This window comes from Cavia porcellus, unplaced genomic scaffold (genome assembly GCF_034190915.1).
Source record: "Cavia porcellus strain 051 isolate PalLab524CR breed Dunkin Hartley unplaced genomic scaffold, mCavPor4.1 scaffold_22, whole genome shotgun sequence".
Classification (NCBI taxonomy): Eukaryota; Metazoa; Chordata; class Mammalia; order Rodentia; family Caviidae; genus Cavia; species Cavia porcellus.
In genome coordinates, this window is record NW_026947505.1 from 24376704 (window position 1) to 24520882 (window position 144179).

The window sequence follows — 144179 nt, forward strand, 5'->3', positions numbered from 1 at the left end:
TGTTTTCTAAAGGAGACTTCAAGCCAAGCAGCAGTACGCATCTCCATGCTGGAAGTAATGTTAAGCATGAAAATAAGTTTGGGGAAGGTGTCCTATGTCAGAAGCCAGCCAGCTATGTCTTGCAAGCCAAATGTCATCAAATCCTTTGGACAGTGCATCAGAAAGCTGTGATTCTTACATTTGAAATCGTGAAAATAAAAATTTAATGATATAAACGTATGAAATTCATATTCAGTGTCTACAAATAAAGTTTCATTGAAACGCAGCCAAGCCTGTTCACTCATGTTCTTGTTTGTGTGGCTGCTTGGGCGCTTTACATTAGCAGAGTTGAGAAATTGAGACTGAGACCATGCAATCCATAAGACCTTAAATGATTACAATTTGGGGGAAATTCTTCTGATCCTTAACCTATATGACTGCATCCACCTATATAATGTATGCATTTACCTCCAACATCTAGAAGCTTTCATTGTTGTAATAAAAATGAACACCCTGGGGATCAGCTGATGAATATAAATGGCACATCTTTCGAAGTGTCTTTGACAGGGCTTTGGGTCCACAGAAGAACACACCAATGCTGCTGCTGAACGGGTCAGAAAAGAAAGAAACGTTATTGAGCAAAGCCAGTGAGAGGCCAAGACAGAATTACAACATGAGGGAAGTGGTATGATCGTACTGTTTTCTGAGAATCCCTTTGCTATTTTCTGCAACATGCATATTCCCAGGTTCCAGGAGCCCTGTCATAGAATCACACAGATCTGGCAAGCCAAGAAGACTGGAGCTGGAAGGCGCTCTGATGACCATGCAGGGAGATATGAGGAAGAGGTTACATCATCTGGCATTTTGGTGAGGTGACTTTGACGAGCATCATCTTGGATCTTTGAGGAGACCTAAGCTCTCAGAGCAGGAATCTGGTCTATTTTACTCATCACTGCAATCCTACTACTGGTACAGTGCCTGGCATTAGGCAGACAATTATGACACCTTTGTTGAAGTAATGAATACATGTCTGGGTTGATTCTCATCTATGTGGTCTTGGGCAAGGCATAAGATCATAGTTTTCACATATATAAAATAAATTGTATGTTTTATTGAAGAGAAAATGAGCTAATGTACTCAAAAAGGTTTTAAAAGGATTAGTTATTATATCCTGTTCAACCTTGGCTTTTTAAAAATAGATAATAAAATTTATACTAAAGTAATAGCAACTTGATTTATTTCTCCTATTAGAATTACTTTAATTTTCAAAGAAGGCCAAGAAGAAGGGATGAAAAGACAGTGCTGAAAATGTAGTCACCCAAATGCTATCGTCTCTAGTCACAACAATCCAGAAAAGAGTGTTGAAGAGCTATTTTTGCACAGAGTGACTCTCAATGCTGCTCAAATCCCTCATGGCTCTGCTTATATGCAAATCTCACAGTAGGCAGTGTTCAGGTAGTCCCTTGAGGTTGGGATGTGTCGGTCCCTATTGGGACTGGCAAAGAACATATCTTTTTTCCCTTGTCTGAATATTATTATTTGTAGCCCTTTTCCAATACCTAGGATAAGCTGATTTGGATACCCTTGATGAAAAGTTTCCAAACTTTTCTGTGTATAAAATCATCCAGCCACAATATTAAAACGTAGCTTCCTTGGATGAAATTCAAAAAATTCATGTTTATCAAGAACATGTAACATGTGAAGCAAATGATCCTGTGAACCATACTTTAAGAAACACTGCCTTGGAGAAATTTTTCAGATTCAGGACTGGAACATTGTAACACTCAATGTAGTCACACCTGTTTTTTTTTTATTGGGAAATCCATACATTGTCTAGTTCATCTTAGCTTATATTGCTTATATAGTTCTCCTAGCTTATATAACAATATAGTCACATTTTAAGTATGCATTTCAAAATTATAATAGCCCTGGTAGAAACTGATGGTCTAATCACATTCAAAAGAATTTATTAAAAAGTGGAACCAGCAACACTGTTACAGTTTATAGCTAGATATTCCCCAAGAGCCTCATGTGCTCATAGGTGGAGTTTTTGGAAGGTGATTGGAAAAATGAGGGTTTATAGCTGACTTGCTTTTAGGAGGTAGAGTCTGTATGGAAGAGGTGTGTCACCAGAAGCGTGACCTGGAAGGGTTCATCTTCCTTTCCATGTCCTTCTTTCTCTCTGTTTCACAGCCCTGCAATGAGCAGTTCTCTTCTTCCATGCCCCTGGGTCATGTTGTCCTGCCTTGGGGTGAGAGCCAACTATGGACTGAAACCTCTACAGACTGTGAGTCAAAATGAACTCTTCCTTCTTTAAATTTCAGATACCTGGTATTTTGTTCCAGTGACAAGGAGAGTGACTAAGATAAACACCTTTAACAATATGCTGATGATATATAAATACTACTTTTGAAGATATTATTTCCTTGGCTAAATTCAAGAAAGAACTTTTTTTAATTTAAAGATATTTGTAGGAATAAAAGGCATGGTTAAACTTAGGGTGTTGCTGTTTCTATCACTTGGTGGCTGGGTAACTTTAGGCACATTTATTATCTTCTTAAAGCCCACAGAGACTTACGGTATAAGGGGGCAGTGTAGTTCCTAGCTCCTAGAAGCTCTTTTGCTTTCTTAGAATCTCTGTGGAGATTGCACAAGACAATGTAGATCCTGCCTTGGTGTTGTGCTTGGCACTTAATGAGTTCTTGATATTTATTAGTTATATATATTCTTATCCTATTTGCAGTTGGCTGGTCTCTTCCTTTTCCACAAAGCTGAATGGAAGATGAGCCATTAACTCACAGACTTATTTGGATCAGCAAAATGAAACATTTTGAGTGGTATGGGTCAAGTAAGACTCTTCCTAATAAGAAGTCAAAGCTTTGCTTAGTGCCTGGCTCCCAGTGCTATCCTCGCATCCATTTCAAAGATGCTGGGATATTTTTCTGTTAGAATAGATGTCACCAAAGAGAATGCCCACTGGCTTCTTTCCAACTTGCTAAGATAGCCCTTTTCTTTACCGCCACAGTCACTGTTTGCAGCAGCTGATGGCAGTCTTTGATGGTCTGCCTATAAGACTTCATTTCAAAGGATTGTTCTGATTGCTGGATGCCAGCTGTACCACTGGTATCACCAGTGGTTCACAGCTCCTCTGCCTTTTTGAAGTGTGGCTATCACATTGTACAGCTAAGTACATACTTTTTTTAATATTCAGGGTCCATAGCTGTCATGATTATGCAGTCACCAAAAAATCTCACAAAGGCCATTTATTGTCTGCTTTCAGCTGCAGATGAAAGGTTTGCCCTTTCCTGGCTTTCTACACATCTCAGTCCCACAGAAGGCATTCTGTTGCTTGCCTTGTTTATCCTCCTTGGCATTTATCACTCCAGCTATCGAGATTTTTGATCATGGATGCATCTTGTGAACAACAAAGCAGAAAATCATACAAAGCGGTAAAGACACGGATGTGGCAGCTTTTTTTTTGTTTGTTTGTTTTATGAGGCAGTGGACAGGTGCAATAGAACCCTAATGGGGTCAATGAAGAAAACGCTTCTTCTATGAAATCTAATTGCCCTCCATTGTTTAGAATTAAAAACAAAATTCTCTGCAAAAAAGTATAAAACCAGGAGACGGTTTTTTCTGCAGTTTACAGCTTGCAAACCACAAAGTTTGCACATGTGTGAGGAGCTGGATCAGGGCCAATATTAATGGCATCAATCAGTCTGGGTTGCTGACTTTGATGAGCAAAGGACAAATTTCACACGAATTGCAAAGATGGTTAACATTCACAGTATTATTTTTAGCTCTGATAAACAATAAAGAAAATCCTCTACCCCTCCTCTATATTTGCTAAATAACTACTGTGTTCTTCTCTGTGGGATTAGTGCATTTTTCAAAACAGTTCAACTATGCCATGCATGAAAAGCATCCAAAATATCACCCACCAGGAGATTTCAGCCTTGCAGATATATGGGAGTGTGGGTGTGCCCAGGAGTAATCCTATCACCTCTCTGGATTCCCAGGTTCTGCTGCTGTGAGCGCTTCTCTCTTTAAATTGTATGTTTGTTTTTATGTGTTGGCTTTTATGCTTGGTAAGTTATAACTCTGTAGGGGCAGACCCTAAACCCCATTTTTTAAAAAAAATCAAATTACTTTATACCCTGAGTGCATTCTGCAGATAAAATCGATAAACAGAAGCTTCCCATGGATTTATGGATGCTTAGAAAGAAGGCACCAAGAGCTACAAACTCTGTTTCAGACAATGGACACAACTTCTGCTTAATCTTTCCTACTGAACGTTTTTCATTAAAAGGCCTCCAAATGATTTATCACATAATTACATTTTATACAACACCTTCTTTTTCATAACTGCGGATGATAATTGTGTTGGCCAGCCTTTTTTAAGAAACCTACGTCCCAGTTCATTTTATAGCAGCCTGCTGCATTACTTTCTGTGTCCTAATTTCTCAGCTGTCCTTTAGGAACTGCAGATGTCTCTAACAATGCTCACTATGTGACTCCTCTGACCGTTTCCCACCAATCCCATCTTCTTTGGCAGACAGGGTGGTATTGTTAGGACTCCTGTCACAGCTTCCTTTTCCATCTCATCATGTTTCTACTTGCTCGTGGTGGTCTCTATGCCAGCTTCTGGGGTGCAGAGATAAAGGTGATACCCCTCATTTCAGGAGATTATAGTCACGCAGGGGAGAAAGATAAAGCAGGTGACTTTTAGCAGTGGCCCCCAGGAAATGTTAAGTCATGTTTCCCCCAACCCTGACTTGTTTTACTTCAGTAAAACACTAAAATATATACATCCACGAATACCTCAGTATTTTGCCTTTGCTAATAATTTGATGGATAATATCATCAAAGAAACTTCGCAGGGTAATGAAAATCCTACCTTGACTTACCTCGTTTATCCCTCCTACCTCAAATGAAGTCATTTCAGTAATTTTTTCGTCTTTACTTTGTTGTAACCAGAGAGTTGGATGCCCCCTAGTGGAAAGGTACTATTTAAATATGCTTACAGCATCCCTATCATCAGTTTATGGTGACTTTACTTTTCTCAAAAGCTATAACTTATCATCTGTTGGATTTCCATCAGATGAATTAAGTCTGAGATATCTGAACATTTTAGTCATATAATGGATGTTTAGTATATCCTGTTAGATAAGGGACCCTGTGCGCTATAATCAGAATGCTAATTTCTTAAAAATATCATTTAAAAACATTTTGCACATATGCATGTAGAAATGAGAATTGAAGGGTGTGCACATAAGCAAATGTGGTTCCAGATGGACACATTTACTCATTTTAGTATAAAGGTATTTTTACATTTCTGAAAACAATGGGTGGTCTAAAATATATTGTACAATATGGATTAGAAGCCCCTGATTGTGGGTAAGATGACACTTTTCTTCATCACAGGGTTGGGTTGAGTTATTCCACAACACAGGGAAGTGCTCTTCTATTCTTTATTTTTTTCTTTCTAGATAAAAGAAACATTTCTATTGAAGTTACAAAAATGGCCACATCTTTAAAGTTTTTATGTTAATTACATAAAGTTTACACCTACAAGGCATAATGAAATTATTAGCAGATAAGTCAAGGGTAGCAAACTATAAATATTATCTGAAGTGTAAGATCAAAGACTAAAGCCCTATGGAAAAACCTCTTAGTCAATTAATTAACAACAGCTGATCCACGAATTCAGAAGGTTGAGTACATGTACAATGTGTGTTTGTCAAAAAAAAAAAATAGCTAGATGTGAAAAGCTATATTTATTTTCATTCTGTCTACCTTCTTGGAAATGATACTCTGATTTCTGAACACTTGTCTAAAGCTTTGGAACATATTGAGAATATTTGCAAAAACTTGAAATGTAGTTTCCAGTTCTGTAAAGGACACATTTCTATAGATCAGTAAGACAGAGATGTCAATGCATGCTTTTAATTAGGCTACCACATTTTAATTGGGAGAATTATTTTAATTGTTTTTGTGTTTAGAGTATTTTTTTATACTGCTAACTGAAGTAACATGCAATAATTGTCACATGCATGTGAATTTGAGCATAACAATAACACTTATTTTTTTATACATCCACTTAGTATTTGTTGGCTGTCTTTTAAAACTATACTCATATTTTGATAAGTGCAGCTGATATAATTACCAAGATTAATTACAAAAACAATAGAATGAACTTTTCCTATTTTATGCTTCCAGTCTTTGATCTATTTTTAATTTTTCTTTCCTCTTCCTTATTTGTATTCATTTTGATGCCATCAATTTGTTTCTCTATTACTGTTATTTTTGCAATTTTCTGGTTCCTTTAGAGCTTGCCCAACTCCCTTTGATCTGCTTCCCTTCAAGCTTTATTTTTGGTGCTGTTTTTCATGTTCTATAAAAAATATTTTTGCCTCTCTTCCCCTTATTCTTTTGATTTAACTCCTTCTTCTTAGGATGAGAACAAACTCTAGCTTTGAGCGAACAGGTAAATGTTTTTATGAGTAAGTCCTAAGAATCCTTGGCTTTGCACTGATGAATAGAAATGGTTGAGAGCCTACTTCAAAGGGCCTCAAGAACAAAGAACCTTTTCTGACAAACCCCCCAATTCCTTCTGACCCATCTTTGCCAAAAGATACGAGCTAATGGCAGGATAAGTCTGTCTTGTAAGAATAACCAAGTAAGCTTGGGAACAAACATCCTTGACATAGTAGGGGGAAAACATACTGTTTATCTCTTTAATAACCATCTTGAAGAAAATTAATGTTACTTTGTCCTTTGTGCAGAACACTAATTGAATTGTGTGTTTCATTTCTATCTGGACAAAGGCCAGGATATTGAAATACTTTTCCATATTAGATTTTCTTGTTTAAAAATTAGATTTTATTGGCATTCTCTTTCCGAGATTTCTTCATTAAAAGCTTCATTAAACATAAATCTTCTTTTACACAGCAGAAAACAAAAATTATTTTAAGAAGGTCATTTTAAAAGTCTTCTGAAGGAGTGGTGCTGAACTTTTTCTGGTGACTTGCCTTTTCGCAGACATCTGGCATCCCAGGGATGAAACAACAATTGACTGCCTGTAGTGTCTCACAGTCATTACATTGAGACTTGAAACTATATAACAAGTTGCTGTGTTTTAGAGACTAAGTATATTACAAGTATGATATTTAAAATATTTTGGGCTAGGGAGTAAGCCACAGTGGCTTGATGCAGTGACATCCAGTCCTTTGAAGCCTCATCTTCCCTGTAAGACATGAAGTCATCCATCACAGAGAGTTTACAGAGCCACTGTGCAGAAAAATGCAACTGGGCCTTAAGTGCATTTGTGTACATTGATTATGGCTTCTGAAAAGGAACAAACACACTCCTGACAACGGCAACAGTGAATTGACAGCGATATTATTTTCCCAGCTTAAAACTGTTTTCTACTCCTCACTCCCTGCAAAAATTGGACAGGCTCACTTCTCAGCACCGCAGAGCATAATTTTCTAGGTCAAGTTTGTGCAAGCCCAGTTTTATCAGCAGTCTCTTGACGCTCTGTGTTTCTGGCTCACACTTTGGGAGAGAAGAGAGATAATTAAGTGGTTTGGCTTGAAAAGCTTTCCCCACTGGGCTGCAAACTTCAGGTGTAACAAAAATAAACAAACAGTGTGAGATGTCAGTGAGGGACAGTCATAACAAAAAATGGGACTATCTGAAAGCATTTAAAACAAATATATATATATATATATATATATATATATATATATCTTTTACAGCCAGAAAAGTGAGAAATTTCATTTTGTGATAATTAAAATTCGAGTGTAAAACATTTATCCAAAAATGTATTTTCCCCAAAGAGACAAAAATAGGAACAAAAAAATTCTAGCGGTCACATAAGAGCTTCTAACATGTTAACTTCTACCAAGAAGCTTTTTAAGGGAACTGCAGATGAAATTATTTCACGTTGGCTCCACACAAGACTGGGATAGGAATTAGTTAAGGAAGGGTGACTGTCAGGAGCAGAGGAGCTGGAAATTCAGGATTCGGGACTGGGTACCTTGTAGGAGCCCAGAGGAACTGAATTCTAAGGCTTCAGGACAGGATGCATTGGAAGACCCAAGCTAAGAATGAAGGTAGAGCTCCAGGGCTGGATCTCAGTCTACTGTCTGCAAGAGTCAAGGTGAGAGGCACCATAGAGTCTCAAGGCCTCTTCCCCTGGGGTGACAGCTCTCACAGACCATCTGAGGCTCAGCTCATAAGGCAGATAAGAGATTGAAAGATTCTGTCATTTGTCCAGCTTTCTTTCGTCTAATCTTGCAATTATAAGTTAAATTTCAATTTTGGACTTTCTTATTGGGGATTTGTTTCTCTCAGGCTAATTCAAGGTCAAGAAGAAGTTTCCACAAGCATTCCTTCATCTGTTTGTCTCCAAGCTGTATGCTCTTGGGTTCAGAGTTCAGACAAGATGCCAGGGGACAGGGTACATAGAGAATTGGCAGGGATCTCACAGGACGTGGGACAGTTGAAGTTAGAGTAACTTCACATGGAAGGAGGAAACTGAAATTAGATGTTTATGAACACTGGGTGGTTACCAGGTTACTCTCCTAACTTCCTTCAGGCAACTGTTCAAAAAGTCTTTCAAATGCATTAGCAATAAAAAAGGAATACAATGGTATTGTCCTGGAACAAGGATAATAGAAAAAATATAAAAATGAACTGCGCTGACCAAAAGATGGATAATACTCATCAGAAAAGTATTTTTATGGAGCAGAAAAAATACTAGGGAAATACACAAAATCTAACGAAGTATAATTCCTATGAAGAAAGACCTCAGAAGACAAATGCAAAGAAAATGCGAAGGGAAATTATGGAGAATAGAGATGTGCCCAGAAATACTCTAGGAGATTTTAATTTACTCTTGCTTTTTCAGTAATCACAAAAGAGACAGAAAAACTCAGGGCGTAGAAGATCAATGTGGCATGATTATAAAGGTGTATATGAATAAAACTTTACTTTGTGACCTAGCATGCAGAGCACGTCCCCCTACTCTTCAAATATTGCAGTTCTTAGAACCCTTGTCAGTCTCTCATCTGTTCCGTTGGTCCTGATGTCATAGCTTCAAAAGCAGTTTACGTCTGGCTGAGCTTCTCCCCAAAAGCTTAACTCATTCATTGCCTACTGGATATCAGAAGATGTAATAGGAATCTTAAAGATGTCAAAAATGGAGCTCCTGGTATCCCATGTCTGTCAACCAGCAATTCTTACTTTGATCTGCTTCCTTTCATTGTCACGCTAGTAAGTGGCAACTCCATTCAAGCATGGGTCGTGCCTCCTGTGTGGTCCATCAGTAAGTCATAATTTGCTTAATGTAAAAAAGTGCTTAATCAGCTGTTTCTTGCCACTTCTACTATGGAACCTTTTTTACTACAAAGATACCACCAATGCCTATTCCTTTCGGTGCTCTCCACTTCTGTCATTGGTTTCTTATAATCTATTCTGTTACAGTAGCCACAGTGATCCATGGTACTCTTGGGAACAAATCTCTAAGTGACTTGCACTATGAGAATAAAAATCAAAGTCTTTCAATAACCAGCAACTGTCTCCATTACCTCTTTTAAATGCCACATCCTGATAGTATCCCTCTCATCTCCTGGTTCACGCTAGCAGTGGAGGAATGTGCTTTTTTCCAATTTTATACATGACACAGTCCCTTACTTCCTTCAATATCTTTCTTCTCAGATATAAAAACTGTTCTTTAATGGAGACAATAGTAGCTGGCTTTCAGGAGTTGTTGATAACAAGCGTTCAGGGCAAAGACTGGCTTGGAAGACTGATAATAACAACAATAACTTTGTATTAGTACTTTATATTTTACTAAGCTTTTCAATATACTACGTGTTTAAATTAGGGAAACAACACTGTTAGTGGATATTATCAACCATATTCTACAATGGAATACAAAAGCTCAAATCAGCTATCTTGTTCACTGCCACATAGCTAAAAACTTCCAGAATCAGAATATACAGGGTTTACTCAAGTTTTGAGGTCCCAGAGCAAATGTTTTTTTCCTTCACTATACTGAATTATATAAAGAAAATTAGTAGTACTTGAAGTAACAATAAATACTAACAGCAGCTAGTGTTTATTAAGAATCATGTAGAAAGCACTCTTTTATGAACTTGACTGGCATTTATGCATTTATTCTTGTCACAATCCTAGGGCAAGCATGGCTATTTGCAGTTTTCAGAGGAGGAGACTGAGTCAGAACCAGGATAGTGTACCAGTAGGAGTAGCAGAGCTAGAAACTACACCTGGATGCTTGGGCTCCAGATCCCAAGTCCTGGACCACCACCCTAAATCCCAGGTGGTCTTAACAACATTTTCTCTCTGTTTTTGCTAGACAAGTTACATACTCTATATAGTTGGACATAGTGAATTCTCCAGTTGGGTAATTAGAGATAACTGTACTCACCAAAGATTTCTTGAAGGCATATGTTGTTTAAGAAATACCATCTTTAAATTAAGGTTAAGTGTGAAAAATCTCAACATGATCGATAATTTTAAGAGGCTGACAGCCAGTTACAGCAGGTTTGCTGTTCCTGAAATAGGCACTGACCATCTTTTCTAAGGTAGACATTTTATCTCAAAATCAGATGCACAGCACTGACTGCAGAATAGCTTCTCTGGGAGTTTCCCAGCAGGCAGTGGTAGGGGAGCTGGCCTTCTTACCTCGGGTGGCTGTAGGCTATCTCCTTGAACTCGTTGTTCCAGTTGGGTCGCCCATAGAAGGTTTTCTGCTTTAAGCCAGTAACCACATCTGTGTTCTCATCCCAATGTAAAGCTATGTGAATAGCCTAAAATAACAATTGAGGTATTAGATTATATTTAGAAAACAAAACAGGAGCCTTCTATAACTAAAGCATGAAGTCATTGCACTCATTTGGAGATTTAATATAAAATTTTTTATAGGGCTGGAAATGCTTATCACTGGTACAGTTTTGGACAATTATCATGCATCATTTCTGTTTGTACTGGTCCTTATTGCAGAAAACCTCTTTTTCTGTATAGTAGGTGTGCAATAGCATTGATCTAGAAAGAATGTTTTCTTTGAAAGGATGAGAGTAATACAGTAAATGTGGTTAAGGAAAAGCAACATTAAATGTATTCTTTTTTTCTGCCAAACTTCTAAAAAATTAATTCTCCACCTGCTGTTCACATTCACTTGATATTAAATCCTGGGGATCTGAGAAAGAAATTGCCAAATTAAAGTCCTATGAACTATCTAGGAAGAAGCTGGGTTTTATATTTGCCTGCCTACTGGGTTGAAACAATTTGATGGAGAGTCATTCCTTTGTTTCCCAGGAAAAGTGGTTCAAGAACCACCTTCTTTTCCTGCAGGTACCAAACTCTGTGGATCCCCAAGTCTTTTAGACAAGACTGGACCACTATTTGCATATAACCTATGTGTATTCTTCTATATACTTTAAATCATACCTAAATGACTTATACTTAATATAATGGAAATAGCTGCTACATTCTATTGCTTAGGGAATAATGGCAAGAAAAAAAAGCTTGCACGTTTAGTACACCCAACTCATGCCTCAGGTTCCTACTGTGAGCCTTTTTCCAAGTCTGAGGAAATAGCCATTGAAGGGGAGGTTCAGCTGAAAAATAAGTTGTTTTAGGAGGTCAGTAGACAGTAGAGAACAAGAACCTACAAAATCTAGGCTGCAAGAAGGCATCAGGCAAGTCTGACCCCAGGTAACAGCACTACTACCGGGAAAGAATTTGGAAATTAGATTCCAGGCAGAGGGATGGTAGGAATGGCAGATGGCCTTGAATGACATGTCTGGGATGGAGAGGGACGCACGTGAGCAGAGATGTGCAGATGCAAAGGTGCAGGGTGGGAGATTCAAGCACACATCTCACATCCTTTGGCAGCTCTGGGAAAGAGGAAAATGATGGAGTTTATTAAGGTTGGAAAGGGCCTTCAAGTACTTTCTGAAAAGTGTGGTTATTATTTGATGAGAAAGGGTCTTCTTTACTTATGTTGTGGTATTGCCAACTATGGATGCTCAAACATTTGGAATTATATTTATTCCATATTTCTCAGCCCAATGTTCAATTAATCTCCAAACTCTTTTGATTTGCCCTTCATAGTACCTCTTCCATCTGTTCCTTCTGTTCTTGTCATTTTGCCATTTTGAGATTGTTGAATTCAGTTTAACAATTGGCTATTTCTAAAACAGCCTCTTGATGCTTGATTTACTGACTGAATGCACCAAATATTTTTTTTTCTTAACTGTTAAAATTAGTGATTTCCTTCCTGAAACTTGGGTGTCTAAAGAATTTCTACTTTAAGAAGATATCTGTTTTAATTTATTTTTATTTATAAAAAATATGTTTTATTCCCTATCTTGGAAGTGGAAAGATAGGAGAAGGTAGAGTTGTCACAAAATTGACTTTAGTTCTCAGAAGAACTCAAGTCTCGTAGCTCCCAAATGACAGAGGATGCCTAAGTTATAGAAGTTATTGTTTTAACTTAAACAGTTTTTTTCTAATCTGGTTTTATTTCATTTTCCTTTCCTTTTTAAGAACATAAAAATAATTCTACAGCACTAAATAACTGCGCAGCTCATTACTGAAATCACTCCTCTTCTCTTTGCTCCATACTAAGCAAATCAGGTAATAGTGATCATTCTCGAGTCTTATCAATACCTGATTTTCATCCCAACCGGTAAGAAATATATGATAACTCAGAAAGTGAGCGTTCCCTTGCTCACTCATCCGTGTTTCCAGTGAGAGTAAGAGACTGGCAAACCACTCAAATGCCTGTGCATCCCGGCAAATCCAGTAGAAATACACCTGTCAAGAGAGAAGGCAGGAGAACTGATCTGTCTGTCTTTCCATCATGTGCTGATAATCGCAGACTATTTCGTCTCTATTAAATTATTTAAGCCCGAGTGGGCACTTCTGAAAAAATAACATGCTTTTCTCTCCAAGTGAACAAACCACCACATCTTGATTTCTTATGAAAAAAAAAAAAAGCACTCTGTTTGAAAAAGCCCAGAGTGAATTCAGAGTCAGGAGCCTGTGGGCTGTGCCAGTTCCCTGGATGAGGATCAACTCACCGCACTTCTAGCTGGGCTTCTTCTGAACAAGATTAATAATCATTGTGCCTTTCACTGCTCCCCAAAGAGGATAAGCTGCTAGACCAACCCCCTTCATCTTTACTTATGACCTAAGCTCGGGATTTCAACTCCCTTCTCTAGAGACCTCAAAGGCTTGGGCTCTAATCCACTTCACCAGCCATAGCCCCTGGAGAATGGAGATTATGGTAATTGCAGAATGCAGCCACAAAGGCCAGAAATTTTCTCTCGGGGAGACATATCAGTGTCCAAGAAAGCTGGTAGGCAGGAGCTGTGCCTGTGTGTCAACTGCTATAGTGAAATTATGTCTAGGAAGTTTCTTTCTTTGTTTTAAAAAATCTCTCAGTGTTGAGTGAAAATAGCAGGTGACAAGATGTAGTTTGGGTTTGTGATAGAAAGGCTTAGTTTTGTGCTTGGAGTTTCAGATAATTGCATCTAGAAGAAACCACAGGAGAGAAATCTGTTTATTCTTTGGATTATTTTTCTCACACTCCTACCCCCTGCTGCTCACCCCCCTCCCCCGCCACGTACCCCACACCTGCTCCCCAGAGACAACTCTGGGGCTTACCAACATCTAATGGGCGCTGCCTGCTATGGCCCCACCTAGAAGCATCTCCCTCAGTAGTCAGGGTACTGTTCCCTCCATCTCCATCAGCCAGCTTGCAAGCTCACAATCATATAATCAGATTTATGGAGGAGATTTAATTAATAGATCAAATTCATAAGGAAAAGAAAATCACACAATGTATTTCAAGGATCAACAACATGCTTAGTCCCTTTAGGTTTATGTAGGAAGTTATAATATCGATAGTCAAGAAGATGAAAAGCTCGTGAGGATGAGACCTTGTCTCTCAAGAATTTGAAGGTATTATTTGCTGAGCAGCTTCTGTTCCAAAGGGCACTTAAAATATTAACTGCAGGACAAATAATCTCTCAGTCCCTAAGCACAATGGCATCCCACAAGAACTGCCTCTCTTCTCTTGACTCTCACCTCTTTCTAGAGATCCAGGTATGTAACCTCTTCTGGCAGCAGACTTTCTTTCTTTCTTTTTTTAATCTTACTTTAAATTGTATTAATTTTATCAACAGAAGCTGAGCAAAGACTACAGTATTATAATGTGTAAGAAGAATATTCACTGAACCATTGTTAAAAAATGAGTGTAATATTGAGTAGTGATGTTTGTTTCGGAGAATTAGTACAAACATAAAACGGTTTTAATCATTTTTGATTCCTTTCTGCCCTCTCTGTTTCCTTCTCCCTTTTACCTGAGCACTTTTCCCATCTTTGAGAGTGTACCTTTTAGTTTCCTATTTATTGCCTTTCCTTTAATCAATGAATATTTTAGATTTCTCATAGAGGAGAAAACATGAGATATTTAGCTTTTTGAGTCTAGCTTGTTTTACTTAGGATGATGGTCTCAAGTTCTGTCCATTTTCTTGTAAATGACACAATTTTATTCTTCATCATGGATAAATGATATTGCATTGTGTGCATATATATCACATTTTATTTATCCATTCATCTGTTGATGGGCTTGTAGGCTGCTTATAAAGCTCAACTTGTGAATTGCACTGCTGTAAACTTGGCTATTCAGATATCACTATAGTACGTTTTTAATTCTTTTGAGAATATACAGTAAGATACAGCTGGATCAAATGGTCAGATCGTAGTGGGCTTTCAATACAGAATTGAGTCAATGGTTCCCTGTGGGGAACTCCAGAGAGTCCTACTTGGACAGTGGGGTTCTGTCATCTACTCATTCACAGGATCAACAAAAAATTTATTGAATACTTTTGTCAGATTATTATACCATTGTATATTCTTGAGCAATAAAGTGGACAAGAGTTGCTCCTCCATCCCTATCCCTGCACTTTTTATTTTGGAGAAAGAAGAAAAATTACAAATACTGAATTGTAGACTATGTCCAATGATGATAAGCATCGAATATCAGGCAAACTGGGATCACAGTAGTAAGCAGAATGATCATGGAGGCCTCACTGAGGGAAGAGTATGCAAGCAAAGTCCAAAAGTGATGAGAGAGCCACGCGGCTAGGGAGGAGCTCTGCAGTGGTAGGAAGGAGGAGTGGGAGGACTTCACAGAGCCTCTCCAGCAAGAGTCAGGAGATGGGTGTGGCTGGAGTCCCATGCTGGAGGTGGGACAGCAGAGGGGACACAGGAGAGGGAAGGGGAGGCCGGGGGAAGCCCTGATACTGTAGAACTGTGAGAGACAGGAGGCGCCACTGGGAGACTAGAGAGGCTGCCGGCCATGGTCACCGGCCAGTGCCCGGTCCATTGCCTCTGGCTGCTGTGTTAAGGGCAGACAAAGGAGTGTGGGGGGCTAGAGAGGAAGGATGATGGAAGCTCAGGAGCAGTCGATTGGATGTCCATCTGGGCAGTGAATACCACTGCCTTTCTTCTTTTCACTCTGTGAGGCACTTAATCTAAATAACTCTCTGGGTACCTCAGCAGCCCCTGCCCTACCTCGCTTGGATCCCCAGGAGGTAAAAAAACCTGTTGACTAAATTCTATTGACTGAATTTACTGCCCTGCTCACCTCGCATCTGTCCCCTTCTTATCTCCTGTAAGCCATCTTATTTCACAACATGAAAGCTGGCATTTCATGCAGAACAAAAACACTGGTTTACTTTTTATTACTTCCCACCCTTCAAGAAATACACCTCATAGGGGCTGGGGATTTAGCTCAGCGGCATAAGCGCCTGCCTTGCAAGCAGGCAGTCGTGAGTTCGATCCCCGGAACCGATTAAAAAAAAGAAAGAAAAAAAGAAATACACCTCAAATACAGTCATATATGAATAACAAACCAAAACATTTGCTTTAAAATAAAACCTTTCCCAACCTTCCTTACTTGAAAAGTACCCGCATCTTAGCTTCCTCCACGCTCATTCTCTTTCAAACAGAAATTATTCCTGTCCTTCCTTTCTTTGGCATATATGTGTGTCATTGTTCTAAGGGTTTTCCAAGCTTTTACATCTTTTGCTTCCTAGTAATAGCTTTATGTGTTTTTCCCTTCATAACTTAATTCTAGGTGACACTGGTGCCTTGGGTACCAGAGACTATGGAGACAAAATGCATAGGCCTAGTAGACATGCTTCAGGCAGAAAAGAAAATTAAAAAAAAATACTTTGAACATAAAAAAAGAATATTTACTTTGACTTTCGTCTTTCTGATGGTAGAGGTCACTCACTGTGAAGTGATATAAGAGTTCCACCTCTGCATTTCTCACTATAGAAAGGACCTGGTCGATGGCAAACAAAGTGTCTCAAACAATAGGCTACTACTCTTTGATCTTTGCTTTCTAGCCTTATCCCCACCTGAATCTCCAAATATAAAAAAACTTTAAAACCAGTTCCCAGTGCAAAGCATAACTTTCAGAATTCTGCAGCTAATATTAGAGGCTCAATATACCTAAGGTTACTTTAAAAGATTTCACTGAGAAGTCATGTGCAGTAAAATAATGGATGTTCTGAACTTGCATGCTAACAAAGTAACCCCACACTCCTATAGAGAATGCTTAGGTAATTTAGAAAGCCACTCTAGGACTCTGCAATGAGGTTCTGTAGGCCGTTGACCTGGCACAGACCTTTACTGTTGCATCAGTCCCAAGCACTAACCACTGGACCCAATTCATCCACGGCCATCACAGAGCACCTAGTTTTCAGTGACACGTGCTGTGCTGTCTCTTGAGTGTCTAATTTTCATGGTCCCCAACTCTGGGCTTCTCTGTAAGAATTTTTCAGTAGATCAGGGAGGATAGGTTAAAACAGACAGTCTCTTTCTTTCCACCACGCAAATGTGTACACACCTTTATATAAACATAACATCCTCTGTGGACTGATTAGCTTTCCTGTTACTGAGACACAATACCCAATCCCCAGTCTAAAAGAAGAAGAGGTTTAATTTGGCTGATGGTTTCAGGGAATTTAATGCATAGCAGGCTCACTCCACACAGAAACATCATGGTAGAAAAGTGTGCTGAAGTAAAGCTGCTTAGTTTATGATGGCTGGGAAGCAGAGCAGAAAAATAGCATCAGAAAGAAGGGGAAAAGGACCAGTTAGCATTAGAGTCGTAGGACATGTCTGTATGACCTATCCAGATATATTCAAAAGTACGCTCAGCCAATCCGCTGGGCAGCTTTAAAATCAAGCTGTCATACCTTGCATGTACTACATAGGTCTGTAACTGTGAGCACACTGAACGTGAATTGAATAGGACCTGCTGACCTTTTTCATGGGGAGACTTTTGGGGCAGTGGTTAGTGTGGAGAGGAAGTGAATGAAAGGGGATTTTTGACTATTATGCTTCATTTGGAGCTTTTGGAAGGAGGATGTAGTCATATACGGCTTGTGTGGTTAATAAGACAAGATATTAAGAATATTAACCTTGATACTTCCCCACACCACCCTGGTGAATCTTAGTGGGGTGCTAAGGTCTTTTGACATATCTAATGGAAGAAGGGAGCCCATGTGTCTTCAGGAAATGTGGGCATGGCCTCCTGCCACCCGGTTCAATTGATTATAGCTCCAGGTGGTTCGGAAAGATGATCAACTGCAGGGGTGGCCAGAGCTCCAGTGTGAGGGAAAGTGGAAGTAAATAATTTCTGAAACTAAACAGATTAAATTAAATGCATTTTTCATTCATTAGAAGAGAGAACAGGCTTTTCTTCATTTTATTAATATCTTTAAGTAGAGTATGGATTTTTGTCTTTCTTGGCCTCTTTCCCTTGTTCCCTACTGGCCTGTGCTGTCTTTTTATTTGAATTATCTGTTTATTATATTAGGTTAAGAACCCAAAGGCCATTTTGCATGGGACACACTATAAATACCCATTATCACCATTATCTATTATTGAGTTGATGAAGAGAGACAATTTATGGAGAAATTAGATTATCTCAGTTTTTCTATAATCTATTTTATTGTAGTCTGAAGATTACATATGCATTAAGAAAATGAACTGAATCCTCCGGTTGCCCATTCTCTCAGCTCTGTCTACACGGCTGTGATATTAGGAAGAGCTAAAATGTGTAAGCCAATATATTTATGTCAGCAGTCTTCCTCCTCCCGCCCCATTCATACACACCTATTTCATTCATCATTTTGACAGTTTTCACAAGCAAACTGTCCTAATTTTTTTCAAGAGCTCTTTTTTCAAATTGAGTATGATGTAGAATTAATCATACCCGTTAGGTAGGAGTTGGAGGACTTTGATTGCTATAGGGCATTTATACCCCTCAGCACTTGACTTCTTCCAAGCTGCATCAGAGACTTCCCCCCACCTGCACCCCTCCCTCCCCACAGGGGTGAGTATTCTTGTCTGCCTCTTACTTCTGTGGTGAAAATATCCCTTTAATGTGTTACAACTTTTTTCCACTTTGTTCCCAGCAAGCCATCATTATACTTACTGTTATTTGCCTTCTCAGGGGTCTCTCCCTGACCTCTTTTCTCCATTTCTCTCCCCACCCCCTCTTTTATCTTAAAAAAGATAGAAACAAAGAACTTTTGAAACATCGGGCTCACACTCTTAAGTGAAATAAATTGGACACACATGTTTAAATACTGAACTGTTTCTCTGGTATGAGAAACCAAAAGTGCAAATGAGGACCTAAGTGTACAATAGATTTTAGAAAATGGGAAGAAAATGGCCAAATGAGAAGGAAAACAAGGAGGAGGAGGAAAAGGAAAAAGACAAGAAAAAATTAGGAATAAATGGAAACAAAGGTTTTGTAAATAAGGAAGGGAAGAGGGGTTGAAGGGAGGGGAGGAGAATAGGACAAAAAGAAGAATCAAAATACATCATGTACAGGCTCACATTTCATATGATAAATGTTATTGTGTACCTAAAATATACCAATAACCTCACTAGAAACCAAGAAAATGAAACAAAAACGCATTAATTAGGTTCAAATAGAAAGTGCTGCTTATTGACTGCAAAAGAAACAGCTGGTATCTCATTGTTTATGTTCCCACATTTTACTTAAAGTTACATGCAGAGGAAAAGGCTAAAGACCATACTGTTTGCAAAGGTAAAAATGGAGAGAAGTTTGGGGCATTTGTGTGTGTGTGTGTGGGGGGGGTAGACTTGCAGCTGGAGGCTGGTATGTAAAAGGTACATCTTTATGCCAATTGCACCTCATACATGGAGGAAAAGATCCTACTGAATTATAGTTAACCATCTACACTTAAAATTCCAGCTTTAGACGTCCGTGTTTTTCTCTTTCTTATCACAAAAGACAATCTGAAAACTGTAGCCCAGACTTGAAATTGTGAAGAAGCTGCTCGATAAATATGTCCTTCTTTGTTCTGCTGCGTTTTTGAAATACGTAGATGCTGACAGTTTAGTGGAAGGGATAGTATGTATATTTCAAAAGCATGTGTGGCCCCAACAAATATTAGCTACATAAACTTAATGATAGCGGTACAATTGCACACATGCACACACATGCATACACACATGTATGCACAAATGCATGCACACATGCATGCACACATACACCTCAAACAAAGTTGATTCAAAAAAGAAAAACTTCTTAAACTTGTTCTCCTGCATGTGGACTCTCAGGAATTGGATCTTAAGTATAATTCTCAGCCTAAAATTTCAATAGCATGAAAACCTCTCCTTTCATGAAGCAGCTTTGAAGTGGAAATCAGGAACATGCTTGCTGACCTGACGCAGTGGCCCCACAGCTCTTATATAGCCACTAATGAAGATGTCCAGAGAAACTTCTTCCAGAGACCTCACAATCTGCTAGGGGAAACAAGAGACTTTGTGAATCCGAATACCAGAAATAAGATAAATGGGGTAACACGAAAAATGTAAAGAGGCAGTGGAGATAGAGATAAAAGAAGGGGCCGTTGTGAGGAGCAGCTCCACTTGTTGTAAATTGGGTGTGATACATTTTTCATGTCAGAACATGAGAGCCTGACACACAGTAGGTGCTGAAAAAATGTTGCTAAGTAGGTGAAAGTGAGACACACTACTTCATCTTTGTTTGGAACATGGCATGACTCTGAGTATAATGGAAACTGTGACGCAATGAGCTGCTTCTGTAAATGAGTTTTCCTGGGTAGACAGCAAGAGGAAAGAAAGTGTTTGAGTTGTCTGAGAAGCCATCATAAACCATAACAATACTTTGTACTGAGGTTCAGAAATACAAAACAGTAACCATTCTGCTTGCTTTGTTATATTTGCTATGATATAGAGGAAAGGCGATGGGCTTTGAAACCAGAAGGATTAGACTCAAATTCCAGTTGCAGTATTCATTAGCTCTCTGTGTTTCAGGTTCTCCATTGTAAAATAGGGATGGGGAGCTGGATGAATTATTATATTAATTTAATAAGATGGTCCTATCATTCCTATTTGTTTTTTGATCCGTTTTGGTTTTTCTCATCTGTAAAATGGGAATAAAAATGGCAAGTATCTTATAAAGATGGTGTGAGATGCAGTATGTAAACTGTCCAGTTCACCACCTGGTAGGTAATAAACACTTGATAAATTTAAGGTGGTATTAGTGTTAGTACTAGTAATCTGATAATCTATTTATATCTTTGGCAGATATAGTTAATAGTTAAAGAATTTTAAATAGTTAAATAGTTAAAGAATCCACATTTGAACAGTACAAATCTAATCTCACGCTGTTTGTGTTTGTTGTTAAATCTCCCTTTTGGCGATGCACTGTCAAGAGTAAACTGATGCACTGAAGGCAATTTTTCAGTGAGGGTAGACTCAGGCAGATTCTTTGTGGAGAGTAGAAGTCAAGTGCAGAGTCTGTGACCACGGACACCACAGTGTTCTACGCTACCACAGATCACAGGAGGGCTCTGCGAGGTTGGAGCTCCCATGTCCATATGCGTCAGTCATGTTATGGAAAGAACCAGATGGACCTGGGTCCACTCACTTTCCCTAGAGAGTTATTGAATCTTCTCTAAAATTGCCTGCAGCCTCCACTGCATTCTTCCCTATGAAAAGAGAATTTCAGTTTCATTCATCTTGCTTTTCTTTGAGTTTCATACTTGGTGTAGCTCTCATGTGCGTCCACATTAATAAATACGTATGCCTCTTCTCTGCTGATCTGTCCACTGTCTGCTTTACAGACTCAAATTATCAAACCTTCAAGGGGTGGAAAGAAAGTTTCTTTCACCCCTACAGGGTCAAGGCATGGGGTACAGATTCTGGATAGGACAAAAGAAGGAAGAAACCTAGTTAAAACGCATGCAAGAAATGACAAAATAGAGCTTTAGAGTTGGAAGGCAACACCAATGTAAGTGGGCCAATGTGTCCTAATAGTGGCTATGAAAGAAAGCGGTAGAGTTGAATATTTGTAACCATGGTATTTATTAAAAGAGACTAAGAGGAAGGCTTCCTGTTAATGTCTCCAACTCTAGCCCAGTCACATCACCATTTGCAGCCTGTCCATATTTTATTGAGATGAGCAATTACATGTCCTGTAATGGCAATGAAGCAATAAAATTTATGTCTTGTCGTCTTTAACAAGATTAGACATAACCCTTCTCATAAATGTGATACAGAATGGAGATTTTTAAGAACATAAGTATAGTTAAGGATCCTTGAGTTTATTCCTCATAGTTAATTAAAATCCTCCCCAAGAATTGGCAGATGATAGATATATAGACATTGAACATTTTACTCCATGGAAGGATGAACTAATGATTTTTCCATACCTTGCTCAGTTCCAGCTGACTTGGTGACTCACAGCATTTGTACCATATAGATTTCAGAAGTGAGGCAAAGGGAGTGACTCCAATCCCTGCCGCAATGCACACACTCACAGGATAGTCGAACACGTCTGTCAGAGTGGCCCCGAATGGCCCGTCCACTGCCACCCTGGAATCACAGAGAGCAGCCTGTTTGACTTTCTGAATGCTTTGCTCTAGAATACAACCGTCTTGTGCCAGCACCTTTTGAAGGCTGTGCCTGCAGATGTGTGCAGAGACCTGTGTGCTCAAAATGCCCTATTCTGTGGACCTTGCGTTAAGCATGAGGATTTGGGATCTGGTTCATGGCCAGAAGACCAGGTCATCCTGGCCTGACGCCAGCACAGAAGTACAGAGCCTGACCTCTCCTAAGATAGCTCATGCCTTTTCCACACGAAATGCTTTTCCTATGGTTCTGTGGACATGCTTTTGCTCCCAGCATCACATAGCCCAGAAGAAAGGGAAATGGAGAAGAAACCTGATGGTTTAGGGGGCCTGTCTTTCCTAATGTAATTCTCCATGTTTTCATTTGTTTGATCACGTATCTTAGTATGTTTATGTAATTTTGATCTAATATAAGTTATTAGTTTGGAATAAATGTTATTTTGAAACACTTTTTAGTTATATCTAACTTTTAAAACTCACAAATCCAGATTATGCTCATTCAAAATCTGAGATAGTTAAGCCAGAGAACACCAAGAGGTTTTTGTTTAACAAATTTTTCTTTGTAAGGATGAAGCATATTCCCTGACTAAATCAGATGGCCTTTCATAGACTGGTCCCTGGATGCTTCCTGCCTTATTAGCAGCTCCCCATCTTGGCTTCTCTCCTGTTCCCTAAGTGCACAGTGTACCTTCTGCCACAGCATCTTTGCATGTGATAATCTTTTCACTTGGAATACTCCTTTCCATTAAATTCCATTCAATCATTATTTCCCAGGGAAGTCTCCCTGGACTCCTGAGATTAGATTAAATCCCTCATATAACTGAGAACACCACGTGCTCTACAATCCTCATTGTAGTTGTAGTTTTGCAGCATGTGTGTGTGTAGGGATGTGTACATGATCCAATTGATGTCTATCGTGGTTACCAGACTCTCAGGTCTATGACAGCAGGAGCCAGGCCTGTTGTTGATCACCTCTCAGCACCTCCCACACCACCCACCATGGAGCTGCTCAATAACAATTTGTTGAATCAATTGTAAAAGGAATGTTTAAAATATTTCAGTCAGCAGACTGTATTAAATAACCCCAACTATTCTAAAAGTACACATTTACATATGAACAAAGATATGCTAATTAAAGGTTTCTAAGTTATTCATAATCATTCCCTAAGGAACATCTGTAGAAGACACCAGAGGTGGCCTGTTTGGGCTTTACTATGTGCTCCTGAAAGTTCAATTGGATTTATTTTAAAATATTCTGTATTCGAGACTTGCTAATAATTCAAATTAACTCTCCTCCTGTTAATCTTAATTAATAATGCTTTATTACATATTGATATATGGAAATGGAAGAATAAAAATAAAAGGTCATTAACTAGAAAAGGTTAGAATCTTAGCCCAATGCAGATTATTTTATAAATAATTAGATAAAGAAAATCCAGAGAAAGAGGGAGGAAAAAACTATGCTTACAGATTAAAAAGTCTTATTGTTGATTATTTTTATATTAGTGATATTTGGGATTTATTTGACACCAATTTAAAAATCCTATTAATTAAATCCAAAGGAAAATTGAATCCTAAAACCCAGCAAAATATATAATAGATCTGACATATTTGAGATTGAGTATCCTTCCTTCTGATAATAGATCATAAATGCTAAGCAATAGAGCACCTCGATCTGTTTCTGCAGTTGTGAACTCAAGACTTTTTATCATGTCTGACTGAAGTCTGCCTCCTGACAGCTCTTACTTTTTGCTTCCCGAGTACATATTCTGGGCCTTTCTCCTTTCCTGTTATCTCAGGCCTGTAGATGATCCCAGCTGTCAAAACACCCCATTACTCTTTTGGGTGCCAGATTTCCCCATTTCTTAAGACCTCTCACAGTCTGAAATGGTTTCTTTCACACATATTTGTTTTCTCAGTGTTTATCTTTTACCTTAGTACCTGTTTGCATTACATAATGACTACACTCCTTGTGGAGAGTTGGTGTATGTACCTAACACATCTCAATTCTTTACCCCTTTTCCGTCCTTTCGTTTCTATTTCCCCTCCCTCGAGTTTTGATCCCCTTCCCATTCGAAGGGGATCGATCTCCCTACTTCCCATTACCTCTGTTTTATTTTGCTCTTTATTTCTATTTTGAGTTTCTCATATAAGACAAACCATGTGATATTTAAGCTCGTGTGTCTGATTTATTTCATTTAACATGGTGGAATCAAGGAAGATCCACATGTTCTTGTTTTCAGGTATTTGCAGCTGTAGCCCCTTGATTCCCATCCTATTTGTATTTTTTCCAGCATCACAAATTGAACCCAAGTTCTCACTGATGCCAGGGAAGTGCCCTACCGCTGAGCTACATCCCTTGATAATGCAGGTTAGATTCATCTCTCTCCAGTTCTATGTGTCCTGCTGGCTCCTTGTGTATGCGTAACACACCCTTCCCACTGCATTATCCTTGCAATCTCCTGTCTTTGAACTGAAAACCACTGGCTCATCTGACCATCCCTTCCAATGTCATTTCTGTGGGCCATGTGAACTTTCTTACTTTATAAGTAATATTTGTAGTTTAAGTGTGTGTGTGTGTGTGTGTGTGTGTGTGTGTGTGTGTGTACTACTGGATACCAAAGCCAGGGTGTTCACACTGAGCTACATCCCTAGCTCTTTTAAAAAATTTCCATTTTGAGATGAGATCATGTTAAGGTTGAACTCCAACTTATGAACCACTTGCCTCGCTTCCCAGTGTTGGGACTGAAGGTATGGACCACCTTTTACAGATGTAGCTAACTTTTTTTTTTGACACTAAGCTTGTACTCTGTATGTACTCTGCTAGGCTTTTTATATGAAATGTTATGGTTGATCCTAAACATAGTCTTAAGTACAGTTACTATCATCTTCATCGTGCAGAGGGGGAAACTAAGTCAAGGCATTCCATCCATACATTTTCCAGTGTCAGACACAATGTTCAATTTGAATCCAGGCCATCCTGGCTCTGGCTAGCAGGCTGAATTGCTGGATACCTGAGTGACAGTGCTGAGAACTTCCTTCCGTTCACTTGAGAAGGTATAGTCTTTTAAAAGGTCCTTCTTCGTGGCTAACCAGAAGATGCCCCCAACTGTTTGCCTGGGCTTTCTTCTTTTGGCTTCTTACTCACTACTTTCCTCTTGGATTCCAGAATGGGATTAATCCTTTCTAGGTTCAGAGTAGTGAAAATATACAGCACTCTCTCCAATATGGCTAATTTAGTGCCAAATTAAAATAATGCTAAACTGTAAAATCATCCAAGCTAGTCCAATAAAATTCTGATTTTCAAAATACTCTAGTTTTTCCTTTGAGACTTTTCTGCTAAATACATATGCCTACACATATGTAGAGATGGAAGGCAGATTAATTTAACAAAATAGGGAAAGCTGCATTTTCCCAGCAGCTCTTTTTTTTTAGTTGTTCCCTGAGAATATGCTGTGTGCTGTGTGCTGTGGCCTGTGTGAGGCACAAGGAAATGTGCCCACTGAGCAATGGTTAGTGATCATTTCATGTTGGGAAGGAAAAGAAAACCTCACTAGAAGGAAACTTGATTGGGAAGTTGGGGACAGCATTATGGGTAGAAGAACAGCAACTGCAAAAGCACTGAGGTCAGCAGGCTCAAAGATTATGAAACGTAAGTTGCCTGATTACCAGTGAGCAAGCTGATGTAGAAAGTGTAGTATATACATACTATGGGATGTTATTCAGCCTGAATAAGAAAAAAGAAGGAAATTATCTTTTATGCTTTGTGAGTAAGCTTGGAGGACATTATGAGGTTGAGATGGCCATAAGAAAAGTGAGGAGATGCTTTCCAAAGGATGCATAATTACAGTTAGATGGGAAGAAGAAGTTCAGGAGATATATATGTACAGTAAGGTAACTGTGGTTAATGATGACATATTACAGTCTTCAAAAGTGCAGAGACTAGCTCTCAAGTGCTCTCATCACAAAAATGTTAGCTATTTGAGGCAATGTAATTGCTTACTAGCTAGACTTAACATAATATACACATACATGTAAAATGTGATAAATACATATACATACAATTTTATCACATGCCATACAGAAATGACAATGGAAGCGATGATCAGATGAGTCAGTAGGTTTCAGTTTAAAGAGAAGAGCCTGCACTGTTGATGGTGGGAGGAGGTGCTGTTAAGCATACACAAGGAGCCAGCAGGACACATGGATACAGCAGAGAGATGAATCTAATCTGTATTATTAGAGGACAGCTCAGTGGTAGAGCACTTGCCTAACGTTAGTGCAGTTGGGTTCAATTTTTGGTACTGAAAAAGAAAAAGTAGAAACTTGGGATGGGAATCAAGGGGTGATAGCTGTGAATACCTGAAAACAAGTATGTGGGTATTCCTTGAGATCATAATGTTAAATAAAATAAACCAGACACATGAGTTTAAGTATCACATGGTTTCTCTTATATGAAAAACTCAAAATAGAAATAAACAGCAAAGCTGGGGATTTAGCTCAGCGGCATCAGTACCTGCCTTGCAAGCAGGCGGTCATGAGTTCGATCCCCAGTACTGATAAAAAGATAAAAAAATTAAAATTAGAAATACAGAACAAAATAAAAGAGAGGTAATAGGAAGTAGGGAGATAGATCCTTTCAAAGGAGAAGGGGATGGAAAGACGGAGGCAGGGGAGAGGGAAGGAAAAGGCATAAATACATGTGACTGTGTGCAAGGACTGAATCACTGAAGGAACCGGATGTGAGGCAGATACGCCCATGGAGATCTTGGGGAGCAGATACCGTTTGCTTCACGCTGGATAACACACTCCACAGCCAGAAAGCAAACACTGCTGAGAAGCACCCCCAAGTCCCTGTGGGCAGCCTGAAGCATTAGCTGTTTTGTGACGGGAAGGGGCTGACACACTGCATACACACGAAGAAGAAGCCAGGTTAACAGACAGATGGAGGGTGTGGACCTTGACAATGCCAAGGAGAGGGCAGAGACCAGGGAAGCAGTGAGACAGTGTGTGAGCATGTGCACATGTGTGTGTACAACTACTTTATTCCTAATTTGATACATTTGCACATCATGTTGAACATTGGACTTCTGTTACATTCCTTACTATCCATCATAAATAAGAATTTTTTTTTTTTTGAGTAGTCGGATGTTGTCAATTTGGGGTCCTTGTCTGCACAGAGGATGCTTATGCCTGGCTTGAAACCATACCCTACGCTGGGCTAGAACTTGCAGTGTCCTTGCATTAGTCTCCCAGAGTGCTGAATTATAGGCATGTGTCACCATGCCCAGTTTATCATGCCAGTCTTTGGTGTCAACATTTGAAATGGAGGCCTATGACTAGACGTACTCAAGTCCAGTTTGACATACTTACAGTCCTGTATCCAGTGGGACAGGGAAAGGGACAACAAGCTGATTAGGTTCTTCCTGTTTGATTTTTGTTTTTTGAGGCAGGGTCTTGATATGTAGTTCAGGCTGGCTTTGAACTCATTATGTAGCCCAGACTGACCTCGAATTTGTGGCAATCCTTCAGCCTTAGTCTCCTGAGTGCTGGGATTATAGGCATGTTCCATCACACTCATTCTTGATTAGATTCTGTGCCTTAAACTTATAAAGGTATTTGTTACTAATAAACATTTTCCAAATTAAATGAGCTAAAGAAACCCTACTGCATCTAGAATTTATTTTTTTCTATTTTTACTCTGTACCTACCATGCGTCAGACACTGTACTAGTCCCTGGAGATGCACAAGAGGAAGGACGGTGGCCACCCTCAGGAACTTCCATTTTCAAGGTGCTGATACTGTGTTTACCCCAAGAAATAGATACTGTCCTCCAAGGATGACAGGACAAGGAATCTCTTGATGTTTCTTTTGAAACACCAGATTCTTTGAAAATTAGAAGTAATTTTGAATAGTAATAGGAATTGACCCTCTGCTATGATTTATTAAAAAGAGCCAGCAGCCATAATTTCTCCTGGGACTTCTGTCTTGTGCTCAGGCTGTTGTGAGTACAATGGGGCTGTCATTTGAATTGTGTCTCCCAGGTGAAGTGTTGGAGTCTTAACCCTAGTACCTTAGACTGTGTCTTTACTTGGAAGTAGCATTGTGGAGGTAAAGAATCCTTTAAGATAAAGTCTAACAGGAGCAGAGTAGGCCTTGGAATTGGAAATGACTGAAACATAAAATTCTTTGTCCAGAGACAAACTGTAACAAACATCTTCTAAGAACCTCAGGCTGTGACAGAAAAAGTTTGCAGAGTTGCCTGACTCATGGCAGGCAGTGTATAATTAGACAAGAGATGCTTTTGGAAGTTGGGAAAGCAAAATGTTCCTTCTTCCTGGATCATTGCCTATTTGTGTTGAACATTTGTGGGTTTTTTTCTGAAATATACTTGCTTCTCCTGGAAGTTTCCTAAATTATACTTTTCATGCAGATTTTCAGATTTTAAAAAATGGACTCAAACTTATATCCTAACATAAAGATATTGCCAAATGTGGTAGCATGTTGATACATTAACATATTGTACTGTTTGTAGTCTTGTGATTGAGACATAAAAAAACATAGACTCTAACCTTGGCAGACTGCGGGGCACCTGGAAGACATGTCCCTCTGCTCCAAAGGCTTTAAACAATGCTTCTGTCCAGTCTCCTGCTGCCCGGATGTGCACACTGAAGAAGTCCTCCTGGGGTGCAGAAGTGAGGGTGAATGGGTGCCATTCCAATGGTGAGATGGCTGGACACTGGAGGAAGAGGTACTGTCCTGGTGCCATCTTAAAGTCACGCTTTTTCATCTGAAGTTCTAGGACTGCAGACGGGTGACTTACCACCTAAATTAGAGCAAAGCAATCACTCGTCTTTTTACACAAGTGAAGAAGTAAGAAATGAAGATTGGTTTCATTCCATCTAAGATTTTTAAAATTAGCTTCTTTGATAGTATGATTTGCTTAGACCACTAGCTATTAGTTTGCCTTTGATATTTCTCACCAATTTTAGGTCTGAATTTGCAATTAAGCAAGAATGAAGTTTATCCTTCTGAGTGCTATAGATGACATTTGGGCAGGTGCAGTGCGGTGCCCGGCATGTGACTGTATCTCAAAATGCCAGGCTTCCCACGGCACAGTTAAGCAGTTCCAAGAGAATACAAGTTGGTGTGTTATGCATATCACATATCGTGCTTATGGTTTAAAATGGCTCACCATGCTTACAGTTTAAAATGGCTCACCACATTATCTCCCCATTTAAAAATTCTAGGAAGAATCTGCCTCATTTGTCAATTATTTTTTCCTCAATCCTTTGTGAATTAACATAGAAATTTATTTATTCATGTTGAGTGAAAAAAAATCTAACTCACTCTGAAATATTTTGTGTATTTGTTTGTTTTTCTTTTGTTTTAGTTAAGCGAGTCTTGTGTCCTATCTAGTGTTTAGTTTTAGATGTAAGGAAACATCCTACCAGAATTCCAGACCTTTTATTAGAGTTTATAGCTTGCTCCTTATGCCAAAAAAGAACTCTAATTTTCTTGCTGGAAGATTTTTATCTTGTTTTCTGAAAAATCTTTTCAGGTCCTTTGTGTCTTCTTTTGGGGCAAGAAGCAGGAGAACAAAATCTAGCATAGATAATCAAGGCAGTACTCTTCCATTCAGAAGAGCATTTCACAGCCTTTCATCATTAGTTTCCTTCTCTCCTCTGTTATTTGTTCTGATATTCTAAATCGTCTCCTTAGTAACAACCTTAGAAGGTTTGCTTGAGTTTCACTGTCTGAGTTTTGATACAACTTGACATCCTTTGGTGCTTAACTTAAAACACAAGAATGTGAAAACCATTTAAAGCAGAAATATGAATTTCTATAAATCTCCTTTCCTGAAGACAGCAAAGGGGATGGAGTATTCTGTTAAAATTGTACTAGCAAAACAGTATAGTTTTGGTTAGCAGAGAATTATTTCTGAGAAATTTAAAAAACTAGCAGGGATGAAGTATTTGGTAATTTTTCAGTCTTCTGGATAATTTTTCTTGGTCTGTTTTTTCCTATTTTCTTTCAGCACAAGGTTAGAAAATTTAAGAGCTGTGAGAATGGGTATCAAGACTGGGAAATACTATCACCATGCCTCCACTTACTTGTGTAGAGTGTTATATATGCTTTTTCTTTCTGTCTTTAAACTCCTTGAACCCTCCTTGTTCTGAATCTTGTGACTGATTTCTTGACCTCTGCTCAATAATCCCAGGTGAAAGTGTGCATACTTGAAAATGTTTATGTACAATTTGTATGTTTGCAAAATCTGTGTCTTTGTTTGGTGAAAGAAGGTAATGTGACCAGTGTAAAGCATTCTGACTTTTTCTGCTTTTTCCTCTAGTGCAAAACCAGAATAAAGAGAAATACAGATAATTCTAGTGCTGTACTGTAAACCTTTATCAGAATTCCGTGTACCAGTCTGGAGCTCTGAATCCCTGTCTTCAGTAAAATTAGTCACACTAAAAGATGCTCAGGATACAAGCAATTATTAGAACAGAAGATGAACCTCTAAATTACAGACAGTTCTGCAATAAAAATGGCAAATTAAAAACTTGGGCTAATAAAAAATTTTCATCTACACTCAGGCTTTTATTCAGACATAAAGCCACACGCATACCTTGGTAATGACAACTTCTTGTTGAAATCGCCAGAACCTAATTATTCTTTCACATGCATACATGAACACAGGGCCCAAAAGCCATTTCCAAGTCTGCAAAGAGCAGCAGAAAAAGAGACAGAAAAAAAGAAATTAAAATAGAATCCAAATATTTTCAATTTGAACCAAATCAATATATAACATGATGGGGTTTAACCATTTTTCTTTAACTTGGGCCCAGTTATCAACAACAAAGATGTCTCCTTCTATTAAATACTATAACACTCAATTATTCCTTGAAGTCTACAAGCTTATTTAAGAGATTAAACTCTCCTATATTGGTTTTTATGTTTACTTGATCGATGATGCCTTTATGTAATTAGAAATAATTGAATTTGCAAAGAAATAAGAAAGCAGATTGATGTTTATGTTACATATGATAGGGTCATAAACGGTCCCAAACTCTGCCAAAGTCAGAAGCTTACAAAGCAGCACTACTCAGCTGATGTGGAAGATAAAAATTAAATTTAAAAATTTAAGTAGTAATATTTTTGGCTAACAACAGATTACAGCTAGGGGTTGTTTAAATGAACACACATACATGTACACACAAAACCAATATTATTTGGAATAAAATATAAAGCTAATTCTTTAGTACCTTAAATCATAGTTACAGAATCAGAACAAAAGCATCAGCATTTGTCTGCAGAAGTAGGACACTAAAAATTTTTTTCTCAGTAAATCGGATACAACACTAACCTTTCATGAGTATAATCTGCATTACAGACTATCAGTTTACGAACAGGCCATTCTCGTACCAAGTATTGTGTACAACACAAAGTATCTTATTCCAGTAAAGGAGAAGGAATGGGTGCCTAAAATTTTTGAAGACTGATACTAGGTCTGATACTAAACAATCTTAAGAAACATTTGGTATACTCTTTGTTCCACAGGGAGGAAACTCAAGCTCAATAGTTCAAATAGCTCATTCAGGGTCATCAAGGTAACAAAGGGTTCAACCAAAATGTGACTCAGCTGTGTCTGACTCCCAGCTTTTTTCTGTTTAGGACCCTGGGCTGCCTCCTCCAAACATTTACCAAATAATGAAAATGGAAACATATTTCTTTGAGGTCAGCATTAAAATTGGTCCAAAAGCTGTTTTACAGTACACTAGGAACTCATGAACTAACTCACTGTATTTTAGGATGTTAAAGGTTCTTGGAAATCTAGTCTAATCTTTCAAGAAGAAAAAAACCTGACCATCTGGGAAGAGTTCAGGTTACCTGGAGAGACAAAACTAGATCGCAGAGAGCCAGAGTTGGACCTCAAACCTTTGAAAATGTCCCTAAATTCCCTTCTTGTATTCTAAATCCTCACTCCTCCAATAGGATCTTGGGAGCAGGAATGGCATCTCAGTCCTTTGAACTCAGCCTTTTTTGCTAAATGTTCACCACTGGACTTAGCACTCAAGATTTCCTTACTGGTTAACCTGTACCATCTCTTAGGCTGGCAGATAATATGTCCTTTGGTATTATTTTTATTTCTTTTAAGCTTTCTTTCTTGATTGCTTTCTGTTTATTTCTGGCTCTGTTTGCCATCTTCTCAACTGCATTAACCCCTTCTGCTTTTTATTCCTGGGAGTCTGCTGTTTGCCTGATAAGGCTAGATTAATGCAGACAATACAAAACAGTCTGACCCACTTATTCTTTTTTTGCCTCAATGGAGTTCAGTGATGTGTTCAAAATGGCAGAAAGAATAAAACCTTTTGTGCACCTAAGCTAGGGCAAGGCAGTGAAGACGAGCAGAGCAAGGTGAAAGCAGGCAGCCCCAGCAGGATGGGTTGGACCAGGGAATTGAACCTTAGCTCACATATGCGTGAGTGAACCAGACTGTAAGAACTGGTTTGGATATTTACAGAAATAATATGAAGAATGCAGTTCCGTTTATATGGGCAGATGGGGGAGGGGGAGAGAAAGAGAGAGAGAAGTTTACAAAAATACACAGTCTGTGTATTTTTACAAATAATAGTTCACATCCCCTTTAGAGCATTTTGAATATCACAAACTTCATTTTGGTGGTGTCAAATCATTCATAGTCTTTGATTTTTCCATGCTGATAAAATAGAATGGATTATTTTTCTTTCTATGGTTAGTCAAGGAGGAGAATGTAAGCTATTATCCCTTAGTGCTATCTTTATTCTGGTATATAAATTGCTCCAGGAGGAAATAGCCCAATTTACTTGCACTGTAATAGACCTGGAAGTTGAGGGATGAGGGATATATTTTACAAGGAATGATTATTAAAACTGTCCTAGACATGATGACCAGGATAGACAAATGCTACTGAAATGGGGAGCCCTCACTGCCCGCCCCGCCCAGCGGGAGGGTCATGAATCTAGGGTAGACTCTGGGACACTGAATCTGGGCTTACCAACTCCTAATCTGCATGGTAAGGCACATCTTGGGTCTTATTATTTTCAAGTTTTCTGTCTTGTAAAATGAGAAGTGACTGGAGAAAATTATTAAGCTACCTCAAACCCTCAAATGCTTTGGCTTTACTCACAGCAATAAATACAGTTTGTTGGGGATATGTACTTATAGACAGCAGTGGAGAGCTTACAAAATACATGTCTTATGGGAAGCTCAGAGATTCAGAGCAAAGGCTATAGGGTGTGGAGAGGGAAGTCCATGGCCACACAGCCAGGATCTTTGGTCCTCGATGTGGCTTTGCTGAGAATCCCCTTTCTTATCACAAGTAAGAAATTGAAATTCCTTGAACCTTAATTTTCCCATTTATTAAAAAAGTGACAGAATTATTTAGAGTAACTTTCTTTAATGCAAAAATACTGTGTATATTCTTGGCTTTATTTTTTCTGCTTCAGAAATACTGAGCCAGTCACGGTACAGTGAGTATTTTATGATAGAAATAAAACTATGTTGATTTAAAAGCAACAGTAATGAAACTTGTTTCCTCCACTTTCACTCTTGGTTTTTCATTCCTACCAGAAAATAAGAACATGCTGCTCTGATTTTATTTTATGTGTGTGTTTATGAATAGCCTCTTTTTTTTTCTAGTCAATAAGATCTCCTGGGGCAGGACCCATGTTTCTGAATTCTGTTTAGTTAAATGCAAGCATTTAACAGCTGCTTGGGGAAGTTCACTGAATTGATTCTACCTGTTAAAGCTTCATCGCTGACCATAACATCACTTGCTAATATTTAAAAAAAAATCAACCTCATCACTATTATTTGTTGATACTACAGTTAAATGAAATATGGTACATCCTTGGCTAAGGAGGACTGGGCAGCTTTTGAGAAAGGGTTACACAAGTTACCCTGGTATCTGGAGTCTTGTGTGTGCTAGAGAGTTTAGAGGGAAAAGGAGAAATTAGATCTATGGGGGAGGAGAAAGTCTTTGATCAGTTAAGATTATACCAGGAATGTACAAAACATTCTCTACCTCAACACTGGAAGTAGTGTGCCCCTGAAAGCAAACTGTTAAACATTTTCTCAGTAAACACATCCAGAAAATGTATTGAGTAACAAGAGGCAAAGAGGAAACAATGGATTCTTGCAAAGACGACCACGTAGATGTGGTGCAGTGAAGCACAGGAACACTTCCTTGTCCTTGGGATGTCTTTTGAATTCAGTGTCTATAAGGCATCAGAGAGAATATTGTACAGTTCAGCCAAGCGATAATTGCACAGCCCACACACGCTCTGAATCAGGATCCATTAAAAATAATGGGAAAGAGTGACACTCCGAGTTTGGGTGTGCAAGGAGGTGTAGCAGAGGCGAGTTAACAGAGAGATGGGTAAGTTCCCCCCTCTTAATGATAATTAATGTCTGCGTGTGCTGCTGGGAGCCGGTCCTGGTCTGTATTCATGAAGTGTGGGAGAGTATTGATTTTTTTATGGAGAAGCTGTAGCTGAAAATTTTAGAGAGGCATTCATGTTCTTCATTAATATGCAGGCTGGATAGTGGCTACTGAGAGTTGAGTTTAAGACAGAGACAATCTATACTGGCCTTTAAAAGAACCACAGTCTAATGGGCACATTTATTTTGGTTCTCTCAGTTTTAAGCATTCCTTCCAGTCATTTCATCCTTAAAATCTGGTGCTTAAATTAATATATGTGAGTTTTTTTCAAAAACGATTATTTATATTCTTCCTATATTGATGATTTAATTTCCGAAATTCCCACCTTTTATGGGCTATTATATTCTGTTACCCCATTTTCTTTATCATACATACTTTAGGCACTTGCTTTCTCCTATTTTTAATCTGCTAGCTTCATTTATTTTCTTTCCTTCATCACCCAGCTGTCCCAAAGGCTTACATTATCCTACGGATACTAGAGGAGGCTTAATAAGATTATTATTCTATTTACTCATACTACCAAGTTTAATGACTGTAACATACTCAGGGAATCTTACATTTGTGATCTGTGGACACCATCATCTACTCCAATTAATTAAGTCTATTTTTGGTTCACATTATCATCATTTTAGTTATAACAGCTTAATTAGTACAAGAAATAAATTCAATGTTTTTTATCTTAAAGTTGTAAAAAGGAAGGAGGTAAGCTTATAAGGAGGGCATGATTCTCATTTGGTGGAAATTAATCTGAATTTTGAGAATTAATGCTGTTAATCCACAGAGTGGGGAAGGCATTTTTCAGTGGTGCAGGCAGCTGAAGATGTCTGAAGAGCAGAGCCATTTCTGTGCTGGTATGAATCCCCACAACATCAGACATCCACATTTAAATGTAAGTGAGGAATGCATTTCAAAGCTAAGCAGAGTGCTTTTGGCAGTAAACCTCTTTTAAAATTATCCATAACTTGATTTGTGCATTAGCACACTTAATAAAGAGTTGGCTTTGTATAGTGGTGAAACGGTGTGTTCTTTTTTTCAAGCATATAAAAGCTGTAGCTGTTTTAACTGTGAGGACAGTTATTTTTAAAAGCTCTTGGTTTCATTCTTACCGAAGGTTCCTTGCCAGAAAATTGAGGCACAGGGCATGGGCCAGCTGCCTGCCATTCAGCATAGTGGTCTCTGCAGAAGGTGACATTGTGTAGCAGGAGACTCTCTGGAGTTTGGCCTCGAATAATCTGACTTATGGAAAAAACACACACAGTATCAAACTGATTCTGTGTAGTCTTATTATACCACAGTTATGCATTCTACAGTGGGCTCTGGAACAGCACTTCCATTTCTTGAAATTTAAGCTGTCACTCATTTCTTCTAGCATCTTTAAAAATAGGCATTTAAAAAACTTGGGATAACTTTGAAGATCCCAGAAAAGAAGTGGGCCTCTGCGGCACCCTGTGTTAAATTGAAAGTGTCTATATTAGAGAATTCATAATGAAGGAAATTGTTTGAACACATGCTTTTGTAGACCGTTGAATTTAATTAGGTTTCATCTCATCCTGATTGCTGATTTGGGCTAATTGGCTAACTTTGTACTATTTGGTTCTTTTGAAAATTGATTTAACTTCTACCCTTCTTAGTTTGTTTCTGATAACTTAGAAGTTTTCAAGTGAAGAAGTCAAAAGAAGTGCCCCGAGTAATGGTATTTTCTTCTCCCACTGACCACTAGCAGGCTTAATGTTTGACAGGGTCAAAATAGGTCAGTATGAAATATTTCTCTGAGATCGTGTAGATAAATTTAAAAGCAAAGAGAAACCAGGCATTATGAATGGAGCACTGCATGAAGAGTCCTGTAATCCCGTTATATTTGTCACAAATGTATCTTTGGCTGACCTTTGACAAATCACTTTGGCATGAACTTCCAACATTACCTACTAGTGCTCTGGCTGTAAAGCACCAGATGTGGAGGTCATGTGACTGGGAGTTACTCAATTCCTAAGTATTTATGAATAAGGTACATTGATTTATTTTGAGAAACAAGTGGTTCATAGACTAAGAACTTTACAGCCTATGTCCTGGGTAGTCTGCAGGGAAGCAGGCCCCTTTTGTATCAAAGGACATGGGAAGAGAAGCAATAATGCTCTTGGACACAGCCTTGTGTCATTTAGAATTGACATGGTGGTCTTTGTTCTGGGCGTTTCACAGAAGACTTCTAAACTTGATGGTGCCCCTTTAAGTTCAGTGAGCAAAAATTCCCTAATACACAAATGATGCCTAGGGATAAAAGGGTGACTAATGAATGGAACCAGAGGAAAGACTCTGCAAATTTCAATGCCTTCCTTCTCAGGCATTAGGCAACATTTCTCATATCATCTAAAATAGGCTCCAGATCATTCAATCCATGCATCCGTTATCTTTCACATTTTTAGAACATTTTTTAATGCTTTTATCTACACTATCCTATAATAGGTAGATTAGTAGGCTTTAACACATTCTAATAATCCTGCTTTTACTTGGCATTTTGTATCGAATTTGCAAATTACTTTTGCTGTAAACAGTAGCTGTAGAATACTTCAAGCTGGGAAGATTAAATGAGACCCTTATCCCAAAATAAGCCTTTCAAGTAAGTTAAATAACTAAAAAGTTTCATCTCATAAAATGTTATTTGGATATGTGAAAATATCTCCAGTGAAACACAGTCCACTAAAACTCTCTTATTCTTCTGCAATGAATGCACCAGGGTGCAAATGGAGGGTACATGCATTTAGGGGATGCAGATATAATTTCTGGGGACTCCTAGACACTGTAGACTATCAAGAGTCACAGAAATGTGGTATCAGGGATAACAGTCCCAGTTGTACTGCAAGAAAAATCAGTGGCAGAAGACAAGATGGCTGATCTCTGGGTGGAAGGTTGGAATACACCTTTTTCCTTGCCCCAAACTAAAAAGAAATGTGAGATTTCTACATTCTGAAGAGTCAATTGCAGAATACTTTTAAGTGGAAAGAATACAAAAAAGGCCTTTAACCATATAACAACATACAGGTGGAGTCTGGCAGAGTGTATTATAAGGATCAGCAGGAGGAATGGCAGCCTTTTAGGGTAAAGTATGCCCCTTCAGGTAACTCTTCGACAATGTGTGTATATTAAATAAGCTGAGGGATGGTGGGGGAGCTATTAGTGAGGCACAGGCAGTGAGTGGCAGCAAAAGATATGACTCCTTCTAGAAATGGGAGGCTGAGGAAGAGAGCAAGTTTGGAGCAGGTAATTGACTTGTAGAAATGGAAATCCCATCAGGGTTCCTTGTAGAACTTCCATTCATTAAGGCATGTGTCTCTTCTTGGGCCAGGTCATCTTTATGTTTGTGTACCTGCTCTTCTGGGTCTGCAGAGAAATGGAGTCCACCTCCAGTCCATGGCCTCCACCCTCAGCATGGGGGGCAGAAAAAACATTCTACTGGAATAAGAAACAGAGTAAGGGCTGTTTGCAAGCCATACAAGTGTTTGAATGTCGCTGGGAACATTCTCGCAGGGGACAGACAAAGGTTTAACTTAGAACTAATGAGGTCTCGCTTCTTTCTGTAAAGTTTTGTTAAGAATGGAGATTTACTTATCTAAAGGTTGGTGGTGTCCTAGGTCTACTGCCATTCATTTATCTGGAATTTAAGTGTCCTGTTTACTTCTGAGCATCCATTTAGGTCCTCTTTATGAATTGAGATAACTATACCTTCTAAATTGATCATGCCTATGAAAGTGCTTTGAAAGTTGTGACACAGACAAGAAAAAGTGTCAATTTATTAAATGATTAGAAGAGACAAGGTCATTTCTAAGTAGCAACTGACTAATTAATTCAGGGCTGCTAATTAATATTTAAAGAATTTGGAAACAATTTAGTTGAGGGCAAGCACACTCAAATACTTTAGATGTTAGTGTAGCTTCAAAATGAGTGGATTCAGTTATCAGGTAGGTGTTGAATGATAGAACAGCCTTTTTTGAGTATATTGTCCTGAAAAGGGTCCAAGTATAACATCTTATGAGATGTTTGAATAAAGAAGAATCCCAGTGATTGATGGGGAAATTGAAACCGAGAGAACTCAAAGGGATTTTTTTCCACTCCAGTGAGTGGATCAGGTTGGAATGGCCATCTCACACATGGTCCCTACATTGTACCCTCCTACATGCCAGGCTGCCAAATTGATGGTTTTGGTTAAGTAGAAGTGAAACATTCGTGTCAAAATTATATCTCCTGACTGATCCCACATAAATTGGATTGAAGAAACAGGTACTGAATCAAACTTAGATATACTGTCATCTAGCATTCATTAAAATTCCTGAATCTGATAAACATGTCAGGAGTCACTAACAGAGTCAGCTAGGAAAAATAAGTATATTACCCACCCCATATAGCTTATTTTCTGTGGTACAAAAAGTAGTTTGTCACAGTGAATGTGTGTTTTCATATATGTGTCCTTTAGTCACTGCATGCCATATTCCTACATCAAAAGGACTTTCCTAGATTGTTTTGAAGTTCATAGAGATAAAAATCTTAACATACTGAGCATAGTATGGACTTACCCTAACCCATGGATAGCCAGGCTGATAAAGAAGATGATGAAAATATGGTGTGTATACCAGAACAACTCATAGGAGGACTGTCTGATGAACTCTGTCGAGGAAGTGATGATCAGGATCAAAGCCAGAGAGATCACCAAGCCAGTGCTGCCTGCTATTGTTGTCAGCAATCCAGTGATTGTGTCCTGAGAGAAACGAATGTCATAGCATTTCTATCTTAGTACAGTTTTGCATTTTTTAGTGTCAATGCTTAGAAGGTGAAAGATAAGAGCTGTATTCCGAAGCTGTATTCAAAAGGGTCCATGTATAACTCAAGAAACGACTTTCCCTACTCTTCTTTTTCCCCTGTTTTATGATAGACATTTGCTTTGCTCAAATTTTATAAAATACCATGACAATAATTATATTTTCTACTTGTATAAATTAATTTTCATGTCAAAGTTACTATGCTGAATTGAAATTAGCACAAAATAGAAAGAGAACATTTTAAGATAAAGTGCTGCAAAGTGAATCTGTTTTTAAGTTTTTAATTTTAAAAATGAAAATATAGACTACTATGATTAATTGCATTTTAACATTAATAAACACATTTTTGAGAGGTCCTTTAGGGGCATTCTTAACAAAGCAGCTACGTACTCTGTTCCTCTGGTAGTTATTCCTTGTTCTTGCTTTTTAATTGGAAGGACCATGACTTGCATTTCTTTCATACTACTCAGGGGGCCTGAAATATGGCTTGGTAAATCCTGGTGATCAATAAAGGTACAGCTATTCTTGCCTTGTGAATAGTTCCAAAAGGCCAGAATTCTGATCCCTGCATGCAAAGGTCACTTAAATAGCCTTTTCAAATATGAATCATAAAAAATTTTGTTTTTATGGTGAATTTCCCATATTCATGCCTAGTCATTAGCATCCACACTTTGTGCTACTATCAATGAGCTGACCATGAGCTCAATCAACGTGCACTATATCTTTTGTCAGTAAAACTTCATTAATTTGGGCTGCTTTGAAATCTGGAGGTAATTTGGACAAGGACTTCTCCACTGTTTATTTTTCTTTGTAGAGAAAAAAATGGAAATAAAATTGAAAGGAGTATGTCTCAAACCATTTAAAAGATTTTTTGCAAGTACACTCAGGCATTTTAGAGATCCATTTACAACATATGATGTGCTAATTTCAAAACATTCTTCTTTGACTGTTAAAGCAAATCTTCACTTTTTTCCCAAGCAAAGCATTTATAGACTAGTTTGAGTTGCAATGAATCCTCTCTGAAGCAATCCCAATGCATCTCTTTTGAAATGCTCTGTAATGTACACTTCGTTATTGATACTCATCTCTCTCCAAATACCCCAAATTAGATGGTTTTCTGAACTTAATTAGTACTTACATAGTATACTGCTTCTAAAATTTTGAAATAATTCTGCTGGGAGTAGCTTAATTATATTGTTCAATTGCTTTAAAAGTTATTTATGATAAATACTGCTTATTATATAGTCTCTTCATAATGTTGAAATTGATTCTTGGGCCTGTGTATCTATGAATTTCCAATGCGTTCACAGGGAACAGCATTAACTCCAATAGGTGCCCAGAAAAACGCTTTGACTCAAGTAAGTGACAACAGGGCATTCCCACATGCTTGGGGCATTTGTAGCTTTGATTTATAACTGTGAAAATTGCCCTTCTAATTGCTGTCAGTTAAGAAAAGGTAGCTCTACTTGATCAATGGCCTCATATTGAAAATCATCCTGGGATAATTAGGAATTTGACAGGGATGAATCTCCCCCAAAAGACTTTGGATTTTCTTCTATCAAGGAAAGCTCTTTGAGAAACTGACCCTTTTACAATGATAGCCCAGATAATAATGGACAGATGTCTGTTGTTGAAGCATATTGTCTTAAGGCTTTATTTGGGCACTATAGGTTTTTATTTTATTTTTTTTTTTTTTTTTTTTTATTTAAGAGGAAAAAGAGAAAAACACAAAACAAGACAAAGCAGTGTAAGGTTACACATAATACAGAACTACAAAAAATAAAAAAAATAAAAAAAAATAAAAAAATAAAAAATAAAAAAAAATAAAAAAAAAATAAAAAAAAAATAAAAAAAAAATAAACATAACAGTAAGAAATCACCTGTTAATAGATTACATAATATCATCTTGGAAATAGTTGCTCAAATCACAGTATCAAAGAATACAAAGTAGACATTCAAACGGAGAGACTGCAAACAGCTGTGTTCAATGATCCAAAAACATTAATATAGTCAGCTATTTAACATCCCTAAACACACTTGTTGTTATATCCGTTAGAGCTCTTTTTTTTTTCCCTCCCTCTCTTTTTTATAACAAAATTTACACATTTTGGATTTTATTACTCCTCAGTTCTCATTACTCTCTTGGGGGGGAGATAATAAAGTCAAATATGGCAAAACAAAGCTGTAAGTCCAAACCAAGGATAGACATAGCACATGATGTAGAACAGAGTACAAGGTCATCAACAATGGTTATCAACATTGTCTCTTGTTTCCTTAAAAGGAATTGTCTATCTCATTAGATATTATAAAGTTGGACAAAACAGTGGAGAACAAGACCAATAAAACTTAGGCATTGTGAACATTGCAGGACTTCCAAAGGAGACAATAGTCAAACCAGAATGGGCATCTTTGTGAATCTTATTGCCTTCAAATTAGTTGCCTATACCTTCAAACTTGCTACTGTCGCACAGAATGGAACAGAGTCTAATCAGTCAAAACAAGATCTTGGGAGTATTACAGGACTTCAAAACAAGTTAATAGGAGATCAAAAAGAGTTACTACTATATATCCTAATTTTTTAAGTTTTTCCCTTAATTAAAATAAACATAAGAAATAGCTAAATAATTTTTTTTAAAGAATAGTAGTTACCATAGTGTCTGTCTTTTTCCTTAAAATATTTGGATAAAACTTCATATACTATAGCTTCAAATATTTCCATATCAAAAAGCCCAGAGTAAAGCCTTTCTAATTAATAAGTGAAAATTTTATAAGGCTTCAAGGCCACATAATGGGGAATCATGATTATCACATATTTTTATATATTTGAATCATTACTTACATTAGGGAAACTATTCGGTATTCATACATGCGAGATTGATTTATTTCACTTATGAGTATGGTCTCAAGCTGCGCCCATTTATTGATAAATATCTCAATGCAATCCTTCTTTATAGCTGAATAATACTCCATTGTATAGAAATACCACAACTTTTTTATCCATTCCTCAGTTGATGGACACTTGGGTTGTTTCCAAGATCTGGCGATTACAAATTGTGCTGCTATAAACATAGGTGCACATATATCCCTGTGGTATGATGCTTTCAGTTCTTCTGGGAATATGCCTAGAAGTGGAATAGCTGGAATAAATGGGATTTCCAATCCCAACTTTTTGAGAAACCTCCAGACAGATCTCCACAAAGGCTGTACCAGTCTACACTCCCACCAACAGTGCAGGAGAGTTCCTTTTTCCCCACAGCCTCTCCAGCATTTGTTGTTGTTGGTTTTCTTGATCCTGGCCATTCTTTCAGGAGTGAGATGGTATCTCAGTGTGGTTTTAATTTGCATTTCTCTAATGGCCAATGATGATGAGCATTTTTTCATGTATTTATTTGCCATTTGCATTTCTTCATCTGAGAATTGCGTATTCATCTCAGATGCCCATTTTTGGATTGGATCTTTGAATTTTGAAGGTCTGAGTTTTTTTAATTCTTTATATGTTTTAGACAAGAGGCCCTTGTCTGAGAGAGAGTTCACTAAAATCTTTTCCCAGTTTGTGGGTTTTCTTTTCACTATGCTGGAGATTTCTTTTGACATGCAAAAACTTTTTAATAAGAAGAGGTCCCAGTTATTGATTCTGGGAAGTATTTCCCGTGCAGTTTGAGTCCTATTCATGAATTCTCTACCTACTCCTATGCCTCCAAGGTTTCTACCCAATTTGTCTTCCAATAGATTTAGCGTTTCTGTTTTAATATTCAGATCTTTGACCCATTTAGATTTTAATTTAGTACATGGTGATAGACATGGGTCTAGCTTTAGTTTTCGGCAAATGGAGAGCCAGTTTTTCCAGCACCATTTATTAAAGAGACTGTCGTTCTTCCAGTGAACCTGCTTGGCTCCTTTATCGAAGATAAGGTGGTTGAGTGTGTTTGTAGTTGTGGTTGTATCTTCTAATCTATTCCATTGATCTTCAGCTCTGTTTTGATTCCAATACCATGTTGATTTTACTACTGTTGCTTTGTAGTATAATTTCAAGTCAGGGATTGTGATGCCTCCTGCTTTGTCTTTGCTGCTTAGAATTGCTTTTGCGATTCTAGGTCTCTTCTGGTTCCAGATGAAATTTAGGAGTGATTTCTCTAGATCTATAAGGTATGTTGATGGTATTTCTATTGGGATTGCATTGAATCTGTATAAGAGTTTTGGGAGAATGGCCATCTTCACAATGTTTGTTCTTCCTATCCATGAGCAAGGGATGTCTTTCCATTTTCTGAGATCATCTTCAATTTCCTTTTTCAGTGTAATATAGTTTTCACTGTATAAGTCTTTCACTTCTTTTGTAAGAGTAATTCCTAAATATTTCATTTTTTTGCTTGCTAATGTGAATAGACCAGTTTCCCTTATTTCCCTCTCTGTGGTTTTGTTGTTTGTGTATAGGAATGCTATTGATTTCTGAGTATTGATTTTGTATCCAGCCACATTACTGAATTTATTTATTGTATCTAAGAGTCTTTCAATGGAGCTTAGGGGGTCTTCTATGTAGAGTATCATGTCATCTGCAAACAATGACAACTTAACTTCTTCTTTTCCTATCTTTACCCCTTTTATTTCTCTTTCTTGCCTAATTGCTCTGGCTAGTACTTCCAGTACTATATTAAATAGGAGTGGTGATAAAGGACATCCTTGTCTTGTGCCTGATTTTAAAGTAAAGGCTTTCAATTTTTGGCCATTTAGTATGATGCTGGCTGTTGGTTTGTCATAAATGGCCTTTATTATATTGAGGTAAAGACCATCTATTCCAATTTTCTGTAGAGTTTTTATCATGAATAAATGTTGGACCTTATCGAAGGCTTTTTCTGCATCTATAGAAATGATCATGTGATTCTTATTTTTGGCTTTATTGATATGGTGAATTACATTTATTGATTTGCGTATGTTGAACCATCCTTGCATTCCTGGGATGAATCCCACTTGGTCATGGTGTATAATCTTCTTGATGATTTGCTGGATCCTATTTGCCAATATTTTATTGAGGATTTTTGCATCTGTGTTCATTAGGGAGATCGGTCTATAGTTCTCTTTTTTAGTTGGGTCTTTCTCAGGTTTTGGTACTAGAGTGATATTTGCTTCCAGGAATGACTTAGGCAGGATTGCTTCCCTTTCAATTTCATTGAATAGTTTGAGGAGTGTCGGCATTAGGTCTTCTTTGTATTTCTTGTAGAATTCTGCAGTGAATCCATCTGGGCCTGGGCTCTTCTTGGTGGGTAAGGACTTAATTACATTTTCAATTTCAGTAACCGAGATTGGGTTATTCAACAGTTTTACATCCTCTTGATCTAGCTTTGGCACTTCATATGCTTCTAAGAAACTGTCTATTTCTTCTGTGTTATCAAACTTTTGAGAGTAGAGGTTTTCAAAATAGGTGTTGATGATCTTCTGTATTTCTATTGGGTCTGTAGTGACTTCTCCTTTTTCATTTCTTATTGCATGAATTTGAGCTTTTTCTTCCCTTTTTTTAATAAGGTTGGCTAGGGGCTTATCGATTTTATTTATTCTTTCAAAGAACCAACTCTTTGATTTGTTGATCCTTTGGATTGTTTTCTTAGTCTCTATTGCATTGATTTCTGCTCTGATTTTTATAATTTCCTCTCTTCTTTTGGCTTTGGGCTTGACTTGCTCTTCCTTTTCTAGCTGTTTGAGGTGTAGCATCAAGTTATTTATTTGTATTCGTTCTGTTTTCCTGATGTGGGAACTCAGTGCAATAAATTTTCCTCTCAGAACGGCTTTCATTGTATCCCACAGATTCCGGTAAGTTGTATCTGCATTTTCATTTTCTTTTAGGTATTGTTTGATTTCTTCTTTAATTTCTTCTGTGACCCACTGATTACTCAAGAGTGTGTTATTCAGTTTCCATGTGTTTGTGGGATTTTTGCGGTATCTTTTATCATTAATTTCTAATTTCAGAGCGCTGTGATCCGATAACATGCAAGGGATGATTTCAGCTCTTTTGCACTTGTTTAAATATGTTTTATGAGCTAATATATGGTCTATTTTAGAAAATGATCCATGTACTGCTGAGAAGAATGTGTATTCTGATGTTGTTGGGTGGAACATTCTGTATATGTCTATCAAACCCATTTGTTCACAGGTATGATTCAGTTCTGTTATTTCTTTACTCATTTTCTGTCTGGTCGATCTGTCCCTTGGTGTCAATGGCGTATTAAGGTCTCCCGTTACAATTGTGTTACTGATAATTTGAGTTTTCATTTCTGTTAATAATTGTTTTATATAACTGGGCGCTCTGGAGTTTGGTGCGTATATATTTAAGATAGTTATCTCTTCCTCTTGGAGTTTTCCCCTTACGAGTATGTAGTGACCTTCTTTGTCCTTTATGGTCATTGTTGGTTTAAAGTTCACGTTGTCTGCAAACAGAATGGCTACTCCTGCCTTTTTTTGGATTCCTGCTGCATGAAGAATTGTTTTCCATCCTTTGACTTTCAGTCTGTGAGTATCCTTCTGGGTTAGATGGGTTTCCTGTAAACAGCATATGGTTGGATTTTGTTTCTTGATCCATTCTGCTAGTCTGTTTCTTTTGATTGGTGCATTGAGACCATTTACATTAATGGTTATTACTGTTAAATGTTGTTTAATTGTAGGATTCTTATCTCTCTGCTGTTGCATCTTTATCTTTCTGTTCTGTTTAATTATTTGCTTTGCTTAGTGGTTTTTTCCTTTGTGTATCTAAACTGTCTTTCAATATTTTTTGCAGGGTTGGTTTGGTGTTCATGAAGTTCTTCAGCTGTTCTTTGTCATGGAAGTTTCGTATTTCACCATCTATTTTAAATGATAGTGTTGCAGGATATATCAGTCTAGGTTGGAAATCATTTTGCTTTAGGATCTGGAATACTTCACTCCATGCTCTTCTTGACTTTATTGTTTGTGCTGAGAAGTCTGCTGTGATTCTGATAGGTTTTCCTTTATAAGTGATCTGTCTTTTCTCTCTGACAGCTTTTAATAATCTATTCTTGTGTTGGATTTCTGGGATGGTGATTATTATATGTCTGGGTGTAGTTTTATTTTGGTTATGACTATTTGGAGTTCTATATGCTTCACTGATCCTGATGTCAGTTTCTGATCTCATGCTTGGGAAGTTTTCAGCTATTGCTTCTCTAAATATCCTCTTGATATCCTTTATGTTGTCTCCTTCTTTTTCATTAATCCCTATCATTCTTATGTTATTCTTCTTTGCATCATCTTGCAGTTGTTGAATTGTTATTTCCTGATTCCTTGTTATTTTTAAAAGATCTTTCCTTTCCTGTTCACTTGCTGCAATCCTGTCTTCAAGGTCTGAAATTCTGTCTTCACTTTCATTAAGGCGGTTTTTACAACTTTCAGTGGAGTTTTTTATTTCCTGTATATCTCTGTGCATCTGCATTATGTATTCTGTTTGTTTCTTATATTGCTCGTCTAGGGATTCTATCTTTTTGTTTAATTCCTCCAATTTTTTATCTGTGTTTTCTTTAGATATATTTAGAATCTCTTTCATTTCTTTTATCATTTCTTCTTTTATCTGAGAAATTATTTCGAGTTTGAATTTCTTTAAAGCTTCCTGGAGTTGCTTGTCAACTTCAGTAGCTATTGTGTCTAATATATGAGGAGGATGGGATATATTTTCTTCTAAATACACTTCTCCTAGGGTTTCCTGAGTTGGGCTGGAGGTTTGAGGTTGTAATTTGGTCTTTCGTTTTGTCATTTTCCTATATTTCTGTGTTTCAAGTGTTATTTGAAAGCCTCCTCAGGATCTGTTGAAAATCCCCTTCTATGTTTGCAGCTACTGAGACTCTGGCACCCCTCTACCCCAGGCCATTGGGCCTGCAGAACCAATGGCCCTTCTCTGCTTGATCAGAACTCCGCGGTTCCAGACAAGCTGGGCCTCAGGGACACTGTGCACCCACCTGCCCCTTGGTAGATCCACAGCTCTTGGATCGCAGCCGGGTTAGGGTACTCACCACAGACCGCAGTGCCTCAGGAGCCTGTGATCCCTCCCTGCTGGCAGAGATATCCACAAACCTCCAGACAAAGGAAGGGCCTCCTGCGGGCACTCCGGATCTACCCCGCTCCTCCTCTGCACGCAGATGGCTATGCGCGGCTGGGCTCAGGCCGAGGTGCCTCAGGAACCCGGGACCCCTCCTCCTCCAGACAAAGGAAGGGGCCTCTGCAGGCGGCTCCGGGTCCGCGCAGCTCCTCCTCCGCACACCGACGGCCAGGCGCGGCTGGGTAGGGGCCGAGGTGCCCCAGGAACCCGGGACCCCTCCTCCTCCAGACAAAGGACGGGGCCTCTGCAGGCTCTCCGGATCCGCACAGCTCCTCCTCCGCACACCGACGGCCAGGCGCGGCTGGGCACGGGCCGAGGTGCCCCAGGAACCCGGGACCCCTCCTCCTCCAGACAAAGGACGGGGCCTCTGCAGGCGGCTCCGGGTCCGCGCAGCTCCTCCTCCACTACTATAGGTTTTTAAAAACTTGGTCGGTATGCTGTACACATACTCCAAAACAATAGTACAAGCAAAAAAAAAAAAAAAAGACTTAGATCAACTACAAAAAGAAAGCTGTGAATTGACAGAGAGGAATATTCTCATCTCTGAAGAGGGATTTCTGGGGATATATCTTCCTTGCAAGGTCTGTTGCTCTGCGTATATAGAAAATTAGCATTAATGGCGTCACTAGCCATGTAGGTCTTCTCCTGAAATTAGCTTTTTGTCCATTATGAGATTTGGCAAATCCATTATTCACTTGTGCCAAAAAAAAGTAAGGCATAGAAGAAGAGATCCAGAAAACAATTTGCAAATTGAAAATGAGGACATCCATTTTATAAACTCTGGATTTAGATGGCACCTTAGTATTTATGAGTCTAACATCAGTAAAAAAAAAACCTGATCATAAGCTGCTCTTAAAATTTAAAAATATTAGGGCTTTCACAGGTTATTGCATTTCTTAAGTAACACAGATACATTTTCTTAATTAAGTGGCACATATTTTTCTCCTTGTTCATAACCTCTCAGTACAAGGGTTAAAAAAACGGCTTTTAAGGTGAAATTGCTGTTAACATTTGAAAAAAAACTCTCCAGCTTGTTGTTGAAAGTTTTTGCAGTCTATTGTTTGTGATGAAAGAATGGGAAGAGGAAAGAGTTTTCAGAAGGGTAACTAGTTAACATGCAGGAGCTCACCATGTGGAGGGTTCGGACAGGATTGAGGTAACTCTCATTTGGAGTGCTGCCCAGTTTGGACAGTGCAGCCACAAGTCCCGGGGCGTCCTCTGACTGGCTCCAGTGGAAGCGTTCCAGGTTGAACAAATGTGCCACAGTGTGGATGGCTAAGGATGAGGAGACAACATGAGACAGGGACCATATGGATTTTGTTCTTTGTAGTTACTCAAAAATACTGTGTCATTGTGTTAATGTTTCTCTGTTCTGCTTTTTGTAATCTCCAAGGAAAAGTGATTTATTTGTGCCTCTATTCCAGTGTCTTGGTTGAAGTGGATCAAGTACTTCTGAACATCGTGTATGACTCAATACATTCATTTTAATTATATTAAGAACTGTAACTTACAATTCATCATAATTTAATTCTAAGCATATAATCATTCTGGAAGTCAAATAAGTCTTATGATATGACAATGCAGTAATCTATGAGATATAATTCTTAGGTAAAGAAAATATATAGATATAGCTGTAAATACAGAATTTCTTTAAGGCCGAAAGCATTATGCGAGTACACTGCACATCATATACATTGATATACACACATAAATATGATATATCATTGACACTAAGAAAATACTGTTTTGTTCTTTTTCAGATCTTGTATTTTCTGTTCTTTGCTGTACACATTGTTAGTATATATGTATATATATGGCTACACATCAATGTATACACATATTTGCACATGCTATTCCTTTTGTACTGAAATAAGCAAGTATTTGTGGCACTAAAAACCTTTTCTATATTCTTTTGAAATAAAATGCTTTTTAGTTCTGAGAATTGGTGCCATTTGAACTCTGGATGGAGAGAAAAGGCTCACAAAGCATCACCTACCCTGAGGACTCTGTGTCTGATGTCAGGACTTTCCTGACTTGTGAAATCTGTTGGGAAGATTGTGGTCACAACAGCTAGACCATCATTGCTATTGCTTTGGCGTTCCTGCTGGGTGCCCAGGTGATGGCGGCCACTGGGATCAGACTAAACAGTGAACTGAAGTGTGAACTCTATTACCCAGGGTACAGATTATTTCACAGCTGATTTCCTCTCCTCTTCCTCCTTCGTTCTTTCTTTCTCTCCTCTTCCTCCCTCTTTCTCTTCATCACTTTCTACTTCTTGTTCCTCTTCATGTCTTTCTAATTTGCTTTTCCTTTTCCTCTTCTTTCTCTGCTCCTTTTCTTTCTCCTTTTTCTTCTTCTACCTCCCCTTCCTTCTGATTTTTCCTCCCCTCCCCTCCTTCATTCTTCTCTCCCTCTTTCCCCTCTACTTCCTCTTCCTTCTTTTACTCCTACAGTTCTTATTACGTTTTTTTTTTATTTTGAAGAGAATAAAACCAAATGTGACAAAACAAAATAGTCAGTCAAAACAAAAGGATGGACATAGTACATGATGTAGAAACAAAATACAAGGTGATCAACAATGGTTACCATAATGCCTCTTGTTATCTTCAAAAGAATTAGCCATATCATCAGGTATAATAAAATTGAACAAAACAGTACAAAACAAAACCAATACAAATGAAACATTGGAGACATTACAGGACCTTCAAAAGAAGGTCATAGTCACAGCAGAATGGGTATCACAGTGAATCTTATTGTCTTCAAAGTAGTTGCACATACTCTCAGACTTAATACTATCAAACAAAACAGAATAGAATAAAATCAGTCAAAACAAGACAGTGAAAGCAACACAGGACTTCAAATCAAGTTAATAGGAAATTAAAAATGGGTACCATAATATATCCTGCTATCTTTGGAATTGCTGTCCATGCCATCAAATCCAATACAAGAAGACAAACGAACAGGTAAAACCGAACTAAACAGAATGATGAAAACAATATGGGTTTCAAATCATGATAATAGACTAACAATGTCCACTGCCTTTCCTTTTTAGACAATTCCACCCCTTTCACTTTCACAGGGTGCATTGCACATTTTGCATACCATTAACTCCTTTAGTTTTTATATTAGGGAGGCAGCCTGCTACCCATCTAAGTGATTCTGGACCTTTTTACCCCTGAGCATGATCTCAAGTTGTATCCATTTACCTCAAGAGGAGCCTCAAGAAGAGCTTCAAGGTTTTCTTTGTTTATAGTTGAGTGGTTTTCCATTGTATAAAAGTGTTATGGATTTCTAGCCAATCTGCAGCTGATGGGCAAGCTACCCCCACTTTTATCTAGTTCCCTGTCACACAGGGCATTGTTTTCTCATCTTTGACTTTCAGTCTATAAACCCTCTTTTGGGTTAATTGTATTTCTTATAAACAGCATATTGATGGACCCTATCTTCTGATCCACTCTGTGTTTCTTTTCATTAGTGTATTGAGGTTATCCATGTTAGCGATTATGGCCAACCTTCTCTTCCTCATCTCTGCCATGTTATTTTTCTACCATTGGTTGTTTACTTTTCCCCTCCATTCCACTGTCTTCCCTGTTCAGTGAGCCTCCTCTGCCTCTGGCCCTGAACCCATGGTCTTTTCTCTCTCTCTCTAGAATGTCTTTCAGTATTTTTTGTAGGCTTGGTGTGGTGGTCATGAACGCCTCCAGTTCCTCTTTGTCCTGGAAGTATCTTGTTTCTCCATTAATTTTGAGAGATAGTTTTGCAGGATACAGCAACCTCGGTTGGAGGTTATTTTATTTCAGGACTTGGAATACTTCATTCCAAGCTCTTCTTGATGAGATGGTTTGTGTTGAGAGGTCTGCTGTGATTCTGATGGGTTTTCTTTTATAGGTGATTTCTTTCTTTTCTCTGACAGCTTTTAATATTCTGTTCTTTTGTTGAATTTCTGGGATCTTGATTATTGTATGTCTGGGTGTAGACTCCTTTTGGTTATAGCTGGCTGGAGTTCTGTATGCCTCATATTCTTGAATATCATTTCCTTTTCGTATACTTGGAAAGTTCTCTTTAATTATTTCTGTAAATAGCCTTTGTATTTCATTTGTGTTTACCTCTGCTTCTTCACTCATGTTTTTATTCTTAAGTTATAGATCCTCTGTCATCTTCTAGCTTTTGGATTGTCACTTCCTGGTTCCTTGTTATTTTTAAGAGATCTCTTTTCACAATCACAAACTGCAAAACTGTCTTCAAGGTTTGATAGTCTATCTTTAGTTTCTTTCAAGCAGTTTTGCCAGCTTTCAATGGAGTTTTTAATTTCCTGATAGTCTCTTTGTTTTTGTTTCATGTGTTCTAAATTTTTGTTTTGTTTCATGTGTTCTAAATTTTTAAAATATTCTTCATTAAAGGTTTCCCTCCATTTTCTATGCTCCTCTATTCTTTCATCTGTGTCTTCTTTAGAGGTGGTTAGCAATTCTTTTATTATGTTTCTCATATCTTCTTTTACCTGTAATAGTATTTCTGTTCTAAGTTCTTTTATAGCTTCATGGAGTTGTTTCTTTATTTCAGTTGCTGTTGCTTCAAAAACTGTAGATGTGCAACTCCCAATCTCTTCTGTGTTTACATCTCCTGGACTAGTACTGCTTGGATTGGAGACCAGAGACTGCCTTTTGCTTCTTCCTCTTGTTATGTTCCTGGTTTTCTTCTGGACAAGTGGATAGCAGCGTCCCTGGCACTTCCTGTATTGGTTATAATTACTCTGAAGTGTGTTGGGTAGGTATTTCTGCTGTTTGCTGCTTTCCCCAGTGTGCTGGTGGCTACTGCAGTGTAAGCAGGGGCAGGGCAGGCTGGTCCCTCCCTTCTGAGCTGGTTAACCACAAGAAGTCTTCACCACATTAGTGTGCATCAGGCAGGTGGGGTTGGTTAGGGATAGCTTTAGGGAAACCTCAGCAGTGGCTATTGGACTGTGCAGAGGGGTGGGACTCAGTCTAAGCAATTTCCACCAGTCTGCTCTGAGCTAGGAGTGCTGAACAAAGCTGTCTGCAGTTCTGTCTTCAGGCTTATCCTAACCAACTCCAAAATGGCACCCAGTCTATCTCCCACTCCCACATGAGTCTATCTCCCAGTCTGTCTCCTGCTCCCAAATGAGTTCCACACATTCACCTCCAGCCAGTGCAGTTCTCTGGTTTGCTGCTCCCTTCCACCACTGGGTCTCCCTGCCAAGGCCTTTGGGCTTGCTAACCGCCAGCTTCACTGTGCCCATGCATCTCCGGGCTCCAACAGTGCTTTTGGCATGGAGGTTCTGGCTCTGGTGAAAGTGCTGCCAGCCACTCCCTTCTTCTGTTTAAGTTTTTCTTTTTGTTTTCTTTTTTTTTTATTCTCTCAGTGCATTTCAGTTCTCACTTTAGTTTCTTCCTGGGTTGAGGGAGCCTACTACTTTTCTTCTGGTCTTCTCCAGAATGCTATATTCCAGCATCTGGTCTGTTTCTCTTAAAAAGAGAACTCTTTGAGAGAACTCTGCTGCTTATTGTTCCTCCATCTTTCCAGACCTTCCTCCTTCTTTTTCTCCTTTTTATTCTTCTTTCTGTACCCACATTGAGAAGTAGCAGGGCCAACTATTATTATTATCTACACATGTTATGGGTGGGTTATAGAATTTTCCATGACTGTTCACTTTGGGGGTAAAATATGGAGTAAGGAAAGAAAAATAGGACCACCAGAAACTTATAATAATATTTGTGTTATTTTGGTCCCTGTAGACCTAGCTACATATTTATTTAGAAATCCCATTTTTCTTCTAGCAGAATTTTTCTCATTGTCACTTGTGTTGTTTCTATCAGAACCAGTCCACATTCTGCTTTGCAAGATTGTACTAATTCTTTAAGACCTAATTCAGAAGTTGTGTTCTGCCACACATTTGTTAATTTCATAGGCAAATGTGGCACTTTGATTATAGCATTTCTCAGAAATTATGAGTATTCATTTATATTTGCATGACCCCAATAGAGTTTTGATTCCTCAAGACTTACTCATCCTTGGAACCTCAGTCCCTCACACATTGCTTATCATCAGTATGTATGTAATAATTATTTGCTGAGAGACTGTAAAATCACAGAAAATAAGAAGGATAATAAAGGGTCTAGAAACCAATTTATTTAACATAGTTTGGATATATATATATATATATATATATATATATATATACACACACAATCAAGTGAAGCATACTTTTAGTTGAATCTCACCAAAAGCAAAGAGCATGATAGAATTTTTCCTTCTGTGATGTTTACAGCTGCCTTGAGTGAGGCTCATACCCAACAGATTGTGTATTTTTTCCTTAGATGCTGCTATGGTTTGGTTGCATTTGTTTCTTAGGGGTTTGTAAGTAGAAGTGTGGCCAGCAACGTGTTAAAGTTGAGAAATGGTGAAACCTTTCAGAAGTAGGTCTAATGGGAGGTCCTTGCTTGCCCTTCCCTGTGTTCTGGTTTTAAATCTCATTTCGTGGCCTCTCCCTCTCATTGTGATGTAGCCATAGTGCTGCCTACCAGGATGTGATTCAGTCATCCAGGTCCTAACCAGTCCTGGGTCATACTGTTTGGCATTTCCTCCAAAATTATGAGATAAAAAACATTTCTTTTCCTTATAAAATACTCATCCTATGATTTAATATCATCTTATTTTGAAATCCCACCAAGCTTTTGTTCTTCTGTCTCCATCGGTTTTATCATGTTGTATCTTATTGGATTTTATTATACGTGACAGTATAAACAAAATTTTTATGGACAAGGAGATAATATACTAACCATTGTTCATTTTCTCTTAGTTGGTTCTGAATACCCTGTAATACTTTCATTCTCTTGAATGGTTTACACTGTCATGTTATGTTTGATATTATAGTATATGAAGATATACTCAAATATTTCAAGGAAAGAGACATTATAGTAGCTACTGTTATGTCAGGTTGTCTTGTAGTGAAACACTATGTTGCTTAAATTGTTTTGCTCTGACCTGTGTTGTTATGTCCTCTTTATCTCAATCTTTTTTTAAAGATAAAAATAAAAATAAAATACTCAGCCTGAATTATGGCTTTATAATTATGGAAAATGGATGAATACAAGTAATTTTGTCAACAGACACAGCCATGCATAGCAAGGATTGCCTTGTTTAGTCCAGTATCCACAAAGCTAGAAAATAGTTACTTCCAATACAATATATATAAAATGGGAAATGTTTGCTAAATTGAACACAAGCATTGTTCACCAGTATTTCTAATTGCTATTTTCTAAAATTGTCTCAAGCTTGTTACAAAATAAAATATCTTATAGATAACAAAACTTGAATGCTTAGTATATATCAGGCACTATTATAAATACTTTAGGTATAATCTTCAAGTATTAGTAGACTACTGTTTACAAAGTTAATGGTGAAGGTAAGTTAAAACTGTTTATTGACTTCAGAGCCCAGGAATTGATATTAAGGGTGAGGTGATTATTTTGATTAATTAAAAATTAGTATATCTTATTATGTACTCAAAAGTAGTTTCTGATATGAACTTAGATGAAATTCTTTGAATGACCATCTTGAAATCTTTAACATAGAATTGAACTTAAGTTAATGACTGATCAGGGCCTCTGAAGTTCTCGTTGGTTGACATAAATGTTTCTTTCATTCTGCCTTCTCACCCCCATGCCTTTTGCTCCTAGCTTCCTTCGATTTGCCCCATGGACTAAAGCTTTCCACACAAGAATCAGAACTGTTCCCATTATACAGGGTTGGAAACTATCTTGGTTACTTTGCTTGTTGCTGAAACAAAAATATCCTACATGCAAAGTTAAAGGAGGAAATCTTTAGTTAGATCACAGTTTGTAGAGGTTTCAGTCTATAGGCAGCTGGCTACAAGGCAAGCTGACTTGGCAGAGGGGCATCGCAGAGGAGAAAGGATCCCTGTCAGAGCAGGCACGCGACAGCACAGTAGCAAGCAGCAAGCAATGGTTACAGCAAGACTGCCTTGTGTCCCTTTATATCCATTCAGGATACCTGTCTTTTGGGTAGTGGCATTCACATCCAGGGTGGTCCTTCCCATTATCTATACTCAGAAGATGCTAACTCTATCAGTGGATGTCTTAATTACTTTTCTTGTTGCTGAGACAGAATACCCAACACTCAAAGTTAAAGGAGGAAAGGTTTATTTTGGCTGACAGTTGGTAGAGGTTTCAGTCATGGTTGGTTCCAAGGCAGGGTGGCATGGTAGAGGCATCACAGAAAAGGAACTAGTCCATGGCAAACCAGGGCAGGCAGTAGGCAGCCAGCAGTGAAGTAGCAAGTGGCAAGCAACAAGTGACAAGCAGTGACCCTCTTCCTGTCCCTTTGGCCAGGCTACTCACCCTTAGGGTTCATAGCATTCACATCCAGGATGGGGTAGCCTTAATCTTCGCACCAAACCATGAATCAATCCCAGCATCATATCCTGGATCACAGCAGCACACACCCTAGATCCAGTCACCTCTGAAAAGCTCCACCTAGACCAACTGAGACTTTGGGGGGATATCTAGATAACAGTGGACTAGTTTAATAACCATGTACTCCTACTCCCAGTATCATACAATTTAATACCAGCATCACACACCCTAGAACCAGCCATCTCCCAAAATCCCCACCTATAACTGCATGAGGCTTTGGGGGGACATCTAGATACAAGCCATAACAGAATCTGAGTTTCACATTAAGCTAATAAACTGCTTTACCATTGCATAATTCACGTGTGACAATCAGGAAGAGTATACAGAATAAATTCTCCTTTTTATTATTCTGTTTTATAGCATTCTTCTTCTATGCAATGAGTTGTTGATCACAATCTGTTTTCTGTTAGATTAATTTCCACATAGAATTTGATAATGTTAGACTACATTTAAATATGTGGATTGAATGAACCAAAACACTGAACTATTTGTTTATTCTTATTGCCATGTCTCTCCTAAAAGAGCCGAGAAAACTAATGAAGTAGGATAAAAAAGCCCAAGATGGTTTTCAAGAGGTACCTTTCCAGGGGATATGATGAAGACTATGCTCCTCAGTACTTTTATGTACTTTAAAATTCATCTCTTAGATGTTCCTTCGCTTCAATTTCCTCTATTTTGTTTTGATTTTAAAAGTTACAGGATAAAATACTGGAACATTTTATTTATCTCAGGAATTTTCAGAGTGAGAGCTGCTTATGTTCCTTTCTTTGTCTAAGCATTTTATTTCTATCTTAGATATGAACATAATTTTATTGTGATCTTGTGGCAGAACTAAAGATACCAGACACTAAATCCATGACTCTTGGGACTTGATAATCACCAAAGGAGACATTGTTTTTTCTCTTATTTCAGACATCATATTTTCCATTCTTTCCTGTGGATATTCTAGTCTTTTTTGTACAAATAGCCATACTATCTATGTTGTGGTGACAGTTGCTTTAGAGATGCGATAAAAAAGGTAATGTGGTTTGATTTTTCTCTCTCTTAGTTATCAACATCATTTCATGCCACTAGGTTTAATATGAGTCCGTAGCAGAAAGAATACTGAAGTGGATACATCTTAGTTACCTAATTTCTTCCAGCTTCTGTTTTGTCATCTGTAAAAGGGGTGAGTTGAACAAAATTACAAGGCAATTAAAATATATAGTGAATGTTTAAATTTTTAAAAAATTTTTATGATGAAATACATGTTGCCACTAAGCTCCTTAAAATATTTCCAACTTTGAAATACTTACCTCATCATTCTTGCCACTTTCTGAAAAAGTCCTCTTTATGAATTATTTAGTTATGATATCATGGCCTGATGTCCTGAATTGATTTAAAATATTTAGCTCTCTTGGTCATCTTGACTTTAGAGAAGAATCATAAGTTGCAAGGTGCCACATTTGGTACTAAGGAAGGTGGGGACACATCATGGTGCTTTTATGAGCTTGCCTTTCCATGGAGTGGTACTTAGCATCAACAGTCATAGTAGTTTTTATCACATCTTGTAAAGGTACTCATGCATGCAGCCTTCCAAAACTGCCTCAGAAAGTGGCAAGAATGATGGGATAAATGTGTTTGAAATAAAAGGAAGTATTTTGAGAGGGATTGGTAGCAATGTGTCATAATGTAACAGATTCTTTTTTAATTTAAATATTCACTATATGTTTTGATCACCTTTTGTAAACATCTCAGTTCTATTTCAGCTATTATTTCTGTGAAGTTAACTGGGAATATTTATCACCAAAATGGGATCTGTAGGCTAACATGAAAATAATACAGATGTGAAATTCATGTTTTAATTTTTTTCAATAACAGCATTAGTGTAGATGCTGCCCTTGGTGCCATCAGCTCCTCAGGTGAGCTTACTCTAGTGTCCTAGGGACTTCTCCTGGTACACACTGATGTGTCCTTAGGACAACCCAAGATGTACATTCCTTCACCCGCTTAAATGCGCTAGGTGAAAAAGTGCCATATTTGGATCTTTGTACAGTTTTGTTTTCTCACCAAACTACTTTCAAAAGAGAGCAGCAATCTTGGAAATAGTACAAATACACAGTTAATTGGTGCATGAACTTTTGAGTTCAAATAAGGAGTTTTTAATCGAACAGTGAACCAAAATATCATAAAGTATAAAATTAGAGCCAGTTGTCCTGAAAAAGTTTTTTTCCTTCCCATTTTTCTGGAGATCAAAAGAAACATAATTGAGGGGAACGTTGGAAGTGTGGTCAGTTCTAGCTGTCTCTCTGCTTGTCAGTGATAACAGTCATTTTGGAGTTAGCCACCTCCTAATTAAGCAGCCTTTGGAAACAGGGACCCAGGGACAAGCACTGGCTGTTCTTCTGCAGCCAGAATCTGGCTGAGATTTTCAAATTTGTGCCCTGATTTCTATAGGATGATCCATGATTTTGGTGCCATTGTATCTGTGAATCTTGTCGGACAAGATTGGGGATGGTGCCTTCATGGAAATCCCAGGATCCCAAGAAGAAATGGATATTTGCAATTTTATAGTGATCAGGCCCTGACAAGTTTTGTCTTTGTACCCTTTTTTACTGTAGGGCTTCCAAATCTTAATTTTCTCGGTACTTTTATCCTGAGCTCACTCTTCTCAACCTGCCCTCATTCTGTTTATTGATGTTTGTAAACTAATTTTAGTAACTCATCAGGAACTGCACTCAGGGTAATTGCACACCCCTGAAATCTGACAGGCACAAGCCATGGAATTTGCAGGAAAGAGCTTCCTGGATCACTATTTACAAACTCCTTTGATGGAAACTCGGGTTCAAAGTACTACTTTTCAACTGAAAGATCTTCAAGGTATACTATAGACCAGGGAATCAAAAAAGGTACACATTAGTAAGAATAGGAAGGCTGTGCAACTATGATTTTTGCACCAGTGGGGTTATAGTTCCCCAGAATGATTTATTAGCGGGTGAAGAATGCCCCAGCAGCTCTTATCATAGGCAGGCAAGCAGGAAGGCAGGAAGCCAGAAGAAGGGCTCCTGTCACTGCCTTTTCAGTGATGTCCTTGATTATAGATACCATTGTTTTGCCTCTTCCCTCCTCCTCCCTAGCCTACTTCCCCCAGTCTCTAATTACATCCTTTAATGATCTGGCCAATTAAAGCCTACGGTTCAACTTCTAGGGGAATGGATGAGAAATTAGAGGTTGGCATGCAAACGTCCATGTGGATGCATTTCTTCCAAGGTTACACACCTCTATTAAGTCAGCCGGCTATTTGAAAAGCCGCGTAATGGACAAGGCTAATAAAATAAGTGCAGGGACATTGCAGCTGCTCCCTAGTGAATATGCCAGAAGGACGAAATGTGAAAAGCAAGGTGTATCCATGAGACCAAGGCTTGGCATGTTTTTTTTTTTTTTCCTCCTAAAAGCACAGTTGCCAGCCACATTTCTTAGTTAATGTGAAATGTAATAATTGCTTTGTCAGTGTTTGGGAGAAGCGTAGAGCTCTCTTTCCACACTCCTGCCTTTGCCTGGGATGGAAATCACAGCAGCAGTGCTGGTTGCCATGGAGGTGGGGACCTGCAACATTTTGCTTTCAGATACAGCTCTGAGGGCTCATGGAGCCCCTGGAGATGGTTGGAAACCCTGCAGAGTAGTGGGGGTTCAGGAGGAAGTGGGTTGCAAAGAATTTTTGATGTTCTCCAAGGATTTGTGAGGGAAAGAGGAAGACAGAACATCCTGTTTTCTTCTGCAGCACAATGTACATTTATTGGATGATGGTATTATTTTTAATCACTTTACTCCTCACACTGTTTCATTCTCCCAAAGCTGCTCCCAGCTCCCTGAACAGCTAAAGCAGTTTCTTCTTATACTTTTTCCAGTGATTCTTTGAACTTCTCTTCCCTACTGGCCAAAGCCTTTTCATTCTCAGGTTTGAGCAAATATATTGATGATCTGTTATGTTTCAGGTACCAGGGAAACCAAGACATATGAGGTCTTAGTCCCTGAGACCAAGCAGAGTCTGCAAATTGTCATTCTATGGTAAGAAGTGTGACATGAGCCATAAAAGTCAGGAGTGCACAGAGAGAAGTGGGCTGGGCAATGGTTTCTCTGGATATAGTTCATATCTGATCCAGGAAGGTTGATGAAGGAGAGGTAGAGCATGCTGGGTGAAGGGGACAGAATGAGCAGAGGCACAGAAAGCTCTGGATACACACGCAGTGGGAAAAGCAAGGAGGGTGTGGTGAGAGATGTACTGGGGCAGGGGCAGGGGTTAGGCTGAAAGAATCTGTCATACTGTGGAATTTGGATTTGATCTTATTTGTAATAGCAACAAGTGAATAACTTTATATTCTATAGATATCCAAATAGTTCCAGCTCTAACAATAATCTACACATATCTTTGAGTTAGATAAATTGCATGGCTGCTCTTTAATTCCACAAAGGACATAAGGAACTTAATTTAGATCACACAATAGTAGCAAGGCTATAATAAGACTTGATCATCCGGTTCTAGACAACTGTGGCCCACACTTAATTGTACTCCATCCTAAAATACTGACCACACTAGTGTCAGAAGGCTATAAGCTCTATCAGAGTATATTGCATATGGGAAATATTCAATAGATTAATAATTTACTGATGCATTTATACTATTGATATATGATTACACATAAAGAAATATACATACATATAAAAGAAAAATATTCTAGAAAACATATTTTCCTTTATTCATTACTTCATTTCTGATGTGTTTTGATGGCAGTCCCATCTTCTCTATACTGTTTTTACGACTTTCTCTTAGAGTCTGATTCTGCCTTTAAGCTATTCTATGATGAAAATAATCTTGTTATTTTGCTGTGCTATGCCACTCCTTTTAATGCAAAATGAAGGATTCTTGAGACTTTTAAAGAAGACCTAGAGGTTCTTCGAATTTCTTCTCTGATGAGCCTTCCTAGGAGCATTCTGTTCTCTACTTGGAACTACTTATAAGGAAAAGAAAGGACTCTACACCCTTGGGGTACTCTAATTCTAATTTCGGGTAATTTTTGAGATTTGGAAAAGGCCTACATTGCTGAACTAAAGTCTAGTTCCCTGGGGTCCCATGCCTTAGGTTTCACTCACCCCCAGAGCCTCTTGTCACACTGTCCTAATTCTGGGACAAGAGGGGAAGCTGCTTTGGCCTTTGGCCTTTACCCTTCAGTTGCTTCTCTGGAGGACATCATGTCTTTTTTACCCCAGCTTCTTAACAAACTGCAAAGACCTTCTGCAAAGCACTTCTTGAGTTTGTTTAATCTGATACTGAAGACAGTCAGTGGGGAGAATCCTCCCCTCATGTCTCACTGCACACCCAAAGTTGTGTTAATTGGCACTTGGGCACCGTCTGTCATGTCTTGTTGCTTAATTAAATTCACATTTGTTTTGAGTGTTCCTTTTACTCCGCTATTTTTTTATGCATGAAAGGATAAAAAACAAGTGAGGAAAACATTTTATAGTTAAATTAGTTTGAGGAAAACAGTCCTGAATCATAACCTTTTGTCATTGTGATAGTCTTTTATTTCAATGTCTTTGCTTTCCAAATAAACCATAAGCCAGTTGGTCACTGTCCCTTTTTTGTTCTAGTACTAACTCTCCTTAGCCTTGGATGCTAATTTCTACTGCCTTCTTGAGTTAGAAATATAATAATAACAAAAACGCTTTATATGCCAATAAAGATTCATATATTTTCAATACCCTCTTATATCCAATAACTCAATACTACTCAGAATCTAATTCAAATGATCTTTCTTTTCTTTTTACTGTCCCTGAAACCATTTGATAGTCCTTCTCCTATGGTTATAAGTGAGATTTGGAGCATGGATCAACTTTATTTCTGATGTCAATTATATTGAATAACAAAATGTTCATTTTTCAAGTAGATATTTATCATTGTATTATTAATTAACCAAATTATTCACAAATGATAAGGAAATTTCATCAACTTTACTAGGTTAAATTGAGGGCTTGGGATGGAAAAATGTATAAATGTATAAATTGCAAATTGAAAAACCCATTTGTATAAGGTTTATGTGGTCAGATGAAAGATGAAAGTTTCTTTTACCTGCAGGTGAGATTTGAGAGAGGAAATTAAGACAGTTTTATAAAGTTTGCCATTAAATATTATAAAACCCATTATGCAATTAATGAGTACTTACTTGCATTAACAGCTATGCCATAGGCGACTAGCTTGTGGAATTTGAGATTTTTGTCTAGTTGCCTCCTCCAAGGTCCCTTACAGCACTAGAGTAACAAGAAATGAATAGAAGTCTTATTTAGGAGGCAATCACAATGACAAGAGCATCATGAAAATTAAGGGATCTCTGCCTTTAGAGACTCTGCTTCTAAAGAGTGAGGCTGCAGGATATAAAAGTCAGTGACAACTAGGCAAACAGCAAAATAAAATGTTACTATTATACTTAATGTCCTGAAATTTCAATTTGATAAAAATAATTGACTTGGTAAGTCGCTGGCTATAACTCAAAACTTTGGAATAAGCTTAGTGTCTACTCTTACTCAGCTTCTTTAGAAGATGATGAACATTATCCTCATCTGTGTGTTTAACATAATCTATGACTCATTCTTATTATCCAAAAAAGGTTCTATGCGTATCTATAGTATCTGATATTCATACAAATCATAATTATATAATAAATTGTAACATCTAGTAAAGATTGTTCAAGTTTTATTTTCTGTATATTATTCTGTTTAACAGGAAATGCAAGTAAGTATAGTAAAACTGATACAAGTAGAAAATGTCCCATTACTACTGTTAAATGTCAGAACTAACGTACTGAAATTCAGGTGCTGAGATTGTGATTGTGGTCAAAGCTCAGATACTTCCTGGGTGGCACTTGGGTCAGCTGCTTATCTGTCTTCTTTCAACCAAAAAATGGTAATAGTGCAACCTGTTACAATGTTTCCATCTCAGTGGAGCAAATGCACCAGGAAGAGGTTGAGCACCGAGTCAATGTCATGTAGGAAGTCAGGGCAAAAGCAAAACTCAAATTAGATGCACCAGTTACTGAGTTTTAGTTGTAACTATTCTGCTTTCTCTTGCAGAGAAACAAACCTAAGCTTAAACAAAATTGCTGTGCATTTTATGTAAACTACATCTTTGTTTACAGTAGCACTTGCATTACTAAGTTACAAACTGAGATCTTTTCAAATATTTTAGTACTTACCATAGCTGTTCCTCTCACAAATGAGATTAGGTTCCGACAGACAGGTAGTAGAATTAGCATGCAGTTAAAATTCAGGCACAGTGCAGATGCTCGTGCCCAGGCCAGCGTCGACTGCCCACAAGTGAAGAAACAGAAAAAGATGCAGTGAGAACAAGGAAGCTTGGGAATTGCAATATATTTTGTTTCTTAAGACAATAATGCACAATCGCCAAGTCTACTTACACCCAGAATAACTCGTGTATAGAAGAAAGACTTCTCCTCTTCATACCAACAGAACGTGTCAATGAACAGAAACAAATTCACTCCAAGCCATGCGAGCTAGAGAGGGTGAGAAAAGATCCAATTGACACCATCTTCAGCTTTTCATCTGCTTGGAATCCCTTCAGGTTCTTCTTTAAAAGTGTAATGTAAAGCTTCTCAAGATTAATCAAAAGCGCTTCATGCATTTATTTCTTCTAGATTAGTTTTAGCAGGAGCTTACAATGATTAAGTTTATAAAATAAAGATTTGAAATTCATATGGGGCAGCTTCAAGCAATGCAATGAAAAAGTATGTAACTTTTTTTAGTCAACTTTGCTTGAACCTGATGACACGATGGAGGTAGAAATCTTCACAGTACTCTGCAAATATTCCAATTTCATTGACTAAAGATTTCACTTGATTTATAGAAACTATAAATGTATTATGCAAAAACGAACCACTTGACTTTACAAACAATTAAAAGTGAAGTCAATCTTACAACAACTTTGTACAATTCTTTATGGGTACTCTAAATATATCTTGTAACTATTTTCTAATAAGTTTTAGTCTTTTACCTATAATATTTCAAAACTTTTAATGTTCTTATACAAGTTATCTAGAGATATCAAAGCCTCCTTAGATGGGTATATTTAAAGCTTAGTAAAAAAGTGTTATACTTACTACTATTATGGCAGAGAGGTTTTCATTCAAAATCCAGCACACCATCATGACACTTTTCCTCTATTGCTACCAGTCAATTATTCCTTCTAGTCACCTGTGCCTGGATTTTGTGTGCTTAGTAAGGGTTTCCCTACTAAATTATTTCATCTTTTTGTCTTGGGAAGTACCTAGTGAGAGCAGCTCTCAAAGAATTTCTAATTAAGGACTGCTTGCCAAAGGCACATCACCACGGTGACATGCCTCACGACCTGGGTAAATACAAAGCATACCTCTGTCTAATGATTCTTTTCTTCAAAGATTTCATAAGAAAAGGAAGCTAATTTTATTAAATTGTCTTCATGTACTTTATACCACTCATTTTCTACATGATTGCTGTCAAGATGGTAATAAGTCTGTATGTAAATTTAAGAAACAACCTGACTGCTGAGCACTGCACAGAGCAACGCGCTTTTGCTTCAACTTTGTCTAGTTTATTTTTGCTTCTTGTTTTCCTCTCCCTTTCAAGAAAAGCTATTTAGAGTGGACAGACAGTGAGGCCCATGTAAACATGGGCTACATAATTTTTCAGAACATGGTGAAAAACAACATTCTATAAAGAAATCACTTGTAAAGCTAAAAATGTGCTTATAAAAATATAAAGTAAGCTCTTTTTTTTTTTTTGGTGGGATAGATGGAATTCCTAGTTCTAATTCTACTTGGTGTACCCAACAGGGAAACAAGAAAATGTCTTTTCATACTTTGGCCATTTGAGGAGTGACTGCATAGATCCCTGGTTATTGTCTGGTTTTGCATACTCTGGTAACCAGTTATTCCAATGAAAATAATCCTCTGGCTAGTTCTGGTCTAAATATTTTATTTAAAGTTTACATATAATTAAGATGGAAATGAGAATTTAAAAGATTTTTTTGGTTATTTTTATATAGACCTTTATAAGTCTAAAATATACAATGAATTGTGTATTGTAGGCGGGTTGATACACATAAATATCATATTGCTCATCTTTAGAAACACATAAAACATAGGTATTTTGACAATATTAATTTAAGATTAGAATAGTTTGTGAAATATCTTCAGTAGCTTCTTTAACAGTGAGGAAAAAAATAGAAAATCTTCATATTAATTTCTTTAAGCCAATAATCTTCCATGGTGAAATGATTTGTTATTTCTGAAGTGCTTAAGATTTACATATCTTAGAGGCCTTATTCAGTTGGGTTATGAAAGTTAATTCAGAGAGAATACCTCCAGAGTTTTATGCTATCCTCCATTTTAGGTTCTATGAATATAAAGAAATACTGATATTTCCCATCTTTGTGTACTCTTCACACATTATTATAAATGAGAAACACGTATTGCTTATTACAGGTTGAATCTCAAATGTTCCCCAAAGCTATGTGCTAAAGGCTTGGTCACCAGGTTGTGGCACTTCTGGGACGTGGTAGGATATTTAAGAGATGGAGGCTCGTGGAGGAAGTTAAATCACTGAGTGGCCCATTGAAGGGGATTTTGAGACCAGGTCTTCTTCTCTTTTTGTTTCCCAACTGCTCTGAGGTCAATAGAGCTCCTCTGTTTCATGCTTTGTCTTACCACAGACCAAAAACCATGGTACCAACTGACCATGAACTGAAGTCTCTGAAACAATGAGCCAAAAAATCATTTATTTCTTTTAATTTGTTTAGGTGTTTCATTTTATCACAGTGACAGGAAGGTAACGTGTGCTAAAGAATGGTATGTCAAATTTATTCTGGTAATTGCTCAGAATATTTCTTTTTTTTTTCAATTTTATTTAAAAGGAAAAAGAGAAAAAATAAAACAAAACAAAGCGGTGTAAGGGTACAAGTAATACAGAACTACAAAAAAAAAAAAAAACAAAAAACAAAAAAAAAACAGTAAGAAATCACCAGTTAATAGATTACACATTATCGTCTTAGAGATAGTTGCTCAAGTCACAGTATCAAAGCATACAAAGTGAACATTCAAACAGAGAGACTGAAAACAGTTGTGTTCAATGATCCAAACAAAAACATTAATATGGTCAGCTATTTAACACCCCTAAACACACTTGCAGTTGTATCCTTTAGAGCACTTTTTTTCCCCTCTCTTTTTTACAACAAAATTTACACATTTTGGGTTTTATTACTCCTTAGTTCTTATTACTTTTTTTTTGAAAGAGAATAAAGTCAAATAGCTCAGAATATTTCTAATACTTCAGTAAAAATATAATTTAAAGGTTTACATTTAACTAAAAATCTTTGTAGCTCCATTCTTATTTCTAAAATATTTTTGTTTATTCCTTATTTTGAATATGTAACTGATACTGTATTAAAATTGCTGTTTTATGACTGTGATATACAAAAATGATGAATAGTTATATTATAAAGGTACAATTCATCCCTTAACTCTTCATAAATTTTATTTTTGTAGACATAAAGATAGATTTATCTTGTTTTGTAAATTTGAAATGATTTTTAGCCTACTCATCAAATAAACATTTAATTTTTAATTATATTAAAATTCATTTAGAGCTTAAAATTTTTGTGTAATTGATAGACATGTATTTTCTTTTCAGCTCTTGTATTTTCATATTTAAGAATAACTTGATAGCATCACTGGTTGGTTTATCCAGTAGTATTGGAATCAGATCTCAGAAGACACAAAACATACCTTATATCATACACTAGAATACGGTTTAGTTTAAACTGTTGGATTTGTCATAGGTATGCTCAGTTTTATAATAAACCATTATGGTGCTTTATTATTCCTTAATATACCTGGTGAAAATTCAGAGATGCATGTCATACCAAAAGTTCTGCCTCAGTTTTGAATTCACTGAAGGAATCTTCACAAATAAAACTTTAAATCAAAGCTGAGTTACTTCTGGAGAAGTAGGGACAAGTTAATAGCATTAATAGTTATTAATAACAAGTTAAGTTACATTTAGGAAGGAAGGAAATTGAACAAAATCTATTAAAATTATACAAATGCTCAGAATTTGATCTATTTTTATCTAATTATTTTCATTGCTAATTAGTAGTGTCCTTCTCATTTCTCAGAATTTTCTCAGAACAAAAGAAGTGACTTTTGCCTTATTTGTTTTCAGGGTGCTGTTGTTCTAATGAAATGAATATGCTCCTGGATTCATCTATTCTACTGCAAATGATTATGTGGGTTTTATTTTTCCCGTGTAAAGCTCAAAATAACAATTTTTTTATACTGGAAAAAGTAGAGGCAAAACAGAGCAAATAGATTTTAAAAGGTAGGTTAATTGCTTGTATACATGAATGCAAACTCTGTACAAGCCGTGCTACCTTCCTGAACTGGACTTACTCCATTATATTTTTGGTTCTTTTTAGTTTCTTAGTTAATCAGTTCACCCAGTGAAGAAACACTTTGATCCTCAAGGGCAAGATTGATCACCTTAGTAGCTTTTTGCTGCTGCATACTAAAATCTAGATTCCCTGTAGATATAGCAGAATTCATAGTGTATAAAAATAGCACTGCCAAATTATCCTTTCTAAGCCTTAAGCATGTTCTTGCCTTTTCATAAGTATTAAAGTAAAAAGAAATTAGGAAATATAGAAAAAATGCAAAAATACAGACCCAAATCCTTACATGATTATTTTGAGGAGCATTTATAATGATAATTATGTGATTATAATGGGTAGATCTTATGTTGAAAAAAATTGCACTTTTAAAGAAAAAGCAGGATAGAAGAAAAAGTTACAAAAACATATACAAACAAGGATTGGTGACACCTGTAATTCCTGAACTCTGATAGACTGAGGCAGGGGGATTGCAAATTTTCAAACCTAGCCTGGCCAAGTTAGTGACTTGAGAAGACCTATTTCAAAATAAAAAATAAAAACAACTAGGGGTATAGTTCAGTGTGTAGGTTTCATCCCCAGGACCACCACAACAATGAGTGTATACATAAAATTATGTCTAGTTTAAAAATAAAATGTAATGAAGTCTATAACCAATATCTTAACTTTTGGTAAATTAAATGTATCATGATTTTATCTATTGTGTATTTTACATATGCTGAGATGGTACCATTCAGAACTTCTGTGCTTTCTCCACTAACCTACTAGTATTATCTCAAAATGATTATGCCCCAAAACTAGTTCACATTACTTAGTTGAAGCTCCCTCTCCTCACCTGTTCCATAGTGCTTTCTGTTCATCTTACTCTTATATACAAGAATGTGTTGAGATCACTGTATGCATAACACAGCATAACAAACGGGGTTTGAAGTCTGGCTTCTGTCACTTGGAAGCTTGTGATGTAGTTGTGGAGGCAATATTTCAAGGACCACTTAACAATGAGGACATTGTGAGTGGTAAAGACTGCATTCCAGAGACTCTGGATGCTGAAAGACCTCTCCACCTCTTAATCCGGTCTGCTGTGCTCAAATCTTCTGTATTTTGTTAGGTTCCAATCCTCCTCCCTCATCTTCCTCACTTGTTATATATATTTGCAGCACATTTCTTCTTTCCAATTATCAAGTCACTAAAACCCTTCTTGAAGTCAGTCGGAGAGCCCTGAGGCTGGGTTAGTCTGAAGAAAGCAGAATGACTTAATTCTTCAGTCTTATTCCAAACTAAATGATACGGTTCAGTCTCATGTTTTACGACTTTAAATTTTATACTTATCTATCAGTGAAAGCTAGGATTATCATGATCTTTAAATGTTACATATTGTGCCTAACACACATTAAAAGTTAGTGTTAAATAATAAATATAGAATCTCCTTCATTTTTCAGTTTCTCAGCAAATAAGACAATGCCATACAAATCCTTATGCAGACACAGTGGCAGGGATTTTCAAGCTGTCACTGGCTTTCATTAAAGTTTAAAAGCAAAAAGGAAGTTTTCCTTTCTAGGTGGTGAATCATTTAACTTCTGAGTTCAGGGAAATTTAAAGTTTAAGAAGGCTAGTGTAGAAATCCCTTCTTTGCATATCCAAGCTGTTCATCTCTCAAAAGTCAAAGTGGATGCCAGAATTCCATAGATTTCATTTTTCAAGATGAACATTCATATTTGAACATATTTCAAGCCAGATGGTTTACAGTTCATGTATTTGTTGGCATTTTCCTGCCACAACAACTAAATATTGAAGACACATATTTGTGATGAGGAGAGCACTTCCAACCATCCTTTCCTGCTGCTCGTTCCTGCTGTGTGCTCAGTCACCCCCCAGCCTGTCTCCATCACGTGCTGCAGGGGAGGCTCGGCAGAATCAAACAATGAATTATACCCTCTTGATTTAATAGACAGGGGATAGGTGAAATAATATAAAACAACCTTCTCGCAAATAAATATTCCTTGTAACAGCCATGAATTTTCTGGTAGCAAATATGAAAGCAAATGAGCCTCTATTGAAATATTCTGTTTTCATGATCCTTTTAGACAAGCTGAAAAGTTTACTTTTAATCCTTCCAGTACTTTATAAGCAAGTTTGCCAAACTGGGGGACTGTTTGATCAGAGTTCAGAAAAAAACAGGAATGCCAAACAAAGGTGTAGTATTTTTAAAAGTGAAATCATGAAACATTAAAGTATCAGTTGGAAAAACCACGGCATATTTGTACTGAAGGATGCCGGTGTCACTCAGCAGGCTAACTGATATCTCTCTTTCAGGATGAAATTATTTGTTGTTCATTTGTCATCTCATGTACAGTTTGTTATTATTTTACGCAACTATCAAAATTTTTGTTCTTGGAATTTTAAAGATTCATCTTATTAACAAAAGGTCATTAGGAAGTTGAATCAAAACAATGTACATTTTTAATAAACAACAAGAAATAACGCATCTATCATTATAGTCATCATTATCTAATGATACAGGACACATACAAACAAAATAATGCAATAATTCCTTTTTAGACAGGGTTTGTAGTGTCTCAAAGTTTGAATAAAAATTGCCTAGGGTCATGATTCTCAAGAACCAAGGGAAACTTTAGGGGCCTGTAGAATCATTTCTTCATTCTACAAAGGAGAAAACAGAATGCAAGAATAGTAAAGGACTAGGCTAAGGTCATATTGCTGGCTAGTGGAGAAATGAGATTAGAGATGGCAATTTTGTTACATCATCATTACATCTCTGTTTTCTATCTTTGCATTTTGTTTTGGGCAAGGATGAAAGAAGCAGCAAAAGCATGTCTTGTGAACTCACTCATTGTAGGGAGGATATTCCTAGTGTCCAAAACCTATGAAATGGATATATTTGAAGGGCCTTTCCAGTACCAGGCATCTCATATGCTGCAATGCTTACTCCTTGCATACTGATGAGGAAGGTATGATAAACCTTGTTTTTTTATGAGAATATGAAGATTCAGAGATGCTGAGGAACTCCACAAAGTTCTAGTGATAAAGATTACAGCTGAGCTGCAAGCCCATGGTGCCCAGCTGTTCAGTCCTATGGTCTGCCTGCCTGGCTATGTCATTTTTACAACAGATGCACAGATTCTTGATGACAGCCTCCAATGACAACTTTCCTTGTCTTCATGAATGCATCTGTTTTGATTGGCGTCCAGACCTAGAGGCATTTTATGGTGGCCTGGCTGATTAAGTTGAACCAATAAAGAAAAAAATGTTATTCAAAATGACTGGAACTATTAAGCTATGTTTCAGTACCATGAAAAGTGAAGATCAGTTATGAGTTGCTATTCAGTCCTCGCTGTCAACAGCATAGTTCTTGAGAGAGCGTAGATTTTATGTCAAATGTTGAAAAGTTGTACTTAAAATATGAATTTTCCCAAGGGAAGAATATGATTTCATTGCACATTTAATGTGAAGAAGTGCCTTGTACTTGCTCAATCATTTAAAACTAAATTTATTTTTTCCACTCTCATATTTTTGACAATTCTATTGGCTAAAAGGAGAAAAAATATCAATTGTTCAGAACACATTTTAGAGTGCTTTTTTGGAAGATAAAACTTTACCAAAAGCAATGAGCTCCAATAAAGGACAATATGTTGGAAATAGGTATATTGGTATAGTATGGCTTTTGCTATCTGATTCTTCTCCCTTCCTGTCATATGGTACTGATCTCCCAGACAAACTGTCATTGGAATCTGCAGGTGTTGCAAAAGCTACAACGCCTATATTTGTAGATCTTCTACTTTTTGGTTCAAAATCCGTTTTGGGACCTGAGGCCTGTAGATTCCACAAGTGCCTTCATCATGGCTGCACATCATTTAAATGACACGGGTTGTGATTAAGACAATTTTCATCTTCTGAAGACAGGCTAGAAAGTCAGGTAGAGTTGATTTTGCAGTCTGGAATCTGAATTCCACCAGGCAGCATGGCTGGAGGCTCAGAGAGGTTTCTTAGTTGCTGTCTCCAGGAGAATTTTTTCCACTGGGAAAACCTCAGGCTTTGCTCTTAAGGCCTTCAACTGAGGGGTGACAACTCACCTACATTTTGGAAAGTATCCTGCTTTGCATAAAGTTAATGGTTGAAATGTCAGCCATACCTAAAGAAAGAACTCATCCTATCTGATATACCAAACACCTGGGTATTGACTGAGTTTAAAGGTGAAATAAACAAACCTATGCCTCATACTCCTTCGAGAATCAGTTCAAATATGACTTTTTCTATAAGATTCCTACTCTTGAAGTAACCTTGACCTTGTGTGGAGGGTACTAAAGGATGATGTAGTATTGCAGAAGCTGTAGCTCATTAGGAACCTGACTGCACAGGTAAGCGCCCGCGAGCAAGTGAAGTTTCATGGTATTAACAGCCTCTCCCATCGCCCACATTACCATCAGAGTTCTGCCTCCTGTCAGATAAGCAACAGCATTAGACTTCCACAAGGGCAGGAACTCTGCTGGGAAATGCAAATGTGCATGTGTGGGATCTAGGTTTAAAGCTTGAGTTATCCCTAAATCCTACCTCGGCCACCCTGTTCATCTATCCATGCAAAAATTGTGCTCTGTGTCACAGTCCCTGTTGCTAAAGGGTTGGGCAATGGCAACTGCCACCAGGGAGCATCAGTATGCTCAGTTTAGGCCTGGATATAAGGAAGACAATAATGTTAATGATTTGAAGTTTAGTTAAGAGAGGTGAAGGGCCTCTTGTAGAGGGAGCAGCAGTTACAAAAATAGCCACAAAATCACAGAGCTGGGAGCGGAATGTGAGTATGTAAATAGTGGGACCTGTGGAGAGAGGAGGGCTAAGAGAAGTAGCCAAATCACCGGACCAAAGGACCAATTCACTGAGAGTGTTTTATAAATTTTCCATAGCTATCAGGACCAGCTACCCCAAAGTTGGTGGCTTCCAACAGCAGATTTTATTCTCTTACAGTTCTGGAGTTCACAAATCTAAAATCAAGGTGTTGGCAATGTTGACTCCCTTCAGGCTCTGATATAGAATTCCTTCCATACCTTTCTTTTAAAGTTTTTGTATTAGTGCAAGTTTGCAGTATATAATAACTATATTCCTTGTGCGGAGTTGGCACGTGTACATAAAGCATCTAATACTTTTTCCCTCCTCGTCTTCCATCCTCCCTCCATTTCTTGATCCCCTTTCCATCTGAAAAAGGTCTGTCTATTATTTCTATTATTACCTTCTATTATTTCCGTTATATTTTCTCTTTTATTTATATTTTGTGTTTCTCATCTAGGAGAAATCAAGCAATATTTAAATGTATGTTTTTTATATCTTTCACTTACATTACAGCCTCAAGATGCATGTGTTTTCCTACAAATGACTCAAGTTAATCATTCTTTTTTTTTCAATTTTTATTTTTTTAATTTAAAGAGAAAGAAACAAAAAATACATGGATATAAAAAAGGTAGAAATAATACAGAATTACAGAAAAATAAACGGTAAGAAATTACCAGTTGATAAGTTACACATTGTCATCTTAGAAATATCTGTTCAGGTTACAAAATTAAAGATGTAAAATGACATTCAAATAGTAACACTGCCAACAGTTCTGCTCAATGATCTAACAAAAACTTAGTAATATAGTTATCAGTCCTATACACTTGTTTTTTATCTTAAAGAGGGTAAGATTAAACATATCAAAGCAGAACAAAACAGTTAAAAAAAACAATTTAAAGAAATACAGAGATCTGGAGATCTTCACTGTTTATATAATTGTCTCTAGTTTCTTCCAAATAGTTGTCCCCATCTTCACGCTCATTAAATACATACTGCATATTATAGAACTAATCAAATCATTACAGGATGATGAAGGCTTTTTAGGTCTTTAAGATCTGACATTAGGGAAGACAATAATAGCTACCATAGTGTCTCTCATTCTTTTCGTAGTAGCTGTCCCTATCTTTACATATGCTGAAATTGAACTTAAGAGACTAGACTAATATCACTCTGATCAGTGAATAATATTATTGCTAGATTTTATATCATAATGCTACAGAATTAGCATTGGGTTTCTCAGTGTCTCCTCTTCTTCAGAGTTTTTATTCATTACATCTTGCATTATATAATCTGTTCCTGTAAATAGTTTTAAAAAAATCTTCTTATGTGTGAATTTCTACATGTATATCTATCCTCTCTGTATTATAGGGAAAAACAAATCATAACAAGACAGCAAAACAAATTCCTAGAAAAACATGCAGTGAAAAAAGACACATAAGACCACAATATTAGGTGATCTACCGTAGTTACTATGCTTTCTCTTGTTATTTTCAATAGACTCCACATCATCAGGCTTAATATAGTTAAGCATAGTATTACCTAGCTATTTTTATAAAAATACAACTTTGAAAACATTGTAGGACTTGATAGCTGTTAATAATTAGTACTAGTATGGATATCTTTTACATCTTGTCATCTTCAGAGTAGTTGCCTCTACTTTTAGGGTTGATACTATCAAGGATACCAAATTCAAATAAAATCAGCCAAGGCAAAACTGTGGTCTACTGAATCGGATTCAAATAAGATCAGTCATAGTAAGACAATATAAGTAATACAGGCTTCCAGTTTAAGTTAATAGGAAATTAAGGATAGTTACCATGGTATAACCTGCTATTTTGGGGTCAGATGTCTGTGTCCCCAAATCTGATATGAGTGGAATGACCAGAACAAATTAAATTTAAACTAAACAGGGCGATAAGACTACTGTGTCTTTTAAATCCTGATACACTATTAACAATGACCTCTGCCTTTTTTTGTAGTGTATCAAAGCTATCTATACTAAAGCCTATAGCTTACCGTCTCTGCCTCATGTCTGCTACTTCACTTTACTGCTATAATTTGTCCACCTTACTCCCTCATTCCACTGCCTGCCCCATTCATTAAGGCCTCTCTGCCATTGTTGCTGGAATCCTGGTATCCCTCCCTCTATTTCTCTGGAATGTCCTTCAGCACTCTCTGTAGGGTTGGGTTGGTGGCCACAAACTCCCACAGTTCCTCTTTGTCTTGGAAGCATCTTATTTCTCCATTAATTTTGAGAGAGAGTTTTTATGGGTATATGACTCTTGGTTGCAAATTATTTTCTTTCAGGACTTGGAATATTTCTGCCCATTCCCTTCTTGATTTAAGAGTTTGTGTTGATAAGTCTGTTGTTATTTTGATAATTTTCCCATTGTAGGTAATCTGCTTCTTTTCCCTGACTGCTTTTAATATTCTGTTCTTTTGGTGGATTTCTGGAATCTTGATTATTATATGTTTGGGTATAGATCTGTTTTGGTTGTAGGTAGCTGGTGTTCTGTGTGCCTCTTTTATCTGGATATCATTTCTTTTCACTATACATGGGAAATTTTCCTTTAATATATCTGTGAATATTCTTTGTATTTCACTTTTGTTTGCTCCTGCTTCCTCACTTACATGCTTTATTCTTAAGTTATGTATCCTTTTGTCATCTTCTAGCCTTTGAATTGTTTTTTTCTGGTTCCTCGTTATTTTTAAGAGGTCTTTTCTTTCACGATCATATATCATAAATCTCTCTTCAAGTTTCAAAAGGCTAACTTTAGTTTCTGTCAAGGCATTTTGCCAGTGTTCAATGGAGTTTTAGTTTCCTGGTAATCTCTTTGGATCTGTTTCATGTATTCTAAGTTATGTTTAAATTCTTCTTCAGAAGTTTCTCTTTCTTTTCTGATTTCCTCCATTCTTCCATCTGTGTTCTCTTTGGTGGGACTTATCATTTCTTTAATTAATCTCTTCTTATCTTGCCTCACTTGGATCAGGAGTACAGTTTTAAATTCATCTATGAGGTCATGGAGGTATTTTTTTATTTTGGCTGATGCTGTGTCCAGTATTGGATGGTTACTGTGCTTGTTCTCTTCTGTGTTTACTTCTCCTGGGCTTATTTTTTCATGTTGGGCAGCCTGAGATTTTTTTTTTAATTTCTATCTCTTGTCAAGTTTCTGGTTTCTTTCAGACTGGAGTGTCCTGGGAGTCTCTGGCCATCTCCATATTGCTTAGGGCCTTTCAGAAGCGTGCTGACTTGAGTTTTGCTGCCCTCCTCAATTTGCTCTTATCTGGGGTAGGCAGGGATACAGGGACAGTGCAGGCTAGCCTCTAGCCTCTGTGCCAGTCAATCCGCAAGTTAGGCTGTACTTTGTGTATGTCACAGAGTTGCAACTATTTTGTATCTCTTATTGGGTCTCAATCGTGGCTTGGTTCAGCCCCAGCAGATCCTGCCAGTTCTCTCTGTGCCAGATGTAGCTGAATTATGTTACCGTGGCACAGGGCTCTGGCCAAATCCCATCTCTCCTCTACCAGACCTCTCTGTGCCAGGAGTGACTATCTAATGTTACTGCAGCACTGGGCTCTGCCCAATTTCAAGATGTCCTCCACCAGCTCTCTCTATGCCAGGGGTGACTGTCTGATGTCACCAAGCTGCGGGCTCTGCGCAACTCCAAGATGTCCTCCACCAGACTCTCCAAGTTACTGATGACGCCATGGTGGCAGGCTCTGCCCAATTCCAAGATGTCCTCCAGCCAGCCACAGCAGCCGCAGGACCCAGTACCTAGTACTCACCAGGACTCAATGCAGGTCTTCCTCTTGGGCCTACTGCACACTGCGCTGCTTGCCTTCACTGTGTTCCTGACACAATACGAATGATCAGAAAACTGCACAGTGTTCGGCTTCTGAGCTCTGGATCTTCTCACAATCTCCTCCAGCGCAGCTGGGTGGCGCTGGCTGCTTTGTGGGGCCCGGGGTCTCAATTTCCAGCAGTCGCCCAAAGCCAATACAGCTTTTCCTCTTGGATCCACTGGTCAGTGTGCCGTGTTAAAGGTGCGGGATTTGCAGACTCGCGTTATCAGCAACTGCAGTCTCAGCACGACCTTAAATCCTCCAGCCGCACTGTCTTGGTTAATAAGAATCATTATCCATTTGTCTGGCCCTCTCCATGATGTCATATTCTAGCATCTAATATGATATCTCCGCAGAGACTCTCTGCCCAATCCCCTAGCAAGCCGCCATTTCTGAAACTCCAAGTTGATCTTTCTTATGGCAGAATAGTATTTGTTTGTGTATATATGCCACATTTTCTTTATCCATTCATCTGTTCATGGACAGCCTGTAGGCTGCCTCTAAGATTTAAATTCTATAACTTGTGCTTCTATAAACTTAGGTATGCATGTACTACTGTAATATGTTGTCTTTAACTCTTTTGAGAAGATAACTAGAAGTGGAATGGCTTCGTCAAATAGAATTTCTATTTTTAGCTTTTTAAGGAATCTATACTTTTTTCCATGAGACCATAATAGTTTACATTCCCACCAATGATCTAACAGGGTTTCCTCCCCCTCACAGCCTCATCAGAACTTACTTGATTTCTTGAAGATAGTTATTTTTTCTATAAGAGTAAGCATCTCAGAATTGCTTTAATTTTTATTTCTCTAATGGCCAGAACATTTCTTCATGTATTTATTTACCATTTGTATTTCTTTTAAGAAGATTCTATTTATTTCACTTGAATTTTTGGATTCGGTCTTTTATGGGGTTCTAAATTTTTTTGACTCCTTTATATATTCTAGGGGTTAGCCCTCCATCTGTTTTTTTTTTCTCTGTGCTGTGGATTTTCTGTTCACTCCTTTGGTTGTTTCTTTTGCTGTGTTTAGGCTTTTTAATTTGATATGATCTCATTTGTTGATTCTTGATGCTATTTCCTGTGCAACCTGGGCTCTGTTCACAAAATCCTTACCTATAACTTAAAGAGTTTTACCTATTTTCTCTGTCAAAAATCAAGTAGTAATGGAGGTTGTTTCTGGATCCTCTATCTATGCCTTGCTTGAAGTTTCTGGTGGCTGCTAACAATCCTTAGAGTTTAGAGATTTTTGACAGAGAAACCAAAATACTCTGCAAGAAAGATAGCTTCTTCAATAAATGATGAAGGCAAAACTTACTGTTCAGAAGTTGAGAGAGAGGGAGAGAGATAGAGAGAGAGGTGGTGGGTGGATTTAGAGTTCCAATATTCAATTTAATGACCTAACTTGCTTCACTAGACCTTATCTTCTAAAGATTCTGCCACCTTCCAGTAGTACTGAGGCTCATGACCAAGGTTTTTGTATCTTTGTCTTCATATGACCTGCTTCTCTCTGTGTGTCTTTGTGTTTTCCCCTTGTTTTACTTTGTCATTATACAGAAAGCTGCCTTAACACAGGACACTGTCAGAGATCCTTACTCCACATAGGGTCACATTGTGAAATTCTCAATGAACATATCTTTGGGGACTATAATTCAGCCCATCATAATCTTATAGGAAAGACTGGAAGGTGGCAGAACCTTTGGGAGGTGAGGCCTGGACAAAGCAAGTTAGGTTACTGAATGGGATATTGGGCCTCTAAATTCTCTCTCTCTCTCTCTCTCTCACTCTCTCTCTCTCCCTCCCTCTCTGTAAAAATGCTGGATCTGGTCCTCTCAGAGAGCATATTTTCAGGTCCCAGCTAAGTGGTGCAGGCTGCCTGCTAGATGTCAACTAAGTTTTGATGACCTCATCTAAAGTGGGTGGCCCCTGCTTTACTCCAGAAGGAGTATGGACCAGCATTTTTCTTAACTTTTTAAGGAAAGTCATATTTCCAGAAATTTATGTGGACTTGACTTACTTTTAAATTTGGAAGCATAAAACTATGAGCCCAAGAAATATATCTGTTTACTGGACATGGATTATGGATGCCCCAATTTTGGGACTACTAGTGTAAGGAATGATACAGAGTATAAAAGGATGAAACACTGAGGTATTGGTCCTGTACTGCTGTAGCAGAAGATGATCTGGGAGTCAATGTGGAGGATGGACTAGGGACAGGTTAGCCGAAAGCCTGGAAGCAAAGTGGAGCGTCATTGCCATAGTCCCAGAGAGGAAGCATGAATATTAGCTAGGGGAATGGCAGCCCCTATCACATTGCTGAGCTCCATGAATGAAATGAATGAAAACATCACTTGAGGGAAATTTAGAAAATCTGTAACATGAAATAATAAAATTTATGGAGGCAAACATTTTTCCTATGGAAATATTTCTAATATCAAAGAGCATTTTTTCTTTCAAGCACTAGATCTATCAACTATCACTTTGCTTTCATTTTCAAATGAATATAACCATATACATAACTAATTAAATTAATATAGCTTATTATGACAAAAATAATTTCTTTTAACTTTGTGGGCAGCATCACATTTTATATTAAGCTTCTAATACTCATAACTGTATGATTTCAAAATCATCCAAGCTTGAAAAATTATTGTCTCTGACATTTCCAGTGATCAAAGCAACCTCAATTATAATAGTATATTAACCAACCTAAAAAAATAGTATTACAATTTCTAACCCTTCTGAACTGTAATTAGTCATCTAACTCTGTATCCAAATTTACTTCATATATTTATATAGTTAGTTAATTATGATTTATTTTAAAAGTATTCCATTTGTAAAAGTTCATCTCCTTAGCTTGCAAATCAAATGGTTGAGGTATAAATTTAATTTTTGATATCTTCCTTAAATTATATGAAGATACATTTAAGACATATAAAAAGAAAGTATAGGAAAGATACAATTACTCTAAAAAATTTAGACTATAAAAATAAATTAGGATCGAGTTTGAAAACTTGTGGAAACTTAAATGCAAAAAACATGTGGAAGGACAGAAAGTCTCCATTAGAACAAATGACTTAAATAATGAACTGATACAATAGTGTCCTACAAGGGCCTTGATGCACCCTCAGAGGGAAAAAAAAGATTTCAAACTTATATGATAAATGCTTTAAAGGGTGCATGGGTGCATAGTTAATGCCATATAATTGACTCTGCAGCAAAGCATTCCCACTGGGTTAGTGAAAATATAAGTATCACGTTCATGGCCAAAGTAGGACAAAACAGAAATTACATGCTTAACAATCGCTTGAGATGATGACCAGTAATTAAACTGAATCTGTATCAACATGAATTAAGGTTTCCAGGTGAGGATTTTGATAATTATTCAGGCATTTACCATTACCAAGATACCTAAATGAGAACAGCTTCTAGATTTTGCCTATCTTTTCTGCTTTATGTGGAAGCGTACTTTATGAAGCTCCTGGTTAAGGCTGTTGCTAAAATGGATGCATAAAATTCTACTATAACCTAAAATACACAGAAATGCCATCTGTGATATTTTTAAATATTAAGAAATGCATAACTGGGTTATGACAAAAATGGGAGGAATCTAAATAAAGGAATCTAAATAAAGAAGAGGCACCAGAACAGTAGTGGGGGGTGGGAACGAAGGTGGAAGGTGTCCTAGGGTGGAAATCCACTTTAGGTTTTGGAGTTTAAAGATGCCCCAGGGATACTCAAGAGATGGCGTCAGTTTTCCTGCTGAGATTAGTCTATTTTCAGTAGCTAATAACATGATACACAGATTGGGTAAGTTTTAATGAAAAGAAACTTTGATTCATAGTTCTGAAGGTTCAAGGTCAAGAGACGGTACCTAGTAATAACATTCCTTGAGGCAAAGTCCCCAGGCAACACAGGGTATCATGTGGTAAGAGGCAGGCACATACCTGCCTGTATATATGTCTCTTCTGTGGTCTCGCTCTTTTTATAAACCCACTAGGATTCAATCATGAATGCTGCACCCCGAGAAACTTTTCTAACCTGAAACACTTCTTAGAGGCTCTACCTGTTAACACCATAGTCAGATTAAGTTTACACCTTCTTAATATTTCATGCTGATGGTTAAATTTCAGCACTCAAACCATATCTGAACCATAGCACTGCATGATGGAGGAAACTGTGATAACCCTGTGCTATATGTTAATAGAAAGGTAAAATTATTATTTTACCTGTACTTCTGGAAAAAGCAGTTCACTTTTATTGTGAAAGGCAAGGGAATCACTTTGAGAGTTGGAACTCTAAATTTATACTGAAAGTTGATGAATCATGGGCACAAATGAATCTAACACTAGTTAATAACCGGTGAAACTTTTTAAGATCTGGGTAGAGACACTAGTGAATGTCACAAAGAAGGTAAACTTCTGCTATTGAGTTTCTCTTACGACTTAAAGATGATCTTACATATAGAAGTTTTAATACGCATAAGGTTCAGCACAAATCCTGACAGTTTATAGACAGGAAATTGTGTAATTACCATCTAAATGACAGGAAATAATAAAGCAAAAACTACAGAAAGGAAATATCCCCAGTAATTTTTCAAAAAAACTTGCCTACATTTTGAGATACATATTTGTAGGACAAAAGGAATCAAGACATGCTTTTAATGGTAATATTACTCTGAGTGTTATATGTGTTGAAAAATAAAGAAAATGAATATTTTATGTTGGTGTCACTGAGATCAAGGTTTTCAGCATGGGATAAAAGGATGCAGATGCAAGATCAATATGGCTCAGTAAAAACTCTGGATTTGAATTAGAATTACCAGTAAAAATTTCTGACATTTCATCTAAAAAATCATTGTCTAGCTGTGTTCACTGAAAAAGTCTGGGGGTGGGGAAAGATCAGTCAAGCACCCCTGGACAAATGAGCGTTCCTCGTGTTCAGTATGGTCTCTAAATGCCATTTTATCAATAAAATCCATGATTCCATGGAGAAGTGGTGGGGTACAGATTTTCCAGCACAAGGAATTTAAAACAGCCTGGAATATCTAGTCACATGAGAAAAATCAAGAGGAAGAGTGGGGGCAGGAAGAGAAAAAGGATTAAAAAGATAGAGTTGAAGGAAAAAATGAAAATAGAGCCTTGGCAAATGGAAAGGAGAAATGTGAGGGGGAAGGAAGCAACAATAACAAAAAGAATTAAGATATGTGCACATGCAAACTCCCATGATAAATGTAATAATTATGTAGTGCATACATATACTAACAAAATTTTTAAAAATTAAATTAAAAAGAAGAAGAAATCAAGAAAGTGGCAAAGACTGAAAGTAATAGGCCAGGAGACTTAATGGCTAAAGTTTTCATTCGCCAGAGATGGAGCATTTTGGGAATCAATAAATATAACATATGAACTATATGGTTAAATGTGTGAATACATAAATATGCAATGATTAGTATGTTTGGAAATACAACTCAAAAATTTAAAAAATTGATGAATAAGGGAAGGACCAAGCATTTTTTTTTTTTTTTTTACTTTTTTGTTCTGTGGTTTTGTTTGAACTGTAACTAGGGTAACTGCATAATTGATGAAGATAAATTTCTCTTTTTTAGAGTACTACATTCAAGACTGTGAACTCATAACCCTAACTTCAGCCTGAGTATTTGTAGGCAATTTGTTATCACTGGCTGCTAATGTTACAAAAAGTAATTCAATCAGATATTACATATATTTTCATGTTGCATAGTATATGGCATTCTTACTATACAAAATATTGAACTTTTATTTGATTTGGTTTATAGAGCTCACCAATGACTTTCAGGAAATCTCGAATATAGAAGGTTGTTTAAAGTAATATGTATCTAGTAAATTCCAGACTAAGAAACATTATTTAGGACACCAAAAAGTTGCTTTAAACAACAAAATGTAACAACTCAAAAATTGGATGAAAACTACAAATGAAAAGAGACTTAAAATATATTAACCAGTTTCAGTGTACAGACCTTAATAAATAGCTGATAGAAAATAATACTATAAAATTATGAGACAGCAAGGAAAATTTAACACTGAAAGGATCTGGTGATATTAAGCTTTTTATATCTACAAGAATGACAACGTAAACACAGTTATTTTTTAAGAGCCCTGCTCTTTTAAGGCTCTAAACAGCAAGATGTGTGGATGGAATGCAATAATGTCTAATTTTTTTTTTTTACCTCCCAATAACTAAGGGATAGTAGGATGTAGGAGGAAGTTAGGAAGTGAATAAAAATCCACTCAAAGTTTACTACTTTTGAAATGGAACAGGTACGTAAGGGTTCATAATACCCTCTTTACGATTTTCTACAGTCAAAAGTTCTAGAAAAAGGAGGAATAGATGTGAAAGTTTAAAATAAATATATGATAGACATTAAATAATACCATAAATTAGTAAAGATAAATGGAACAAAATAAAGATAAAACCAAAGCAACTAACCCAATAAACAGAGATTGCAAAGTGTTAGCATATACTATGAACAAATATATGAATTTTAAAAAAATAGACAAATCATATAAATTTTTAGGAAAATGGAAATTTATACAGCATGCTCAAAAAGAATTAGAATACTTGAGTAAAATAGTAATGATTACAGGAATGAGCTAATAATCAAAATTCTGGTCTGCCATTTCCTGATCCAATGTTGAGATACCAGGTCTCTATAGCTTTACAAGCAGAGTTTTATGAAACAGTTTAGAAGAGATGTCTATCTTACAAAAAACAATTTTATGCTAGTATAATCTTGATGACTGGGCTAGATAAAGAAACTTTAAAAATAGCATAAATAATTGTTTTGAAACAATACAAAATTTCTAAAATTTATTAGTAAACTGAGTATAAGAAGTGTAAAAAATGTGCTACGATTACATGTTGTTTATTTGGGAAGTGCAAGGATTGTGTTTTTTTTAATAGAAAAGTCTCTAAATATTCATTATTGTGGCAAATTTAGACCAAAAATCTATATGCTCATCTCTATAGATGGAGAAAATCAATGTATAAACTAGTAATCATTTATGATTTAAAAAGTTAATATATGAGGGATAAGGTTGGTTCTTTATACTGAGCATCTAACAAAAAGCTGCATTAAACACTGTAAACAATGATGAAACTATACAACATTCCTGTTTTAATGCACAAAGCAAGGATAATTGTTGGGAGCCGTGGCACTGTCAAGTCATCAGACGCGGTGATTGCGAGGCCTGTGGGAAAGTACAAAAGCCTGAGCTAGATTACCCCTCTCATCGAGCCCGCCTGTGTGGCACCTGTTTCTTATCACCTCACTAAGTTCCCGCCTCACAGGGTAGTCTGCCTAGCTATTAATCCTATATATAGCCAGTGCCTCCACCCCCGAGAGAGAGAGAAGCACAAAAGGAGCCGCGGGGAGCGGACCGGTAGAGGCTTCGGGAGAGACTGAAGCACAAAAGGAGCCGCGGGGAGCGGACCAGTAGAGGCTTCGGGGGAGACTGAAGCACGGAAGGAGCCGCGGGGAGCGGACCGGTAGAGGCTTCGGGGCAGACTGTATAAGGAGAGAATAAAGAAAAGCCTGACCACCGCCAGACCTTGTCGTGTGTCTTTCCTGCCGGCCGGGAGCGACATCGACATTTGGTGGCCCGCACGGGGATTGATCAACCCCGAGACGTGGCGGTGGACTGCATTCTCCTACACAGTGCTGCAGCTGCAGGACAGGTGAGTAGAGGATAAGCCTGGGCCCTGGGTGGCGCGCACCTACAGGGTTTGTAGACTCCTCTCAACCTCACGCGTAAGTGGCGGGTTTCTTGGGCCTCACGCGGTGAGTATGAAACATAACACCAGAACTTAAGGTAATAAAAGAGTGTAAAACATAAAAACATAGAAGTAAAAATAACAGAAGATATATTAAAAATGGGAAACATGCCAAGTAAAGATACACAGCCTTGGTGTTGGTCCTTCGGAGACTCCTAAAGTCCAAGGACCTCAAGGTGGGGCGTAAGACTTTAGAAAATTTCCTTGCAGAGATTGACAGCTTTGCTCCCTGGTTTCTGCCTACAGGGCATGTAAACCTGCCCTCCTGGGAAAAGTTGGGCAGAGACCTTTCCCTAGCAGAGCGGGAGGGTAGAGCTTCAGTCTCTGCTCGTCCATTGTGGGAAATGATACACGCGTGCCTAAAGAGTGAGGGTAGTTACGGGGGGAGCTCTCAAGAACTTGTAGAAGTATGCGAGGTGTTTGAACAGGCACAGTCAGGAAGCTCCCGAGAAGGGTCCGTCAAGGAGGGCAGAGATACAAAAGAGGAAGCCGAGGCGCGGTTTGTGTCTTTCCGCAGGAATCGGGACGAGAACCAATGTGGGTCCCAGAGAGGTTGACGCGACAAGTCCCTCGACTGAAGATCAGGCCTGTTCCACCAGAGGCCAACCGCAGACCCAACAACAAGATGAGCCCTAAAAGAACTGCAGGACAATCCCTTTTTGGGGGCCTGGAACGGCTTGCTCCCCTATGTGCTACCCTTGTATACGCATGGCTCGCTCGCATGGCCTACGACCGCGTTTAAAAGTGACAGGCTTCCCACATTCTCCTCCCTAGACAACAACATGTAGCAGGGTGGGTGAGTCAATGACGGGTAAGAGCGTGCCTCCCCAGCACGACTCAACCTAAGCCAGGCCCTACCCCGTTCCGCTCGAAAGCCGCTGGATTGTTAGATAAATTTCTCTCCAAGGGGATTCGTGGAGAGAAATGAGTGCATGCCTATGTGCAACCAGGTTCCGTCCGGTTCATTCCTGGCCCTAGAAAAAAGGACGAGGGCCTCAAGGCCTTGGTGGACCCTGGGACGGCCGACCAGGGTCTACGCTAAGGGCCTACGGTGGGCCTCAGTTCGGGGCATAGGCCTCTGCACTCTATCCAGGACGGGCTGCGATGCGCGTAGCCATCATTTAAAATAAAATAGGGGGAGATGTTGGGAGCCGTGGCACTGTCAAGTCATCAGACGCGGTGATTGCGAGGCCTGTGGGAAAGTACAAAAGCCTGAGCTAGATTACCCCTCTCATCGAGCCCGCCTGTGTGGCACCTGTTTCTTATCACCCCACTAAGTTCCCGCCTCACAGGGTAGTCTGCCTAGCTATTAATCCTATATATAGCCAGTGCCTCCACCCCCGAGAGAGAGAGAAGCACAAAAGGAGCCGCGGGGAGCGGACCGGTAGAGGCTTCGGGAGAGACTGAAGCACAAAAGGAGCCGCGGGGAGCGGACCGGTAGAGGCTTCGGGGGAGACTGAAGCACGGAAGGAGCCGCGGGGAGCGGACCGGTAGAGGCTTCGGGGCAGACTGTATAAGGAGAGAATAAAGAAAAGCCTGACCACCGCCAGACCTTGTCGTGTGTCTTTCCTGCCGGCCGGGAGCGACATCGACAGATAATTATTGTTACATTCAACTTTGTTCTCACAGACCTAATCAACAAAGTAAGACAAGAATAGAACTTCAGTTTATAGAATCGTTAAAAAAAAAGACTGCAAATGCTCATCTACATAAATGTTCTAAGAGAATCAACTGTTAAGATATTATAAATATTAAAAGGTTTTAAGAAAGTTTTCATATAATGTACTCAAATTAATAGTTTTCCTATTTCTAAAATGTAATTAACAAATTCAATGTACAGTGATAACAAAATTTATGAGGTAGCCAGGAATAAATTTAACAAAAGTTATGTTGATCTTATGCAGAAATTTGCAAATCCTAATTGAAGAATGTTGAAATAAACTTAAAACAGTCCAAAGATTATACCTATTGCCATGAATGGGGAGACTCATAATCATAAAAACATCATTTTTCTTCATTTAGTACAAGTACATTCAAACTCCTACCACTATGCTTTTGAAATTTGAGAACAGATTAAAATTTAGTACCAAAAAGTAAACAGTTCAAACATTTTGAAGGCACTTCCAAAACCAAAGTTAAGCAAAAGAAAGATGCATAAGCAAAGAAGGGACAGATAATTGCCCTATTAGGTACTAAGGTATTAGAAAGTTTAATATAAAACATTCATATATGATATAAAATTCAGTGTGAAATTATCATATATTGTTTGGGATAGTAATAAATTTGTGAATGTTATAGAATATAGATCTAGATGGAGAGTCATCCTATGAGAAAACTTATGCTAGATGAGAGATTGCAATATAGAAAGAAGAGGGGCTATTCAGTCCACTATAAGATGATATATGGCTTTCAGTACAGGAAAAAATATATCATTAGGTCTCTTGCTCATACCACATACAAATCAATTCCATGAAGATTAAACATGTAAAGACAAAAATATCCACAAACAACAGTAACAAAATTGGTTTTAAAGAAACCAATTAAAAAAAACTTTGACAAAAATACAGAAGATGTATTAATCATCCGGGAATGGAAAAAAAATGTCTTAAGGAAAGTATGAAGAGTTCAGCTGTAAAGATTTACAAGTTTAACCACACTAAAATTAAAGTATGTATACATCTGTATATGCATGTACATGTGCATGTAAGTATGTAGATAAAATAATGTGAAAAAGGAAAGAAAATGTTTTAACATGTATAAGTGCTATAGGATTAATATTTAGGAAAATATAAGAAAATACTAAAAATTCATAAAAAAGATTTTTTAAAAAGTCCTGTAAAAGGCCTGCGGGGAGGTCGGAGACTTCCAGCTGAACTTTCATCTCTCAAGGCTGGCAAATATTCATAAGATCTACCACACCCTTAATAAGCTAAATCTAACAGAAGACATTGGCCAAGATGATCACCAAATAGGCTCCGGCTTCCTGTTGGTGGAGTGAGTCCAGCGGAGATCCAGAACTGTTTTCTTCACCTGGGGGCCAGGCCCCGGCTCCCTGTCAGACAAGTCCATTGGAGGCTGGGAACCCTGCCCCAGTCTGGCGAACTCTTTTCTTCACCTGGGGGCCAGGATCCGGCTTTCTGTCCGGTTGAGTGGGTCCAAAGGAGGCAGGGAGCCCTGTCCCAGCCCCGCGGAGATCTCTTCTTCGCCTGGGGACCAGGCCTGGACTTCCTGTCGAGATCAGTAAGTAAGGAGGGGGCAGGGAATTCCGTGCCAGCCTGGCTGACCTCTCTCCCTCGCTTGGAACAACACTTGAAGCTTGAAAATATAGGAAAATGACAAAATGAAAGACCAGAATGCAGTCTCAAACATCCAGTCCATCCCAAGAAAGCCTAGGAGCCAAGTGCATAGAAGAATATACTTGCCACATAATTGAAATACCTGAAATAATAATAACTGAAATAAAGAAGCAACTATGGGAAGCCTTAAAGGAATTCAAACTAGAAATAATCTCTCAGGTAAAAGAAGAAATGATAAAAGAAAGGAAGGAGATGCTGAACATATCTAAAGAAGACACAGTTAAAAAATTGGAGGAGATAAACAAAAAGATAGACTCCCTGGATGAACAATATAAGAAACAAACAGAATATATAAAGCAGATGCAAAGAGATATACAGGAAATCAAAAACTCCATCAAAAGCTATAAAAACCGCCTCAATGAATGTGAAGATAGAATTTAAGACCTCGAAGACAAGATTGCAGCCAGTGAACAGGAAAGGAAAGATCTTTAAAAAATAACAAGAAATCAGGAAATAACAATTCAACACCTGCAAGATGACGCAAAGAGGAACAACATAAGGTTAATAGGGATAAATGAAAAAGAAGGGGACAACATAAAGGATATCAAGAGGATATTGAGAGAAGTAATAGCTGAAAATTTCCCAAACATGAGATTGGAAACTGATATCAAGATCAATGAGGCATATAGAACTCCAAATAGCCATAACCAAAATAAAACTATACCCAGACACATAATAATGGCCATCCCAGAAATTGAACAAAAGAATAGAATAATAAAAGCTGTCAGAGGGAAAGACAGATCACCTATCAGGGAAAACCTATCAGAATCATAGCAGACTTCTCCGCACAAACAATAAAATCAAGAAGAGCATGGAGTGAAGTATTTCAGATCCTAAAGGAAAATGATTTCCAACCTAGGCTGATGTACCCTGCAAAACTGTCCTTCAAAATGGATGGAGCACTGAAAGATAAAGATGCAACAGCAGAAAGATAACATGTCAACAATAAACCAATATATAACAGTTATATCCATTAATGTAAATGATCTCAATGCACCAATTAAAAGAAACAGACTGGCAGAATGGATCAAGAAACAAAATCCAACCATATGTTGTCTACAAGAAACCCATCTAACCCAAAAGGATACCCACAGACTGAAAGTAAAGGATGAAAAACAATGCTTCATGCAACAAGAACCCCCCAAAAAGCGGGGGTGGCTATTCTGTTTGCAGACAGTGTGAACTTCAAGCCAACAATGATCAGAAGGGATAAAGAAGGTCACTACATACTGGTTAGGGGAAAATTCCAAGAGGAAGAGATAACTACCTTAAATATACATGCACCAAATTCCAGAGCACCCAGTTATATAAAACAATTACTAACAGAAATGAAAAACCAAGTTAACAGTGACACAATTCTAACAGCAGATCTTAACACACCATTGACACCAATGGACAGATCAACCAGACAGAAAATCAGCAAAGAAATAAAAGAACTGAATTGCACCTGTGAACAAATAGACTTAATAGACATATACAGAGTATTCCACCCAACAACAACAGAATGCACATTCTTCTCAGCAGTGCATAGGTCATTTTCTAAAATAGACCATATATTAATTCACAAAACATATCTAAATAAATGCAAAATGGTTGAAATCATCCTTTGCATGCTTTCGGATGATAACACTATGAAATTAGAAATTAATGATAAAAGATACTACAAAATTCCCACAAACACATGGAAACTGAATAACACACTCTTGAGTAATCAGTGGGTCACAGAGTAATTTAAAGAAGAAATTAAACACTGCCTACAAGAAAATGAAAACACAAACACAACTTACCAGAATCTGTGGGATGCAATGAAAGCCATCCTCAGAGGAAAATTTATTGCACTGAGTTCCTGCATCAGGAAAACAGAATGAATACAAATAAATAACCTGATGCTACACCTCAAACAGCTAGAAAAAGAAGAGCAAGTCAAGCTCAAAGCCAAAAGAAGAGAGGAAATTATAAAAATCAGAGCAGAAATCAATGCAATAGAGACTAAGAAAACAATTCAAAGAATCAACAAATCAAAAAGTTGGTTCTTTGAAAGAATAAATAAAATTGATAAAGCCCCTAGCCAACCTTATTTTAAAAAAGGGCAGAAAAAGCCCAAATTCCTGCAATAAGGAATGAAAGAGGAGAAATCACTACAGACCATACAGAAATACAGAAAACCATCAACATCTATTTTGAAAACCTCTACTCTCAAAGATTTGATAACACAGAGGAAATGGACAGATTCCTAGAAGCATATGAAGTACCAAAACTAGGTCATGAAGATGTAAAACTACTGAATAACCCAATTTCTATTAATGAAATCATAAAGGTAACTAAATCCTTACCTACAAAGAAGAGCCCAGGCCCAGACGGATTCACTGCAGAATTCTACAAGAAATACAAAGAAGACCTAATGCCAACACTCCTCAAACTCTTCAATGAAATTGAAAGAGAAGCAATCCTTCCTAAATCGTTCCTAGAAGCAAATATTATCCTAGTACCAAAACCTGAAAAGGACCCAACTGAAAAAAAGAGCTACAGACCAATTTCCCTAATGAACACAGATGCGAAAAGCCTCAATAAAATATTGGCAAATAGGATGCAGCAAATCATCAAGAAGATCATACACCATGACCAAGTGGGATTCATCCCAGGAATGCAGGGATGGTTCAATATACATAAATCAATAAATGTAATACACCATATCAATAGAGCCAAAGTAAGAACCACATGATCATTTCTATAGATGCAGAAAAAGCTTTTTGACAAGGTCCAATATTCATTCATGATAACCTTACAGAAAATTGGAATGGGTGGTCTTTATCTCAATATAATAAAGGCTGTCTATGACAAAACAACAGCCAATATCATATTAAATGGCCAAAAATTGAAGGCCTTTACTTTAAAATCAGGCACAAGACAAGGATGTCCCTTATCACCGCTCCTATTTAATATAGTGCTGGAAATAACTAGTCAGAGCAATTAGACAAGAGAGAGAAATATAAAGCATAAAGATAGGAAAAGAAGAAGTTAAGCTATCATTATTTGCAGATGACATGATACTTTATATAGAAGATCCCCAAAACTCCATTGAAAGACTGCTAGATATAATAAATAAATTCAGTAATGTAGCTGGATATAAAATCAATACTCAAAAATTAATAGCATTCCTATACACTAACAACAAAGTTACAGAGAGAGAATTAAGAGAAGCTACACCCTTCACACTAGCAACCAAAAAAATGAAATATCTAGGAATTACTCCCATGAAAGAAGTGAAAAACCTGTACAAGGAAAATTATAATACACTGAAAAATGAAATTGAAGATGATCTCAGAAAATGGAAAGACATCCCTTGCTCATGCATAGGAAGAATAAATATTGTGAAAATGGCCATTCTCACAAAACTTTTACACAGATTCAATGCAATCCCGATAAAAATACCATCAACATACCTCACAGAATTCAAGAAATCACTCCTAAAATTCATCTGGAGTGAGAAGAGACCTAGAATAGCAAGGACAGTATTAAGCAGCAAAGGCAAGGCAGGAGGTATCACAATCCCTGACTTGAAATTATACTACAAAGCAACTGTAGTAAAATCAACATGGTACTGGAACCAAAACAGAGCCGAAGATCAGTGGAACAGATTAGAAGATACAACCACAACTGTGAACACACTCAACCACCTTGTCTTCGATAAAGGGGTCAAACATGTTCACTGGGAGACCGACAGTCTCTTTAATAAATGGTGCTGGAAAAACTGGCTCTCCATATGCTGAAAACTAAAAGTAGACCCATGCCTATCACCATGTATTAAAATAAAATCTAAATGGATCAAAGATCTAACTATTAAAACAGAAACATTAAATCTATTGGAAGACAAATTGGGTAAAAACCTTGAAGATATAGGAGTAGGTAGAGAATTCATAAATAGGACTCAAACTGCATGGGAAATACTTCCCAGAATCAATACCTGGGATCACCTCTTATTAAAAAGTTTCTGCACGTCAAAAGAAATCTCCAGCATAGTGAAAAGAAAACCCACAAACTGGGAAAAAAATCTTAGTGAATTGCCCCTCAGACAAAGGACTTCTGTCTAAAACATATAAAGAATTTAAAAAAATCAGACCCCCAAAATTCAAATACCCAATCCAAAAGTGGGCATCTGAGATGAATAAACAATTCTCTGATGAAGAAAGACAAATGGCAAATAAATATATGAAAAAATGTTCATCATCATTAGTCATTAGAGAAATGCAAATTAAAACCACACTGAGATTTCATCTCACTCCTGAAAGAATGGCCAAGATCAAGAAAACCACCAACAACAAATGCTGGAGAGGCTGTGGGGAAAAAGGAAACTCCCCTGAACTGTTGGTGGGAGTGTAGACTAGTGCAACCATTGTGGAGGTCAGTCTGGAGATTTCTCAGAAAACTGGGACTGGAAGCCCCATTTGACCCAGCTATACCACTGTGTAGGCATATTTCCAGAAGAACTGAAAGCATCATACCACAGTGATATATGTGCACCCATGTTTATAGCAGCACAATTTGTAATAGGCAGATCTTGGAAACAACCTAAGTGTCCATAAACTGAAGAATGGATAAAAAAGTTGTGGTATTTTTATACAATGGAATACTACTCAGCTATAAAGAATGATCACATTGAGACATTTACAAATAAATGGACGCAGCTTGAGACCATACTCATAAGTGAAATAAATCAAATTCACATGTATAAATACTGAATAGTTTCCCTAGTGTAAGAAATGATAAGAATACATAAAAGTATGTGATAATCATGATTCCCAATCATATTGGTTTGAAGCCATATAATGTTTTCACTCATTAACCGCAATGGTTTTAACCTGGGTTGTTCGATTTTAGTATCTATGATAGTACAAATAGCTATTTTGAAGAAAACAACACGACATAAAAGCTAGTGCTGATTTAATATCATCTTGTTTTGAAGTCCCATCAAGCTGTGGTACATCTGTTTCCACTGGTTTTAACATGTTTTTATGTTACTATATTTCACTATATGCTATAGTATAAACAAAATTCTTTATAGGCAAAGAGATAATAAAGAAACCGTTGTTCGTTTTCTATTAGCTGGTTCTAAATACCCTGTAATTCTTTCTTTCTCTTGAATGGCTTCACACTGTCTTGGTATGCTTGATGTTATAGCATACGAAGTTACACTCAAATAATTCAAGGAAAGAGGCACTATGGTGACTACTATTATGTTAGATTATCTGGTGGTGAAACACAATGATGCTTGAATGGTTCGGTTCTGCCCTGCGTTGTTCTGTTACAATGTCCTCTCTTATCTCAACCCCCCTCCCTTTTTAAAATTAATCTATTTTCTCTCATTTTTTTAATTAAGGGAAAACTAAATTAAAAATAGCGGGACATATTATAGTAACTTTCTTGGTTTTCCTATTAACCTGATTTGAACCCCAGTATTGCTCTCCCCATCTTGTTCTGTCTGATTATTCTATATTCTATAACCACTTTGAAGGCAATAAGATATACTATGATGCCCATTATGGTTTGACTATTATCCTTTTTTTGAAGTCCTGCAAGGTCTTCAGTGTAGGTTTTATTGGTCTTGTTCTGTACTGTTTTGATCAATTCAATTATACCTGATGATATAGCCAGCTCATTTTAAAAATAGCAAGAGGCACAATGGTAACCACTTTTGATCACCTGGTATTCTATTTTTGCATCATGTGCTATGCCCACCCTTCTGTTCTAACTGACTCTGTTTTGCTTAGTCACATTCGGTTTTATTCTCTTCAAAAAAAGTAATAAGAACCGTGGGAGTAATAAAACCCAAAAAGTCTAGTTGTTATTGTAAAAAAGAGAGGAAAGGAAGGTGGACTAAGGCATATAACCACAGGTACGTTCGAGTGTGTAGGATGGAAAACCATATTACTGAGCTTTTGTTGGATCATTAAAAGGAACTGTCTCCAATTTCACTGTATAAATGTCCACTTTATATGCTTTAATTTTGTAAGTTGGACAACTGTTCCTGAGAAGATAATATGTAACCTATTAACTGGTGATTTCTTACTGTACATTTTTTTTCTTGAAATACTGTATTATTTGTATCCTATTACTGCTTTGGTTTTTTTAATGTCTTTTCTTTTTTTCTCTTTAAAAAAAAAAAGTCCTGTAGAAATTTGTACTCATGAGCTGGAGTGTAGCTCTGTGGTAAGAGTACTTGTCTAGAATGTACAATGTCCTTCTTAAACAAGGTACATTCTTTAAAAAAATTCACACATAGTTTCAAAAGAGCTGTATACAGGAAATGAATCTACAATTTCTAAAAAGTTGTAAGAAAATAATAAATCAAGAAACAATAAATTCTAAGAAAACAAGTTTTACACCATCTCATATTCATGAATAGGACAATGGATAAAATATATTTTATTCAGAGCTATAGTCACTAATATAGTTTTTAGTATTATTATCTTTATGATTCAGTTAAATTCATCTTTTGACCTATGTTTTGCCATTGACTTGATGGGCAAAGTGATGTGTCCTCTTCACTTCCCTAGAGACTTCCTATGATTGAATTTCACTATGATCTTAAGGATCCTTAAATTGGAAAAAAACATTAATTATAAATTTTAAATAGCAAAGCCTTGATTTTGAAAGATAGCCTAAACAAAAATCCAAGATTTGGTAGGAAGAAGAAATGTGTGTGGTGGATGGAGGAGGATGTGGACGGGGAAATATTTAGGATGGGGAGGTTGGGAGAAGCTGGGGAATTTAAAGAGACAGGAAGTAGCTTTCCAAGCCACAGATAGTGGCTTTTCAGCATGAAGTTCTAGGCCAAGTTTAAATTTTTTTCTTGAAATGAAAGAGTTCCTTGGAAAGTACTTTTATAAAAGGTCATATTATTACCATTAAAATATTTTAAAGAAACCACATTATGGCCTTTGCAATAGAGTTGGATTGTTGATTTTTGAATGCCAATGCTATGAGACTATTTCCCTTTTTATGATTACATGCATATTGTTGTCATTTATGATTACATGCATTTAGATTATATTGCATATTACATGTTAATTAAATATTGTTGTTACATTACAGTATGATTACATATTCCCTTGCTTCAGTCTTTCCAAAGGCAGCATTTTAGAGGATCTTAAAGTAGTCTGTCATAAATTATCACTTAATAAAAAAAAATAAACATAATCAATTAGAATTAAGTGTTCATGAGCTAACAAGTTTTTTCTTTTCAAAAATAAGTTCTGAGAAATTTGTGAAGCCTTGTATTTTTGAGCCTAAAAATCCCTACAGCAACTGAAGAACGACATTGTTAAATAAATGAGGTGCAAAATTTGATTTACCTTAATATTGTTACAGTCTGGTGGGGAAAATCCACAATATTCTTCATCCTGTCACTTACAAATTAAAAAAAAAAAACTAGTGTTTATTTTGATCCTATAATGCTGTGGCTATTAGAGCAAACACAGATTCTGTGATTGATCTCAGCTCTTTAAAGTTAAGGTGCATGTGGGTTTTGTTATACATGCATGAACTATGCTGCCATGTTTATGTCTACTTGTTGAGGACTGGCATGATTTGTGTGTGTGTGTGTGTGTGTGTGTGTGTGTGTGTGTGTGTGTGTGTATTTGCATGCATGTGCATATATGCATCCAGTGAAATGAATTTTAGTTATGAGTTAAATTCAGGGCAGCTGGTGACACTTTTCTCTTCACCTGTCGTGAATAATTAACAAACTTTCACTTAACTGCAAATTTTCAACCTTTATTATGCACCTAATTGAGAAAAAAGTCTAAAATTTTGGTAATTGCTGTATAAATCATTATTTAGGTTTATGTCATTGTATCCGTTCTGTTTTGGGTCACTTTGGAAGGTAGGATAGAAATGCCATTCAGGTTCAGGGTTAGTTTAAGCAAAATTAATTGTCTGTCTAGTGGTTTGTCTGAATTATGCTGTACCTATAAATTAAATATCTGCTTATATAGTCAAGTATATAAAGTAAGGATAACCTTGCATATTTACAACATGGTGCTTTTGAAATGACAATATAGTTAGTTTTATATTATTATATAAGTTTTCATTTTGCATGTTTTTCTTTCTTTGTGCAACCATAGGAATTAATTATTAGGTTTTCTGCATCATCAGTCATGGGATTTTTGTGGTAGGAAACCACGTGGGTTCTTGTGAATCTTGGCTCTGCTTTCAGCAAGTAGCTGACGTTGGTTAAAGTACAAATGTTCTCATGCCTCAGCTTCCATAATAGAATAAGAGAATAATTATAATTTTCATAAAGACTGACTGTAACCATACATTAAAATGATCTTTATCAATTCCTGTGCACATAGGTACTTTAAAATCATAGATTTTGTTTCTAAAAATACCTGCTATGTGAAAGAAGCCAGAATATGTCATGCCTAAATATGTCACTTTGGCATAATGATACTTTGGCTTGAAAGCCAATGGGAAGTTGCAGATGTAAGAGAAAATCCCTGTCTTCCTCTTATTCAAATATTTTTTAACTTTTAGAGAGAATAAAACCAAGCAAAGTAATACAGAACAAAGCCAACCAACACAAGAGAGTGTAATTGACACAGGATTTCAAAACAAGATAATAGGAAATCAACAATGGTTATCATAATGCCTCTTGTCTTCAGAACAGCTGCCCATACCTTCAGACATAGTAAAATCAAACAAAACAAAAACAGAACAGAACTAATAAAAACAAAACAATGAATGCAATACAGGACTTCAAAACAAGACAATAGTAAATCTAAAATGACTACCATAATATATCTTGTTTTCTTTGAAATTGCTATCCATGCCATCAGATACAACATAATCAAGCGAGATAAAATGGAATAAAACCCAACCAAACAAAACAATGCAAGTAATGCAGGTTATCAAAACAAGATAATAGGGAATTAACAATGGTCATCAACTTTAGAAAGAGATCCCTCCAAAGATGCTATGTTGCATATATGTGACTTCTGAATATATGATCAGACTACTGGTTTTAGGCCTGCAAAGTCAGTGAAACACTAAACACTAGAAGCACTAAATTGTATTTTACCTCATTAGCTATCATCACAGCCTGTGTTTATCTGGATCAGCCAATGGCTTATGGGGGTGAGGGATGGGGTTATGTTGGCTCTTGTCTCCCTGCCTACATGCTGGGAGGGGGCTGGTATCTGCTTCTTTCCCAGTCAGTCCCCATATGGCACTGACTCATAGGAGGTCTTAGCTTCTTGCTAACTTCTTTTTCTCCTCCCCGTCTTCCTCATATTTGTCTAACAGCAGAATATACACAGTTCCTTCTACCCTCTGTACCAGGAAAGACAAGAATTAGTCACTTGAGGCAACTCATTTCTTATTAGTTGAAGGTACAACAGAGAAACTTATATGGCAAACTTTACTAACCACTCTATCAGTCATCAGTTTCTCATATATTTACCTCCCCACAGTTGGCTGCTTTTTAAAGTCTAAGACCACTTTTTTTCATTTTGCCATTTTCCTACAATTTTATAAACCTTTGTAGAAGATGCTACATAAGCCAGAGCTCTATGCCATCTGTATAATTGGTCATTCCCTGAGTTTCTTCCATGCATATGTGAGATGCACATTTCTTGTCTTTCTTTGATACTGTCTCCCGGCTGAGAACTTAAAAATGCTGGAAAGATTTCTTTTTTCTCTTCCTGTACACATGTAGCAGGCAGCCCCAAATTTCCTCCATGGAGGAGGCTTTTGCTTGATTCCTTCCCCATAGCCTAAGATAACGATTCTCAACTCTGATTGTAATTCTGAAATCACTTTTGAAGTTAAAAAAGAAAATGTATGTGTCAGGTAGACCTCAGAATCAATTAGATCAGTGTTTGACCTGGGCATCATTATTTCATAAAGCAGTTTGAAGTGCCTGTGATAGCAGCCAGTGCTGAAAACTAGCAAATGAAACTTTTCCTTTAAAGAAAAATCTATTCCATGTTGACTCAGGGACGAGTTGGAAAGATCTGTCATTCTCTTTACTGAAAATTCAGTAGCTAAAAGCAAACCTATAGTCTCTATTTTAAGTTTTTCATTTACTGTTCTTTCATCAAACTATCATCATCAGGTTTCCACCATTGATGCAGCACACAGCCCTGATGGCTTTATACTGTGGGACTAATCACAGTATAAAGAAGCAGGCTCTGTATGCTTTCTTTTCCATTGCTTTTAAGGGTGATCTCAGCAGGTTCCATTCAACTCCTCTCAATTCTTCCTCTCAGTTTTCTTCATGGACTCTTCTTTAAATGTTGGTATCCACATACTCATGATCCTTTTTCTCAGACCTTATGCTCTCCCCTCCGCAACTTCAGCCATGCCCATGAGTTTATCTATATACTCAGTATCCAAATTTCTCTTTATGGCATGGAACTGCATTTTGAGCTCTAGAGTTTAGTTACTGTATTGATTAGGGTTCACTAGCAAAACAATCAATAGGAAATATGTGTATAATTATTGCATGAAATTTATCGGGTAGTCTTATATAATCAGAAGAGAGTCACAGTGGCCATTTCAGGAAGGAGACAGAGAAGACTTAGTAGCTATTCGTCTCAAGAATATGGAAGCCACAGGTCAAGATGGATCCAAGATACAGTACTGGTTTGTGACAGACTGGAGTTCTTGAAAAATGTGCCAACTTTTCTTTTCTCCTCTTTTTTTCCACTTAGGATATGAGTCTATTGGCTTGTGCCACCCACAACCAGTGTAGGTCTTATCCCCTCAACTTGTTAGACTACATGCCAGTTATCTCTAGAAACATGCCACAGACACGCTAGAGCTAAGTTTTACAAATCTTTGAGGTATTTCTTAATCCAGTTTCATGGTCATAGTTAGCAAGTTTATTGGGATTCTCATTGCTGCGGTATATGCAGAGAACTTTCTGTCACACGGTGCAGACTTACTTTTAAAATTAAGTGAGTCTATCAATGGACAAATGACCTTCAAGCCATCTAGATTAAGCAGATCCATTCTGCAGGCAACAAGACATAACTGGGAAATCCTGAAGTAGCAGAGTAAAAAGATCAGAGGTGCATTTTGGGGGAAATAACTAGTCATAGTTTAGGAGAGTCATTATAGGGGAGAAAGTCATAAAGAGTCACGCTAAGTTTCTGGTAAAGCTAGTATATGTTCAGCTTGAAGAGGACTGGAATGTGTCATCCAGAAACATGCTACTTTAGAATGAGGATTATCTTGAGCTGTAAATAATTGAAACTAACAGACATAGGCAAAAGTCTAAAAATATTAACTATATGTGAAATTAAATCTACTTCCTCTCTTATTAATATATCTTATGTCAATTTAATTTAAGGGCCCTCAGCAACTGAATCTAGGAAAGTAGAGAAAAAACTTCCTGCCCTTTTCGAGCTTCCCTATTTTCCAGATACTGAGGTAGGTAGATAGGTACGTTTTATGTATTGTCTCCTTTAATGGGCACACTAGTCTGTGAAAAAGCTTTATTACCATGCTCACTTTACTAACAGGAAACCTGAGGATTAGCAAGATGTAATAATTTGCAGGATATTACAATGCAAGCTAGCATTAGTGCATTAACCCCAGGAAGAATACTCCTAAACTGTGGTTTGAGTAGAGATGTAGAAAGGAGAAAGCTGATTAAATGTTAAATAAAAAGAACGTGGTGTCATAAAGTAAGTGAGAATGGGCCAGGGGAGAGGTTGGTGTGGTAGTCTTCGAGCTCTTAGTTGTCATCCTAAGCATATCTATCGGTCCTAGCTGATTGTCAACCAGAAACCTCAGTTCTATTAAATTATCTGCTTCTAGATAGAGTTCACTATTTTACATAAAGCCACACTGACATATTCAGACTTATTATTCCTTACGTCCACCTTTATATTATACACTCTTTCATCTGTTCAAATTACATAAATCATGACAGCACGTCAAGATCTGTATTTCAAGTACTATGCCTTCTATGGATTTTTCTTATAATTTTAGTTAAACTAGAGGCTCTATTTCTTGGGCTTTATTATGTACACCCAAAAATATAGGCAGGTGATTAGAAGTAGTTAAACATAGTGCTTAAGATCATGAACTTCTGAAGCACAAAAACCACTTGCTTAGGTTGTTAGCTGATGATTGGACAATGTTATAGTCTGAAATGTTTATGTCTCCCCACCCCAACTCATGTGTTAAAATACTCAGGTTAGGATGATGCCATTAGAAAACATCTTTGGGAAGTGGTTGGTTCATGGAAGTAAAGCCCACATGAGTGGGATTATTGTTGTTATAAAAAGAGACAACAGAGAATCACTTTTCCCCTTCCTCCATATGAAGTAACCGTTCATGAGGAAGAAACCACTTACCAGATATGGAAGCTGTTGGCATCTTGATTTTGGACTTCTTAGCTTCTGGAACTATAAAAAATAAATTGTTACTGTTTATTACCTATCCAGTTTATAGCATTTTGTCATCGCAGTCTGAATGAACTAATGCAGGCAAGTCAATTAATTCCTTTGAGTTAGTTTTCAGCTCTAAAATGCAGATTTCTTTTGAGCTAAACTTTCAAGCTATGAAATGCAGATTTCAGTAGCAGTGAGTATAACATATAGTGAACATTAAATACAATAAAAACGTTAAGTAAACAATGCACACTTATTTACATTAAATAAAGTAATATTTATTTATGCTAAGTAAAATGCTGAGCACCTTGGCGTCCATACATAGCAAGCATTCATTAATTATTAGAAACAGTACCTTTATTAAGTAGAACCTCTGTTTATCATAGTGTTTTCATTGTGTTCTATTTTATACTTGTATGCTTTGGTTTCACAGGAGTAATGTAATTATCTCAAGGGCAGGGGAAATATTCAGCACATCTGGCAAATTACTAAATTCTCCATAAATGCTGAACAAATGGATGATTGAACAACTTCTTTTCCTCTTCTTTGAATAGTTAGTATATCAGACCCATACTAGACACTTAATAAATGCTCCTTGAATATTTTGAAGTTATTAAAAACAATGATGAGTATGTTCTCATGCTTAATTAACTTAATTGAACAGAACTCCAAATATATTGTAACCAGAGGAATTTTCTCTAAATTTTGTAGCAGCACAACACTGTGCTGATGCCTTTTCTCGATATCGCCAGTGTGTACTTGAATATAGTTTTCTAGAAATTGGTATTTCCTTTACAGGTATATCATTGTTAGAACTTCAAAGGTATAGTCTCAGTTTATCAAAAGGTTGAAGTTTAATCCTGTCTTTCTTCTTCTTTCTTCCCACCCTTCTTCCATCCTTTATCTTCTCCCATTTTTTATTTTTCTCCAATTACACAAATGTAGTTCACATACCTATTACGTGCAAGGCACTGCAGTATTGAAATCCAAAGAGGACCATGAGGATTCAGCGAGGAATAGGATACAATCACCGTCTCAAGGAGCTTATGATTTCGAGGAGGCCACAGACCAGTAAATAGACAATTGGAGGGAGGGCAACCCTGTAGAATAAACACATAGTGTTGTGGAGCAAATGTGAGGAACACTAAGTTTAGATTTACTACACCATTGTCTGTCATTCTGAATATATTCAAGATATAATTCTTTTAACACACTATGTTATTGTGGAAAATGCATCATCGTGACCTTCAGTCTAGAAGATGTAGGGCAAAATTAGGCTAGAGTATCTTTTTCTCTTCTGACATTATACATCTGATTTCACTGAAATATAGTACACAATTACTTGAAACGAGTGCCTATAAAAGTCTATAAAACAAAGTGACCTTTCAAGATGTAGCAAAGGTAAAAGGTTAGTGTCATCATGCTCTATGAATCACCTCATTATCAATACTTTAGACTTTGAACTAAAATAATGAAAAGTTAACTTAAAGCAATGGCATTAGACATGCCATTCTTTGATATTTTATACTAATATTTCAGAAGTAGGACTCCAAGGTATTACCAGATATGTGTATTCTGATCAATTTGGAGTTTATCATCTTTGCCTTTTACTTAAAGGTCCACTTTACACACTGATACAAGTGATTCTCTTTACATAGTATTTGATTGTGCTGATGCTTGCTACTGACATAAAAAATGGCACAAATGGATAACAATAGAAGTCGTAAGGCTGAAATTATAAAATGTATAAGGAATTTTTTGTTTATTTGTATGCTGTACTTTAGTATCTTTCATATTTACCTCTTATTTAATGTTTTAATGTGTGCCACTAAGTAAACAACCCTGCATATTTGTAAATATATTCCACATTGTTATTGCCAGAAAGCACCCATTAATGTATCAGACTTATTAAAAATGAACATCTACATATGTACTTTTGCTGCCATCCGTGTGACAAACTACAAACTTGGTGTCATTACAGTAGCCCATTTATGGGAAATAGAATAATTATGCTGCTGCTTTAAATTACAAGAGTTCTCATTGGGACCATAGACTGTTAATAAGGGTTGCATTCATTAAGGATTTATCAGGTTTTCTTTACTGCTGTGAGTTGGCATTTAGATATCTGTAAATTCATTTACATAACAAATTGAAAGCAATTGATTGAGGCTATTGGAGTAAAAGGTTTCAAATCTCATGAAGTTGTTATCTGTATAGCTGAAGATGGAGAAGTCTTAAATCAAATTTTAGCTAAGTATACAAAGTAATTGCACCCTTACAGAAAACAGTAAAGGTCAGAAAGCAACACTTCTGAAAGATAAACTGTAAAAATAAGTTCTACGAGCATCAGTAAAAATGAAACAACAGAAAAAGAAAATTAAATTGGTTACTATTGTGCATTACAGACAAAGCAATTTAGATTTTTCCTACCTTTATTTTAAAATACATTAACATTATATTCTTTTATAATGATCATGGAATCTTTCAAATTGTCATCCAAGGATGTCAAATAATTTAAAGTACAGTAATGCCCCCTTATCCATGACTTTGCTTTTTAAGGTTTCACTTAATTGTGGGTGGCTACTGTCCAAAAATACAAAGTTCTTTCCAAAGTTACAGAAATAAATAGCTCATAGGTATTAAATTTCATGCCATTTTGAGTATCATAAGAAAATCTAGAACTCCATCATGGTTGAATATGAGAATGAAAAACTCAGAGAAGATCAACTAAAATCATAGGCGTTGGGAGAAGGGGAGGTACATATATCCTAGTGTACAAAATCAATTTGAAAGAAGAGAATTGCAGATCAAACAAAAAACATACATAGAAGTTTAAAAGAGGCAAAATTTAAAAGGACTGTCTACAGGAGCTCATCCTAAGTCCAATATTGGGAATGCCATTTTGAGAAGTTCTCAAATAGCTGGCAGAATCCAAGCAGTGTGGCCCAATCATGCCACACAGGATAGACTTGAGGTATATGGCTCTTTGCCTCAATCTTCCCTCACCAAACAGGATACTGGAACCTGGCAGCATTTTTTGCCAGCATACACCAAGGGCAAGTGAGGAGGGAACTGCTCCCTCCACCCACCTACCAAAACAAGCTACAGCTACGCGTGTCGGAAGTCTTCAGTGTTGAACCCTGAGAACACTTGAGTCTCCCCTGGGAACATGCAGTTTGTCCCAGGCAAACTGACACACAGAGCTAACAATGCTCTGGCTTGAGTCTGAAATCACTTAAACTCACACCAAGCTCTCACTATTCTTCTCCAATCCTAGACCTGTAGAGTCTCTGTCTGACATCTAACACCATTCTCTGGAGAACCAGGGTTTACATGGGGTGTTCCAAGCATCTTATGCACAGAAGTGTTTTTACCTGCATTCAGCCAGAACCCAAGATCCAGTTGCTGCTTAACTCAAGAGGCCAGTACTAGGCCTGATAAGCAGCAAGAGTTAAGGACCTGGCTTTTCTGCCTTTCCAGACACCTGTGAGACATCACCTTGCACCCTGCATACTCTGGTTGTGTAGAAATCTCCCTATGTTAGTCTTGGGAAGATTTGTTTCTCCTTAGAGAATTTTCAGGCCTGAACATCCAGAAGAGGCTCTGCTTGGTGTCTGGAGCCTGTGCTATGGATTCTGGAATACGTGTCCGCTAACTAGTGTCTGTCCCCAAACAGACAGAATCCATAACAGGAGCCTCAGAAACAAGAGGCTCATCTGTTTGAACAGCTTCCACTAATGGGAATATAGAGAGAATTTCTCTTGACCTGAGTAGCCTGCATACAAACTGATAGACTATAAAGCGGGGCACAGAGGAATATGACTTGTAAGATTAAATACTACTCACATGAAAAAAAAATTTTTTTCTGGAAATAAGTAGTGGCTTAGTTACTTTTCTCACTTCTTAGGAAAATACATGACACCTAAAGGTAAAGGAGGAAAAATTTATCATAGCTCTCAGTTTGTAGAGATTTCAGTTCTCACTTGGCAGGCTCCAAGGCAGGGTAGCATGGCACAGAAGAAACAGTTCATGGCAGGCAGAGAGTAGAAGGCAACAAGGCATCAAAGTAGCAAAGCAGTAAGTGATAAGCAGTGACAACAGTAGCCCTCTTTCTGTTCCTTATATTCTATTCATATAGAGTGAGAGTGAGAAGCCCTTAATGCTAGCATCACATCGTGAATCATTACCAGCATTCCACCCTTAATCCCAGCATGACACACTCTAGATCCAGCCACTTCCAAAAAGCCCTATCTATAACTGCATGAGGGTTTGGTTGGGGGGACACCTAAGTACAAGTCATAGCACATAGCAACTTCTTTATTCTTTGTTTTGCTTCATTGTTAGTACATTTTTGATTTTTTACTATTGTTTTTCTTTTGCTGGAGGTTGGAATCTTACTGCCCATTGTCTCTTCCTGCTTTAATATTACTTTGTTTTATTCGTTTGAATAGGCTGTCCTTTTATTCTCTCTGTCTTCCCCATCTGTGCTCACTTTTTCTCTTTCAACTTATTTCTTTTGTATTTTTTCTTATTTTCCTTTCCTCTAGTTTAATCTCCACTCCTTATTATACTTTTTCAGGTGGTCATCTTTGTTACTGTTATCTAATACTAAAAACTCATCAGAATCACATCCAGCTTCTCAACACAAACCTTTAAGTCAAGGAGAAGTAGAAATATTTCAAGTCCTAAAAGAAAACAAACTCCAACACAAATTTTTGTACTCTAAAATTATCTTTCAAAATTGAAAAAGAGAGTAACTAGCATAGGAGGGAAAAGAAACAAGCCCCAGCCCCTATATGTGTGCAGACTGCCATCAGGATTCTCTTGTGGGTAACCAGCATGGGTGGGGAGAAACAGCCAGTCCAGCCCTTGTGCACAGGTGGGACACCATCCAGACTTTCCTCTAGGTAGCCAGGATAGACTGGGAAAACAAGCCAGCCATGCCTTGGAAAAGCCACTCACAATCAACAGCCTGCTGTTGAACTTGGGTTAGGGGAAACTCAGGTGCCTGACCCATCTCCCTACACTGTGAAAGGATAGCCAATGCAGAAAGCACCTGGGACTTCACAACCCACTCATCCAGACAAACCCAGGAAAATGTCAAGACAAAGGCGCAAAAGGCAATCTCTGGCCCCCCAACCCAACAGAACAAGTCCCAGAGACTTAGACATGGAATAAAGTGTAAGTTGCACACTTGGTATTTCTGGAATGATAGCAACTAAAGTAAAGAAACTACCTTATGAGACTGTAAAAGAAATCAGGTCAGAAATTACATCTCAAGCAAAAGAAGAAATGACTAACATAATGAAAGGGTTGCAGAGCATATCTAAAGAAGACATGTATTTTAAAAAAAAGAGGAGCATAGGAGAATGAGGGAACCCTTGAATGAACAATATTGGAAGAATTGGAACTGGAATTCATGAAACAGACTCAAAGAGATACCCAGGAAATTGGAAGCTGGAAAAACCAATTGAAAGAAAATGAAGATAGACATTCAGTCCTTGAAGACAGGATATCAGCTAGTGATATGAAAGGAAAGGTCACTTAAAAATAAGAAACTGTGAAATAACAATTCAACAGCTGCAATATGATGCAAAGAAAAATAATTTAAGAATGATAGATGTCAGTGAAAAAACAAGAGTCAACAAAAATGACAGAAAGAGACTATCTAGAGAACAAATAACAGAAAACTTTCCAAGCATGCGGAAATGACCTGATATATAGATAAGTGAGCTATAGAACTCCAACTAGCCATAACCAAAATAAATCTATACTTAGACATATAATAATCAAGATATCAGGAATTCAGCACAATAACAGAGTATTAAAGGTTGTTAGAGAAAAGAAACATATCCTTTATAAAGGAAAACCCATCAGAAACATGGCAGACTTCTTAACACAAAAGTCAAGAAGAGCACAGAGTGAAGTATTTCAAGTCCAGAAAGAAAATTTCCAAACCAGATTGAGATATCCTACAAAACTATCTTTCAAAATGAATGGAGAAACAAGGTACTCCCATGACAGAATAACTGAAGGAATTCATGACCATCAAACCAACCCTATAAAGATTACTGAAGTATATTCTAAGGAAAGAAAAATGACCTCCACCCTAGGAACAGCAGCAGAGTGAGATTACCAAGTGGGGCACACAACTGAATGGAGGAGAAAACTAGGGAGCCAATGGCAAAAATAAAACATGGTAGAAATGAACCAGTGCATTTTGGCTGTAACCATTAACATAGATGGCTTTGATTCACCAATAAAAAGAAACAAAGGCAGAGTGGACCAAGAAACAAGATCTACCAATATATAGTATATAACAAACATATTAACTGAGAAGGAAATGCATAGACTAAAGTCAAAGGAGAGAAAACAATGCTCCATGTGACAGGGAGCCAGAAAAAGCAGGAGTAGCTTGCCCATCAATCACAGAATGGATAATAAAGACAGCATTTCTATATAATGGAAAAGTTACTCAGATAAAAAGAGGATAATCACAAGGCCCTTATAGGTAAATAGATGAAACATATGATCATGCTTTTGGGTGAAATGGTTCAGACTCACATAGGTGAACATCATATTGTCTCTCTAGTATGAAAATCTTGAGGAGCTAGTGGGATCCAAGATGTACAATACATATTATGAAAGTGAAAGGAGAGGCAATGTCCAAAAAGGGAAGTTGGTAGCCATTGTTAATTCCCTATTATTTTGTGTTGTTATGTGTTGTGTTATCCTGTATTGTTCTCATTGTTTTGCTTTGATTGGTTTTATTCCATTTTGTTTGGTTTGATTTTATTGCATCTGATGGCATGTGCAGCTATTTTTAGATAAGAGGAGATATTATGGTAGCTTTGTTGATTTCCTATTATCTTGTTTTGAAGCCCTGTATTGCTTTTACTGTTTTGTTTTGATGATTTATTCTGTTGTTTTATTTGATTTTATTAGTTCTGATGATTGGGAAATTGTTTTGAAGAAAATAAGAGGCATTATGGTAGCCTCTGTTGATTTCCTACTATCTTGTTCTGAAATCCTGTGTTACTTTTGCTGATTTGTTTTGACTGGTCTTCTTACGTTTTATTACAGTGTGTCTGATGGTATGGACAGCTATTTGAAGATAACAAGAGACATTATGGCAGCCATTGCTTGATTTCCTATTATCTTGTTTTGAAATCCTGTATCACTTTCACTGTTTTGTTTTGATTGGTTTTATTCTATTTTATTTTGTTTGGTTTTATTCTCTTAAAAATAAAATTAAAAGAAATTAAAGTAGAAATGAGGTTCTATAATAAAGAACTCTTGAAAAAAATTCATGACCACAAAACCAGCACTCCAAAAAATTCTGAAGGATATTCTAGAAAGAGACAATGAGAATACCAATTCCAGTAATCCCAGTAGAATGAATCCACTAAGCAGGCAAATCATTAAGTAGCTGAGAAAGAAATGGAATAAAAAATAGGAAAATAACACAATGATGAGGATAAGTCAATGCCTATCAGTTATATCCATCAATGTAAATTGTCTCAATTCACCAATCAAAAGAAGCAAATTCACAGAATGGATCAAGGAACAAGATACAGCAATGTGTTGCATACAAAACCACATTTAACTAAAAACTAAATTCATAGACTAAAAGTCAAAGTATGGAAAACAATACTCACTGCAATAGAAACTTAGAAAAAAATCAATAATAGCTAGCTATTCTATTTGCAGACAAACAATTTGAAGGTAAGAGTGATCATGAGAGACAAAGGTTACTACATACTTGCTAAGAGAACAAAGAAGAGATAATAATCATAAATACATACACACCAAATACTGGCACATAAAATAAATACTGATGGTTATAAAAATCAGGTAAATGCCAATACAGCTGTAAGGCAGGAAATCAACACCACTGTCACAAAGAGACAGATCAACTAACCAAAAAAACCATCAAAGAAATATTAGAGCTAAATCAAACCTTTGAACAAAAAGACTTACTGATATCTACAGACTATTTCACCCAATAATAGAAGACACATTCTTATGAGTAGCACGTGGTACTTTTTCCAAAAGAGACCACATACTAGCTCATAGGATGTATGAAGTAAGTGCAAAGGAATTGGAATTATCCCACACATATTATCAGATTACAGTGCAATGAAATTGAAAATAAATGGCAAATGAAAGAAAAAGCTATATAAACCCAGAAAAGTTAGATTATACCTACTCGAACAATTAACTAGTCACATGAAGTTAAGGAAGAAATTAAATAGTTTCAGCAATTGAATGATAATGCCAATATGACATACTGGAACTTATGGAATACAATGTAAGCCATCCTGTGAGGCAAGTATACAGTGTTGAATTTCCACATCATAAAAACAGAAGAAGCTCAAATGAATAAACTAATGCTTAACTTCAAACTTCTAGAAAAAGAAGTACAAATTAAACCCAAAACTCATACAAGAAGGAAAATTCCAAAAATCAGAGCAAAAAATAATGCAATTGAAGCTAAGAAAATAATATAGAGTCAATGAATTGAAAAGTTAGTTTCTTGAAAGATTAAAATAGACAAACCCTTAGCCAACCTTATCAAAAAAAGAAAGGAATAAAAAAAAGGATGAAAAACTTAAATGTATGCAATGAATAAAAAGGGGCAAATCAAAACAGATCCTGCAGAAATCCAGAAGACCATCCTTATCTACTTTGAAAACCTATACTCAAATAAAATGGAAAATTCAGGAGAAATGGATGAATTCTTAAATATATATGAATTACCAAATATGACTCAAGAAAATATAAAGACACTAAATAATCCACTATAAATCAATCAAATTGAAGAAACACTAAAAATTACCAACAAAGAAAAGCCTAAGTCCTGATGAATTCACTGCTAAATTCTACATTGTACCACTACTTCTCAAATTCTTTGATGGAATCAAAAGGGAAGCAATAATCCCAAAATCACTCCTAGAAGCAAATATTATTCTGATATCAACTCCAGAGAAATACCCAACCCAAAAGGAGAACTAAAGGCCCAACACTTTAATAGACATAGATGTAAAAACAAAGCAAAACAAAACCTAAATAGATACTGGCAAACTAAATGCATCAAATCATCAAAAAGACTATACACAATGACAAAGTAATATTCAACATACACAAATTGATAAACATAATATACCACATTAACAAAATCATGAACAAAAATGGCACAATCTTCTCAATAGAAGCAGAAAACACATTTGACAAAATCTAAAACCTAGTCATGATAAAAATCCTGAGGAGTTTATATCAATTTGATAATTGTTATCATGAAAAACAGCAGCTGACATCATACTAAGTGGTCAAAAACTGCAAACTTTTATTCTAAAATCAGGGAGAATGCCTACCATCATCAATTTTATTCAATATAGTTCTGGAAACATTGTCCACAGCAATTATACAAGAGAAAGAGAGAGAGAAATAGAAGGAATATGGATAAGAAAGGATGACATGATAATCTATATAGAACCCTCCTCCAAAGTCCTACAAAGGTTTCTAGATATAATCACTACATTCACTAGTGTGGCAAGATACAAAATCATCACTCAAAAATCAACATCATTTCTATACATGAATAAAAAATTCTCTGAGAGAGAAATTAGGGAAACAACAGCATCAAGAAAAATGAAATACTTAGGAATCTATCTAACAAAAAAAGTAAAACTTTTACATTGAAAACTGTAGCACTCTGCCAAACAAGGTGGAAGAAGATAATAGAATAGGGAAAGATATCCTCTGCTCTTGGATGGGCAGACCAATATAACGAAAATTGTCCTACATCCAAAAATTTTATACATTTTTAATGCAATCCTGTTCGAAATATGAATAACCTACCTCATGGAATGAGAGAAAAATGTCCTAAAATTTATGTGGAAGCAGGAAGTATCTAGACTAGTAAAAGCAGTTCTGGATAGCAAAGACAAGGAAAAAGGTATTGTTTTTTAAACTTTTAAAAAAAATTTATTTAAAGAAAGACTAAACAAAACAGGAAATGGGTAGAAATAATACATACTTTCAAAGAAAAAATAAAGAGTAATAAATCACTAGTTGATGTTTACATATTGTCCTCTTACAAGTAAATGTTCAAGATGCAAAAGTGGAACATATAAGTGGGAATTCAAACAGTGAGATTGCAAATAGTTCTATTCAACTATCCAACAAAACTTAGTAATATGATTATCAATCCTATACACTTAAACATATATGCAGTTATCTGTATTTTCAGTTGTGTTGAGGTTAAACAAACCAAGGCAGACTAAAATCACTCTGGACAAAAAAATAGTAGTATTTCTGGATTTCACATCATGACACTTCAGGATCAGCACTTGGTACTGTAGTGTCTTTTTTCCTTCAAAGTATTTATATACAAATGGGTATGCATTTTTGAGTCCCACCAACACTGTCAGTTTTAAACTGGGGGGACAAGCTGCTATTTACCTAACTGGTTCCAAACCTTCTCCCTCCTGGACTTGATCTCTAGTTGTATTCTTTACCTATTAAAGCCTGTCTTGCCCACCTATCTTCAAATACTGGTCTAGTTGCCCCTATTTCTGTCTGGTTCCCTGTCACATAGAGCATTTTTTTCTCATATTTGATTTTTGGTCCATATATCCTTTTTCAGGTTAATTATATTTCCTATAAAGAGCATCTCGGTGGACCCTACCTCCTGATCTGCTCTGTCTGTGATTCTCTCTCTCTTTTTTTAATTTAGTGTATCAAGGCCATCTATAGTAGATGGCCAGTCTTCTCTGCTTCATTTTTGTTGTGCTCTTTTTCCATAATTAGTTATCTGTTTGTCTTCATTTCACTTTCTGTTCCATTCATTGAGGCCTCTCTATGACCATTCCTTGAATCTTAGTACTTTTCTCTCTCTTTAGAGTGTCCTGCATTATTCTCTGTAGAGTTGGACTGGTGATCACAAATTCCCCCAGTTCCTTTTTGTCTTGGAAGCATCATGTTTCTCCATTAATTTCTAGAAACAGTTTTTCAGGGTACATCAATCTGAGTTGAAGGTTATTTTCTTTCAGGGCTTGGAATACTTTACTCCAGGCTCTTCTTGATTTGATGGTTTGTGTCGAGAAATCTACCATAATTCTGATGGGATTTCCCTTGTAAGTCATCTGTTTCTTGCCTCTGACAGCTTTTAATATTCTGTTTGTATATTAGATTTCTGGGATCTTGATTATTATACACCTGGGTGTGGTTCTGTTTTGGTTGTAGATGGCTGGAGTTCTGTATGCCTCATACATCTGAATATCATTTCCTTTTCCTATGTTTGGGAAGTTTTCCTTAATTATTTCTGTGAATAGCTTTTGTAGTTCCTTTGTTTGTACCCCTGCTTCTTCATTCACATTCTTTATTCTTAAGTTATAGATCTTCTTGTCATCTTCTAGCCTTTCTATTGTTACTGTTTGTTTCCTTGTTATTTTTAAGAACTTTTTCCTTTCATGATCCCACCTTGTAAAACTGTCCTCCAGTTTGGATAATGCATCCTTAGTTTCTTTCAAGCAGTTTTGCCAGCTTTCAATGGAGTTTTTAATTTCCTGGTAATCTCTTTGAACCTGCTTCATGTATTCCAGGTTTTCTTTATATTCCTCATCAAATGATTCTCCCCTATTTTTGTGTAACTCCATTCTTCTATCTGTGTCTTCTTGAAAGGTGCTTAGCATTTCTTTTATTAATCTATTTATATCTTGCTTTACTTGGTTAAATATTTCACTTTTGAACTTGTCTATGTAGTCCTGAAGATATCTCATTATGTCCACTGGTGCTGTGCCTGATATTGTATGTTTGCTGTCCTTTGTATTAACCTTTCCTGGATCAATGTTCTCAGGGTTGGGGGCTAGGGACTTTTTCTTGTTGTTTCCTCTTCTCATATGTTCTGTTTATTCCATATAGGCATATATAGAAGGCCCCAGTTTTTTTCTTTGTTGGTTACAATTCTTCTGAAGCATGCTGGCTAGGTGATCCTGCCCATTGCAACATGCTATTAAGGCATGAACAGGGCCAACATATGCTGGACCCTCCCTTCTAGGTCAGTCAACCTGCTGAGGCCTTCACTGCGTTAGTGTGAGCCACTGGGGCATAGGGAATTGGTTTGAGATAACCTATTGGATTTCAGCCAGGGGCATGACCCAGGCCAAGCACACCCTACCAATCTCATTTGGGAAGGGAGCAACTGACTGAAGTCACTTCTGCTTCTTGTTCTTGCTAGTCCTGCCCAGTCCCAGAATATTGTCCCTTGAAGCCCCTTTTTCTGTGGAATGGCTTTATTCCTGGTACTCACTGCAGGTCGATACAGGTTCCTCGCCAGCTCAGCTCTCTGTTTGGCTTACCGACCCCTGACCTCAGTGTGACTGCATTTCCAGTGAGTTGAAGCAGTGGGATTTTGGGCTGTTTGGTAAGTCATGGTCACGCAAATACAGGTGCTGCAGCAGGAGCACTGAGCCTTTAGCTGTTCCAGTAGTTGCACCGGGACTGTATGTTTGACTGATTCTTCTCATCTTAGTTTATTTTGGATCGAGAGGATTCACCTCCCTCTGTTCGGGACTTCCCACGCTGTATTATTTTGAAATCTAATTTGACTATCTCAGGGAGCCTCTGTAACCTGCTGTTGTCTACCTGCCATCTTTACTGGAACCCCCAGGAAAAGGGTATTGTGGTCCCTGATTTGAGGTTATACTTTAAAGCTACTATGAGAGAAGTAGTATGGTGCTGACAAAAGGACAGACCCAAAGATCAGTGGCATAGAACAGAAAATGCAGAAAGAACTCCAAGCATACCTTATTCTGACAAAGGGGTCACTGGGAGAAAGATAACTTCTTTACTAAAAAAAACTGGTTTTCACATGTCAAAGATTAAACCTAGACTCGTATTTCTCGCCCATAACTAAGGTAAGATGAAAACAGATCAACAGTCTAAATATTAAAGCAGAAACACCTAATCTGCTGGAAGATACAATAGGTAAAGATCAGGTAGAATGGGTATGGTCACAGACTTTATCAACAAAAACCCTGATTGCACAGGAAATATTAAGAAGAATTAATAGCCAAGATCACATCACATTAAAAGTTTCTAAAGAGGAAAAGAAACTATCAACACAGTGATGAGACAAATTGTAGAGTGGGAAAAATTTTTCCTGGCTGTTCCTCAGAAAAAGAACTAATATCTAGAATATATGAAGGGCTCGGAAAAAAATCAGACAGTCCAAATTTAAAGACTCAATTCAAAAATGGGCATCTGAAATGAATATAGACACTTCTCAGATGAAGAAGTACAAACAACAAATAGACACATGGAAAAATGTTAGACATCAGTGGTCATTTGTGAAATGCAAATGAAAATAATACCAAATTCAATGTCACTCTTGAAATAATGGCTATCATCAAGAAATCAACCCATAACAAATGTTGGAAAGGCTGTTGGGAAAAAGGTACCCTTTTCCATTGTTGGTGGGAGTGTAAATTGACACAACCAATATGTAAATCAGTGTGAAGAGTCCTCAAAAAGCTAAAACTAGAAGTTCCATTTGATTCAGCTATTTTCCTTCTAGGAATCTTTCCAAAAGATTTAAAAGCTTTATAGCACAGAGATATATGCACACTCATATTTCTAGCAGTGCAATTTATAATAGTTAAATTCTGGAAACAACCCCATATGGACATCAACAGATGAATGGATATAAAAAGTGTTTCTTTTTATACAATGGAGTACTACTCAGTCATAAAGAAGGATGAATTTGTGACATTTTTAGTTAAATGAATGCACTTTGAGAACATAATTTTAAGTGAAGTAAATTGGACAAACATGTTTAAATATTCCAATGTTTCCCTTTATGAGAAACTAAAAGGATAAATGAGGAGAATCGATGATAGATATTGGGAAGTAGGGAGAAAATGCTTAAATGGGAGGGAGAACAAATAAAGGGGATGGAAGAAAAGAAGAAGGATGGGAACAGAGTCTAAAATAATGAACTAAAGGAAAATAATTGAAACAAATTTTGTAAATAGGGAGGGAAGAGGGTTGATGAGAAAGAAGGGAATGGATAAAAAAGAATTAATTTGTATTAGGTACTGGTACAATTTCTCTATGATGGTGATCAGTATATATGGCAAAAAATGTTCCAATAAAAATTAATTTTAAAAACACACAAAGTTTCATGAGTGTTGCACTCTGTCCTATCCAGGGCAGAAGTCACTGCTTTGTCCAGTGCATCATAAAACATTTGCTATGTGCCAATTATTAAGTAGCCTTCTTGATTATCATATCAATTATCAGATATTACATTGCTGTGTTCAAGTCACCTTTATTTCACTTAAAAAGATTTCAAAGTGCACAAGTGTAGGGATGAAGGAGATGCCAGATCACTAAACACGAAACAAAAGATTAACTGTGGTACTGTGTGGCGATCTTACTGGAGGAAACAGTATAGAGTTGGCATCAGGTAGGGACTCTTGGAACATATTCCCCAGATACATGGGGAACTACTGTGTATGCTACTACTTTGCTTTTTTTGATGGTAATATAGACAAGAAATGATCAGGTAGAATGAACTTACTGGAACACAGAAGCCTGGTTTTCTTAATCTTTTCATTAAAATAGTAGCATGTTAGTCCTCAGATTGTTCAGTGTAAAATAGTTTCCAGACTACAGAATCTTTTAAGATCTCTTCTTTCTCTGTTGTTCTGCAAGCAAGGAAATTGTTAGGATGATGCTATAGATTTGCAGTTACAACCCTCTGCCCCAGATCTCTGCTTAAGCTGTTTTTTGTATTATAATGGTATTTTTATACTGACTGGCTCTTGTTTTTACATTAGCAGCATTGCTTATTGCAGAGGAGTTGAGGGAAAACTGTCAATTAGAAATATTCAAAATCACAGTCATTTAAAACAATTAAATAATAGTTCTGTGTTTTGCTGTTGGGTTTGCATTTAGAATAAAATAGCTATTTAAGCTGTATAACAATTTGAACCTAATGATGGTTAAATCACCTAATACTGCTTGATACCAATGCATATTAATCTGAGATTTAACTCCATTTATAGGAACCTTTAGTGTCTCCAGGCACTTGTATTAGATCTCTTCTAGAAAATGATTTAAAAACATTCCGACACCAAATTCTTTTTGACTTTGGAGACTGAATTTCAAAGTACAAGACATTTTCATATTGCACCATAAATCTGCTTCATAGGAATTTCTGTTTTCTTAGATCTTAGAGTTTGGTTTATGTTTCTAAAAACAATTTTACTAATAAAAATGTCTAAGCACTAGATAAGTGGAAGGAGCAAGTATATTACAAGCCAAAGCAAGATTTTTTTTTTAACAGACAGAGAGGAATAGACACCTCTTTGGCATTCACCATTATAAAACACAAGATTAATGCAGTTCTCAATAAGAAGGCTAAGTGCATAAAATAAAAGAGCACAACCATTATCCATCTCAATGGATATGCCTCCAACTTGTGAATCCCAACAATCTATAAAAAATACATGATGTTATTAAGTGGTGGAAGCTGGCAATATATTGTCCATAACTTATTTATATAATACTGTCCTCAGAAGCAATGTTTAACTGCTGGCTAGGCAAGATAAGAGGTGGGGTGTAAGTGGTTGTTTATAGAGTCTGCGAGTAATTGACAGACAAATATTTTTTGAAATCTCGGGACATCATAACCCCTTGTCATTATCTTCTGGACTAGTTCTCAGTTTTCCTTCAAGCTTATACTATCAAATAGCTGTTATAGTTTTGCCTAACTTTTGTACTTGGTTTTTTACTTTGCTGATGAAACTTAATTTAGTAAATGTCACCAAAACTAGAAATTGATAATTGATAAGCAATAACAGAGTTATTTGAAGGGATTGCTGCTGTTTCTTTAGCTAAAATACTGGCATCTACCTCAGATCTTCAAGGGACATGTTAATTGGCATATCAGTAGCTCTAGAGATGGAAGTTGCTTGTCGTCTGGGAAGGTTCAGTAGTATTGATAAGAAGTATAATGGAAACCAAATCCGGCCACAGAATCTTGAGTCTTGATGTTCAGTGGTCCGAAGGCCCTGGGAGGGAGACCACATAGTCAGACTAAGGGCTTTTGGAGAAGTCTTTGGTCAGCTACAACAAATCACATTTGCTCTAATTTTGTAAGTCATTTAAAAAATTTTGTTTCCAAGGCTATCTCTAAAGTTTTATCTCCATAAAACGACTTTCACCTTAAAAAAGAGAAAAATGACCTATTTCTAGAGTAAAGATTGTAGTAAAAATGACTTTAATTTTTATTCAAGTTGTCAAAACAAAGAGAAGGTTATAAAGTGGAGAGCTTATAAAAAAATAGCTAAATATTCCTCCAAAGTACCCAGATCAGCACTGTTTCTCAGTGTTCGTGACTCTAGTGAATTTTTTATGGGAACTAAAATTTTCCCATTAGGACATAACAGGCTGTCATTGAACTTTAAATATGAAAAGTGTTCTTTAGATATACTTAGTAGAGATAGCATGTGTCTTTTCAGGTCATCAATTTATAGGGATGTAAGATTTTCTTTTTTTCCCCCCTGGGACACTATGCAATTGATTTCTTAAAGGTCACCAATGAACTTCTTCAAGTGAATTGAATTTAAAATTTAGTTTAGCCTGAAAGGGCATTTCAGTTCAATGGTCTAAATCAAGGATTAACAATTAAAATTTTCAACCCTGTTTTCTGGCATACAGTGACATGAGATTTCATGGATATCCAGTGTCAAGGCTACAAGTTTTGCTCCGCCTCAGAGATAGGTTCCTTCCACATGAGTTTTAGATTTTTAGAGGACCTCAATAGGCTTTGGGAATATTAAGACTATGGAAACTCGTAATTTAATAAGATTTTTCCTAAAAGTAAATCAGAGCATTGTTTCAGTTGCGTGAGGAAAGGCAATCTGAGCTAAAACTCAAAACTACTTCTTAACAATTGTCTATTCATGAATCTGTGGGAGTAAAAACATTCAAAGATATTTTGATTAAAATATTGAAAGCTGGGCTAAAAATCTATAAAGTATTGTCTTAGTTATTTTTCTCATTCCTGAGGCAAAAATGCCCTACACTCAAAGTTAAAGGAGGGAATGTTTATTTATCTCACAGTTGTAGAGATTTCAGTCCTCAATCAGCTGTCTCTAAGGCAAGGTGAACCAATAGTCAGGCATCGCAGAGGAGACACAGTTTATGGTGGACAGACGGTAGCAAAGTAACAAGGGACAATCCCAGCTCTTTTTATGCCTTATCTCTGTCCAGGCTACTCAGGCTGGGTAGCACTCACACCTTTAATTATAATGCATTTGATCCTAGCATTCCACCATGAATGAATTCCAGCATGACACACTATTGATCCAGTCACCTCTGGAAAACCCTTCCTATGACAACACAAGGCTTTGTGGGGAGGTTTAGACACAAGCCATAACATATATTTTGTTAAAATTCCCTGGTGACTAAAGTAAACAATAGAAAAACATGCATATGTATACATATATATGTAAATACATACATATATGTACATATAAATGTATATTTCTTACTTTTCAATGCACTATAGAAATATTACAGTGTCAAAGCCCCCCATAAGCTTTTTCTTTTTACCAGCTACACTGACTCATTAACTTGATGAACATTTTATTTAAGAGCAAGTTCCTTTACCTTGTGTCTAATTTTTTTCACCTGCTAACTAGAAACAATAATAACCTACCCCATAGCATTGCTGTTAGGATTAAGTATGTTAATATAAGTAAAAAGTTTAAAAACAGGCTTGTCTAGTAAGAGGTATTACAAATGAGTTTGATATGATAATTATTGTCTTTTCTTTAGTTATAATCTGACTCTAGTCCTACAAAGTACAAGGAAGGTTTGTAATGTTTTCAAATAGTATAATTACATGAGAGTCAGATTTTTAAAAAAGTTTTTATGTGGGACCATTTTGCAATTTAAGCTAAAGAGCTATAGAGAATAAATGAGGTAGCTTGTGGAAGGGCTCCCTAGAAATGTGAGGACTCAGTTATGACTTTCTAATTCCGGGAGCATGACATTTTGAATAAATCATGTATAAATTCAGAGGCTAAAGTTCTTAAATTCTGAAACAAAGATGTTGGAAAAAGTGGTCTTTAAGTTTTCAGTAGCTTTAACAGTGAATTGACATTGTGGAAACAAAGAGAAGGTAAACATAATACCAAGTTTCCCTTAGGCCATGTGCTGTATGCAGGAAGGTGCCTTGATGCTTTCTTCAGAACTGAAGTCCTATGGTCCACAGTGTTTCTTTCATTTATTAAGCACTCACTTAAATTTTGTTAAAGGAGTGTTTTGAAAAGGTGATTGAAAATTTAATGTGAATACTAAGCACAAAATGGGTCTTCTTAATTATTTTGCATTTCAACCAATGACTTGTGTTCCCTTCCAGAAATATCTCTAGAAATTTCACCAAAATACCCATTTTAGCTTTGGACCTTAGAAAATGATTTAAATAGATTTAATCTTATCCTTAGCACATCAATGCATACTTATTTCTATGGCTACATTAAGATATTCTAATCGAATCACATCAATATTTGCAAAAGATTCTGAGATACTTTATTAAAGTAAGGAATGGAAGATACATAAAATATTCCTTGAACATGGAGTGCTCTAAGGAATTATCATGGGAAGAATCTTGCTCTTAGGACAACCATTTAAATACAGTAGTGCAGTTGAAAGGACCTTTCTTATTGATGAAACAAGATGAATTTTTATAGAGTAGCATGATTAGACACAGTTAAATTATGCTTTGATAACATTAGCATTTGCTGTACGATTGAGAGAAGAGCCACAAATGTTGGAAGGTGAAAGGATAAGCCCCTTTACTCTGTTCATCTTTTCTATTTGCAAAAATGGAAGTTACTACTTGGAGAGAGTCTGAAGGATGTTATACATCCTGGTGATAAAATGCCTCAGAAATAGAATTAATATTTTCATGCTGGAGTATGGATTTTTAAAATGCCAAGTTTCATTTAATTACACAATGAAACCAAACCACTCTTCTTCTTAGTCTGAAACATAGTGTGAAATAGGTTTGGAAAAACCAATGAATTATAATAAATAAGAAGCAACAGGTCAACCAATCTATGAACCTCTGGAGGGTAACAAGACTGTAAACTTGACATTGCACAGTATTTGACATACTGTGGTATTTGACATACAGTGAATCATTATTTACATTTTATCCAAAAACATTTACCTGAGAAAAGGTCATGACGTTAAATTTGGAGACATTTACAGCAATTGCCAAATGTTTACTATCTACATGAATGTCATGCTTCTCAGTCAAAAGCAGGTTGATGTGCTAAATGTCAATTATTTCAGCTTGTTTGATGGTAGCACAGATTGCCAAGAAACATAAAAAGAGGTTTAATAAATATTATATATACTGCTAACCATTAATCTTGCTTAGCAGAGGCTTGAGTTTTACATACAGAGGATTTATGACAAGGAACAGCTCAAGACATTAAAACTCAATTATTGCAGTCCTGGATGGCGGCCCTATCATTAACTTCTGGAAGCTGCACCTCGTTTCTTTAGCTTCTGCTGACACTTTTGAGAAGGCATTGGGGAGAATGGAATTATTTCAGGAAATAGCACTTTGATGTTTTCTTTGTATTTTCAGGTCCTTTTTAGAATTAGCAGCAAAGGAGGATTACCCAGAGTTATATTGGTCGGAAATTGAATTGTTCCATTTTTCTCACTGATTATAAGGCATAATGATATTTCACAACAACTCTAAAGCCTTTAAGAGAACAAGACAGAAATGTTAAGAGGGATGCAATAGCACCAACAGAATAAAAAGTTCTGAGGGAACTAGCACCAAAGGAAATGCAAAACAGTTTCCAGCATGGCTGTGGCTTATCAGCATTAAAATTTGACAGGACATTATGAGTTTTTTTCTTTTTCTTCTAATGGCAAATATGTAGAACAAAAGACTGCTTAATACAACTACAGGATCCTTTGTATCAAGTGTCCCAGGTCAGGGTCCTAAGAACCTAAAAGTAATATACACAGAAGCACAGACACACATTAGACATTGGTTATTTTTTGTTTGGAATTTAAATTCATATATAAACCCAGATAACAGGTTTATATTATCTGATAAGCACTTATTGAGCATTACTGGATTCAAGCATGATACTATGTGCTCTGATGAAGGAGATCATTACAGTTAAGATGATAAAATAGTGAAATTTAAGTATATAAATATTTCAAAAAAGGAAGCAAAAATAAATTTCCTGAGAATTAAAAGGGGAACATTATGAATAATAGCAAGAAAAACTTCAGGGATTTCTTACTCTAGACTGGTGAGCAGGTAGAACAAACACATTTGGAAACAAGTGGCAAAGGGACATCCCGGATGGGTTTCGCTTTTAATCTGGAAGCGAAAGGAACTGCTGGTGATCTTTGAATAGGTCAGAAATGGATTGGGAAACATCAGTCCAGCAGAGTCAGGAGAGTAAAATGATCTTATTGGAAGAATAGAAAAGGGCAGGGAAATTGAGAGGGGATGGAATTAGGGCCAGAAGGGCAGGGAGACACAGAGTCCTATTTGGTATACTTTTTGTAATGTTGGGGATGGAATCCAGGAGCTTACCCATGGTAGCTAGTGCTCTACTGCTGACTTACACCCAGCCCATAATACCAACCACAAGGCTTACTCATTGAGATACCTCCCCAGTGATTTTTTAATTTTATTTTTTATTTTGAGAAAAGTTTTCACTCTGTTGCTAAGTTGCCTAGGGTATTGCTTGTATTTGCAATCCTCCTGTCTAAGTTTCTGAGATTGTAGACATATGCAACCATACCACCAACTGCCAGTCTTATTTTAAATGCCTCACTGGGAAAGGCAATCACATTAAACAGTGGCATTTCAGGAAGGTTCTGAGCCCTCTGCTCATAAACAGCTGAGTTAATGGGTCCATGTGATGAAGGAATTCTTAGAATTGCATGTAAAAATTTTGTCAAGAGTGTTTTTTTCTTTAAACAGGTGAGTATTCACAGAAGAATGCTTGTGATAAGCTTCTTACCTTCCAGATGCAAATGCAATTTGTGGATTCTGAAAATGGCGGCGGGCTAGGGGATCGAGCGAAGAGTCTCTCCAGAAAATTCAAACTCGAAGCTAAAAAAAGACAGCATGGAGAGGGCCAGACAAATCGATAGCGATAGCAGTACAGCTGGAGGATTTAAAGTCGCGCTGAGACCTTTGCCGACAACGGGAGGCTGCAAATCTCGTGCCCTTAAATCAACAAACAGACTCGTGGACCCAGCACGAAAAGCTGAGTTGATTTTGGGGACTGCGGGAAACGGACCGAGACTCCAAGTAGCAGCCAAGTCTGCACCGCTGCACCAGAGCGGACGTACAAAGCGCGGGCGTTTCAAATTTAAATGGTGCACAGATATCTGACCGGTCAGCACTGTGCTGAGAGCGCACGCTGTGCACCGCCCCGCGCTGTCCTGGGAGTGCGGAAAAAGTGGGCAGCTTGGTGTGCGGCGGTCCCGGAACGAGGACTTGCACCGGACTCTGGTGAGTACAGAGAACCCCGTGGCTGCTGGGTTTGGCCAGAGAACAGCTGGCCCGCCACCATGGGGAAATCAATAACACAGAGTCTGGTGCAGACATATTAGCCTGGCGGCAGAAACCGCAGCTTGGTGACATCACCAGGTCCCCTTGTAGGGATGGCTGGTGGAAGACATCTTGAGTCCTGGCAGAGCCTGATTACTTGCTGGCTTCAGCTCCACACAGAGAACTTAGTGGGAGCCATCTTAGTTTTGGGCAGAGCTGCTTTTCTGGTGCTCCTGTCACAGAGAGGTTTGGAAGAGAACGGCTGGGACTTGGGCAGAATCCTGTGCCACTACTCAGCTGCTTCTGATTCAAAGAGAACTGGCAGGAGCTACTGGGGCTAAACCAAGCCTCTGCTTGGGGCCCAATAAGCGGATACAAAATAGTCACAACTCAGTGACAACCAGAAAGTACAGCCTAATTTAGGAACTAACTGGCACAGAGGCTAGAGACTAGACTGTAGCGCCCCTGCATCCCAGCCTACCCCAGATAACAGCAAATTGGGGAGGACAACAAAAACTCAAGCCAGCATGCTTCTGAGAGGCCCTAAGCAATTCGGAGAGGGCCAGAGAACTCCAGGACAGTCTGAAAGAAACCAGAAACATGACAAGAGATAAAAATAAAAAAAAATCTCCAGCTGTTCAACAGGAGAATATAAACCCAAGAGAACTAAATGCTGAAGAGAACAAACACAATAACCATCCTCTACTCGACACAGCATCAGCCGAAATTAAAAAGTACTTACATGATCTCATAGAGGAATTTAAAGATGTACTCCTGATCCAAGTGAGGCAAGATATAAAGAGATTAATTAAAGAAATGACAAGCCCCGCCCAAGAGAACACAGATGGAAGAACTGAGGAATTCAGAAAAGAAAGAAAAGCATCTGAAGAAGAATTTAAGCATAACTTAGAATACATGAAACAGATCCAAAGAGAATATCAGGAAACTAAAAACTCCATTGAATATTGGCAAAATGCCTTGACAGAAACTAAAGACAACCTTCTGAAACTTGAAGAGAGATTTAGGGCTTATGAACGTGAAAGAAAAAGCCTCTTAAAAATAACAAGGAACCAGAAAGAAGCAATTCTAAAACTGGAAGATGATAAAAAGATACATAACCTAAGAATAAAGAATGTGAATGAGGAAGCAGGAACATCCAAAAATGAAATACAAAAAATATTCACAGATATATTAAAGCAAAATTTCCCATGTATAGCAAAAAGAAATGATATCCAGATAAAAGAAGCATACAGAACGCCAGCTACCTACAACCAAAACAGATCTACACCTAGGCATATAATAATCGAGATCCCAGAAATCCACCAAAAAAACAGAATATTAAAAGCAGCCAGAGAAAAGATGCAGGTTACCTATAACGGGAAATCTATCAAAATAACAGCAGACTTATCAACACAAACTCTTAAGTCAAGAAGGGAGTGAGGAGAAATATTCCAAGTCCTGAAGGAAAAAAATATGCAACCGAAGTTCATATATCCGTCAAAACTCTCTCTAAAAATTAATGAAGAAATAAGATACTTTCAAGACAAGGAGGAACTGTGGGAGTTCGTGGCCACCAATCCAACCCTACAGAGAGCGCTGAAGGACATTACAGAGAAAGAGAGGAAGAGAAATCAGGATTATAGCTATAGTGGCAGAGAGGCCTCAGTGAACGGGGCAGACAATGGAATGAGGGAAGAAGGTGGACAAAATATAGCAGAAAAGTGGAGTAGCAGACATGAGGCAGAGACGGTAAGCTAGTCTTTGGTAGAGACAGCTCTGAAACTATATGTAAAAAAAAAAAGCAGAGGTCATTGCTAATGGTGTATAATGATTTAAAAGACACAGTAGTCCTAGTGCCATATTTAGATTGAATTAAATTTGTTCTGGTCTGTCCACTCATGTCAGATTTGAGGACACAGACCTCTAGAACCAAAAATAGCAGGTTATACCATGGTAACTATCCTTACTTTCCTATTGACTTAGGCTGAAATCCTGTATTACTTACATTGTCTTACTATGACTGATCTTAATTGTATCTGAATCATAAGACTATTGGTTGGCCTTGAGTGATCCTATTTGAAATCGGTATGCGTGTTAGAATCAACCCTAAAAGTAGAGGAAACTACTCTGAGCATGACAAGATGTAAAGGATATCCATACTGGTATGAATCAGTAACAGCTCTCAAATACTACAATGCAGTCAAAGATAAGTTTTTATAAAAATAGGTGTAAGTATGTTTAACTATAATAAGCCAGTGTTGTGGACAAATCTATTGAAAATAACAAGAGAAAACATAGTAGCTATGGAAGATCATTTATATTATAGTTTTATAAGTCTTATCCATTGCATGTTTTTCTAGGAAATTATTTCGCTGTCTTGTTATGACTTGGTTTTCCCTATAATACAGAGAGGATAGGAACAAATACTCTGAGGAAGAGACCTGAAAAACCCAAGGCTTATTTTGTAGCATTATAATATAAATTCTAGCAATCTATTGCTTGCTGATTAGAATGACATTGGACTGGTTTCTTCAGCTCAACTTCAGCATATGCAGAGATGGGGACGGCTATCTCAAAGAGAATGAGAGATGCGATGGTAGTTGCTATTGTCTTCCCTAATTTGGAACTTGAGGACCTAAAAAGACTCCATCATCCTCTAATGATTTGATTAGTTCTATAATATGCAATAAGTATATAAAGTGGGTGAAGTTAGGGACAACTATTTGTAAGAAGCTAGAGACAGTTAGATAAGGTAGATCTCCAGTGGACTTGCTTTGAAATCTGTATTTCTTTAAATTGTTTTTTATTTTATTTTTTTTTAAATGTTCTGTTCTGTTTTGATATGGTTAACCTTACCCTCTTAGAGATGTAAAACAAATAGGTGGGACTGATAATCATATTACGGAGCTTTTGTTCGACCATAGAGCAGAATGGTTTGTAGGGTCACTTTTTTTGAATGTCATTCTAAATACTTTAATTCTATAACCTGAACAGCCATTTTGAAGATGACAATTTGTAACTTATCAACTGGCAATTTCTTACCTTTTGTTTGTCTGTAATTTAGTATTATTTCTACCCTTTTTTTTTATCTCCATGTATTTTTTTTTCTTTTTTCGTTTCCTTTTCTTTAAATTAAAAAAAAATGCAATTTGTAGGAGTCGATTTGAAGCTTATGCCTGATATGTTGAGTCATCTTTCAAAACAAAAGCAGCAATTCTTTTGCTTTTGAAACATAGTTTTATTTTAGAATTTGAGATATGTTGTTATTATTCTCCAGTACTGGTCATCAGCTAGACAAATAAAATTTACTGTCTATCTGTACAGTTTCTAATTGACACATAATAATTATGCATATTTATTGAGTATGGTGTAACATTTTAATACATTTATACAATGTGTAATTATCAGATCAGGTTACTTGGCACATCCATCACTTCACACATTTATCATTTAAAAATGTTCTTGGCTATTTGAAATATACAATTAATTTTTGTCAACAATAATTACCACACTGTGCTATAGGACATTTGAGTTTGTTCTCCCAGTCCAACTACACTGCTGTTCCACTGGCCATCCCCTCCCCTCCTCTTCCTTCCAACTGTCTTCCCCACCTCTGGTAATAACACTTTTGCTTTAAAAGAGTCAAAGATCTCATGATCTCTTTGAGACTTTCCAGATCTCATGATCTAACTCCTTTTGAACTACTAAATCACTTAGTATTTATAATATCATGTTTTTATTCATGTTAAATAGTAAGGTTTCTGATACAATTTAATGATGTTATCAGACAAGACTAAGCTCCTACGTCATATTCACTTATTAGTCCAAATTCACGTTAGATTTCTGACCAATCACTTAGTAGGGACAAAAGGGAAATATAGGTAACTGATGGGGAAAAGTATTTTAAAAAGAGCTCTCCTCGGAGAACAAGTAAGACAGTGATACAAAAAAGGAATTTGAGGAGAATGAAATTATTTCACAGGATAGTACCTTGATGTTTTCCACTCAAACTGATGGGTGGGCAGATAAACTACTTTAAACTATGTATGCCCTTTCTTCCTGACCTTAGCTGGAGTCTTGAGGATATTTAATGACCTTGAAAGTTGTTTTCAATATTTGTTTGGCTGCACTTATAAAAAGTAGACTTTCTTCTTAAAATAAAATAAAATGAAATGAAATAAATAAAAAATGCAAATAGACTCTTCTTTGACCTGCAGAGCACAGCAGAAGAACTAGAAACCAGAGGTATTTTTCCCCACCAAAACAAGAAGGAAAAAAATTCAAAAAACCAAGACAATATATTATCACTATTTAAATACAGAAGGGGTTAACTCACAAGGTATTGAGTTTCCTAAAGGCAAAGTAGCTATTTGGGTTTTTTTTCGTTAGTCTTCTGGGAAGAGGGAATTTAGATATCAATGGTGTGACTGGCTAAGGTGATTCTCAAGGGCCTCTCAAATTTGAGATCTTTACCCAAAAGAAAGCAGCAGATGATACAGAGATCATATTAAGGACTTGTGCCCTAAAGAAAGTGCCTGAAATAACTCAATATGCTTTATCTGTCTCAGCTAAGTGATCAATTGGAAGGATGCAGTAACTTTTGACTGCCTTCCAAGGGATAAAACGAAGGATAGGAATACATACTGTGCCAGGAGGAAGTATAACGAGAAATAATGCCATGGAATTTACTAAAGGAAACTGTGGGATCTGAATTAGAAACATTTCTTTTTTCAAATTACAGCTTCGAAATCTAATGTGTTTTGGCACTGTCTCCCAAGGGCAGTAGTGGAAGCCCCTTTGAAGAGCTAAGCACTGCCTTGGTTGGAACATTTTAAGCAACATGCCCTTTAGAAAATTGCCTTTTCCAGAGGATGGGGGGAGGATTGTACAATTTCTTTTCAACATAATTTTTTGATGTGAGGTATTTTACCCAACAGACATTTCTTCTGTAAACAGGCTGCAGACAGACCAGATTTTTTGGTGCCTACATATAAGGCAGTGTATTAAGCAAGAGCATCTAGGCTGGGCACAGCAATGCATGCCTGTACTCCCAGCGGAGGGCAAGGCTGAGACGGAAAGACTGCAAGTTAAAGCCACGCTTAGCAAGACTCTGTCTCAAAATTTAAAAAGTAATAATAAAGGCCTGGAGATGTAGCTTGTAGAAGACCACGTGAGAGACTATGACTTCTCAGGACACACAAGTTTACATCTCAGAAAGTGAAGCAACAGCCTGCTACACATTTAAATGCCACCCTAACTGAGTTATGCAGATTGGTCTTCCTTCTCTGCATAGTGCAGAGGTGCTTTCTGGCATCTCAGCTAAGTCTAGCTCACAGACTCAAGTAATTCCGGTCGTACTCACTGTCACTCAGCCTTGAGCCACTCCCTTCTTTACCAGTTAATAAATCCTAGGTGTGGCGCTGGGGCGAGGACTTTTGTTCTGTGAATCTTCATCTGGACTGGACTTAGGACCCTTAGCTCCCTATAACTGTAAGTATGTCTTAATATCTTTATTCTTACCATGGGTTACATTGAAGGTAGTAGATTGGAATCAACTCTCTGGAATTCCATTACAATGGGAATTACAAATATAATCTTCCCAGATGTCCAGGAAGGCAACAAGGCGGGGGGGGGGGGCGAGTTTACAGTATTTGAACTGCAACAGTAGCTCAGTGTGAAGGCCCTGAGTTCAATTCCCATTACAAAAATTTTTAAAAAAGGAAAGAAAGAAAGATCTGTTGAGAATCTCTCTAGTAGACCTAAGGCTGCTTTCCCATAGAGATGGACACAGTGTGACAGGAGCTACATTGGGGATCACTTCTGCGATCTTTCTTTTTGGAAACAGGTTTTGGAGAGGGCTGGACACTTCTTCCCCTCAACTAGTACCTCAGGTTTGTGTTTGACGTCGGTGATCCTGAAGGTGGGAGGCAAAGAGATGAGCCTTAACTATTCTTCTCGTAGTTGGAGTTGGTGTTTTCTGACACCAGCTCAGCCTCGTGGCCCTATTTTTCCTTCTGTATCAGGGTCAGATACACTCTCCACCACTCTGGCAAACCCACCCTCTGGCCTCACATCCTGACTCAGACAGAAATGCCACTTCTTCACATTCATTCCAAATAGGGAGACGGCAGCTTGGACTCTCACAGAAGCATCATGAGCCAACCATCCTTCAGTTTGCCAGCACACTGGATCTTTCTAGCTGTACAACCTTAGGCAGATCACTGAAATTCTTTAAAGCTCATATTCATTCCACTAAATAAAGGACGTCTTATTTTCCTCACAGTCTACACTGGGATCAAAAGAAATGATAGATATGTGTATTTCTTGGTGGTGGAATTCTGTGTAAATGTTAATTATTGCTAATAATAAAATAGAACAATTTTCCTTTGGCCCATTGTATAAACAATAACCTCTGAAAGTGGCTCAGAAAGTGGCTATTTCTCCTAATAAGACCTACGCTCTGAAAGAAGGAAAGAATGCTCACTACATTATACTTTAAACCTATAAAGCTGTCAGAAGGCTATGAGAATGCTCTACAGGCTACAGAAATCAGGGAAAACCTGGGAGGCTGTTTCAATTCCTTGATAGATTTTGATGGGGAAGAAATATGAATCCTCTGTGCCTGCAGATGACTATGAGAGCAGAAATACAAAGCACAGGTCCAAGGAACTGGTACTATTAAAGGGAAAGGGGTTTTACTGTCTGTTTTTAAGAGTTATTTTTTCTGCATGTCCTCTGAGAGAAATTTCAAGCTAAATTGTGTCTCTTACCCAAAGTCATCTTTTGAAATCCAAATCCTATGTGATTTCACTCAGAAATAAGACCTTTCAAAAAGAGCTGTTTAAATGAAAATAATGTCATTAGGGCAGACTTTAGTTCAATGTGACTGGTGTTATAAGGAGAGAAAATTTGGATTCTGACAAGCACAGATCAATGACCAGGTAGAAGAAACAGAAAGAAGAGAACCACCTCTAAGCCGAGAGGGGAGATCTCAGAAGAAACCAATACTGCAAACAGTTTTATCTTCGACTTCAGAATTGTGAGAAAAAAATTTTTATTAAAGTCACCCAGCTGGTGATGCTTTGTTATGGCAGCCTGAGAAGACTGATGCACAGGGATGAGCTGCTGCGGCTCCTCACCCTGTGCTTACATTGAACCTCTCTGCCTTCTTGTAAACCTCCTTTCTGAGAACTAAGTCTGACTTAGTTCTCAGAAAGGAGGAACTTCATACCTTCAATAAAGGTATGAAGTTAACTGGTTCTCAGTGCTTGGTAAAGATGTGCTCCTGATAGTATAGATGATGCTAATAAAAAGATTCATCTTAGAAACATCACGCTTACCCACAGTGCATATATATAAGTTGCCTCTGTCTCTCTCTCTCTGTCATATATATATATATATATATATATAATATATATATATATATATATGGAGACAGAGACAGAGACAGAGATAGAGACAGCATTATGTATGTCATACTAGACCAAAAGTTGTTAACTGCAGCTTGTTAGCCAAGACTGTTCTACAACTTGTTTTTATGAATAAAGTTTTATTGGAACACACTCATACTCTTGGTTATGTATCATTTGTGGCTGCTTTGGTCTGCTATGACAGCTTTGCGTAGTCGTAATAGATGTCACTAACTGACAAAATGTAACATGCAGTATGTAATCTAATCCTTTACACAATAAATGTACTATTTCTTGCTGTTAACTAAATGCATTTCTTGTGTCTAAGCCCTTGACCAGCCTTGGTGTCTGGATTTTTGGAAGGGATAAAGAAATATATGACTATAGATTTAGTTATATAGCCAAAAGCCACCTGGCATCATGAATGGATGTTTTAAATCTTCAGCACCTACACCTAGGGTGACTCTTCCCCAATATTTCTAATCATGTTGTCCCAATTTTCATATTTACCAGCTGTTTCCATGATTCACAATAAATCTGGTAAAACTTGTTCATTCAGAATTTACAAATTAATTTTCTGCAAAGTATCTTGTACTTTCAGTGGCTACTGTGGGAGGTCATCGTCAAGGGAAAAATAATATTTATTCTTAAAATATTTCCATGCCTATTCATTCAAAACTCCTTGTTCAAGTAGGAGTGATGTTAATGAATACATGGAATAAATCATTTCAATAAGTATTGTATGGAATAATAAACAGATTTAAATGCTTGAGACAAAAGGAATGTGATGATTTTGAACTGTCAAAAACTTAAAGGACATTTAATTAAATGAAAAAAGATATACTATGTTCATGGATGAGACAATATTGTTAAAATGGCAAATGTTACTAATTCGGCACAGTTCTTACGAAAACTCTGGCTTTTTTGTTTGTTTGTTTGTCTTGCAGAAATTTGCAAGGTGAACTAAAATTCACACAGAATCTCAAGGAACCAAGAATAGTCAAGTTATCCTGAAAAAGAAAACCACCATTAGAGGTCATGACTTTCCAATTTCAAACTTATTACAAAATCATAATAATCAAGACAGTGAAGTGCTGCTAAAAAGATAAAATGTATCAGTCAATAGGATGGGATTAATGGTCCAGAAATAAACTCATGCATTCATGGTGAACTGATTTTTGAGGAGGGTGGCAGAACAGCTCCCATGGGAATAGTAACATACTATTAGGTAGTGCTGAATAAACTGGATACTTAAATAGTAATTGATTAAGTTAAGCCTTTTCTAATACCATGCGTAAATTTAACTCAAAACACATTGGATACTAAAATATGAGTTAAATCTATAAAACTTTTTGAAGAAAACATAGAATTAAATCTATAAAACTCTTTGAAGAAAACATAGAATTAAATCTATAAAACTCTTTGAAGAAAACATAGAATTAAATCTATAAAACTCTTCGAAGAAAACAGTGCTAAATCTGTATGACCTTGGAATTGAGGATGATTGCTTAGCCTAAATATCAAAAGTCCAATTGGGAAAGGGAAAAATACATAAATCACAGTTCACCAAAATAAAGACTTTTGTAATGACTATAATATAATCAACAAAGTGAAAATATAAACCATAGAATATGAGAAATAGTTTCAAATTTTATATAAGATATGGTATATGTATCCAGCTCATATGAAGAGCAATTAGAAATATAAAACAAAGATAACCAAATTAACAGATGGACAAAATATTTAAATGGAAAGTTCTCTAACTATAGTAAATAACTGATAAACACATGAAAAGATTATAACGTAACAGTTCACTGAGAAAATGCAAATGAAGTTACAGCACTTCATATTGACTAGGATGAAAACAATAAAAGAAGTATAAACATTACCTAGTGTTGGTGAAGATATACAGGGCACTCCTAGTGGGAGTTTAAAATTGTAAAGCCCTCTTAGAAAGCAATGTGGTAATCCCTTAAAATGTTACCTATATCATATAACCTATCATTTCACTGGTAGGTACATATGAGTATTTGTCATTTCTATATTCACAAGAAATTAGAACATACATCCACAACATACGAATTTACCTATGAATGATTATAGCTGCATTGTTCCTGAAAACCAAAGAATGGAAACAACACAAAAGTCAGTAAATTGATGGATGTACAAAATGTAGTGTATCCATAGACTGCAATGTTACTCAATCATAAGAAATGAAGTACTGATACCCACTGCAACATAGATGAACTTCATAAACATTATACTAAGTGAAAAACTTGAATCAGAAAAACCATACCTTGTATACACATAATATGTATATACATAATAAATGATCGTATATGATTTTTATATCTATATATAAGATGTATGTCATTCAAAATACATCTATGCAGGTAGAAAGATAATTAATGGTTGTCAGGAGTTAACGAAGAGTAGAAGAGGGAATGGCTGATAATGAGTAGAGATTTCTATGTGGAGTAATGAAAATATTCTAAACAGATTGTGAGTAATTGTACAACTATGTGAATAAAAGTATTGAATTGTACTCTTGAAATAGGTGAGTTTTTGATATGTGAATCTATTGTGAATATTTGTATTTCTTTGTTGCCTCAACCAGAAACAAGGCTCAGTCATCATTGATAATTTCCCGTTCCCATTACTCTTACCCCTATTTCTCAAATTGTCCATCCAGGTATCTACCTTATCTAAATGCTCTCTGGTGACCACTTTCCTATAGGACAGCCAGATATAGCCATCTGGTCCCATTGACCCTCACATGCTACATTAAAAACTGTGCAGGTACATCACAGTGACCACAATGTCATCACAGTGTGACCTCCTGGACTGCCTGTTTGAAGGCAATAATTAAAATTTCCAATGAAAAACTTGTTTGGATAAATACCGTGGACCCAACAAAACTGTTGTGCTATAAGTCCTTTTGTCTCTTCCATGTCCTCCCTGACCTCCATGCATGTGTGCCTTCCAAGCATGTCATGCATTTGCCAGGATATAAGTAATAAAATCTTTGTTTCCATCTGTGGTTCTCCTAATCACCGAACAGCTGCTTTGTATCTTAAAGATTTTACATTAAAACAAAATTATATCTAAATAAAACTGTTTTTAAAAGAATGGAACCATAGTAAGTATTTGATAAATCACTTTTTATTAGGCGATTCTTCAAGGAATAGTTTACAGCAGTTGAGATATACATAAAAAGAAATATTGTGAAAATCTTTCTATTGGCATGAATCACCACAGGATGCTGTAGTGACAATTCAGCCTTTCCTAGAGGACTTTTTTGAGTAATACAAGTTTTTATCCACTTGAAATGGTTTTGATGTTGTCCTTGCAAACAGGAAAAAAAATTATGTGACATGGAGCCCTAAAGCTACTCTAAGTTTGCCCTTTCCTGATGTCTAGGTGCAATTTTAAAACTAAACTTAGATGACTCAGTGTGAAAATAACTTCTATTTTCTCACTAAATTTCTCTGGTTTCCTTCTATTGGAGGTCCATGGATTAGGAGTGAGCTAACATGCTCTGATACTGTCAGTGCGAATATTCTCTAGCAGGCTCCTCCCAGTTCTCTGCCCAGTTCTGCTCAGTAGAACATGTTGTAAGGAGATACCAGCTCATAATTCCATCCTGATTTTGCTCTTATTGATGATCATGATGTCAAAAGATTGACTATGGACAGAATCTTTTGCTTCTGAAATAAACACATGTGGAATGATGTTTTGGTAATTTGTTACTATTGGTCAGTGTACTGTGATGTTAAGTGAAAGCCTATAGAAAAACAAAATCTTTAAGACCTGTTATTGATCTTGAAACAAGTTTTGTCCTCTAGAGTGTTAACTAAGAGCTACCAAATAAGTAACTGTGATCATCCTAAATCAACCATGATTCCTTAGAGAGACCTTTCCTCTCTTTGCTTTATAAATAGTAAGTTTATAATCTTGCAGTGTATTAACCAATGATTACTTATATTACCATCTTCAATATTGCAGTACTCCAATCTTGCTGTTTAGGCTTGTCAAATAATTCTGTTCTCCAGCAGAAGTTAACTTATTTAGCTCAACAGTAACAATAAAGATCTTTGTTAAAGGATTAAGTCATTTGCTGGGCAAGATGCAAATACCAACTTCTCTGCTCCACTAACCCACAATGACCTTACGTTAGACAACCAAAAGGATAATTCCAAGGAAGTTTCCCCATCTTGACTGTCAGCTCTGATACCCTTGACATTGTGGTCATAGTATAAGAGTTAAATAAATTCAAGAGAAAACATTTATTTAAACTCTCTGGCAATGATATTGTTATTCTCTTTTGTTATTGAATAATTAAAAAGGTATCAAATAGCAAAGTTTCAATTATTCATTAGGTTATTTCATTTACTAGACTAATGTCTGTAGGCAAATAACTGACACTTGAATTAAAAACCAGCAACATTTTCATAGGTTTGTTATTGGGTCATCACTGTGTAAGTCCTCCAGAATAAAAGCTTCATGCAAATCATCTGCTACTGGTTTCAGATGGAGTGAAGTATTTGTATTAGTTTTCTAATTCTTCCATAACAAATAACCATGAATATAGCACTTAAAGTAATATTCATTTATGATCTCATAATTCTGTGTCACAAGTCCCAGTAGAATGTAGCCCAGCTGGGTTCTTAGATTATAATTTGGTTAGACTGATCCTTTCTGGAGACTCTGAAACTTCCAAGGACATGTGGGTTGTTGACTGACTTGTTTCATGTAGTTGTACAAGTGAGGTCTTTTATTCATACAGGCTACCTTTTTGCTTTCCATGCATTTTATTCAATGTTCTTCGAACAAGAACGGGTTGTGTCCCTCACTTGCTGCAGTTTTGTCTCAGCAATTTTTCTCCAGTGCATCTCTCCTGCATTTAGCTGAAAAAACGTGTAGGGTTGATCCACCTGACAGCCCAGGATAATCACCTCATTTTAAAGCTTGTTACCTTGATTGCATCTGCAAGCTCTCTTTTGCCCTATTTTGTAACATATTTCTGCATCTAGGAATCAAAATATGGGCATTTTATGGAGCTATTATTCTGCCTACTGCAGTTTGCAATCACAAGGCAGAGAAGTTTCATAATCCAAAACTTGTAATTTTTAGTTTTTGTTTTAAAGAATAAAATACATTTAAAAACCAAAATGATGTAGGAATTTTCTGTTAGATGCTAAGCATTCGCATAAAAATGATAATGTTTTTTCTCTAATTCCTGAGCATTTGCTTTTCTGGAATTTTGTGTTCTGCAACTTATTCCTGTAAAGTACATTTTCAATCACTCCTTCCATTTTAGGGCTGTAAGCACGCAAGATAAACATTTATCATGCCAGGGCATCCAAAATGAAAATGCATTTTCTGAATATTTTTTTTTGAAGACTTGTAGACTACATTTCTCCTAACTCTCCTAGATTCTGGCTTTCAGCAACCCTTTCCTGTTTTTAAGGCCCACAAATTATGAAGAAGGTACAGCCAGACTATGAAATCAAAACATTATTATGAAATTCTGTGTCTGTCATACTCTTTCTGACATTTTTATTGTTTTGTACATTGACAGTCCCTGGGAACCAATGCTATATATTTGGTAATTTCAGTAAGACCAAGCCTGCTTACAGCTTTCCCATTTTGTGTCATTCAATCCTCCACTGACATCTTCAAACCTTTTATGCTACATGGGAAGATATTTACCCGAAAATGTCACATCAGTGTAAATGTTATAACTGTCAAGAACTATGGAGAGCCCAAGATTTTTATCTTGTTTGCAAGTTAATAAGTTTACCTGTCATAGCTTCCTGGATGATTGGAAATATAAGAGACTCCTGGGTTAGAGACAAAGGATATTATTATTACTCATGGCATAGCAGAAGCTCAAAGTTCACAGTGTTTTCCCTGCATTCCGGAACTCCTGGGCATGATAAGGAACAGCCATAGGGTTGGTCACCAAATGCAGTGGGTTGGCCTCATGACTGAGGCTTTTGAATGGGGTTCAGGAACTCTCTTTGAAAGGGGATTTCTAACAAACATGCGCCATCTTTGCCTGAAAAGAGACATTATCATTATAACCCAGACCTTAAACAACTCAGCTCTGTGCCCTAGAGGAAGATACCATGTCCTCCAAGACTGCCAACATATAAATGTCCTCCAAAAATATGCCTAGAATCCTTCACAAGATGTTCTGAAATGCATGAAACTCCAGATAATTGTTTCCCAATAATGGTTTCTTTAGGAAAAAATGTCATTTTGCAGATAAGAAGGTGTGTCTACTTGATATAGTCACACTAGCTCTCCCTAGTTTTAAAGAACTAGTTAGGGCCACTTAAAATTAGTTTAATTATAGGCATTCACTGTATAATTAATTATTTAAAACAAATTACACATGCACACAAACACTTTCCAAGAGACTATTATAAAACAAACAACATAATAATTATGTATTTCTAACATTTACTAAAGAAAATGAATGAAATAGCATACCCGTCAAACAACTGAGACGTAGTTTACACATTTAAGAAAGAGTATGCTAACTTAAGAAAAGGTGCTTCTAGGAAAGGAAAGGCTGTTTTCATCCATTTTATCCAAAGTTTATTTTTCAAGTATAAATTAGAATAGCTAGCCTTTGATAAGGGAATTCATGGTCTAATAATTTGAAGACATCCTATTTAACATGTGTCTTTCTCCAATAAGAATTGAAAGACATATTAGCATATTAAATTAGCATCCTAGATTCTGAGAAGTCCTGACATAAGGGGACTGGTGTTATTTTGTTTAATTCAATACCATCTTAATTTATTTGCTAATGGACTTTTGGTTGTGACAGTGTGTGTGCATACACATGTTCCACTGTCTAGACCTCTACAGTTCTGTGTGTATATGTGTCCCCACATGTGCCAATGCCTAGATCTCTGCGGCATCTACTGAAGGAGTTTAAAAATTTTCTGCCTTAGACTGGGGGTTTAGCTCAGCAGCATAACTGCCTACCTGGCACTTGTGCAAGGTCACGAGTTTGATCCCTGGTACCAAAAATTAAATAAATAAATAAAAATAATTTAAAAAATAAATAAAATTAAATAAATAAATAAAAGCTTGCCACCTCAAAGTGATCAAGATTTAGACTTTTCAGGTTACTCTTTTCTTATGCAGTATAAACCATTTAAAATCTTAGAACGTACCTCTGAGGTTGATTTATTCTACACATCACACATTCAAATACTACATTTTTATTGGGCTTGATTATCTGGAAATGTCATTAACTTATTCTCAGTGTCCTTATGCTTCTCTCAGCTATTTATATGGTCACTCCCTGAAGTTTAATTTTCATATTGATGAGGAAATGTGCTTAATGTTACAGGATTGATTGCAGTAAATTTGAAAACAAAACAGGGAAAATCTATTCCAATCAATACAATTGTTTTTCAAATTTTGACAAAGTAGTCTAGAAGTGAAACTGCAAAAAGATAAACATAATGTTATCTCAATGTTTTAAAAATTATAGTTGTATATAAAACCAAAGACATTGATTTTTTGAAAAATCAGAATGCTCTAAATGAAGTTATAATTCTAATGTAAACACTGCCATTTGTGTGGGTGTATGAAAACTTGATAATTAACAATGAAGATAAACATCCAAGTGTACTCATCACACTTTGAACATATATCAATTATTTAAGAAATTATCAGTTGGGGTGAGGATTTAGCTAGCAGCATAAGCACCTGCCTGACAAGGGCAAAGTCATGAGTTCAAACCCTGGTACAAAAAGAAGTTTAGTTACTGAAAAGTACTCTCATTTTAATGTAAATTAATTTTATGTCATTCGAAAGTATTTCCTCATACTATCAGGATTCAGTAGCTTTATTTTCCCTTTTTGATAAGATATAAAACAACAATGGAATACACAATAATAGGAAATGAGAGCAATTTTAATACAGATGTTTTAACAAATGATGAGGATTTCTTTTGTTTTATTTTAAAGAGGATAAAACAGAATAAAACCAATAAAAACAGTGAAAGAGATACAGGGCTTCAAAATATTACAAAATCAATAATAGTTACCATAATGTGTTTTGATGTCTTCAAAATAGCTGCAGGTAACTTCAGACATAGTAAAAATCAAACAGAACAGAATAAAATAGAAACAACTAAAACAAAACAGTGAATCCAATAAAGGACTTCAAAATAAGCCAATAGTAAATCCAAAATTGCTACCATAATATGTCTTGAGATAGCTGGTCCTGCCATCGAATTTGACATAATCAAACAAAACAAAAAGAGATTAAAACCCAAACCAACAAAGAATGGAAATGATATAGGACTTCTAAAACAAGACCATAGAGAATCAACAATGGCCTGGAACCTCAGAAGGAGATCCCTTCTAGATGCCACACTGCATACCAATATCCTCTGAACCTTTGATTAGACAACTGGCCCTAGACCTGCAATGTTAGTGAAACACCAAAGCACCACACGCATCCAATCGCATTACACCTCCACAGCTGTCATCACAGCTTGTGTTTCACCAGATAAGCTGATTGCTCACAGAGGGGAGGGAACTGGTAGTTCTTGTTTGCCAGCCCATGCACTGGAAGGGGCTGGGGTCTGGCTGTTCTAATCTGGTGGGGTACCACATATGGCGCTGGTTCCTAGAGTGGGTTTGCTTGCTGCTGTGGCCTTGTTCTGTCTGCCCAGGTCTGTGAATGATGTTGACTCACAGGGAGAGGCTGGAGTCTGGATGTTCCAGTCCAGTGCATGGCACAGTTCCCAGACTCTGATGGTTTATTCTTAATTGTATTTTGTTCGTCTGTTTTTAAATGAAGCTTTCCTGAGATAAAATTACAAACTAAGAGAAATCAATTTAAATGCAGTATTCAATTAGTTTTAATAAATGTGTAAAATTGAATAAGCATCACTAAAATAAAAAAAAAATAACTATTATCCCTGAGAGTTGTCCTATGTTCCTTTTATTGTATCTTTTTCTTTGCCCCAGAGTCTGGTAACTATATTGGTTTTATCATAAAGTATATAGTACTCTGTTACTGGCTTATTTTATTTGCAAAATTTATTAAGAATCATCAATGCTGAGTGAGTACTATCAGTAGGGAATTTTTTTTCACAATTTAGTAATATCCCCTCTTATGGTCAAAACATTATATATTCATTCATCATATGAAGCACATTTCACTTGTTTCCATTCTGAGTGATGAAGAATAAAATTACTATGAGTCTTCAGTTATAAGTCTTCTTTCTCCTGAGTAAATATGAAAGAGCAGGTTTCCAGATATGTTGACAAATGTATCTTTTAGCCTAAAAAGAACCTGCCAGACTGTTTCGTAAATTCGCTCTAGCAATTTAAATTTATTTATACATTGCAGTGATGTATGAAATTCAGTTAGTCCATATCCTCACCAATGCTTTGTAGATTTAGTCTTTTTATTTTTTATTTTTTAAAATTATAACCATCAAAGTTAATGTTCTTTTTAAATTTTTTTATTTAAAGAAAGAAAGAAAAGGGAAATCAAAGTAGAAAAAAGAATAATACAGAATTCAAAAAAATTAACATAAAATTGTTAGTTGATACATTACATATTGTCATCTTAAAACCAGTAGTTAAAGTTACAAAATCAAAGCATAAAAGTTATCAAAGCATAAAAAGTGGCTTAAACATTGACACTGCAACCTTTCTCTTCAGTGATCTCACAGAGATTTAGCAATATGGTCATCTATCTTACACACTATACATACTGCTATATCCTTTAGAGTGCTTTGCTTCTCTTTCACTTTTACAATATCTATCATACTTTTTGGATCTTATTACTGGATCAGTTTTTATTATTTTTTACACTAGAGAGACAATATGGTATTTACTAATGTGAGTCTTGTTTGTTTCACTAGTAAGGATATTTTCAAGTTGCCTCCGTTTACCTATAAAGGTCTCAAGAGCATCCTTTTTAATAGCTGAATAGTATTCCATTGCATAAACATACCAAATTTTTCTCATCTACTCTGTAGTTGATGGGCATTTTGGTTGTTTTCAAGATTTAGCTATCACAAACTGTGCTGCAATGGACTTGGGTGCACATATATCACTGTGACATGACCTCTTCAATTTTTCTGGCAAAATACTCAGGAGGGGAGTAGCTGGAATAAGTGGAACTTCCAAACCTAGATTTTTGAGGAATCTTCATACTGATTTCCACAGTAGTTGCACCAGTTTGCACTCCCACCAGCAGTGGAGAAGTGTTCCTTTTTCCCCACAGCATCGCCAACATTTGTTATCAGTTGTTTTCTTAATGGAGGCCATTCTTTCTGGATTGAGATGAAATCTCAATGCTATTTTAATTTACATTTCTTGAATGACCAGTGATGGTGAACATTTCTTCATATATTTATCTGCCATTTGTATACCTTCATCTGGGAACTGTATGTTCACCTCTGATGCCCATTTTTGGAGAGAGTCTTTGAATCTGGGGGGCTTGATGTTTTTCAGTTCTTTATATGTTCTGGATATAAATCATTTGTCTGAGGGATATTTGGCTAAAATTCTTTTCCATTCTATAGGTTTTTCTTTCCACTTTGCTGGTGATTTCTTTTGAAGTGCAAAACTTTTAGTAATATGAGATCCTAGTTGTTGATTTCTTTGAAGTATTTGAAGTGTAATTTGTGTCTTATTCATGAATTCTCTCCTTACCCCTATGTCTCCAAGATTTTTACCTACGTTGTCCTCCAGTAGACTTGGTATTTCTGTTTTAATATTCAGATCCTTAATCCATTTTAATTATAGCTTAAGGTATGGGGATAGCCATAGGTCTATTTTCATTTTCCAGCATGTGGAAAGCCAATTTTTCTAACACCATTTATTAAAGAGGCTATCTTTTATCCAAGACTGTAACCAAGAATGTAAAATGCTGAGAATAACAAAATCTTTTAGCCCCTTTGTCAAATGTAAGGTGGTTGAGTATCTTTATAGTAGTGTTTGCATCTTCTAATCTGTTCCATTGATCCTCAGGTCTATTTCTTTCCAGTACCATGCTGATTTTATTACTGTGGATTTGTAGTATAGTTTCAAGCCAAGAATTGAGATGCCTCCTGTCTTGCCTTTATTGCCTAGAATTCCCTTTGGTGTTCTAGGTTTCTTTTGTTTCCAAATGAATTTTAGGAACATTTCTCTACATCTGTAAGATATGTTAGTGGTATTTTGATTGGGATTGCATTGAATCTGTATAAGAGTTTTGGGAATATGGCCATTTTCACAATGTTGGTTCTTCCTAACCAAGAGCAAGTAGTATTCTTCCATTTTCTAATATCCTCTTCAATCTCCTTTTTTTTAGCATAGTGTAATTTTCAGCATATAGGTCTTTTACTTTTTTGGTTAGGTTGATTCCTGAGTATTTCATTTTTTTAGATGCTATTGTGAGAGGCAATATTTCCATAATTTCTCTCAGTGAGTTTTTTGTTTGTGTACAGGAATGCTATTGATTTTTGAGTGATGAGTTTGTACCTAGCTGTGCTGCTGTATTTGTTTATTACCTCTAGTAGTCTTTTAATGGAGTTTTTGGGGTCTCCTAGGTAGAGTATCATGTCATTTGCAAATAATGATAATTTAACTTTTCCTATTTTTATTCCTTTTAATTGCTCCCTCTTGTCTGATTGCTTTGGTTAATATTTCTAGAACTATATTTTTTTTAGGAGTGGTCATAGTGGGCATAGTTGTCTTGTTCCTGATTTTAGAGTGAAGGCTTTCAGTTTTTGTCCATTTAGGATAATGTTGGCTGTTGGTTTGTCATAAATGGCCTTTATGAGATTGAGGCACATACCATCTATTCCAAGTTTCTGTAGAGTTTTTATCATGAATACATGCTGGACTTTATCAAAAGCTTTTTCTGTGTCTATTGAGATGATCATGTGATTTTTACATTTGGCTCTGTTGATGTGGTGTGTTACACTGATTGATTTGCATATGTTGAACCATTCCTGCATTCCTGGAATAAATCCCACTTGGTCATGGTATATAATCTTCTTGATGATCCTTGGCATTCAATTCAATATTTTATTGAGAATCTTTGCATCACTCTTCATTAGTGAGATTGGCCTATAGTTCTCCTTTTTTGGCTGGGTCTTTCTCTGGTTTTGGTATTAGAGTGATGCTTGCCTCTAAGAATGATTTAGGGAGGACTGCTTCTCTTTCAATTTCATTGAAGAATTTAAGGAGTATTGGCATCAAATCTTCTCCAAATTTCTTATAGAATTCAACTGGGAATCCATCAGCATCTGGGCTTTTCTTTGTTGGTAAGTTTTTAATCATGTTTTTGATTTCAGTAGCTGATATTGGGTTATTCAAAATGGTTATATCTTCTTGGTTGAGCTTTGGTAGTTCATATGTTTCTAGAGATCTCTTCATTTCCTGTTTTCCACTCTATGTAAATAGAGATTTTCAAAGTAGGTATTCATGATCTTTTGAATTTCCATAGGATCTGTAGTAACTTCCCTCTTTTCAGTCCTTATTGCATGAATTTGAGATTTTTCTTTCCTTTTCTTGATAAGGTTGGCTAGAGGTTTATATATTTTGTTTATCCTCTCAAAAAACAGCTCTTTGATTTTTTAATTCTTTGTATTATTTTTTAGTTTCAATTGCATTAATTTCTGCTCTAATCTTTACAATTTCCTCTCTTCTATGAGCTTTGGGTTTGACTTGCTCTTCCTTTTCTAGAAGCTTAAGATGTAGCATTAGGTTATTTATGTGTGCTTGTCCATTTTCTTGATGTGGCTATTTATTGCTATATATTTCCCCTTTGGGACTGCTTTCATTGCATCACATAAGTTACGGTATGTTGTATCTGCATTTTCATTGTACTGCAGATATTGTTTATTTCTTCTTTAATTTCATCTGTAGCCCATTGATTGTTCAAAAGATTGTTATTTAATTTCCATTTATTTATGCAGGATTTGCAGTTTCTTTTGCCATTGATTTCCAATTTTAGTGTGTTATGATCAGATATCATGCATGGGATAATTTTGCTCCCTTTGCATTTACTTAAGAATGTTTTATGAGTTAATATACGGTCTATTTTGGAAAATGTCCCATATGCAGCTGAGAAAAATGTATATTCTGATGTGGTTGGGTGGAACCACCAAGTCCATTTGCTCACAGGTATGATTCAGTTCTGTTATTTCTTTGCTGACTTTTTGTCTAGTTGATCTATCTCTTTGTGACAGTAGAGTGTTTAAGGTCTCCTATTATAATTGAGTTTTAGTGTATTTGGTTTTTCATGTCCATTAGTATTTTTCTTACATAGTTGTGTGCTCCTTTGTTTGGTGCGTACATATTTATAATTCTTAGTTCTTCCTCTTGTAGTTTTCCACTTACAAGTATGTAGTGGTCTTCTTTATCTCTTTAATCCTTTCAAGTTTGAAGTTCACTTTGTCTGCAAATAGAATAGCTATCCCTGCTTTTTCCTGGGTTCTTGTTGCACAGAATGCTGTTTTGCATCCTTTGACTTTTAACCTTTGAGTTTCTTTTTGATTCAGATGTGTTTCTTGTATACAGCATATTATGGGATCCTGTTTCTTGATCCATTCTGTCAACCTGTTTCTTTTGATACATGAATTGAACCCATTTACATTTATGGATATCACTGATATGTACTAGCTTGACTTTGCCATATTGTGTTCCTCTTGTTGGTTTCCTGCTTTTTTCCCGTGTTTAATTTCTTGTCCATCCTGGTGGTTTCTTTGTGTTGTTGCTCTGGAGATTGTGATAATTTTTATCTCTATCTAGCAGGTCTTTAAGTACTCTTTGTAGCACTGGTTTTGTGGAATTTCTCCAGTTGTTCTTTGTCATGGAAGTATCTTGTTCATTAAATTTGAAACAATTTTGCTAGGTACATCAGTCTAGGGTGAAAGTTGTTTCTTTGAAGCTTGAAATACTTTGCCCCAAGCTCATTTTAACCTGAAGGTTTGTGCTGAAAAGTCTGCCATGATTCTAGTAGGCTTTCCTTGATAGGTGAGTGGTGCGTTTTCTCTAATAGCTTTTAGTATTCTGTTTTTATGCTATATGTCTAGGATCTTAATTATTATATGTCTGGGTGTAGATCTATGTTGGTTGTGACTGTTCGCCATTCTATATACCTCACTTATTTATATACCAGATTGTTTCCCTATTTGGGAAATTTTCTGCGATTACTTCTGTGAATAGTTCTGGGAGAGAGAGTTAATATTCTTACTTCTTTATAATAACTTTGGATTTGATTTCTTATATAAATACTTTTATACTGATTTCCTTTGCTGAATATACATGTTCAATACCATACATTTTTCTCTAAGCTTTTTTATTGTTGCATCTCACAAAGTTATATGTTCTATTCCATTTAAAGTATTTTCTCATTTCCTTTGTGATTTTTTGACGTATGCATTATTTAGAAAAGTATTATTTAATTTCCAAATAGGATATTTCTAGATAAATTTCTTTAGGGGGATTTAGTTAATCTTTCTATGGTCAAAGAACATATGTCATATACTGTCAGTATTCTTAAACTTACTGAAATTGGTTTAATGGTTTAGTAGATGGTCTTTCTTGGTGCATGGTTCATTCAGTTGAAGGAAATATGCATTCTTTTGGAGAACATATATTCTTCAGTTTGGTTAAGTTGGTTGATAATGTTGCTTCTCAGCAATTTAATTTCTATTAAATTTGAAAAATTTAATGTTTTTTCTACTCATTTTTTCAACTTTGAATAAAGATTGCTGACATATTTAACTATAATTTTTAATTTATCTCTGGTCCCTAAATCTTTCCTTTCTGTATTTTAAAGGTCTAGCTATGTACATGTCTAGGATTGTAATATATTGACTTTTTTATTATTATAACATGTCCCTCCTGCTGGGCATATACCTGTAGCACACACCTACAATCCCAGCACTGCTGGATGCTGAGGCAGAAAGATTACTAATTGGAGCCCAGTCTGAACCATTTAGGTATTTAGGAAGATTTTGTCTTACAATAAAAGATGAAGAAGAGTTAGGGATGTAATTCAGTGCAAAGACCCTAGATACTCCCCATATTGCCTTAAAAATATGTCATTGGATTTTCCTGGTGATAATTGCTCTTCTGAATTCTATTTGTCTGGTGTCAATATAGCCATTCCATCTTTCTTTTGATGATTTTTCATGCTTTATCTTTTCCATTTTTTTGGACTTGTTTGAATGTTTTATATTAAAAGATAATTTCCTGGATGGAGCATACAACTGAGTTTTGATTCTTTTTGCTTGATTTTTAAATTACATTTCACTTTTTCTCCCTCCTAGAGCTTAGACCATGTACATACTATTACAGGTTATTATTGCTATATATTGGTTTAATTGCACCATGTCATTATTTTTATCTATTTGCACCATCCCTCTATCCAATTTTCTTGCCTTTTTTTTTTAAACTTTTTAGTTCTTTTCCTAACATTTCCTATACATATGCAGGCCAGTATTCAGACAATGTCTTGAATGGCTACTACAGTGATTTATGGGCATTTCTTCCTTCTTTCCTTTGTGTTTCTCTCTCTCTCTCTCTCTCTCTGTCTCTCTGTCTCTGT

At 36.8% G+C, this 144179-nt stretch overlaps 1 protein-coding gene across 1 annotated transcript; it reads right to left on the reverse strand.

Annotated features, from left to right (window-relative positions):
- Positions 1–456: 456 nt before the first annotated feature.
- Nox3 (NADPH oxidase 3) lies at positions 457–64036 on the reverse strand. The gene is made up of 13 exons (XM_063233358.1): positions 63983–64036; positions 63284–63379; positions 63062–63172; positions 62036–62120; positions 48515–48660; positions 39054–39235; positions 35595–35724; positions 30634–30726; positions 28580–28833; positions 21810–21972; positions 12682–12828; positions 10693–10817; positions 457–583 (listed from the first exon to the last, which is right to left on the reverse strand). The coding sequence occupies exons 1-13, from the start codon at positions 64028–64030 to the stop codon at positions 457–459; spliced, it is 1707 nt and encodes a 568-aa protein (XP_063089428.1). The 5' UTR covers positions 64031–64036.
- Positions 64037–144179: the final 80143 nt, after the last annotated feature.

Coding starts and splice junctions, on each gene's coding strand:
- Nox3 (XM_063233358.1), bottom strand. CDS start 64,030: ATGATGGTGTGCTGGATTTTGAATGAAAACCTCTCTGCCATAATAGTA. Junction 62,121..63,061: donor TTGTGAGAGGAACAGCTATG/GTAAGTACTAAA, acceptor TTGTTACTCTAG/TGCTGTAAGGGACCTTGGAG. Junction 30,727..35,594: donor TTTCTGGCAAGGAACCTTCG/GTAAGAATGAAA, acceptor TGCTCTTTGCAG/ACTTGGAAATGGCTTTTGGG.